General features: G+C 35.7%; 3 protein-coding genes and 1 long non-coding RNA gene across 6 annotated transcripts; 1 reads left to right on the top strand and 3 right to left on the bottom strand.

Annotated features, from left to right (window-relative positions):
* Positions 1-4,862: 4,862 nt before the first annotated feature.
* Positions 4,863-83,755, bottom strand: LOC136800691 (calcium-activated potassium channel subunit alpha-1-like). Of its 3 annotated transcripts, none has more exons than XM_067057479.1 (30): positions 83,600-83,755; positions 47,738-48,116; positions 46,708-46,772; positions 46,178-46,286; positions 45,611-45,725; positions 44,114-44,189; positions 43,432-43,507; positions 42,336-42,422; positions 41,475-41,564; positions 40,705-40,796; positions 38,196-38,309; positions 35,975-36,080; positions 34,956-35,038; positions 34,585-34,660; positions 33,656-33,721; positions 33,176-33,262; positions 32,767-32,888; positions 31,583-31,648; positions 29,610-29,696; positions 29,192-29,277; positions 22,082-22,220; positions 21,399-21,513; positions 20,586-20,681; positions 19,749-19,838; positions 15,627-15,668; positions 9,985-10,147; positions 8,496-8,696; positions 8,031-8,170; positions 7,111-7,311; positions 4,863-6,349 (listed from the first exon to the last, which is right to left on the bottom strand). In XM_067057479.1, exons 2-30 carry the CDS (start codon positions 48,020-48,022, stop codon positions 6,053-6,055), a joined length of 3,372 nt encoding a protein of 1,123 aa, XP_066913580.1. In that variant the 5' UTR covers positions 48,023-48,116; positions 83,600-83,755; the 3' UTR covers positions 4,863-6,052. The 3 variants fall into 3 exon arrangements, with proteins under 3 accessions (XP_066913580.1, XP_066913545.1, XP_066913482.1); XM_067057444.1 differs by lacking the exon at positions 83,600-83,755 and adding an exon at positions 59,916-60,125; XM_067057381.1 differs by lacking the exon at positions 83,600-83,755 and adding an exon at positions 53,263-53,336.
* LOC136801032 (uncharacterized) lies at positions 16,096-18,741 on the bottom strand. The gene is made up of 2 exons (XR_010845796.1): positions 18,176-18,741; positions 16,096-17,919 (listed from the first exon to the last, which is right to left on the bottom strand). It is a non-coding gene; the product is annotated as an uncharacterized lncRNA (long non-coding RNA).
* LOC136800938 (uncharacterized) lies at positions 69,472-82,200 on the bottom strand. Its single transcript, XM_067057582.1, has 6 exons — positions 82,069-82,200; positions 78,089-79,338; positions 77,082-77,510; positions 74,930-75,433; positions 72,240-72,710; positions 69,472-71,279 (listed from the first exon to the last, which is right to left on the bottom strand). Exons 2-6 carry the CDS (start codon positions 79,329-79,331, stop codon positions 71,092-71,094), a joined length of 2,835 nt encoding a protein of 944 aa, XP_066913683.1. The 5' UTR covers positions 79,332-79,338; positions 82,069-82,200; the 3' UTR covers positions 69,472-71,091.
* Positions 83,756-111,337: 27,582 nt separating the features above from the next.
* On the top strand, positions 111,338-114,513 carry LOC136813781 (TATA-box-binding protein-like). Its single transcript, XM_067070606.1, has 3 exons — positions 111,338-111,512; positions 112,942-113,180; positions 114,198-114,513. Exons 1-3 carry the CDS (start codon positions 111,509-111,511, stop codon positions 114,348-114,350), a joined length of 396 nt encoding a protein of 131 aa, XP_066926707.1. The 5' UTR covers positions 111,338-111,508; the 3' UTR covers positions 114,351-114,513.
* Positions 114,514-116,453: the final 1,940 nt, after the last annotated feature.

The raw sequence follows: 116,453 nt of genomic DNA, 5'->3' as shown, positions 1-116,453 counted from the left end.
TGCGATTCATGAGGACCATATGAGCGTCCCTTTTCATTTTCGCCCACAAAAGTCCCAAAAAGGATCATAAATGTTCCTAACTAAATCTGAAAGTCAAATGGTTCACACTTGGTTCGAGTTTGCACAATCGGCACAATCATATGTTGAGCAACGGTGAAAAAGAATTCAGCTATTCTTACTGGGTCTGTGAGAAAGGGGTGTTCATTATACCTGCAGTAGACGATAAGACCTGCAGATGCAGACACACAAAAATCGGGGTCAAGTGAAATGAACATAACAACCCCTAAAAGACTAAACTCTCAATCGCAGACATCTACAAAAACTGCAGGGTTAGAATAGAAGCACGAATCCGTTAGTGGATGCAAGTAGCCTAAAGAACAACCTTGCAAACTCGAATGCAGTTCTGAGTATCAGAGGTTAAGTTTTCAAAGAATATATTAACCTCTGAAGACCAATAATATAAATTTTATCGCGCAGGTGTCAATCTAATCACTGTAGAAAAAATCAAAGATGAAGAGCAAATATTACCATATTAATGTCTAGCAGACTGTATCAGTATGCAGTTTACTATTTACGAATTCCCTGAAACCTCCAAGTGTAATTTAGATGAGTTTCTTTCGAAAGAAATCTTTTACATGATCCCCAAACGTATAACAGTAATTACTAAACTTTTAATTATAGAAATGTCACTTTAATTGAATTGAAATAATAGACAGACTTTATGTTATGATTCTCTATCACTGACTCTTTTTACAAAGCATTGATGATATTTTTTAATTGTGTTTTCAACGACAGGAATAAAAATATCAACTTTGAACTTCATCCAAGATCTTGGATGGTCGTGATGGTTACTTTTGTCTTCGTTGATTGCGCGCTGATTAGAATCTCGATTCGTCAGCATAGCGTCAATATATGATTTTGACCTGTGCTATTCACGGTACTCACGTCCAGCAGTAAAATCAAAAAGTGGTGCAAAGTTGCTCTGGGGTACATGATTCCCGGGGAGGCACTGACCTTGACGGCCGACGGGACTTGCCGCTGGAGTTTGAAAAGTGGACCCCTGTCAGATAAGAATTTTCGGAAAATTGGAACCCTGTCAGAACGAAAAATTGAAATTTTTCTTATTTACAACATGAAAAGTGGCAATAATCACAGAAAAATGACTGAAAGTAGATACAAAATTGAAAATTGTTCTAATTTCCACACTGAGGTGAAAATTGTCTGAAATAACCAGAAGTCGACCCTGTCAGATTCACACATTGAAAATTAGTAAATCTGGACCCTGTCAGATATCTTTAGACCCTAAAAAAGTGACCCTGACCAGCGGCACGTCCCCGTATCCAAATTGCCTTTTGCCCAGGACGAGATTGCCCTTTATTTACCCTTTGGATTTTCGATCTTGCACGGTACTAAAACAAATTAATTCCACTCGGCAAAACTACTCCAACCACTCGTACCGATATATATCAGATACTGATACAATAACACTACATCATATCTCATACTCCTAAACACTTTTGAAAAATATCTATACTTTCCCCATAAAATCTAACATGAAAAATGACATTTTAAAACAAAAAATGAATATCAAATCAAATGAAAACTCTGAATGGTAACAATATTAGTGACAGATGGAGTTATTCGCTAGCAGAGAAAAAACCTTTTTTTGAATATTTGATGAAAATTCTTTTTCAGTGTTGTGTAAATTATTCAAAAAATTTTTCATCTCCCTCAAATCAAAAATAACTTTTTCTTTATCCTATGTAAATTCAATCCATTGAGAATCATCTTTCCATAAAAAGGTTTTGATTAAAATGACCAGTTTAGTTTGGTGATCTTTCGAAATGGACTCATGGTAAACGTATCTTTTTTTATAAGGAACGCATTTATAAGAAACTTGAGGCTGAAGATGGTCCAAAAAATAAGAAATTGTTAAGGAACTGTTCGGGCTGAGAATAAGGAACACAAGTTAAGAAATAGAGAGTTCACTTGAGTTTGCATACATTTACAAAAGCCTAAACAAAAACATGAGAAAATATTGAGGAAACAACATTCTATAAATGTCATCTTTGCATTTTAATACAATGTTATACTTATACATAAGTTACATACTTAGCAAATGCAATCTTAGCATCTAAGTAAGGGACTCGATAAGGAACTTTGAGGCTGAAATTCTCTGAAAAATATCTCCAGGTTCGGAGCCAAGTTAAGGTTCCTTATAAAAAAACGTGTAGTGAAATAAAAAAAATTAAATTCACGCGGCTAACCACCATCCTCCCATTTAGTTCAAATCTGAAAGACTAGAGAAAGTTGGCAAGGCGTCAGCACATCAACCAAGAGTTCGCGGTCCGAGTCCCTGCTCCTTCCAATGTTCCATTCGGTCCATAGATACCCGAGCATGCTGGCTGTGTTGACCTCGTGAAAGCAATCAAAAGAATATATCTGAATGTCTTAGATTATCCACGTGAAATAGCAATAATGCTACATATTTATTCGTTTAACTCGTAGCTAAAGCATTAATTTCATTTCAGACAATTCGCTGGCGGTTTGAAAGTAAACAGCTTCATGCATTATCAAATATCAGAGCAGAGCATTCTCCACCGATTTCCACAACCTTTCTCCTCAATCTAAACTAATGGGTGTTAGCCTTACAAATCCTTTTCAGCCATGATTTTATCTATCAAAAGGCTTTTGCAGTTTGAGTTTCTTCCCTTTCAAAAATCCTTTAGTTTTAAGCATCTCTAAATTTGAACCTGATCTCTGGTTAGTTTGCTTTTATACGATTTTTGTGGAGCTCACGAAATATTTAATCGTGTCCATCAGTAAATCAAATGTTGTAGCTGTGCATACGAGATTGGTTCCTACATACTTTAATTCGATGACAATCTTTCAGATTTCATACAGTTCCGTTATAAGTTCGAACCCAGTCCCTATAAATTAGCTGTTTTATTGTTTTATGATGCTGATAGTGCTCACAAAAGGCTGTATTGCGCCCATATAAGTAAAATCAAAAAGTGGTGCAGGTGGCTCTGGGTATATATGAATCTCTCACTTAAGTATAACAGCATAACACCGAAAAATACATTATGAAATTTCTTAGCCCAATGCCAATCTCAACTTTTTTATTTGAGCTTGGTAAAAAAGCAGGGTGGTATGGGTGGGGTTACTAGTTTCATACCTACCGGTTGAGGACCAAAAAATTGATTGATCTATCATACTCGGGAATAAACGTCCCTACCAGTTAATAATTTTGAAAATTTTTTTGACCACCCGTTCTTAATAGGACCCCCGTGTTTATTCATTTATTTTTTTAAATATTTTCAGTTATCACAAGCTGTATTGGTCTAAATAGCCTATAATTTTGGAGGTTTGTACAATTTTGGACCCCCCTTTTATTCAGACTCCCCCATTTATTAGAGTTTAATAAAAATTCGGACCCCCTTTTATTCACACCCCCTACAATCAAGTTCATAATATATTGAGAATTTTGGCTATTTTAACGTTTTTCAAGATTTAAAGTTCTGGCGAGAAAGTCGATTTTTGGCTATCTTTTTAATTTAATCGAATATTTCAATTTGGGAGGGGTTGGCAGACTTCCAGGCTATATTCTGAGTCTTATTGGACTATTTTTGAACTTTTGGATCCTGAGATACTAAGGTCCTAAGTCTTAAGTCTCATGTTAAAACTCAGAGTTAAAACTCTACCCTTCCAACCTACTTTAGAGCACTTACAAATCGATTGTGGTTCAAAAACTTCCCGGTGGATTTCCCTTTTTTCTCAAATATTATGACCTTGATTGTACTATTTGGGACCTTAGAGTATGATGCCAGTGGTACTTAATGGGATACTTTAATGGGATAAACTTTCGCGGGGATTAAATTTCGCGGATTTCGCGGATTTGGGTGTAATCCGTCCACCCAATAGTGCCACCCGCGAAATTAAGTCCCCACGAAATTTTTGAATTTCGCGGATAGGCCAAACCGCGAAATTTAATCCCCGCGTAAGTTCCATTAAAGTATCCAATACACAGGTTGCAAAATTAAAGTCTGAAGACAAATCACGCTTTTACTCGAAATTTTTATGTGCTTGTTACATGACATTTTTGATTAGTTTGAATTTATCAACACTAAGGGTGGTTTTTCACTGAGACTTTCTGGCGAAAATCGATTAGCTGAAACAAAGAAAATTGATAGGAAAGCATTACTGACTCCCAAAACAGTTGTCAAAGCGTTTACAAACCTTTGAATTTGAAGAAAATTTTATCAAAAATCATCAACTCGCTTATCTTATTACAGCCTTCTAATGAACATTTTCTGTGACAAGATTCCTCATCAAATCAATACATATGAAAGTTTGCTCTTCAACTCTATCGGGAAAGAAAACACTTTTCCCATATGACCAACTTTTTACAAAAGAATCCCACTGCACATTCTGCTACTTTTATGGCAACCAATTTACTTATGCTGTCTTTTTCGCTTAATTGGTCATTAATCCAAGAGAGATGTAGCCCTCTCTTGGAGAACAAAAGGTTTAATGACCAATTTTCGACATTAAATCTAGAATGCTGATATGAAGCCATCAAAATCTGATGTTAAGCACAAATCTTCATTGTATATTTTTTACAACCCTTAGAAATTTATGAAAAAGGCCGTTGATGAGAACCACTTACCTATCTAGCGTAGTGAAAAACCACCCTAATAAAGTTATCAGCTGTAAGTTGTAAAACAAGTAACATGGGAATGAAATCACGTGAACTTTTTCGAGTAATCACATGTTTTGACTGCACTGCCATAATTTTGGAACACGTGTATTGAAAGTCCGCTGGGGGACCTCGTTATATGATGGCATTGACACTTAACGGCTTAACCAATTCATGTCATGTTCTTAAAAAAAGAATCCGTATAAGCAAAAGGAAAAGTCTTTTGAAAATGAAAAATAAAAATAAAAAAACAATATGACGATAAAGATATCTACAAATACCAAAAAATATATCAAATTAAAGAATGCGGCCTAATTTTAGTGACTGTGTCCGAAAAAAAGTGGACCAGAATTTATATAAATGAATTTTATTATTTTCCCTAATGAATGATTATGATAACTTCATTTCTAGTAAAGAAATATAGCCATAAAGATTTTAGTTTTTTATTGTCAAGAGGGCCCGTTTGAAGTGAGGGACCAAAATTTATTCGCTAAAAAATTGATGAGATTTTTTCTTTTTGAACCTTCTAAACACCATTACACGCTATTTAGTTGGATAAATTTGTTTTTTGACTTAGTGTCTTAAAAAGGTGTCTCACAGCCCCGGTAAAAATCTTTCCCACAGCGGGGATGAAATTTTCCATCGTAATCCCAATGGGGATAATGTAATCAAAGTAAATTTCCAATTTCTCCAATGGGGGGCTTGGGGTCCCAGCGGGTCTCTCACACAGGGGTGTAGTGAAAATACGAGACGTAATTGACTGAAAGTGAAACGCACTAGCGAATACAGGGGTTTTGAAATTTTTAATTCCGTATAAGTGGCACGAAATAAAAACAACTAAATATAAGCTTTCTGATTTTAAATGGTCAGAGTTCAATTGCTTGATTCTTTTTCATGCAAATTACACGAAATCAAGGCCAAAAATTTATTCAAAACTCGCCTTTGATAATTCTAATTCGTTGGGTTTTAATCCTTAAAATATTAATCTTAAATTGAGTGTTCTTGAATTTTTTTTGCCTAAGAAATTGTATGTTTCAGTTTAGAGTCTACAAAGCGTTAAGTTACACGTTTTATATATAAGAACATAAGGCTTCGATGGCCAAAATCTTAAGAACAAGTTAAGAACTTTTTAAGACTTTGTGGACTCAAAAACACCAAATTCCTTAGGAAAATGGACAAAGATTCGCAGAAAATGGCGAAAATAAGAACATGTTAAGAACATTTTTAGGCTTAAAACTCAAAAAGTTGTTCTTACAAAAAAACGTGTAAATGTTGTATAATTTTTGGATATTAAATCCTTTAAAAACCATAGAATCATCATCCTATTCCAACTGCATGAATTAACATAATTTATCATAATTGTGTTTGATCATTCGAATCGAATTCTAAATTAATTTTTTCCTCTCCACCATATTTATCATCTTCTTCGGATAAAGTCTGTAAATTATATCCTTTTTCTTCAAATTGAAGCAAAACGTATACTAAATCGTCTTTTTTTAATAGAAAATCTGGTGGCGGGAAATTTATAACGTATCGTTTATTAAGAGATTTCGAGCGGCGCTCTTGATTATGGAGGCGGTATAAACCCAAACATAATGTTCCATGATATGACAATGCTCTCATAAACAGTTCACCAAAACGTTTCACTTCCTAAAAACGAAGAGAATATTTGGCTTGATACATTTTTATAAACAATATCGCAATAAGGGGACTGTGTTTGAACATCAATATGTCAGTATCTTCAAAGTGTACCAATGCAATTCATGATATTCATGACGTAATGTTTTTTACGGAAATATCATGGTTTTTGCCAGTAGTGGCAAGTTTTGAACGACTTTTCTCTAGCTAAAATTTGCCACTACTGGAAGAAACCGGGTTGTTTCCGCAGAAAACATTACATTATGAATATCATGAATTTGCTTGGTTATTTGACGTAATATTGCTGTCGCAAATTTGAGCTCAAACTTTCCCTCATGTAAAGAGGTGGCTTTTCTTTAAAAGCACGAGTTTCGAATAATGACAAAGAAATTCACACTTCATGGCTAAATCAAAGGAGTTTATTTAAACAAATTTAGCCCAATACAACAAATATTCACTGGAATATGCCAACAAGAAGACACTGAAAAGGGCTCTTTCTCCCAGTGGCAATGTTAAGACCGGATCAACTTTGGGGCAGAGAAGGGAAAGGCTCACCATTTTCTTGTCAGGATTGGTCTAAAGACCTTTTCATAAATTACGTTACGAACATCACTTGCCTCGTTTTGAAATTGGTGATTAATGGTGATTAACTCCCAGTGGACTTTATTAAAACTACCTCCTATTCATAAAAAAATCATTTAATGTCTCAAGGGACATAATCACCATGGTAATTGTTTGAATACGAAGCATGTTTGTGACACAAAACAACTCACCCCAAATATTTTGAACGACTCATCATTAAGTGCGAGTTGTTCAACTCGGCATCTTTTCCGGGCTTGATTAATTTCTTCGGTCGCTTCCGTTCCTTCTGGTTGTCTCCCTTGTGACAAAATGATGTCAAGGTCGGAACTTCCGGTGACACTTCCGGTTACGAGATTGCGGACCAATGTTAAAATGTCTGGATTAAAGTAGGTCTAGAAAACAGATGAAGAATGTTTCGACAGCTACCCTAGACGATCCTATCACAAGATTACTAAAAAGGGATTAGTTTAGGAGGCGGGATACATTTGAAATTGGTAGTTAACCCGGGGCAGAGTAAGCAGTGGCGGAAGTTTTTACAGTGTTCCAAACTCCACCGCCTCTTTTTTCCCGTAAACCGCCCTGACGCCCTGACTCTGCGCTTAGATATTTTCTCGCGTTTACTGACCCTCTGAACGGACGATAGCATCGTCTACAGCTACTCTCATGGTTGGAAAATATTGAGATTTTTACAAGTCTATTTTCTTCTATCTGCTGAGAGTGCTCGATCTTGAGAGAGGCTATATTCTCAGTTTTATTGGAGCAATTTTGAGCTTTTAGATCCTCATATCATATGGTCAAATATATGTTTTGTACATTTCTGATGTAAAAAATCACTGTCTTTAAAACAGGAATTCCCCTTTTCTCAACAATCATGACCACGATTATAGTCCATAAGATTGGGAAATTAAAATAGAAAAATCTGATTTGTACATTTGATGGTTTCTCAAAGAGTGAGCTAACAAAGAGCGCGACTTGATCATCCTTACTTATCCCTCTAATATAATATTATCTCCTTAATAACAACTTACCGCACTAGCGAGGAAATCAAATAAATAATCAGTGGATACAAAACATCCCCTTAATATTTATTATCTCCTTAATAACAACTTACCGCACTAGCGAGAAAATCAAGAACAGAATCAGTGAATACAGAGCCACATGCGTAAGACTTGGTCATCCAAATTCCTTCAGATTCAAATTCTTCATCATCTTCTTCGCATTCTTCCATGTAAAGCGTGTTCGAATCGTACACTATGAAATAGAAAAATTGATTTCAATTAAGTATGTAAGTTTACGACCTTATCGGGGAAAACTTCGTCGGGGAAAAGTGACGAAATTTCGGCCAAGTGACGAATATTTTTTCCCGACGAAAATTTTCCCCGGCCTTAATGCGTTTAGCAAAACCAGCAAGTGACGAATATTTTTCCCCGACGAAAATTTTCCGCGACGAAAATTTTCCCCGACGAAGTTTTCCACGACGAAGTTTTCCCCGATAAGGTATGTAAGTTTACGACCGTGAAAAGAACTTCTCGTGTCCCCAAGCCTTAACCCTCTAACTTTATGCAGAAAATTATACCTAGCTCGGTGATCATTCGTATTTGTTCGTTATTCTTCCGTCGTATCCTGTATTCAAGATTCGTTGACATTGATCGCCTCTCGTGACGCGTTCGGTTCAAATTCGTTGCATCGTTTTTCATCAAACTTGGTAAAGCTTCTTCGTGTTTTTGACGTTTGATGTTCGGTGTATCTCCAAGACGATATTGCTCGAAAGTCATGGCTATAATTATGAAAATAATAGAATTTATAGACGATCAGTGGGTAAATACACCTTTTCGACCATAGTCGCGCGGTCAGGCGCGTGTCGCTTTATTATTTCATTTACCACCCTAAACTCGATCCAATCTTTTTTTTACACTTTTTTTATTGTCTTCTGGCGCAATAAAAAAGACTGGGACGGTTTTAGGGTGGTAAAACGGACAAAAAAAGGCTCGCGTGGCAATTGGTGGCTACTGTCGATAAGGTGTGCAAAGTTTACAGCTGATAAATCCAGGTAGGGTGGTGCACAAGCGCGTATCCCGGGCGAATCATACAAAAGACTTTATAAAAATTTATTATTTGATGTCTCACTGCTTGATTATACCCAGCTTTGTACGAGCGCAGAAAATATAATAAGCATTCTGTGATGTCATGTGATGTACTTTTCAACCAATTACAATCAAGTTCATAATATTTGAGAAAAAAAGGGAAATTCTCCAGGAAGTTTTGAAACCACAATCGATTTGTAAGTACTCTAAAGTAGGTTCGAATGGTAGAGTTTTAACTCTGAATTTTAACGCTAGACTTAGGAAAAAGTTCTGTCAACCCATTGAATATTCGATTAAATTAAAGAGATAGCCCAAAATTGACTTTCTCGCCGGAACTTTAAATCTTGAAAAACGTTAAAATAACCAAAATTCTCAATTTATTTCGACCATGATTGTAGATTTGATTATTTCGAAGGAAAAAATTTACCAACGGAACGATCACAATTTATTTCTACTTTTTTTTTGAAATCCAAAACCACAAACAAGCATAAATGCTTGTAATTTGAAAGTGGGAAAATGGTTTTATACCGTTGGAAAGATACTTTTATACTCTTTCTAAAGACATTCTGTTTATGCCCTTTTAGATCAAGTGGTCAGGAGTTATAAGTTATTAAGTTATAAGCCTTAAGTCTGGGACTCAGTATACTGGCTAATTTGGAACGTATATAAACGTCACTCGGGTTTGAAGGGTTAAACCTAGACTATATGCTATAGTCTAAGACGAATTCGGATAATAAAAAATCACCTCAAACACGCAAATTAGCAGTCGGGCGGAAATTTTGTCCACGCGGGTGAAAAATAGTCGGAGGGGCTCAACGTCTAAACACAGACTCTTTTTTCCGCCGTGCAACATATTACGTTTTATAATATACAACTATGTTATATCGTAATATCATAATAAAATATTACACGGACAATAGTATCGTCTAGTTTAAACCATTTGCTTAGTTTTACGTAATGTCATGATATAAAAAGACATACCTCTTAGGTTCATGGTTACCATAATGACCTCTTTATCCAACATTGCAGGTTTTTCAACTCCTTCCAGAGCTTCCTGTGCAATATTTGGAGGTGATAAAATGATGACCAGATCAGCTAAATGAACATTAACAACTCGCAAGTCAACTTGACGGTAAGGTGAACCCTGTCAAGAAAAATTTAGAAAGTGAATTTTAAACCTAATTAGCCAAAATAGGTTTCGGGTGTGGTAAGAGCCATACAGTAAGGGTCCCCTTTTTACACCCTCGAAAGTCTCCGACAGGAGTAGAAAAGCATAAAAAAGCAATCGAGTCCCTGACAGGGTTATAAATTCTCGAAATTTTGGATCAAAGTTTGAAATTTTGGCTGGAAGATATTTAGAGGTGATAAAATAATGACCAGATCAGCTAAATTAACATTAACAACTCTCAAGTCAACTTGACGGTAAGGTGAACCCTGTTAAAAAGAAAAATTAGAAGGTGAATGTTAGGCTTGATTTACACGACCCGGCTTTCTGCTTAACCCTTGTTTGATGTAAGAGACGACGGAAAGACGACAGAAAGTTAGCTGCCAACTTTTTGCTGATCTGTTTTCTGCAATCATCTATAGACGATGCTGTCGTCTGTTAGATAGATAGATAGATAGATATGAGCCCTCCGAATGCATTCGGAATGGGTCCTACCCACGAAGGAGTAGGAATCACGGCGCTGACAGACACTGCGGCTTGACAGACGCGAGTTGCTAAGCCATGGCGTATACCATACACTCGAACGACACTGGGAGAGCGATACTCACACGCAAGGCCGAATCTTATGAGTGCCACGACACATCACAATGTCTGTCTAATCTACCCACACTCTTGTATCAGAGTAATGGTACCCAATTCCCCTCACATTGAATCGGTTGACCCTGGCCAAGGTATATTCACTTGCCAAGTGAATCGTAAAGACACGGTGGGTATCGAACTCGGGCCTCCCAGGCGGGAGTCAAGGATGATAACCACTATTCCACTACGCCTGCTAGGTATGTGCTGTCGTCTGCTAGAGGCATAGTAAGTACGGCAAGTTTACAGCCATCACGGCGGTTTAGGGGGGAAAATAGCTGCGTTAGAATTTGGTGCAAACATACGATACCAATATGGCACATAAGGATCATTTCGACATTCGAATTTCTGCTGATTTTCTACAAAAGTAAGGAAAGGCAAGGCAAAAAGTCTATCACTTTAACAAAACATCATATCAACGTCTATTCAACATCCATAATGGCAATGTTATCTTAGATGGACGTTCAAACAATGTTGTCTGCCAGTTGGCAGATTCATTCGTGATTTTATCCTGATTGGGAAGCCCTGAGATCAAGAGGGGGTAAAACAGCTAGATAAAAAATATTTAACAAGTACATCGTCCCTGGTGGAAAATTATACCTTAATTTTTGTCCCCGCTGAAAATAATCAGATAAGCAAATCCTCACTGCAAGATATTGGGCTATTTTTTCCATCCCCACTGAATATTACGGCCCTAAAACAATGGATTTCAATTCCCCAGCCATAAAAAAATTGGATAATCAATCCCCATCGTGTTTTGGTCCGTTATTTTTACCCCACTGGCTAAAAAATCCCACCGGGTCTGTGAGAAGGGGGTGTAAATTTGCCTAAATTCATTTGTATATGCCCCAATGTATTTGGAAGCTGATGAATTCAAAAAATATTTTTGATAGGGAAAAAAATGATGTAACTTTAGCAAAACGGTTTAGAATATTCATTTTTTCCCTGTGTAGATAGAGACAAAGACAAATTACTACCTCTCACGTGTAAATTATCGTAGTTTGAGAACCCTCTACTAATGATAATGTCAAATATTTTCCCAAAAAGAAAAATACATAATTAAAACGAAAGAGTCCCTAAGTACTATATCCTTAGCATGGTAAGTCTTTTTCTTTTAACTATTTCAGATCTATCATTTCAAGGTTTATAAAATGTTTGCGATAGTAATACAGGAAAAAATCGTACAATGTACCGCAAATCTTTGACTTTTTCTTTCTTCTTTGCTTTGCAATGGATAATAGTATATGCTGGTAAAGCTGATGCTAGATCAAAAGATATTTTTGGTAAGCTTGACGTTATTTCAAAGTCCCAATGTTCGTAATATACACATGTGGCATTATATTAACCCAGCTGGCACACAACGTTTTTTTAACGTTATATGGACGTTGTGAACGTTAGATAAACGTTAAAAGAACGTTGTGTGCCAGCTGGGAAAGCAGTGACCATAGCATGAAGGTCGGATTCCTTTGCCACTTTTCCAAGTGGAAAAAGACCAGGATTTAGGGAAGTTGTAAAAAAGCTTCGGAAAGTTAGGAAGTTTCGTGAGTGAACGCAGAATTTTTCGTACCTTTAGAAACAAGTCCTATCCAATCTCATGCCGGTTATCCCGGGAAAAAAAGCGGAAAGATTCCGAAAAAGGTGATAAGAATTATAGTGCAGAAATGGGAATCTTATACAAAACGACGGTAGGGTAGGCTAAAGGCTTGGGGACACGAGAATTTCTTTTCGCGTTGGTGCGATGCAACATGCTCTATCCCATCAACCTGAGACAAAATCAGCGTGTCTTTTGGGTATTTCCCTAACTTTTTGTCCCATGAAACAAAAAAAGAAACCACGAGACACGCACTTTTTTCTTGTGTCGGTGGGATGGAGCATGTTGCATCGCACCAACGCGAAAAGAAATTCTCGTGTCCCCAAGCCTTTAGCCTACCCTACCGTCGTTTTGTATAAGATTCCCATTTCTGCACTATAATCTTATCACCTTTTCGGAATCTTTCCGCTTTTTTTCCCGGGATAACCGGCATGAGATTGGATAGGACTTGTTTCTAAAGGTACGAAAAATTCTGCGTTCACTCACGAAACTTCCTAACTTTCCGAAGCTTTTTTACAACTTCCCTAAATCCTGGTCTTTTTCCACTTGCATTGCATCAACGTGAAAAAAACTTTCTGTGTCCCCAAGCTTTAAATTTCTTCACTTTAGTCATATTACCAACAGTGGCTACAGAAACAAGCATAGACGATGACTGCAGCGATGTCATAAAGGAAAGGGATATACCAAGGGCAATGTGTACGGCTGTCAACGGATGCTTTGTACGAGATCAAACTTCCCACGACTTAGGAATATGCTACTTGAAAAAAGGTAACTTTTAATGTTTCATTATTTTAACAGATGGAGTAATGACCATTTTTGTTGTCAAAACTTATGTGTCGATTTCTATTATATATTTATCGTTCTTTATTCGATTTCTTGACATAGTTCTAAACATGTAATATCAAAAAGGATTTTCCCATACATTATAATCCGAGCCAGATTCGGAGAAATCTCAAAATGAAACTTTAAGACTGGCTGAAAAAGATTGCCTAGTAGCAAATAATTCTTACCATGTTCTTAACTTTTTGGCTGACTTTATCATAAGCATTCTTAACAGCAAGGAACCAGGTCGCATGAGATTTCCACTCAAGTCATTGGTAGAATTTTCTTTCTAACATAACTTCTAGTACACGGTGGATGGACCCAATGGAGCCGGTGGGGTGGCCTCATTGGTTCCCGAAGGAGGGCCAGTCGAACACGTCAGTGTCACCAACCACCGCCCATGCGTGGCGGAAGACAGTGTTTAGGGTCTAGCACCGATACAAGATCCGAAACTCACAGAATAAGTGAATATCCGTAAGCTTCTTTTTCTCATTATTTCATCATGTTTGTAATTTGTAGTTGACCATATTTATATGATGAGACCATAGGCTGCTTGCATCCACTAAACGGCTACTTAGACTACACAATACATTGGTGATCAACACTCAATAATATTGCTTGCGGGCCGTAATGTACGAGGTAAACAACAGGTGCTCTATTATAAAAATGAGTTTTCTTTCTGTAAACAATCCCCCTATATTGTTGGAATATTGCAAATCTAGCTGACAATATATTGCGGACACCTTTTCAATATTTTGCCAGCATTCAGCAATATATTCTCAATATATCGCTCGACAATATATTGTGTAGTGTATGCAGCCCTTAACGGATTCGTGCACCTTATAGACTATATACTACATGGGGTTTTGTAGAGGTCGCGATTCAGACTATAAACTACAGGAAACCTTAAAGCTTTTATTTTTTACATTTCAGTGTTCCCGTTTCATATCAGACACATATTTCATATATCAGGACGGTGTTTTCCTATTGTTATATTAAACTGATATAAACACAAAATTGTCTTTCTTTTCCTCTTTCTGACTAATCTTGCTCCGCATCCGTGTCAATTCAATGTGAAAAAGCTTGTAACTTAAAATCGATGAGTAAGCAAACGATATCACTCTTATTTAAAAACAAAAACTTTAAAAATATCTTTATGACCTTTCAAAATGATTCTAAGTCTGCCAAAATTAAGCCTAGGTTTAATCAATCAGCACTTTTGCGACTTTGAAAGTCTTTTTAAAGTTATGTTTAACCAGTGTTGTTTCAATTTTTTTGAACATTTGTGTAAGATTTGATATATCCTTAGGCGAGGCCAATTTAATTTGTTGTTTTATGGGCCAAGCTACTCAAAAAAACAAAAATAAAAGTAGAATTTGTCCTTTAAAAGCTCCAAAAAAGACCGTAAAAATTACTATATCTTGACAAAATGAATTTGAACATGAAATTGAACATAAAATTCTCGAAACCTTAGGAAAATTAATAAAACTTTGAAAATTTGGTAGTCTGTCAAGCAATAAAAATAAAAATATACTACCAATATTAATTTTATTTTTATTTCGATTTTTGAAATTCCAGGGTCGGTCGGGCCCGTAAAACAACTAAATCAAATTGGTCTCGCCTTAAGTCAATTGATTTTGTATTTTCTTTTTATGTTCAAGAAAACAATCAGCTTGGTCATACTTCCACGAAGTCATTGATTCCATCTATATGACGCAATATTCTCGTGAAATGCTGGCAGAAAGAGTATCAAGGCTTCAATGTGTTCTGAAATGTGCCCACAGTAAAAAATGTCAAAAGCCAGCTTTTATTGGTGAAACAACGAAAAATGGATTAGGAAATTGTTATGCATTGAAACAAACAACGTCAACCAATGGTTTTGAGCAATTACCAAAATTCAACCGAGATCAAAATGTAGTAATGACAGTCCTTGAAGAACAGCCTTTGTAATTGCAGTTACACCCCTGTCTCAATGACCCGACGATATTTTCATCACCAAATAGGGTGAAATCATTTTTAATGTGTGGGATTCCATATACTAGTTTTTACAACGTGAAAAAATGTCAGGATTCAATGAGTCATTCCAGCGGTTTTCGTGATCGTGGGCGTTTTATTTTTGTGATTTCGTGATTTAAGATTTAAAAAATGCGTAATTGCGTGATCGAAAGAACCAACGTGATCAACGTTGGTTTAATTACACATGAAAACCCTAAAAATTTATTGTAAATATCTTTATGTATATTTAACGAATGTTCTTTTGAGTTTATTGCTTAGTGTCATGGAGTCACGATTCTTTGAAGCTAGCCACAATATTTTCTTTGTTAAATCTAGCTTTAAAGCTTACCTTGTTTTTCTTTAAAAAATTTGGTATGGTACTAGTACATCCAAAATTAAAGAAGATTTGATTACCTGTACAATGAACACACCAGGGAACGTCGAGATGCTCGCCCACTACAGGAAAAACGAGAAGATAAAAGCATAAAAAAAACATAACAACATAAAAGGGGTTGCGGAACGACCGTTCCGTTTTCGCAAAGCGAAGAAATTTCGACACTAACAAATTATTTTTATAAGTCAAACTTTTATTGATAATGTTTTCCAACTCAACTATTTCTTTTTTATAAGAATTTTATAAGAACAATACGAGGCTCAAAAATTAAATACGCCGGGTTTTGAGCAATTCAAAAACAATTTCAGGCTCAAAGTGCAAAAAAGGACAGCCAAACTTTTAAAAAAATTTACTGGTTCTTATAAAAAAAATGCAAGTGACAAAAAAGAACACACATGTTTCTTGTGCAATGGCTGAATGACCAACAACAAAGATATTACATTAAGCTTTAGGCTGTTAGGCTGGCAGTTTATCGGAATAAATTGAAAAACTTTTATCCCATCTTTTTGTGACTTTTTGAAACAATTACTTACACTTAGCTCTCTATAAAACTTTTACAAAGACAAATTTATCAACAATTTAAAAATTATATTATACATTTCCCTTCAAAATTTAAAAGAAAATAGTGCGTAGTTTGAAAGATGATCTTGAGCTTTTCAGCCATTAGAACCTAGTATACAATCTCTCAAAATGTGCTACTTCTTTATGATATCATTCACTTCAAATGTAGTATCAATTTTTGGAAAAGGAATCAGCAGCCTAGCAATAATTTCCAGTAACTTATCAAGACTAGTGAGATTTTTTGCGTGATGAAATTTTGTCTTTTTGTGAGTCTATTTTTGCGATATTGTGTGTTCGGCAAAAAGATGTTCCCAATGTTTCATTTATAAAATCAATCCAAACCAGTCCAAATTAATTTTTTCAAGAACCTTGCCTTGCAAAATAAAATTCAAAAACTTCTATAATTCATATAAGTATATTAAAGTAATGCCATTACTATTTATTAGGCGGTAATAATAACAAGCGTTATCTACAATCTCACGTCAAAGAGTTTATGAAAATATAAGTTGATTCGCCAGTAAAAAACACTTTTGTCAGTTACATCAAAATGCCTCAAAAATGTCAATATGAAAATTGCGTAATCAGAGAACGTATGTCTCGCTCATTAGAAAAAGGCAGAGACAAACTTTCAATAATTGGATTGTAACATCGAGTTAAGTCTCTTTTGTTAAGTCACCAGGGGGTAAATAAAACAGACCTTGATACATTTATCGTTCGTTTCAACTTGACGATTCGTTTAAAACTCAGCCTCCTAAATATTTGGGTTAGGTAAAATATGTACAAAGAAATTCATACTTTTCCAACCCGGCCAATCTTTAAAAAAGAAGCGAACAATAAAATGTAATTACCCTTTCCAAATAAACCTCTTCGGTGGCGAGCATAGTCTACTCTGACGTAATTGTAAAATTTATGTAATGAGAGTTTGACATAGTAATGTAATGTTGTTTGGGGAATTATGAAGTTCTCTGGGATTCCGATTGCATTTATTCAGGTTGATTTTTTATGACTTCTAATGGTACTTTTTCTAACGAGTTTGATTACTCTGCTCTCACACTTATGTCTTTTTTTTTCGCGTCCTTTTCCGTGCTTACTTTTATTTATATTTTTAAAGACAGGTAAGAAGGCATATTGATGTAACTGTTTGTGAAAGATATCTTGTTTGAAAATATATTCCAGCTACTGTAGCATCAAAAGTAACATATAGGTACTTTTATCCTTTAAGTTATCTTTTGGGCTAAAGTCATCAATCATGCTTTTGTTATCACTTTATCGTACAAATATAAATCGGCATTATTCTAATTGATGATGATCAAGCTCCAATGTTAAACAAAAATCTCTCGAGAGTCAGCAAGCGATAACAAAATCAACAATCAATCAAGCCAAATCAAAATGATTCCATTATCGAATAAATATTGAAGAAATCTTCAATGACGAAAATAGCAACTAGTAATTATCATTTTGATCCTGCTTTCCAGTACAGTCTTCTCTTTTGTCTCGTAAACATTGCACGGAATAACATGGAACTGGCACAATTTATATTCAGCAGGACCATTTTATTATTCTCCATCAATCACAATCTGCTCATACAGTCGTAATGCTATGTATATTTTGGTTTTATGCTGCTTCTTTGTTGTGCACGTTCACCCACCAAAACTCTGAAACACTGCTGATTCAGCCAGTCAGCCGATCGGTAGCGTTAAAAGTCACCCATCAGCATCACGTCAATCAAGCTCCTTCACCTGAACCCTGAGCCTGAAGACAGAAGAGATGAAAATAATTATAGTTAGAGTAAAATGGAATAAACACACGACCCATATGAATAAAAATAAGCCTGTGGAAAGAAAACATGGCCATATGATATCCATGAAACACATGGCCGAGAAAAAAACATTTTGTTTTGTGAGATGAAAATCCAATTTAATACAAAAAAGTCAACACAAAGAAAAAGTACTAATGTAACATTCCAAAGGTAGTTGAAACTATAAAGTGAAAAAAAATGAAGATTTACCTTTCAATGGGCCATAAACAGTCCAAAAGTTAATGCATGCACATCAAAAAACGAAGAGATTCGTTGGTCTTCTGAGCCATCTTTGTTGTTTTGAAAATGAAACGCAGAAATAAAAGACTGGGCCCAGACATCTGGAAAAAGCGGGAAAAAAGCAAAGAAGATAAAGCTTTGACACTCTTACTATTAATTGTACAAAAGTTGCAATTTTAATCAAAAGTCTTACTTTATAATACTTTTGATATCAATCATATTCTATTGCAATAAATATTTTTACAAAACAGATACTTTTAATAGTGCTACAGAAAATTGATCCCATCCAACACGAAGCAAAGTCGATATGTCACCGGACGATTTTTTTTGAAAATTTCGTGCATATACAAATTTTTTACGCCACACGCCCAGATCTAGAGAAAGGATGCTACACTCCCTTTCGGGCGCTTCGCGCCCTCAAAACGGTCGTTCCGCAATAAAAGTGACCCATTGAGAATCTTTGTTGGTGAAATACAGGAGTCCTATGCAGGTAGATTTGGAAATGAGAATCTTCAAGTAGGGATTCATAAAGCTACAGTAAATTTCCCCAATACTTTTGTCTCCCGAATAGAGGCCCTCCCCGCTAATTGTTAAGAGAAAAAAACCCATACCCCCCGCTAATTAAAATAATTCCAATGATTCAATATTTTATTACAGTGGAGATAGACCTTAAACTTGTTAGAATTTTTTATTTGTTAGTGTTGGTTCTTATTTTACGTGTTCATTTGGTAAAGTTTCTTTTTTGTTGTTGAAATTGATATCAGTTAAACAAAATTTTGACTTATTTGAATTACCCCCCTCTTATTCCCACCCCCCCCCCCGCTAATTAGAACTTAGAAAATTTTCCTACCCCACTGCTTATTCGGACCCCCGTCTATTCGGAGCACAAGAATAATGATTCTAATTTAGTGAATTTTAGAATGAAGATAAAACTTCAGCATATATTTTTTGTTATCTCGTTTTCAGTGGGAAGAAGGCTGCGTATGATCGGTAATAACGAAACCTCAAAACTAACGAATTTCATATTTTTCGGGATATCCACCTTGACTATATGCAATGCGATTAAATAACGTTGAAAAATTTTTGATTTTGGAATCAGCACTACTATTTATTAAATCTATTTCTTTTTAGTATCACAGAATGAAACGATTTTAGACCTCAAGAGCGGGACTAAAAGTGGGCTTTCACCAATACAAGTTGCAAAATTATACCAATGCAGTCAAAACATGCGACTACTCGAAAAAGTTGCTTATAACTTAGTTACAGCTGATAACTTTATTAGTGTCAATAAATTCGAACCAATCAGAAATAAATGTCATGTAACAATCACATAAAATTTCGAGTAAAAGCATGATTTGTCTTCAGACTTTAATTTTGCAACCTGTGTATTCGAATTTTTCTATTATTCGAACTAATACTTAGTTTCTGTCAACGGGAAACCCTCGTAAAATACTTTCTATAGTTCGAATCTTTCTGCAATTCGAAAAATTAGGCTTCACGTTCGCAAATTCGAATTAGCAAGAGTTTAAATCAAAACAATTACCTCTTTCATCAAGAAGCTTTTATCAGCGACAAGTATAATTATCTTTTTTAAATCTTTGGGGTGTTGGTTGCTTGCCCGTAAAGGTTGAATCTATAAAAGAGACGTATAAATTCAGCTGAACAAGTCAATCACCATTTATGCTTACGTCAGCAAATGCTGCAATTTTCTTTCTGCCTTAAGCAAAATGGGTGTTGGGTATGTGCGATTCATAAGGGTCCCTTTTCACACTCTCGAAAGTCTCTCAAAGGAGTATAATAACCATTAAAAAGAAAATTGAGTCTGTGTAAGGGTTCAAAGATTACGAAATTTAAAATTTCCTCTCTCAAACGATCGTGATTTTTCAAAATTTGGACAAAAATTCGAGTAAAAATCGACAAAGATTTTGAGAAAAGTCTCTCTAAGAGTCCCAAGAACGCCAATTTTTCCTCTAAGGGTCGATTTTTGATTTTCGATTTTTTTCATACCCGTCACCTTGCAAACCTAGTACGATCATCCCGGAGGATGAATAATACAAAAATAAAAAAAAATTTTCTGATTTGTAGATCTATCTTATTCAGAAATTCATGCGATGCAGCCTTCGACTTACACCATTTTAAAAGAACAAGTAAACATTCAAAGATTCAGAGCTCTAAAAACGCATTTGATGTTTAGTAGATGTTCTTTATGTTACGCCACAGCCAAATTCTTGACTGGAAATATATTTTCTTAACTCTCCCTTTGTCATGGGAATAAAAACGCAGCGTAATGGTCGGGAGTTGACTAGTTTCCCCCGATCCCACGATTCCCTAGCAAGGAATATGCTTTTGAAAGCGTCTGGTCTGCGAAATAGTCACTCACCAGTTCACGGATCCCAAGTGGAGGTGACTTTTCATCAGCTATAACAGCAACAACAACATGCTCCATAAAATCCTCTTTAGCTGCTTCTTCTAACGACTGCAATGAAAAGAGGTGGAAGTTTTTCCTGTTATAAATGCCGTATTTCCTCTAGATACACCTTTTCGACCGTGGCCGCCAATCGCCGCGCGGGCATTTTTTTGTCCGCTTTATCCCACTAAAACCGTTCCAGTCTTTCCACAATAGAAAAATGTGTCAAAAAGGATTGGATTGAGTTTAAGGGGATAATTGAATAATTAAGTGGCACGCACCTGGACGCACGACTACGGTCGAAAAGGTGTATACTATCGCCCTCCAATGAGAACCTCGACAGAAATAAGGAAACTTTTTACGAGCACGATTTTAAAATCTTTTCATCTTTTCTACCAAGTGCAAAATCTGTACATACAGTATTAGCTATTTTTCTCATTTGTATATGTCTCGCTATCTTAGCCTGTGCGGTGGCCGGTATCATTGGGCACCATTAGAGGTATTCATGTCAAGCACACCAAGTTTTCCGATGGCGAAGAAATTCGTTGATAGTTGTTTGCTGTCATGGGGAGTTGACATTTTATGTGGATATCTCACTGGCTTTCATAAAACCTTACAATTAATTAAAAAAAACAATGGCCAGGCGACACTATTTTTTATGCACTGAACGAAACTTTGGAAGGAACGGGATCACGACACAGGATAATCGTGGTGCTAACGCTTTAGACGGCTCGGCCATTTCACTTCTTGATACATGTACTTTAGACCTTACAGCAACTTCCTTACCATGATAGCTTCATCGAAAGGTCGTTCAGGACACCAGAAATATGTTCCAGTGATGTCGTACAGATTGTGATCTTTTGGGATTTCGTATTTCAGTTTCTTCAACGATGCATGGAATCTGAAAGAAAATAACCGAAAATAACCCGACCAAACAGACTTTCCTATCGTCACTTTACGGTGGGAAAAGATAAACACTCTGGGTAGGTACAAAAGTAACCTCAGTTTGTTATGAGTCATTTTTTAGGTTGCTTTGGATTTCGGATCTACGCACAGAAAACTGTATTTGGAAAGTTAACTTACTTTTCAAAGAGTTTCTTGGTGGCGGGATTTTAGATTTTGTTTAGAAGGTGTGACAGAAATGGGGAAAAATGACGGGATAACAGAAACATTTTGTGTTTTAAGCCTAAAAATTGTCTTGGACTGTTTTTTTTTTCTTCGCTATTTTGTGTGTATTTTTGTGCAATTTCCTAAAAGATTAGGTGACATTAGTCTGAGCAAAGCATCAAAATGTTCTTAACTTATTGTGAGTATTTTGGTCATCGAGGCGTTATATTAATATATCGTTTGTTCTTATAAATATTTATAAATTTTAATGAGGATTTGACTAGGAAACGACCGAAAAAGTTGTCCGCTAATCAAAGGTGTCTGCCTTTTAAATTGTCTGTTAATTGGAGGTTTTACTTTACCTGTCAACAGCACTTGAACAATAAATTGTTGATCGCGACATGTTATCAATGGAAAAGCTTGGTTTTGGTTTTTGCTCCATCAGTTGTATATATGTTGATGGGAAAGCACTCTCACGTCTCATGGACGTATATACTTCTCCTGGTTGAAATAAATTAAGAAAAAGTTAAGATCAGTTTTTTGCACAATCCAATGATCAAGGGACGTCTTTTAATCAAGCGAGGCGTTTATCGATTTAAAGAGCGATGCCAAGCGGTCTAAGGCGTCCCAACTGGTACACAATGTTGTTTCAACGTTCATCTAATGTTATATAGACGTTATGAACATTAGATGATTGTGTGCCAGCGGGGTCAGCACCTTGCCTCAACCCAGAGACTTCCGGATTGAAGTAAGTAAGTAAGTAAGTAAATCATTTATTTGTCAACGAAAGCGAGACTAGCGACCACACTCATAGACATAATGCTAAACTAAGGAGGTGGCCGCACGATATATAATTACAACAACAAGTGAAAAAAATACTAAGTTTATAAAACGATCATACTAGGGTAATAAAGTGAAATAATTTTCGTTTTTTAATTTCGTTTTTAATAAAAACAGAAAAAAAAACAGATTTAAAAAAGAAGAGAATCAAAAGAATAAAAAGAAAAAGAAAAGAAAAGAAAAGAAAAGAAAAGAAAGGAAAGGAAAAGAAAGGAAAATGTTAAAATTTAAAATCAAACTCGAAAAAGAAAAAAAAAAACACAAATCAAGTGTACGACGAGAGGAAATATAATTTGCTCAAATCTTTAAGACGATCCAATGCTAGTGTAGACAAATCATCGAGAGAAACGAAATTTTGAAGTTCATTCCAAACCAAGATGGATTGGTATAGAATTGAATAGTTACCATAAGTCACTGTTTTTACTTCGGGTATTTTTAGAAGTCCAGACTTACAACGAATTACTTCATGACGGTCAGTATCATTAAGATGTTTGTATTCAAGAGTTTGTAAAAGAGGAAGAGGTAATTTTCGATTCAAAAGTTTGAAAAGAAAGAGGATATTAAGGTATTTGACAAAGTCAAAAAATTGAAGAAGTTTAAATTCTAAAAAACAGAGGAAAAGTATGTGCACGAAAGTCAGAGAGAAAGACATGATTCTGAGAGCTTGTTTTTGAAGAATAAGAACTCGAACGGGCGTGGATTGTTTGGCGTTGCCCCCAAATCTGGGCTGCATAAGAGGCGTGACATTGGAAAAGGGAAAAATATAATGATGCTAGTGTTTTCTTGTCGACATAATGCCGAAGTTTACTTAGAGCTCCATTAGCTCGCTTCAATTTATTGCAGACAAAATCAATGTGGTGTTTCCAGTTCAGATGTTCATCGATGTATACACCAAGATACTTTACAACCTTGCTGGGTCTAAGCCGATGTCCGTTGATTTTGATTTTCAAGTCATAATCGATCTTCTTTCGGACAGGACGAAACAACAAAAGCTCAGTTTTACTAGTGTTGAGAGAGATTTTATTTGCTTTAAGCCAATTCATAAGAAGCTTTAGATCGATATTGGCTTGCTTAGCGATCGGTTTCAAGGATTCGTTCTCAAAAAAAAGCATAGTGTCATCAGCAAACAAATTGACCAAAGCATATCGAAGTGCAATATGGAGATCATTCACATAAAGGAGAAAAAAAGTGGGCCTAAAACAGAGCCTTGAGGGACACCATGTTTCATATTTTTAGAAGTAGAGAAATTTTAACAGAGACTGAAAACGAACTGTGATCTATCAGTGAGAAATGATCGAAACCAATCAAGAGCTTTTCCACGAACCCCCGTAAAAATCTAGCTTTGATAGTAGGATAGAATGGTCGGACGGTATCGAATGCCTTTTTGTAAATCGATGAAAATATAGAGCATCCATACTTACCTTCATCCAAAGCATTTGATATTTTGTTGATAGCATAGAGAAGGGCTGTTTCAGTCGAGTGGTTTGATCGAAATCCAAACTGTAATGGGTAGATCGAGTTTGATTGGTCGAGAAAGTTCATCAGTCGTGAATGCATGAGTTTTTGGAAGATTTTGTCAATGTTAGAAAGAAGAGAAATTGGCCTATAGTTCTCAGCATCGAATGGAGAACCTTTGTTTTTGAAGACAGGGATGACTTTCGCTTCTTTCAGCTGACTTGGAAAGATACCAGTAAAGAAAGAAAGATTAATATATCAGTGAAGATAGAAGAAAGCGTGTCCAAGTTGGAAGAAATAATTCGATACGGGATGCTGTTTGGACCAGTTGCCTTATTTTCACTGAGAGACATGAGAGTTTTGATGACTTCTGGTTTTGAAGCTGGAGCAATGAAGAAGTCATTAGCATTTCGATTTTCGTTCTTTAGCCACTCTGAGAAATGATGACGCGTAAAAGGAATTTTTGAACGAACTTCACCTGCAATGGTTGAAAAGAAATCGTTGAAAGCTTTAGATACTTCTTCAGGGTTGGAAGATAAAGAATCATTGATGTTAAGAGAAATAGAGTTTGAAGAAGAAGGAGAAGATATAATCTCTCTGACGCCTTGCCAAAGTTTTCGAAGATTGTCTGAGTTTTGAAAAAAGTAGCGAGAATAATGGAGTTTTTTACTAGCACGGATAAGAGATACAATGCGATTTCGGTAAAATTTGTATCTTTCACGAAGAAATTTCTTAAGATCGGGTGAAGAATCAGGAACTTTCAAATAGTCGTCTTTGAGGCTATCTCTGATGTTCATCGAGACAAGAATGCCTTTGGTGATCCAGGGTTTGAGAAGGAGGTTAGCTTGACGTCTGGTCAACTGTTTCAGAGGAACATGCTCATCATACAAAGAAGAAAAACGAGTCAAAAAAGAATCAAAAGATAAGTCAACATCCCCCCTTTCAGTTTTAAGAAGATCTTTCCAATCAACGCTGTCGAATTCATCTTTGAAAGTAGCCTCATCAAATTTGGACCAATCTCGACGAAAAGGAAGTTCAGATTTGTAGTCAGAATCACAGTCAGTATTAAGAATTAGAAATTGAGGAAGATGGTCAGATATAGCAACAGTTAGATTTCCAGAAGTTGATGAACAGTTAAAAGGAGAAGTAAGAATGTTATCGATAAGTGTACTGGAGGTATCAGTGATCCGTGTTGGCAAGGTAACAGTTGGAAGAATCTGATAAGCACCAAGAATATCAAGAAATTTAGAGTGAGAGATTACAGAGTTACAAGTCAAAAGATCTATGTTGAAATCGCCTAATAAAATAAGATTTTTGTTTTCTTGGCAGGCTTTCTTCAGCAAAGGAGATATAAAATTTTTATTAAAAAGATCAACGTCAAGGTCTGGATGTTTGTAGATGCAACCAACGATAGAGTTTTTCCTATTTTTTAAGACGATTTCAGCAAAAGTTGACTCAAGATTACCACAGGCTGAGTGCACTATCTTTGAAAGATCTGTGCGAGGTTTGCTTTTGAGAGAGTTAGAAATAAAGAGAGCAGTTCCCCAACTGATGAGACGGCTGGGGTATCAAAGGATTTAAAGCCGTTGATAGAAAGTTCAGTGTTTTCGATAGAAGATTTGAGTCTGGTTTCACTGATACCGATAATGCTAAAATTATGATTGAGATTATGAAGTAAAGTAGTAAGATTGTCATGATGTTTTTCTAAAGAACAGATGTTGAGATGAAAGCAAGAAAAATTTTGTTTTTTAAGAGGAAGAGAAGCAAATTCTTGAGTACTATAGTATTTGCAGTCGAAATGATTAACGTGATCATCATAAGTAATATTATCAAGTTGATCGTCGATTTGTGAATCAAAATTAGAAAAAGAATTCGAGATAGAATTTAGATGTTTAAAATAATTTTTTAAGTGACTTATGTCTTTACCAATGGGTAATTTTTCATCGGATTCAAGATTAGGTAGAGCATCATGCCTACAAAGTTTACAGAGCCAAATGTTTTTTATGTTTTTGGTTCAACGCCTAAGCACTTTGCATGGGATCGTCTTTCACACTTGGGACAAAAATGAAAGGTTTTAGAAGTAATTTTTTTCGAGCAAACAGAGCAATCATCGTTTGTCATTACTGGAAAATCAGTGTGCAAAAGAGAAATGTTTCTCAAGCCAAAGTATAATAAAAAACAGAGCATTCAAAAACTAAGATATAAATAAGAAACGCTACAGAATGAAAAAAATTATTTAGAAACAAAGAGATCTTTATGATCAGGAAAGAATTCAATTAAATCATTTAAATGTGTTACTTTCAAGACTTCATCTGTGTCATCATTAAATCTCAAGTTAATAGAACCTGATTAAACACCCAAAACGATTCAATAGCATTACGACCATACAACGCTTTAACTCTTCCCCAGAGAAATCTGTAGTAACTGCAAAGGTTATTATCAATGTAAATTTTATTTGTCAAATCTGCTTTTTCAAATACCTCACGTTTACTGAAGTCTTTGCCTTTTTTGATTAACTTTTCTGCAAGTTTTCTGTTTACAAATCTCACTATTGTGCGCTTTGGACCTTTTTGATTTTTTCTTTGGAACAGGCGATGACAAGCTTCGATTTCGTTGGGAGGAATATCAATGTTGACGGCTTTAGCTATTTCGATCACTTTCGATTCTAACTTGTTTTGTTTCACAGAGTCAGGGATACCCGCAATTTCGATATTATTCCTTCTTATGTATTGTTGAAGTTCATTGTTTTGTCTCTCTACTGTGCTAACGTCGTCCAAATCAACCTTTCCTTTCCCAACTTGGATCCAGTTCAGTTCTCAAATCGTCAATAATTTTGCTTTTCGAAGAAAGTTCCTGCTTAAGTTCGTCCAGTTCTCTTCTCATCTCCAAGTTTTGATTTTGGAGCTTGATTGTAATATCTTCTTTTACACTCTCTATCTTTGATGCAATGTCATACTTTATAACCCTCATTTCGTAAAAGATCATTTCAAGTGTAACCCCTTCCATAGGTTCCTCCTCGAATGATTTATGAAGATTATAAGGTTGAGAAAAAGAATAAGATACATCACCACCAGGACTTGTCACAAAGTCTTTATCTGTGTCTTTTGTTTGAAGAGAGTCTTTTTCTTGGTGTGATGAGGTGTCTTGAGCCCGGGGGGGGGGCACTTGGGCAAAAATAGGTACGGGGACGTGCCGCTGGTCAGGGTACCTTTTTCAGTGTTGCAGAATTACTGACAGGGTATCTAAAATTGCAAAATCCTGATCTGACAGGGGCGCAATTTCATGATGTGTGTCTGACAGGGTCTGTTTTTGCCGTTTTTGCATGGAGAGTTCTTTTGCAAATCGTTTTGACGCGGCGGTGAGCAGACCCCTGTGAGGGTAAACAGCTTTTTACAAATACTTATCGCACGGCCAACACAGGCACTTTGCTGCTGTTGTCTCGCACCACACGCCCGCCATTGCGCCCTCTTAAAGGGATCGAGGCTAATTTCAAAGATACCTCTATTGAAATATTTAGAATAAAAATGTTCAGCTGAATAGTGGTACTAACAACATTGTTTCCAGATTTTGATTCAGATTTTTTATTTCAACTGTTATGTTTTGTTTCTTCCCATATCGTTGAGACATTCCGCTGTAGGCTTAGAACAGCTGTAGAACAGAACAATACTCTCGACTCTTCTGTATTAGTCTCATTGACATCCTCTCGTCCTCTTTGTAAAAGCGTCGTTTTAAAGCTTATACTTGCAAAATAGTCCTTTCAAACCTAGACTTCATCAGCTCTGATTTTGAGAACCTTACCGTCGGATCACAGAAGATTTCGATTTCTGCTATAACATTCCACTTGCCACTTGAAAACAGATGATAGTTAGTTCCGACTAGTTGAAAACAATGAAACAAGTTGGCCGATTATAAAAATAATCAAAACATTACTTCTTTTTTGCGTTTTATGATTTGCCAGCTTGGATTAATTCATTTTTTTCTGCCGGTATGCCCGGGAAAACTAGCGGAATGATCCCGGAAAAGCGCCAGTAATGCTAGAGCGGGAATCGGAATTTTATGTGATCCTACGGTAATCCTGGAAACGGATATCTGAAATTTAACTACGTTCGTTATTACGTTTTTTGAAACTTTAGCGTTCTATTTGTTCCTGTAAATCTATAATATTGTATGACCTTTCTAGCTTTGAAACACATTTTGTGGAAGTAGAGAGTGATGATTTTGAATCATATTAAAGATATGTTACTTTGTAATTTCATAACTCTCGTCGTCGATTCTTTTGGTCGGTTTTCCAGGTATTGAGGTTTAATGTTTATGCAATGTTGTAGTTTATAGCCTGGAAATGTTGATATCACGTTATACTTTACGAAAAACGCGAAAAACGCATATAAAGAGTAGGTTTTTAACATAGAATCTGACAGGGTAGGTTTTTCAGGGTAGAATCTGACAGGGTATAGGTTTTTCACAGTAAAATCTGACAGGGTAGGTTTTTCATCGAATTTTTCTTCTGACAGGGTCTATTTTTCATCAAATTTCATTTCTGACAGGATCGACTTTTGAAACTCCAGCGGCACGTCCCCGTCGCTCGTCAAGGTCAGTGCCCCCCCCCGGGGTCTTGAGTGTCTTTTTGTGTTGGAGAATCTTGTGTAGTAGTGTATAAAGGTATATCTTGAAGTACTTCTTCGATGTTCTTTTGCTGCTTTCTTGTTGTCACATTCATTGTAAAAAAATGGCTCGAGAAACAAAACGCCTACTTTTTACGCGCCAAAAATTTTTGACACGTCTGCACTCTACGGATGTCAGATGATGAATCCCCACTCCTTCCTGTGTTCCGCTCAGTCCATAGGTAATTTTCATGGATCCCATGAAAACAATGAAAAAACTCAACTGATCTCTAGCTATTCTAGCAAGCTAGACGACCAATTCAAACATAGTAGAAATAAAGCAAAAAGTAACGGAGGGAACAATTCTAGTTTTTAAATCCCAAAACAATAATTGTATTATCATATAACGCCCATACTACTGTATTACACCCATTATAAACGACTCCAGTCTACTCTCTAGCTTGAATTGCTACTACTGGCAAAAAACCGAGGGGTGTTTCTGCAGTTTTCGTAAAAAAACGTTACGTCTTGTATATCACGAATAAATGATTAATCTTACATATTACACAAACTTACCGGAAGATTTTTTACACGAGCACACTGGTAACTTTTTCTTCTGGTTGACAATATCTCTATGACAACGACCACAATAACGGCGCGCCCTGGAAAAGGGGGAAAAAGAATTTTCCTATTTCAATAAAAATCACGAATCTCAGGAATCAGGGCTTTTTTTAAGGCCCCATATCCATGTAAAAGACTTAGAAATTAAACTACGTGATTGTTTGACAAAATTCTAATTATCGACATAATATAACGTTAGCTGAATGTTGAAAGAATGTCGTGTTTTGGATGTAAATACTGCTCGACTCAAGTAGTTTCTATATCCTCACTCGAGTTCAAACGTTTTTGCGAGAAATCACGATCTTATCCCGTCAATCAGAAAAGTAAAAAAGTGATGCAAGTGTCTCTTGGTACGACATTGAAGAACACTCACTTTTTGACAGATTTCGAATCTTGTGCGATGAGAAAAGCTCTTGTTTCTTTGCGAATGATGACGTCATCACTTGGATTCACAACAAACCTTGATGAAAAAAATGTCAATGATTAATAATACACAATCTTTCTGGTCATCTTGAAAGTTGAAATTGTTGCTAACAAAGTTCTATCTTTAAAACTTCGAAAGCGTTAAAGTCGAAAATTTATTTTCAAAAGGTATTTTTATCACCATTCTTAGTAGAGCCGAACACACAAAAAGAAAGTTATAAATCCTGTGAACTCTGTTACGTTTTAGACAAAATTTAACGTCAATTGTACTCTAACTGACAAAATTTTAAACGTGAAAAGCCTGTATTTCTTTATATGTTTGAATACAAGTCTTCCTATTAATAATTTTGGGGATTAGGAGTTTTGCGTACAACTTCAGGTTTTTGGCCAAAAAAACTTTTTCCAGGCCTAATTCGCGGGCCATCTCTCAGCAAGAAAGTCTCAAAATCCTATCTATTTTCGAACCAATCGCATGCGGTTGAGTCCCAGAAAGATACGGATCTTATGGGTTGGCCCCCTACTAATTTAGAAAAATTTAAGCCTCGAAATCACGAAAAGATTTGGAAATACTTGTCGCACAAAAAAAGGAAGGACCCTTCTCCATTCTCAATACATCTTTTCAACCGTAGCCGCCAATTGCCGCATGGGCATTTTTTGTCCGCTTTATCCCACTAAAAACGTCCCAGTCCTTTTTTTGCACCTATAGCCAATAGAAAAATGTGTCAAAAAAAAGGATTGGATCCAAGTTTAGGGGATAATTGAATAATTAAGTGGCACGCGCCTGACCGCGCAGCTATGGTTGAATACCGTGAAAAGCACAGCTCAAAATCATATATTCACGCTGTGCCGACGAATCGAGATTCTATTCATCGCGCAATCAGCGAAGACAAAAGTAACCAAGACGACCATCCAAGATCTTGGATCTTCGTCATAGTCGATATTTTTATTCCCGTCGTTGAAAACACAACTTACAAAAAGTCATCAATGCTTTGTAAAAAGAGTCAGTGATAGAGAATCATAACATAAAGGTCGTGTTCAGACATGAAAGTTTAAGTTTAAGGCGTAAGTAGTACTAAGTTGATATGGGAATTAAGAAATGCAACGACTTAATTGCTATTTCATCTTTTAGATGGATTACATAAGAGAGGAAAAAGAAATCCCCTTTTGAATGTTTGAGTGAGGCTTCGTTTTTGATAGAGGAGATCGCAAACAGTTTTGTTGCGGAGTATGGGAATCTCCATACTTCAATCCATGATATTCTCATTAAAAGCCCATTAGCTACCTAAATTGCTAGAGACGCTCCGAGCGTCTCTAAGTCATAAATTTCACGTTCTCCTTTCATAATTCACAAAAGGAGCATGCTTTTCACTTGCGAACTCTGATTTCGTCTATTCAGAAAACTGTGATAATATCGTAAAAACTTTTTTTTTAACCAGAGGGTGATTCCTTTTTAAACTTTGGTTTAACTTATGAGGAGTCTGCAGCTAAATACAAAAGGAATATAAAAGAAACATGTAGACTTAATTGCTTTAAACCTTCGTCTGAACACGACCAAAGTCTGTCTATTATTTCGATTCAATTAAAGTGACATTTCCATAATTAAAAGTTTAGTAATTACTGTTATACATTTGGGGATCACGTAAAAGATTTCTTTCGAAATAAGCTCATTTCAACTACACTTGGAGGTTTCTGGGGAATTCTTAAGTAGTAAACTGCATACGGATACAGTCTGCTAGACATTAATATGGTAATATTTGCTCTTCATCTTTGATTTTTTCTACAGTGATTAGATTGACACATGCGCGATAAAATTTCTATTATTTGTCTTCAGAGGTTACTAGTTTCTTTGAAAACTTAACCTCTGATACTCAGGGTAATGGTTGAAAGGTGTATAGAATAAAGACTGATTATGACACAACTTACACCATCTCTGAACCAATTCGATCTTCAACTGCAATCAAAAGTAATCCTAATTCGGAGAAACATATCCTAAAATAAAGAAAAAGAAGATTTATAGGATCGTTCAGGTGGAAGCTTTTATGAGTGGTTACTGTAATTAAATTACGTAATTAAACTCCGGTTGAAATCCGATCAATCGCGATAGTCGGGTTCGATTTCCCGATCTTTCCGGTTTAATTTTCCGATTCAATTTGCGTTTGCGCTCGCACTTACTGGGATATACTCTTTTAAATTTTATGTCAGATATGTTAAGAAAGGCTGACCCATGACAATTACCGGAGTTTGCAGCCGTCATTACGGCTCTTTTATTTTCGCAAACGTTTATGTCACTTTCGTAGACTGAAATGACTATTATTCTATAGCGTAGCATCCAGATAGCAAAGTCCGTGAAAGATTTCAGCAATATTTAGTCCCATCCCAGCTGGTACACAACGTTGTTTTAACGTTTGTCTAACGTACAAAACGTCCATATTACGTTAGACGAACGTTGAAACAACGTTGTGTGCTAGCTGGGATGTAGGATCCATTTCTCGTAATCTCAGCGGCACACCCTTGTCGGTTTTGATAGCACTCACGAAAACATTACTCCATCGGAAAAAATAAAAAACAAATTGTGCAAGTGGCCCTGTGTACCAGATTGAGATTACTTTAAGGGTAAAACTTTCACGGGCAGAAACTTTCGCGTTTTTCGCGATTTTGATCCTTTTTCGCGAAAGTTTCTGTCAGGTAAGAAATTAAACCTGAAAAACGCGAAATTTTTTTATTGCGAAAAATAAACTTTCCTACTCATTGCCTTTAGTGTCATACTTTTGATACGAATGTAGATTATAATTTAAATAACATTTTAATGGTCATTCTGTATATATTTTTCGTGTAAACAATATTTCGACCTGCTTGGTGCAGGTCTTCATCAGGTCTAAACAATACAAACGGTTCCTACTCAGTTTTGCACTGTTTGAAAAATCTTTTTGTGTTTTATGAGTTTTTTGTTACCAAAAAAGATGAATTTTACACGAATTCGCGAATGTTCTATCTGTGAAATTACGGCTAAAACCATAATTCGTGAAACTTAAATTCGCTAAATTTCGCGACTTTTTGACGACGCAAAACTTTCTGTCCGCGAAACTTTCTGTCCTTAAATTACTTACGCGGCGGCTTTTGGGAACGACATATTTTCAAAATAATCCGACAATGTGGTGGAGTAAATTTCACACGAAACTCCGTGAACATATTCATCTCGCCATGTGTTCGATTTCTGTCCTTTGTTTTTCTGAAGAATAGAAGAAGTTCATGCCAGATAAACTTATCAAAATCCTGTGTTAATTTACGACTATATCAAATATTTTGATATCCTTGAAATGGGACTCTGGCTGCCGAGGCACAGTCTCCCATTTTTATTTCAACTGATCCAATGAGAAAATATTACAAAATATTCAAGGGGATTGAGGGGCTTAAGTTCTAGTTCGCATTACTGAAAGATTCGAATTATAGAGGATTTGAATTCGAAAAAGTTGACTGTAAAGCTCGTTGGTTTTAATACAAATTGATCGCACTTACTTCGCTTGATCTCATAACAAAGAGATTTGCAAGTAGCGTTGAGAAACCTGGCGAATAACAACATTGCGCCATGAAGCCATACTTCAGCTGTGGAAAAAAGAAGAAGAAAGAACGATGGTACGAGCCCTCTGAATTGAGGAATGAGTCTTCTTTCTGTAAAACGCGCTTAGTCTTTTCCAGTCACTAGTTTTATAAATACCATGTTACATACCTAGTAATGACACTTTAGATATGGGACACTTTAAAAACCCCTAAACTAAAGAGAAAGGGTCGTAAGTCCTAACGGGCCCACATTTCAAAAGACACGGTGGCAACAAAACACCCCTTTTCTTCCCTGCTCCGCCCTTTCTTTCCCTCGAATGTAAATCGTACCTTACATAATAAACATAAACGCTATTGCAAATTTTTAGAAAATAAGAATGCATTAAATAAGTTTTGCTCGCTTTTACAATTATTTTTATAATTAAAAACCATCCTTACCTCATCAATGCAAACGATGGTGTCACCTTCGCCTTTTCGCCAATGCGTCGTATTTTCTAGTAATGCCTGTAAATATTGAAAACATCTTTCAACCACAGGGCCCACGCCATGAAATTGAAAGTGGGAGGACCAATGAATATAGAGTCTAAGGAGGCCCAGCCAAAAATTTTTACTTTGTAGTAGTGGGAGGGGCCGACATGGCCTCCTGAGTTACGGTTCTCCCGCCCCTCCCCAGTGGCGTGGGCCCTGAACTAGGACCCTTAAGGTCTCTTTGAGGATTAGCTACCAGGAAAATCTTCGAAAAATTACCGTGTTGCACAAGCTAATTCATCTTCCAATGACTATCAAGAGCTTGAATATGTTTTGTGGTTTACTATGACGGGATGATAGAAATTTGTAAGCTTCCAAGCAGGAAGGTCAGAAAGTCCTGAAACTAAATAAATACTCCCCCCCCACGGGAAACTCAATGAGGAAAGTTTCCCCTAAGGATGATTTTCATTCGGGGATATTTCCTAAATGTCAGGGAAACATCCATGATCGGCGAAACTCCCAATACAGTCGGGGAAAAGCACGCCGGGCAATTGTCTGTTCATTGAAACGTCCGGAGAGAATGACCATACGGGAAACTTTCTTCGGGAATTTTTCGATTGGGAGAAACATTTATCGGGAAAAAAAATCTGTCGGTGAAAAGTCCAGCAATCATTGGGCTATTCCGGAACTAGTCTGTACCCCCTATGTTGAGGAGGTGTAACTGGTGGTCTGGAAAATAAAAAAATCAAGGGTGGTCCAATGAAATGGGAGAAAAAAATCTAAAGGGGTCCTGAATAATTGGAAATAATCCAGCCAGGGGTCACCTTTTTAAAAATAGATCTCCTCATAGGGGGTACAAATTTTTTCTGGAATTTTTGAAAGTATAGTTAAGATCTCACCTTATTATCTCGACGCATAAGTTGTACGATACATCGAATGTGAAATTTACTGAAATATTTCTTCATTGAAACAACTCTAGAGACAAAAATATGAAAATAGAGTTGAAACAGTTCTACGGACAAAATTATGTAAGAAAGAATTTAAAATCAAAATAGATAAAAACTTAAATTCGTTGAAAGATTTCATGTTCTATATTGAGTTTCTCTAATTCGAGAAAATCAGTCTTCTGCTAATGCACTTTTAAAGCTTTCGGAAAAATCCATTCGACTGAAAAAACGTTGGACCCTAAATTTTGGCGCTGATTGGCTTATTTTCTTAACGCAGGTCACGTGGGTTTAATAGTAAACCAATCAAATGCTCAAGATCTTACCGTGTGATATTAGCAGCATCTTCTGCTTCAGGATTATGTGATTTTTTATCACACAAAACTATGACAGCATCTGCTTCACTCATCTAAAACGAGATAGCGACATATTCTCTTATCTTATCGAGCAGCGATGGCAAAGTGGACAAAGGCGTCAGCGTCTCTAATTAGGGATACATGGTTCGAATCCCTGCTCCTTCCAATACTCCGTTCATTCAGTTCATAGATAGCCGAGCCGGCTGGCCGTGGACCCCGTGAAAACTATCGAAAGACTGTTTAAAAGTCCTAGATTACTGGACTATCCATGTAAAATATCGACTCTATATATAACATCAGTCGAAATCGAAAAAGTCGCTCAGGCAGGATTGAATTAAGCACAGTACTGTGAGGGGAGAGCAGCTCCCCAAGTGGCAAATTATTGGTGGCCCCGAATTACAAGGAGGACGTACTTAGGTTAGAGTCCTTTTTGAGGGTATCAAAATATGGCTTGCAAATCAAACAAATTTTGATAGGTATATCTGACAAGGTCGGCTTTTGTTGGCTATCTTTACTTCTTTCGGGGCTGCTTTTGATAAAATATCAGATTTTGCATCTAACAAGATCTGGATTTAAAGGTTTTGTTTTTAAATGAGAATGATATCGTTTGCTTACTCATCAATTTTAATTTACAAGCTTTTTCACGTCGGATTTAAACGGATGTGGAATAATATTGCGGTCAAAAAGAGGAGAAGAATACATTGTCTTTTGCTTATATCAGCATAATGTAACAATAGCAAGACACTGTCCTGATATGAAATATGTGTCTGATATGAAACGAAAACACTTGTAAAAATAAAACCTTTAAGATCCAATTTATCTGAAGGTAAAATTTTTGAATTATCTACTCGTGGTCTTTTCTGGGACTCAAAAAAAAGTACTTTCAGATTCAGTTTCTGCTCAAAATCAAACCCAGTCCCCCCTTAGTTTGCTGTTTTATGACGATGTACCAGTGATAATAAGTAAAATCTTGTTTGGTTGCTACTTACTTTAACTCGATGACAATCTTTAAGATTGTATACAGTTCCATTGAAGAAGAAAACTGAAGATGGATGTTTTTGGATGATTCCTTCGATTAGTGTACTCGGATAGTTCCTGAAAAAAATATAAGAAGATAGGAAGAAAGTGTGTAAAACTCTATTAGTTTGGATGCCATTCTTACTTGGTCTCCACTCGTGCGCACTTCGATCGAATTTTTTCAAAGCTTCCACGCTATTGGTCAAAAGAAAAATGAAGCAACTCCATGGTATGGGCACGATCTGACGTGACGGTTAAAAAGAGTTGACAACTTTGTTTTCGAGCGCGCGCAACATTTTTATGGCGTAATCTTTTTTCCAAGCAAAAAGGATTGAAGCTAAAAAGTGCGATCGAAGCATGCGCAGTGGAGACCGGCCTACTAAGATAACAGAATCTTAAATTATACCCTTTGATGGACGTGGATATTTAATACTTTTTGTCTCAATGTAACTTGTCATGCAAGATGCTTTCCGATACTAGATACTACAATCATGATAGAACTGAGATTTTAGTGTATTTTAGCGTTTTTCAGAATTTAAAGTTCGGACGAGAATTGCTGTTTTAACACTTCCACTTTTTTCATTGAATATTTCGATTTTGGAGGGGTTTGGTGGCTTCTAGGCTATATTCCAAGCCTTATTGGAGCAAATTCGAGCTTTTAAAGCCTGAGATCCTAAGTTTCGCAGGGAAATCCCCTTTGTCTCACATATTTTGTCCATGGTTGTTGATATATGTGATGACAACCACGTTCCCTGTGTATTCTCCGCTTTTTGATCCTTACTGATATAGCGCAGGGATATGTTATAGCGTAGCTGGATAACGCACATTTAAAAAAGCCTTGTTCTATCTCTGTCCCTGACATTAAAATTTGATATGAAATTTAACTTTTTTAATTACAAACTCGTGAAATTTGGATTTCCTCTTAGCCAATGATTCTGCTGCAGCATTTATCGTTCACGATTAAAAACTTTTAATTATCAAGAGGGTCTGTAAAACATTGGTGAATGACAATTAAAAAAAATGAAAAACATTGTTTTCATTAGTAAAGTTATAAGAAGTTTCTTCTCTAAGATTATAAATAGTATTTTTTCATTTGAAATACCGCGCTACACTGCGGGTAGACGATGTTATCGTCCGTTACAGTGATAATAAATGCGGGAAAAATGGCGGTATGGCGTTATGGCGGTATACGGAAAAAAATCGGCGGGAGAGTTTCGAAGAAACATCTCCGCCACTGCTTACTCCACCCGAATTTATCACGCCTCTCCTAAACTATTCCCTTTTTTAGTGATCTTGTGTAGACGATAGGATCGTCTACACTGCGGGGTGCCTCACTTTCTAACTGATATTTTCAGATAGCAAGTCGGTATGTCTGATTATGGAAAAAATTTCAAGTCAATTGAAACAATATTTGTCAAAATATTTACATCCGAAATTTTTAAAGAGAAATCGTGAAAGCTTCTCAAATTCATAACACACGCTGATAAAAATAGATTTCATTTACAAGGAAGCTTTTGGGGTATCTTCTACAAATATTATTTTGATGAAAAGCGGGAACATCATAGCAAAATATGTGCAAACGTACTGCATGAATACTTTGTCTGCTTCATTTTTCTTATAAAAAAAGAACACTCAAGGGGACAGAGATGGTTTTCTATTATCAACAGTTTACAATAGAAAAGACAAAGAAGCAATCCGCTAAGGAATTCTCGTCCTTCATTCAGCTACGCTATAACATATCCCTGCGTTGATCAGTAACGTAAATAAAGCCTGAAATACACGGGGATGAGGTTGATGTAATGATACAATCTGCTTAAGCTTATCATTTGGATATATGCTCTTCATCTTCGATTCTTCGAATAGACAAAAGTCATAAATTACGTAACAAATATCACTTGCCTCGTTTTGAAAGTTTTGAAAATATTGTGAATAACTCCCAGCGGATTTTATTAAAACTACTTTCTATTTATAAAAAAATTATCAAATGTCCCAAGAGACATAATCACCATGGTAATTGTGTGCCAAGTGATGTTCGTAACGTAATTTATGAAAAGGTCTATAGTAATGTAATTGAGACAAAAGGCGCGATAAATTCTTATAGTCCGTCTCCACATGTTAGATTTTCAGAGAAAGCTGAACTGCGGTGCTCACGGTAAATGAGCATACAAAAGTTAGTTGTTTCGGGAAACTTACGGTGCAAGGAAGACTACAGTAACATTGCTTTCACATTGCCGGTCAGGATGTAAAAAATCTTGAATAAATGAACTGACAGATTCGTCTGTTATATGTCCTGTTACAATAACATGCCTGTGGAAAAAAGAGAATTAAAATTATTTCGTAAATCTACAGTGGAGCCTGTTTCGAATCTCCTCAACTCAAACAAGTTATATGGTTCCTTCAGCTAACAATGCCTAATAGACCTTACTCCATAACTTAAAATTTCTTTAACTCGAACATATTTGTGTTCCCCGTGCGGGTTCGAGTTATGGAGACTCCACTGTATCAGGCACTGATATGGCCATATTCCAAGATTTCCATAGAATTCCCACCCAGAAAATTTTCTCATTGATTCCATCATAAACGACTGGACATCTATCTTTTATTGTCTCTTTGAAGCGAGCTTCGTTGCCGCCTGTATTTCAAAATTGGTATGAAAAATCCGACAATATTCCGTCATAATTCTATTTCTTTGAATTATTTAGGTAAAAAGATTGATAGAGCTTAAACATTACTCCTAATGTACAAAAAAATTATTTTCGAATTTTTTTACAAGTTTGTAATTTATTTTATCAACATTTTCAACTCTGAAATGCAGAATTTCAACTGCGTGTATACTTTTGAATCCCTTTTGTCACTTCAATAATTTTTTTATGACTTGAAAAAAATAGCTTGCCAAAATTTAGAGCCTGTGTCATAAGAATATCGAAATTAGAATGCGACACTCTCTAAGATTATTAGACACTTTTGAGTCAAAATTTAGAAATATTAGTCGGAGTTTTGACAAGCTGACGATGATTTTGCTTCTGTTATCTTTGTTATGATATAGATAAAAGACTTGAGAAGAGTAGAACAACAGAGACTTTTGTCGTAGTTTTGACTTTGTTAGTAAGGTATTCCCAAGTGGTATATCATCAAAATCTATTGTTTCATTTTATGCTTTTAACGAGGCGGCAACGAAGCTAGCAGCCCTTTCTACAAAAAGACAAAGGAAATGGATGTCCAGTCGTTTATATGTTCATGACCTAATTAAAGTATCGAGTCGAAACACAACTATGAGTAGAAAGTTTAATGTGCGTGTTCACAAAATTGTATTTTAAGCTCTCCCTCTTTTCTCTTTGTCATTACGATTAATTTATACGTTGTAACTACCTTTTGTAATAAGCCTGTGTGATGGAGAACGTTCTTATATTTTAGCGATAACACACAAACTTTTCTACTCAATCGCATGTTCAAACTCGATACTTTAATTAGGGATACCCTGTATATGTTATGTACTTTTTAATCGAGTCTTTTTGATCAAGCTCTTATGATCGAGTTTTTCTTGAAAAGAAAGATTACTGTTAATTGAGGATGTAATCTTTTTGTATAAGATACACTTTCGGAATTCACCAGGGGAGAGTTTTCTGGACAAAATATTCCGAAGTATGGGAAATCCATCGATTATGGGCTAAACTTTTTGTCAATTTTACAAACTCATATCATGCTCTCACAAAGATGAACACTAATAAGCACAAACCCCGTAAAAATTTATTCGAGAATATCGAGCTGAAGTCTTTTGCCAAATATAATTGTCACAGTCAACAAGTTTCACCTATGTCTTCCACGAACCCAATAGTTTGAAAACGACGTAAAATCAATCCAATACTTCACTTTCAACCATTCAGCTGTTGGGTCCGTGGACATTACAATCAAGGATTTATTATACACTGGATATACAAGTAACAGATTTTTGCCGATTTCTCGTGTACTAGCTATGTCCGCAGTAATGATATTATTGTTCACTCTCCTTCCCTCATTAAATGTTTTTTCGAAGCATTTTTATTGCATTTCTTATCGAAAAACACTCATCCAATTCCCAAAAGAGACTTAAAACTTTCCTGTGAGAGTCAGATTCTTCCACTTAATTGATAATTATACGTCGTTATGACGTTTCAAGCTGTGAGAAAGATGCAAAAGACGTGTTGTGTATAAGAAATTGAATGTTGACACCGGAAATTTTCAAACTTCAACCTAAAAAAAACCACCTTGCCACCACGTGCCTCCAAAGGATTTTCATACCACAGTGGAGCCAAGACACTCAAGTCTTATGTATGCTAATTTCAGCTCTTCTGGGGACAGTCTTAGAAAGATATTTCCAATTGAAAATTTCGTGTCACTATAAGCATTTTGTCTGAATTTCTTGTCTAATGATGATTTTCTCACACCAGATTTCACAAATGTATCCAGCTTGGTATGCCATCCTTACTTTCAAAATGTACAAAAAGAAAGAGCTGGAGAACTTTTTTAAAATAAGACTGATAAACATTTTTTTAAATCAGACATCTTCGAGCCGCCATGACAGTTGTCCTTTGCGGACAAAGCTTGAACATCAATTGTTTTCTGAAACAATGAAAATACAATGATCGCTCTCCATCGTTTTATGAGTCGTTTATCCAGTGTATAATAAATCTTTGTTACAATGGTGCATATTATGAATACTTACTTTTTTCCAGGTGTACTTTTGAATTTTCTGTCATATTTCGTGTACGATGAGATGAAGCCAAATATTGCCGGTATAGAAGACGCAAATACACCCTAAAAATGAATGCATAACTTTTGATGTAGCTGTTCACTCTCTCTAATTCGAACTAGAAAGTGGAATTTTATTTGTTCGAATAACAGAGATATTCGAATTATAGAAAGTATTTTAAGAAGGTTTATCCTTGACAGGGATCGGAAACAAGTTCGAATTATAGGAAGATTTGAATAATAGAAGTTCGAATAAGCGAGAGTTTACTGGTATCTGTCTCGTTTGAAATGAAGAAGAAATAGATAATTGTTGGACGTTATGGATTTTAGATGGGCGTTAAAGTAATGTTGTGTGTTTCAAGGACAATACATAATAGTTATCGGACAGTTGCGAGTACAATATGAGAAATATTTTACGAGTTCCGAGATTTTTCCGTACAATGTTGCAAAATATACGGAAAAAATCCGGAACGAGTGAAATATTTGCATATTATACGAGCAAATATCTGATAACTGGTTTATCGGTGACCCAATAAATGCACTTTTTGTGTTGGAAAAAAGCGCAGGGCACTTTTGTAAGAATGTGACGTTAGATTGCTGCTACCGCTACAATGCAACAACATCTTTTCGTCAATTTATATTTTTACATGTAAAATACAAGATATATTGTACTCTTTATAACCAATCAGATTATGCAGATTCTTTTTGGATCGCGGATAAATGGAAGTGTATAAGAAACCTTACCAGTCCACAGATGATGAAAATCATGCAGAAGATGCGTCCCATTATTGTTTTACATGAATAATCACCATAACCCACCGTCGAAAATGTCACCTAAAATACACAAAAATGATTAAAAGGTAGTAATGTGGTTAGTCTAACACAATAGACCTTTTTTCAAAGAGGCCACCCTGTTGAATAATTATGTAGTCCAGCAGAAAAAACAATGATAAAACCATGCATAATTATTACAATATGCATGATACTGTAATTATGCATGGCTCTATCATTGTTTTTATGGCTGGACTACATAATTATTCAACAGGACATCCACTTTGAAAAAAGGTCTATACTAGGCTGCTGACATCCACTAGCAGATTCCTGCTCCTTATAGCCCCTATACTACCTGGGGTTTGGTAGAGGTCTGCGATTTAGACTAACACAATACTAATTCACTTCTTTTTAGTGTCAACAAAGGGCTCGATGATATTTCAGAGTAGTTTAAGTTGTTAAGAATGAAACAGATTTTGGTACTCAAAGTTTCATGCCACCCGTATGGGCAACAATGATGACTACACGTTTTTTTTATAAGAACGTCAAAATTTTTCGAAGCCTTCGGATGTTCTTAGTTTTTTTGATTTGAAGCCTAAAAATGTTTCTTAAAATGTTCTTATTTTCAGCATTTTTTGAGCATTTTGATGTAGTTTCTTAAGAAGTTGCATGTTTTTAAGTCTCCAAAGCCTTAGTATGTTCTTAGAATGTTCTTAAATTTTTGGGCCTCGAAGCCTTATGTTCTTATATAGTTTGCTCTTATAAAAAAAAACGTGTAGCTAAAGAATTTGGGGATGGATGGGTATTGGAAATTTGGAAACAAAAGTGACTTACTATCATGAAATACAAACATTCAAAATAATTGAGTGGATTACTGTTTGAATAATTGTGTGGTGCCCAAAAATCACCTGTATTCTCAACCTAAAACGGAAAGTCATAATATTATTGTTATACCACCATACCGCCATTTGGATATCATTAGGTATAGACGTAAACAAGTGGTTTGCATAAAGAATTACCGACTCTATAAATGTAATATATTGTCTTTCTATAATGGAAATGTCTTGGCGATAATGTAAGTTTTTTTGACGCTGACGTCATAGGAGGGAGGCTAGCAAATGACCATAGGTGCGGTCTTTAATGATGAGTTTTTTAAGCTTCCCAAAGTGCACTGTATGGGTCGAAATGAGAGAGTGCTCTGTAAGGGTGTAAAAAGTGGGAACAACGAAGTTTTTCAGGTTTAATTTTGTAAAGTCTGACCGTAAGGATTGATTTTTTGCCCAAATTTACCCAAATTTGGCTAAATTTTCCCTACACTGCAAAGGTCCGATAATGTGAGTTTTTTTTGGTGCTGACGTCATAGGAGGGAGGCAAGCAACCAAACGACTGTAGGTGCGGCCCTTAATGGCATTTTTAGTATTTTAAAAATTTAATCGTAAGGACTGAATTTTCGCCCAAATTTACCCAAATTTGGCTAAATTTCCTCCACACTGCAAGGGTCCGATTTTATAGACCAGTCATCTAGAGGGTAATTACTCAGTAATTACTCACTCCTTGAAACAGAATGAAGCAATCTTAAAAAGTTTTACAATTTTAGTCCATTCATTTGAAGGAAGTTTTTTTTTCGCTATCGCGTGGAAACCATGTCGTATTAGATTAATTCTCTTTTGGAACGGCTTTAACATAGTACGAAAATAGATTGCTTAAAGTGAATGAATACACCTTTTCTACCGTAACCGCCAATTGCCGCGCGGGCATTTTTTTATCCGCTTTATCCGTCGTAGCGTTATGTCCACACCTATAGATAATAGCAAAATGTGTCAAAAAAGGATTGGATCAAGTAATTATCGAATAATTAAGTGGCACGCGCCTGGACCACGCGACTACGGTCGAAAAGGTGTATTAAAGTGTACATATATTTTATACTCACCAAATGTATCATACCGGTCGACGAAAGAACTACTGTCATGAAATTCACAACGACCGTCCCAATTTCTATAAATTTCCTGAAAATTCAAAGGAAGAATATTTGAGGCTATACTTTCTTATCCACCCTATCATGCCCTGCTTTCATCAATGTTACTAATTTTCATTTTGAAAATTTGAACTGATTTATAAATAATTTAGGGCAAAAAAATGGGTTTTTGAAAATTAATTTCATTTTTTTCAGACCATTTAATTGTAACCGAAACAAAATATAATTTCCCCGATAAGGGCCAATAAGGTAGGTGATCAGAGAAAATCTAAGGCAAATCTGTAATGGCGCTGTTTTTAATAGGTTGAACTATGTGCAAAAATATTTCAGGAATGCATGTTGCTTATATGTTTAGGTTTTAGGTAACAAGAGGGTATCTTTATACGCCTTTTCGACCGTAGTCGCGTGGGCATTTCTTGTCTGCTTTATCCCACTAAATCCTTTTTTGACTCATTTTTCTATTGTCTTTTGGCACGAAAAAAGGACTGGGACGGTTTTAGTGGGTTAAAGCGAACAAATAAATGCCCGCGCAGGAATTGGTGGCTACAGTCAAAAAGGTGTATCACCATTTCTCAATCAAGCAAATATCGATTTTTCGTCTTCAACCAGCAAATTTAGTGTAAAAACAAAAACTTACCCCGTTTCTATTAAATTCAAGTAGATGAGAATATCTGGCAACTTTCGTATGTATACCACACGTAGAAATCTCAATCCTGTAAAAAAAACGCGCAGTGCGTGGAGTCTCTTTAAATCTGTGTCCTCTATAACTTACGTATTCTTAACTCGAAGAAGTGTTATAGTGCCTTCAATCTAATAATACCTTACAAGCCTTACTCTATAACTCAAAATTTCCTTAACTCGAACAAATTTGTATTCCCCCGTGCGTGTACGAGTTATGGAGACTCCACCAATAAGTTTCTCAAAGATTAATGAACGTTGGTTATACTGCATCTTCTCGCACGTCAAACTAATCAAACTTTCACGATTAATTTTGTTCATAGTAAAAGAGGACCAAATTCAAATCACGCAATCACGCAAATAATCACACATCACAATATAAATTTCCTTTCTATCACGATCACGTTGATCACGTAACGTAGCGGCCTGGCTTAATTTTCTTGGTGGTGCAAATTATGAAATTGGCGCCCCTGGTATTTTTGTCCTTAATTGCGCCCTCCACCATTAAGTGTGAAAATATTAAACTGTAAGAGCAGTGACTGGTTGAAAGTAACGCCCGGAATCTCTGAGTTAACAAACTTTTATTTATACGAAGGTGGTGATAATGATAACGCGATATCTATTTCCTTGTTATTTCCTGGTCTTTACTCTCCATTAAAGATCAATGGCTGAAAGAGGCCCCAAAAATTCGAAAGTTGGCAGGAATAAGGGTTCTTTGTAAATGTGGCGCCGCAGGCAAAAAAAAATTGGTGTAAGAAAGGTCAAACAGATTAAAAGATATTCTAAAAGGGAGAAAATCAGTTCTCATAAGGCCACAAAAACCACAGCGAGCAGTTTCGATCAATCTGTCAGTTTGGGGGTGAGCATCCTCTTTAACCCCTGGTGGATACACAACACTTCTCTTGCTTTGACTTTTCGCAATTCAATGTTGATAGCAGTTTTGTAAAAATTCGTAAAATAAAAGGAAGCGCCGCAGGCGAAAAAAATTTACATTGCACTTATAGAAGGCGATAAAAACGTGTCAAAGGGCGCCAAATCGCCCAACCAGACATCAAAAACAAATTTGGCGCCCCCTTGAAAAGCTTTTTTGGCGCCCCTCTCAGGTCTTTCTGGGTGGTGCACTGCACACCCTGCACCCCCTGCCAGGCCGCCACTGATCACGTTGGCTCCTCTTGGATCACGCAATCACGCATTTTAAAATTTTGAATCATGTACTCACTAACTTGAAAAAACGCCAATCACCCCATCATGAAAACCGCTGGGGGGGGGGGAGGGGGCTCGTAAAAGGAATAAGATATAATAAGAGGGTTCTTAATATTTACAACAAAGACAAAATATTAGCGGGGAATAGTTATTATAAATGACCAAATTTTTCTGTCAAAGCGACCAAATTTTGTCTCGATAACAATTTTGCCCGACTAAGTTCCCTTCTCCGATAGAATTTTAACATGCTTACCAAGCCATGCTTTTTGTTGCAATGCTTGAATGATAACGATTGGAATTGTCAATATATCGACTAACGTGTAAATGTTTAACCCCCAAAACGCCAACTTGTCTGTCGCTATGATAAACTATGAGAGAAAAATATAATTGAACAATTCATTCACTGACATACAGGGTGTCTGGAAAAAAGTATCGAGTTCGAACATGATTCTGAGTAGAAAGATTTCAGATATTCCTTAATGGTTATTTGAAAGGCCAAATTGATGAATACAAAAGAATGAGAAATATCAGAATGACCATGATTAAAAGGTTTGGTTGCGAGCGAAGCGAGCACAAATCTTTGGGGATTTCAAAAGCCAAGATGAAAGTTTTCTATTTCCAGAAAATTTACTAGACTTCATTCAGGACTATTTCCTTCAAACCCCATATTCTTTTCCAGACAAGTATGCCAATTCTAGACTTTTCTACAGAGGTATGTCAATTATTCCAGATTTTTTACAGACTTTCCAGACATTTCCCAACTTTCACCTAATGCCAGACATTTCTGACAGACCTAGCAACCCTGATAATGAAGACTTACCCTGAGAAGGAAATGGAAAGCAAAGAAACTGTATAGACATAATTCCAATAACCAGATCTGTGTGTGAATTCCATGTGCAAAATCGTGCTTGTCGCAATACTCTATAGGGCTAAAAAAATACGATATACTTATAAATCATGGTTAGCGATGTATTGGCTAAACTATAGCAAAAAAAAATTAATCATGTCAGTAAAGCGGAAGGCGTTAGCTAAAATAGGACAGTTGCTTAGAAGAACGAGGAAAATTTGGCTAGAGGATACTTTCAAGCCTCTCTGCTGAGAAATTTTCTTCCCACGCTTACCTGGCTTCTATGCGCTCTTTTCTATGTGGTATCATCTCAGTGCGACTAGCGTCCTAGTCTATTATTGGCATTTCTGAGTACTATTTCGTCGTTTTTCGAAACTTAAAGTTTGGGCGAGAATGGCGATTTCCGCACTTTTGAGTTTTTGGATGTTTAATAATGTTAATGAATGCGTTATTACAGTAGACTAAGCCTGGGACTCACTGACACTGGATTAAAAGATACTTACAATTCGTATGAAATGAATAGATATGAAATGAAAGCCGCCATGTTCAAGACAAATGACGTCACCACCTATAACAAAACAAAGACAAGGATTCTGAGTAGATCCTGACTACTGCGCAAACTCCAGAGCTTTTGAACGCGTTAATAGACCTTTTCATAAATTACGTTACAAACATCACTATTTTGCCTCGTATTCAAACAATTTTCACAGTGATCATATCCCCTGAGAGATTAAATGATTTTTTTATAAATAGAAAGTAGTTGTAATAGAATCTGCTGGGAGCTAATCACCATGGATTTCTATTGTAATACCCCCGAAACAATCCCACAATACATCGCTTTTCTAGAAAAATCAAAAACTCCGATTAGATCTATTAGAGCAACTGTTACTTTTTAATCCAGTCAAAAGTAAATTCGGTTTTTCGAATATATTTGCTCAAGAAGCAGGTCAGATCGTTGCATTTACCGCATATCTTTAGGGCAGAGTTTCTCGCTGGTAGTATATGGGGATGATCTGTTGCAAGGCTACGAAAAATAGGATTTGAGGACTCTAGTCTCGACGTTTTAAACGGTCTAACACGTCTTTAAAAGAACAAATTATATAAGAACACAAGGCTTCCATGGCCAAAATATCGAGAACAATTTAAGAACAGCTTTAAGGTTTCGCAAACTCTAAAACACCAGATTTCTTAAAGGAAATCGAATAAAGATACTCTAAAAATTGTAAAATAAAGAACAGCGCAAAGAACATTTTTAGGCTTAAAACTCAAAAAGCTAAGATAATCCAAAGACTCCAAAAATCTTTGGATGTTCTTATAAAAAAATAAAATAAGAGTGATATCGTTTGCTTTTTCACGTTGGATTGGTACGGATGTGGAGCAAGATCAGTCAGAAAAAGGAAAAGGAAAACAATTTTTGCTTATATCATCATAATATAACAATAGGCAGACACTGTCCTGATATGAAATATGTGTCTGATATGAAACGGGGACACTTATGTAAAAATAAAACTTTTAAAAAGAAAGGATTCTTACCAGACATTTTCCAAGTACACTTTTACCGGTATCGAGATTGACAGCGAACTCTTTCAGTTGCAAATACCATGCTTTATACTCTTCCATCGGCTTCCGTGAATCTTTTTCGTCTTCCGGTAATTTAAATTGCCATTTTTTAATGACTTTCCAAAAGATTCGACCAATCAGAATGCAGATGAAACCAGATACATAAATGGCTAATGAAGCTAAGATATAAACATACCAAGAGCGTTCGTTGCTAGGCAAATCGATAGTAACAGAACAGTTAGCAAGTGTTGAATCCATAATGGCGCTTTAGCTACGGTATTTCAGGTTCAAAAGGAGATTGTAGTGGTTCTAGGTTACATTATTGGATTGTATGAACATAATTTGAGTAAATCTGAAAAATAAAATAAGAATGTCAATCTTTAGATTCGCAATAAATTAGCAAACTAGTTTGTTAATTAATAATATCAGAGGGCGAGAACATAAAGGTGGCGGGCGTTTGCTAGAATAGGAGCTGCGTAGGAGAACGAGCAAAATTTGGTGAAAGGCTGCTGATTAATTTTCAGCCCTTGCTGCCGAAAAAACGTCTTCTTACGCTTACGTAACTCCTACGCTCACTTTTCCCGCGTCATACCGCTCCAGCCCGACTGGCGTGTCAGTCTAGATTCGGAAAAGAATAGATAGAAATGGACTAATATTGTACACTTACCAGATTTTTCATTAGCTAAGATTACCTCGTTTTTTTCTTAGGAATTAAACAAGGTAACGAGAAATACCGATCCTAAACGAAAATGTCTATCCGGAAATTTTCATAGATTTTCTTTGATATGAAACTTTTGATAGAACATAGTAAAAAATTTGATTATCGTAAAGAATTAACGATAAAAGAATGTGATCATGAAGAAATAAAAGCAAAACCTTCAGCCCCTACCGCCCGTCGGAAAAATTTTCTTTCTACGCGTACCTAACTACTACGCTCACATTCCCGCGTGATATTGTTCCAAGATTGACTGGCCTGATAGTCGAAGATTCATATCCAAAACACAAACCAAATTTCTCATACTAAAGTTTCAATTGCTTTGACTCTCGCTAATTCAAACCCAAACGGGAAATATAATTTGTTCGAATTACAGAGAGATTCGACTCTTAAATGAATTAGCGCCGTAATCAAATATAAGATTCGTCATCGATTCAAAGTAATCGGTTCACATAATATTAAGAAAAACTCCTGAAAAACTTAAAGTATCTAAATGGTAAAGGTTAAGGCCCGTTTTAAATCACACTTATAGAACAGTTATTTGGACATAGATAGCATCACTTCTCTTTAACCTTTTAACAGTATTTTTGTTACCATGATATTCAACTGCTACACATTTTTTTTATAAGAACAAACTATATAAGAACATAAGGCTTAGATGGCCAAAATGTCAAGTCCAAGTTAAGATCATTTTAAGGCTTTGCCGACTCTAAAACACGCGATTTCCTTGGAGAATGAACAAAAATACTCGCAAGATGTTAAAAATAAGAACATGATAAGAACACGTTTAGCTCAAAACTCAGCATATAAAAACATTTTGGATGCTCTTATAAAAAAAACGTGTATCATGTTTATAAAGTTTGTTTGTGTTTGAAATCTGTAAAGAATCATGACGTAAACAACGTAAATCCTTTTTCCAATGGTATCGTCGACAAGGCTGCTGGTTTCCGCTTAGACTAGAGAGTCTACACGCTTTTTTTAATAAGAATACACTTTATAAGAATGTCCATGATTAAAATGGCCAAAAAAATTAAGAGTATCACCATCATGGGATTTTGCTACTTAAGCTATCGAATGCTATTTTCAGAAGAGCATTTTCAATTAAAAATTGTCAATTACCCCCAAGTAAGGCTCACCCTTTCACAAAAATGCCATTTTATGATTGAGGCGTATGTACTAAATGTTAAATTTAGTCTGAATTAGGATCCTAACCTAAGAATGCTGTAAGAATATTTTAGGATGAATCTCTCAAAAAAGTTAAGAATATCCATGATGAAATGGATTTACACCATTCTTATAAAAAAAGCGTTTCCTTCTGTCTGAACTTTGCTTTTTGATAATTTTTGATGAAGCTGAGTCCAGTGAAGTAGACCAGACTTGACGAGGTTGCCATTTTTAAAAGGAAATGTTAAAAATCCAAATAACAAAAAAACTAACTTGGAGTTGAAAAATTTAATTCCGAATGAGAAAAAAAATCAATAACAGATTTCAAATCCCTTATTTTCAAATAAAAACATTGCTTTATCCTAATTTTACCTTCTAAAAACAACTAAAATCTGGACAAAAGCATATTAACATATAATACCGGGCCACTTAATCGTGCCATCCCGTCATAAAAAAGCTTTAAGTAGACCCCGGGCTAGTATCCGCTAAAAGATTCGTGCTGCGGTTTTGTAGAGGTCTGTGATTCAGACTATAAGGAGCATGAATCCGTTAGTGGATGCCAATGGCCTAGTAATCCATTTGTCAAATACCGGTATACCAGAAACGTAAACCTTAACGGTTCACCTTCCCGACAAGCACCGGTAAATGGAACTACGTACACCGACCATACAGGTAGTTGTTCGGTAAAATGCTGACATACCGTATGAGACTGATGGTCTCCACTAAAGCTTTAATTCATTCTTTGAACCACCAAAATATTTCTTAAAAGTTCACCAAAGCAATTGAAATAAATAAAATACTTGGCTATCATAACCATTTTAACATTTAACTAACTACAATCGGCGCTGAAATATTTGGCACAAAAATTCCCTCTTTAAATTCCACTTTAAAATCACAAGTGATTATTAAGTATTTTAAAGTACGGTTAGAAAGTAAACCTCTGAGTTTTGACGGTAGACTTGGGATCACATGATTTAAAAGCTCAAAAATTTTCCAATATGGCTGAGAACATAGCCTGGAAGCCACTTAGCCCCTTCAAATCGAAGAATCCCATGAAACAAAGTGGAAGTTGTGAAATTGCAATTCTCACCCGAGTTTTAAATCCTGAGAAACGTTAAAATACCCAAAATTGCCAATATATTTCGATACTGATTGTAGATTCAATGTTAGATCTACTCTTAACAGTCCCGTGAGTACTCTAAGGTCCCAAATAGACGTCCTCACCCGCTTATTAATTTTCAAAAATTTTTCGGACCCCCCGTTCTCATTAGGACCCCCCCCCCCCCGTTTATTAATTTTCCAGTATTTTTGTTTTTGGGTTGAATTGTAAATCAGGCTTAATCTATTTCGAACGTTACTATAAAGGAAAGTTCTAAATATTTTCAGCCCTCCCGTTTATCATATTTTGCTCTTTTGTTCAGACCCCCCTATTATTCGGGACCTTACAGTAATCAATGTTTGATTTGGATAAACCTATCTAAATTGCTTAGATCATAGATCTAAGATCCAACAAAAAGCAATAGTTTTTACTACGCTACTTCAACAAATTTCAAACCAAATGTAATTCAAAGTCTGAAACTTGAGACTGAAACACGAAATGTAACCACAAAATTTAATATTGAGGTATGTCGTCTATTACTGTTATCTTAATAAAAGAAACAAGATAGTATCATTTCTATAGATACAGTAGTAGATCCATAGAGAATAAGAGAAGGGAGGGATATTTTGACAAAGAATCTGTCATTATATGGACATGTATGTAAACCTCAATATTAAACCTATTCATTGCCAATCCCATCTGTGGTATTTCAATCTTTTTAAAAGCTAAATTGCCTTTTAATTTATTACTTAGTTTTAAGTCTTTAATAAGATCAAGAGATTAAATTGGAATTAATCGTTTCAATCGCCAATCGCGATGTCTGCAATAGTTGGATTGTTTGTACAGCCCTGTTTCACAGACCCGGGGACCCGGAAAATTTTGCAAACCGAGGACCCCAGCCCAACTAGAAAATTTTGCAAAAAATCTGATTCCCATCAGGAAAAATACATACCATACAATTTCAACCCCATTCGATATTCAATGTAAAATTTGCACTCCAAAATCTTCCTCTCTGGATTTTTTTTATCTTGGAACAATAGAATTTCTATCCCCATTGGGATTTCGATAAAAGTTTTTATCCCCACTGTGGGAAAAAGTTCCTGTCGTGGCTGTGTGGGTATGTTTATGTGTTTGTTGAAATTAAAGTACTATTTGACTATCGTGACACCATGGCACCAGTACCTTGAGTAACCAAAGCTACATCGTCAAAAGTATTCGAGGGAACCTAGCGCTCTCCATGCATTTACACCGCTATTGAGTAGTGCTGCCATTAGGGTACCACTTTTCAAAAATCTCCGATCAAAGATTTTGCTTGGCCGGGATTGAGAAACTTGGTCCAGGGTATATAAACGTCAGTGTTATTTACGCATGTCACGGTACTGTTTTAAAAGCCTTGCTGCTACCAGAGATTTCTCTGCTGCTACAATAGAATTATTGGTTTAACTTTCAGAGAGAATCTTGTCTCAGATTTGTACTGTCAGCGTAACCAAGCTACCGATATTTTAACTTCACTGTTGATTGCCCACAACACAACAGAGCGGATGGTGATTGTTTCCTACTATACCAACTACCGACAAACTTTAAATAAAGGCTGAAAACAACCATTTCAAACGCATTATTTGGTCTTTACTCTTTTTTAAGATTAATTCTTGCCGACCAATCAAAACGATGATATTTTTTTGGGTCGGCAATAAGTACTAGTTATCACATGACTTTGAATGCAATACGAGAAATATTTTATGAGTTTGATTTTTAGTGTCTTTTATGGAAGAGCTCCAAAGAAAAAGTTTATTCGAAAATATTTTTGTTGCGTTTTTCCCTATGAATCACAAGTCAGTTGCACCCAAAGTCAGTTAATTTCGGTTGTTTTGTTTTGATTTTTCTCACGCCGCTTACCGAGTCCCCCAAAGTCAACGCTGTACATAGGTTTTCACGAAAGTTAAGGCAAAACAATTAGGTTAAACCCCAGGTCAGCAACTACACCATATAACCCTATTACATTACGGTAATTTATAATTTCATCGGTCGAAATTGTCGATATTAAAAAAAGAAAACGTCCAAGAAAATAATTATCTACAGCAAATATCATCCTCTGCGTTTGATAGAATATTCCCAAAAACAGCCTAGCAAGTAAGAAAAACGGGAGCAAATTATCTAAAGATTGTTGTGATGAAGAACAAAAAACAAATATGGATTAAGACATATTTTTTTGGAACAAGATTAGACACAAAACAAAAGAGAATGGGATTTTCATTTAATCCAATTTTTCCGGATATCAACATTCTCTTTGGATAGGGAGATTAAGAAAAACCGCAAAAGTTCAAAACAAAGAAATTTCATTTCGTGGCTGTGTAGGTTTATAAGGAATTATGTGATAAAAAAAAAGTTTGTAGGCATGGAGTTCATTCTTCTTTCTCTTCTCCCGCAACCGGGCCCCCTCTCTGCTGGAAAATTGGCAAATTAAGTAAAATTCCTTTAATTATAATCTGTAGGTGTGAAAAAGTAGCCTTTAATACCCACCAATGGTAAAACTTCTCAATGGTTTTATCGATATAATAACTCTGAATCGTACGGTGGCCGTGAGAGGACAGCGCTTTTTTTTCAACAGCGCGTTTTTTTTTCAATAGCGCGTTTTTTTTCAACAGCGCGTTTTTTTATGTCAACGCGTTTTTCTTTCCCATGTTTTTTTGCTCTCATTATTTAGGTGTTGAGTGCAGCATAAAGTAGGAAGGCTTTAAACATACAAAATGGTTTATTGTACTGAATGTGAACGGGTGTTGGATGACGATGGGGCAGTATTTTGTTCTCATTGTGGAACCAAAACCTATTGTCGTCAGAGGAGATTATAAGGCAAGATGTAACTGATGAACGTGAAATAATCGAGCATTATTTTAAAGAGGGCTTGTTGAAATATAAGCAAATCGTCCTCCTGTTGAGGATTTACCATGGTATTGATATGAGTGAAAGGACATTGAAACGTCGTTTAAAGACTTATAATCTATCACGAAGTTTTACAGATATCACAATACCTGCTTTATCTGCTTTAATTTTACGTGAAATGGAAGGACCTGGACTCAGTATGGGATATCGAGCTATGTGTAATCATCTTAGACATTCTTTTGGTATTCGCGTAAAGCGGGATTTGGTGATGCAGTTGATGAGGGAGCTTGATCCTCAGGGTGTTTTGATTAGACGAAATCGACGATTAGATAGACGAGCTTATTCCTCCCCTGGTGCAAACCATTGCTGGCATGTGGATGGGTATGATAAGCTAAAACCTTATGGTTTAGCAATTCATGGTTGCATAGATGGATTTTCGCGGAAGATCCTCTGGCTTAAGGTAGTTGAATCAAATAACAATCCTATCATTATTGCATCTAAGTACTTAGAGATTGTGAGAGAGTTTAAATTTTACCCAACTATAATGAGAACAAATCTTGGAACTGAAAATGGAATCATGGCTGATGTTCATTGTTTTTTTGTCCAAAATGAGGATGCACATTTTTATGGCACTTCAGTTGCGAATCAAAGGATCGAGAACTGGTGGTCTTTTTTAAAGAGATCCTTTACTGGATGGATAATTGATTTCTTTAAAGAACTTGTTAGTGACGGAAGTCTTATCCCACGGACATCATTTAAAATGTGTGGGGTTCGTCTTTTCGAGATTTTTACAAAATCAACTTGATGATGTAAAACATGAATGGAACTCTCATTATATAAGAAAGTCACGACATGATACCATAGGAGGCATTCCGGATGTACTATTTTACGCTCCAGAGTCAGTCGATTTCGAAGACCGAAAAGTAAACCTAGACGATAATTTGATAGCTAACCTTTTAAAAGAAAGAAACATTCCCTAAGAAGCGACCTTAGCGGTTGAGGCTAACACAGATGAAGAGTTAAATGACTTTTTTCAATATGTTATAGAATCAGAAAATCTTATATTTCCACCAAACAACTGGGCAGCGGCAAGAGAGTTATTTTTGCAAATTATCAACAGATGTGTCTGATGACCTTTAAAATAAGTTTTATCTATGATACACAAGATTTATTTTTTCTTTATTAAGTTTAAATATATCATAAATTTTCGAACTGAGTTACATGAACAGCTAGTGAAATTCGAAACCCCCGAAACTCCCGTCTTCGCGTTTGCTCCCCATCCAGTTTGAAACTCATCTTAGATTATTGCTATGACTTTAAGAACAGATACTTTCGCACATATACTTTCACGAGGTTGCAAAATCGTGAAATTTCGCGAATCTTACTTTTGCTTTGGAACGAATTCATCGGATATAACTTTCGCGAATTTTAGAATGTATTTCATTTCGCAGGCAAAAAAGCGATAAAAATGCACTAAAACTGAAAACTGAGTATAAAATAGCAAAAAAGTTTACTTTTCCCGAAAAAAACTTGGCAGAAAATTTTGCGAAAAGGGCAAGAATCGTGAAAGAATTCGTGAAAGTTCTGCTCTAAAACTAATCACATAATACACCTATCAATCCTCTTAGCGACACTTTATGCATGTGAGGGGACTGGTAATGAGATTACTAGGACATTTCCTTACAGTCACGGTATCGAACACACAAAAGTAAAGGTTAGACTCCACCCTTTGCGCGCGCTGTATGCGATCGCCTCTTTTCAAGAAACGCATTTGGTCCATTCTACCGAAATGGTTGAAAACGCAATTACAAATTTTCATCCTAGGTGACGTCGAAAATGCACACTGCGCATTCGCATTGGCTAAAAATTTTATCCCTAGCGGAAAATAAGGATCTTGCTTTAGTAAGGGACAGAAAAACTCTAACTAAATCTAGTGTATTATATAAGATATCCTGTGGTACCAATTCAAAAAAACTTCGATCAAAGATGGCGGATAAAGCTTGGTCACATTCAAGCCAGTTCAACCGAAGAGAGCTTTAAAAGTATTCTTAGTTCAACAAAAGTCTTTTTTCCAATGATTTATGCGCCATCTTTGAAGAAAAAGACCACATAAGACCATTGAGTTTAGGGCTAGAGGAGAAACTTCTGGATGGGAAATGAAGCTACTTATTTCCCATCCAGAACGCCCGCGCGTGGTTTTTACACAAACGCCGGATTAAAAGTAAAATCTACCGCTAGATTTCAAAAATTGTAGTCCTTAAAAACAAAAGAAACGCTAGATACAATCCGTCGTCGTGATTACGGCGCGTTCCAGGCGCGTTCTGGATGGGAAATAAGTGGCTTCACTTTTTCTTGCCTGGGAAAGGCTAGAGATTCTTCTCTAGCCCTTCGGGCTTTAAACTCAATGTATAAGACCACTTTTCGGTACCGGCAATTTGTTCAATCAATCCATCTTCTCGCCTCAGGGGCGGTGCGACACCCCTGCAAAGCATGCACTCGCAGGGTATGCTCCGGAGTCATTTTTGTCGCAGCTTGTTTTTAGCCTACCCGGAGTTGTTTTTCCGGATCATTCGTTAGTGTCATTAGATTTATTTTACTGACTTAAAGTCCGCGGTAAATATAAGAAAACTGTTTATCAAGTCGCGTTACAGGAAGCCTGAATTCGAGTCTGTATTTTAGATTTTGTGAACAAAAGCGTTTTGCAGGCCTGCACCCTGTAAAATTTTGCAGAAAGACCTGGATGAGGTCAAAATGCAGGGTTTGCCCGGGATTTGATGGCTGTTAGTGTCAAAACGTTAAAAGTCAAGACTCGTCAAATGGCTTTAGATGCTTGGAGAAGGAAAAACAGAATAGACAGTCCTGATTTTATCTATTTTGTTGCAAATTCTGAAAAAAAAACGTGCTGTTGAAAAAAAACGCGCTATTCAAAAAAAAACGCGCTGTTGAAAAAAAAAACGCGCTGTTGAAAAAAAAAACGCGCTGTTGAAAAAAAAGCGCTGTCCTCTCTCGGCCACCGTAGAATCGAGTATACAACTTATTCATTTGCTTGTTCCACTCGTTCTGTTTAGCAGGGACGACACTTTTTACGGGACCGAAAAGTCTACAACACCCGTTATCTCCTTTTACTCCACTAAATATCTAAGCTGGAAGGAAGAATATCTTTAGAGATTATTTTGATTAAGACACATCAGCTTGGCAGCATGGGGTTAACATAGCAGCCGGTGTTTTTTAGGGCGCCAAAAGAAATACCAGGGGAGTAAAAAGCACCTCTGATTGCTAATTTCGACTCCCATTTGCTTTTGTGCCCTAAAAAGTAACATAGGAAGAAATGTCACAAAGTTTTGGTGTTCGCATTCGCTCTTGTAACGTTCTTGAAATATTGTCATATTTTTCTCAATATTGGTCGACGCCTTTGCAAAAGATTCAAATGACAGCATATGTGGACTAATATCATATTCTACTACAACAAGCTCTGATGTTTATGATGAAAGCCTTAGAATTCAAATTTACCTGATATCTAATCCAAAACTATGACATATGTGGCCTAAAAAGATGAAATCTAAGTAATTTAATCTACTCGAAAAATCAAATAAAAAATAAAAAAATATCCAAAAAAGCCAAACTTCGCCTGTCAAACATTAAGATCTCTATCTCAGATCTTAAAAGTTAACCAATCGTTTGAATTCTTTCAAAACAAACTTTATTTTCAATCCTCAACTGATCTAAATCCAAAAGAAACTTTATTTCTCATATTTCAAAACACAAAAAATATTGATATCCGTTTCAACAAATGTCAAAACAGAGATAGTATCAGAATTCAAATGTTTCAAAATTTGTCTTTTTAATATAAGAACAAACTATATAAGAACATAAGGTTTTGATAGCCAAAATATTAAGAACAAATTAAGAAGGGCTTTGCAGACCTTAAAGCAATCATTCCTTTTTTAGAAAATTGGACAAAAATACACACAGGTGTAAATAAGAATATGTTGAGAACATTTTTAGGCTTAAAAATCAAAAAGTTAAGAAGAACCTCCGAAGGCTTCAAAAATTTTGGATGTTCTTTATAAAAAAACGTGTATATTTTCTTTATAATCGGAATCGGGGAAGCTTGGTCTTTATCGGGGAAAGCATAAACTGTAGGAAGATTTTTCCTAAAAAATTAATCATTTTTCCAAATTTGGACACAGTAGCTCAGGTTGAATAAAATTTGAAACTGGAAAAAAAAATAACCCCACCCCTATAAAATTCTGATCACTTTTGAGACAGTGTTTTTTGGGGATACAGACCTACGCAAAAATTTAACCTTAGCAGAGAACGTAATTTGGACCCTGACAAAGGCAAAAATTGATATTTAAAAATTGGTTTGATTGATCGAAAGTTAACCTGAGATCAGATTGTCATTGTTTTCTGTACACCACGAAGAAAATCTAAAGGGACGCGTGAAAACAAACAATCTGGCGACTAAGCTATCTTAATATTTCGTATATGGACCGTGAACCACTAAGACTTGGAATGACAGCATAAGTTGGATGATTGTGTTTGTAAATAGGGCACCATATTAAAAGAGTTTTTAATTTAACATCTTCCGGCGCAAAATTTATTGTTATAAAATTGGTATATGGCTAATCTTTTTGTCACCAAAGGTGACAATTACAAAAAATGTAAATTTGTAACCCTGTCACGTAGCTTGAAAACGGGGCCTAGGCTAGGGGCACGTCGTTGCAGCCAATTCTATCTGAGTGATTAAAGTTTTTTATATAAAACATCCAAAATTTCTGAAGCTTTCAGTTGTTCTTAACTATTTGAATTTAAAGCTTAAAAATGTTCATATTTTCACCTTTTTGTTAGTATAATTTTGTCAATTAAATCCTAAGCCTTACAATGTTCTTAACTCGATCTTAATATTTTAGCCTTCCAGCCTGACGTTTTTCTATAGTTTGTTCTTAAAAAAGAAAACATGTAACGGCGTTAACTTTACGCTTTCTAGAAATCTCCTAACCATTTTTTTTAACACCCCTGTGTCACAGACAGGCTAGGACCCCAGCCCCACTGGAAAATTTGTCAAAACATTCACCCCCAGTGGGAAAATACCCTGGAATTTTAGCCCAACTGTAGGAAACTGATTTTGATTTCATCACCCCCACTCAAAAATAGATGTTAAAGAATTGTACTCTAATACCATCCCAACTTGATTATGGAACAATAGAATTTCTATCCTCATCGGGGTTTCAATAGGAATTTTTACCACCGGGGCTGTGAGACAGGGGTGTTAAAAAAAACAGAATAGCTTATGTACAACATTGTTTGAGCGTTTATCTAATGCTCACAACGTCCATTCAACAGTAATAACTTGCAATCAATCATTTTACTAAACCAATGATATCTACAGATACTTCTCAACGCTAAGAAAATGAGAGTATCACAAATTTCCCAATTTAATTGGTAATCCCATCGGATAAAAATAATTGAGCCTGTATATTGATAATCAATTTTGAAATGCCAGCAGGTATCAATTATTCGATTGGAAAGGAAACTTTATTTCTCAGGCTCTGATTCTTAGCAAATACACGATTTTTTAAATAAGAACATCCAATATTTTGGAAACTTTGAATGTTCTTAATTTCTTAAGTTTTAAGCCTAAAAATGTTCTTAACATATTCGTTCTTATTTTCACAATTTTTTGAGAATTTTTATCCATTTTTGTAAGAAATTGGGTGTTTTAGAATCTGCAAAGCCTCAAAATGTTCTTAACTTGCTCTAAACATTTTGGTCATCGAAGCCTTAGGTTCTTATATAGTTTGTTCTTATAAAAAAAAAACGTGTATCTCCCTTATTTTTTTAAAAACTTTATAGTAATCCTAATTATTTTAAACTATGTACTTTTTTACTGTGGTTTTTAGTGTAAATTTTAGTTTCAATCTGTCATTTGTGTAAAATCGAGGCGAACCGCGCTAGGCCGAGCATCTTTGGTAGGATTTGATAGGCTTCAAATCCTACCGAGGAGATTAAATTCTAGCCCTTCAGGCTTATACTTCATTGTGTTATTATTAGTATGAGGAAATGTTTGCATTATTTCCCTACGGGTATGTCGACTAATATTCGGGTTAATGATGTGTGTATTGTTATTTTTCTTCTTTCTTGTTGTTTTCTTTTAGATTTTTCATGGATTTTCAGAGACCGTAATGAACCAAAACATACAAATGTGTACCCTATAATTTTTGATACTCTCACTTTTATACAATTAGAGTGACCTTCTCTTCTAGTTTAACAACCAACGCGCATACGCGTACCTTGAGTATCACCCAGAATCAACTTGTTAACACCACTCGTCATCTCAGGAGTAGAAAAACCATAAAAGAGCAATCAAGTCTCTGACAGGGTCCCAAAAGTACGAAATTTCAAAATTTCGATTCCCTCACAGGCTCATACACCCCGAACTCGAGTATCATGATAGTTGCGTTGAATACAAAGTTTAATGTTGCGGAATCTAAACCCAGTCAGAAGTAAATGTTACAAAGCCAAGAAAACAGATAATCAAAACAAAATAGTATACCAGCATATTATGCTAATATAAGCATAAAAATGTTTTTCTTTTCCTCTTTCTGACCAATCTTGCTCCACATCCGTGTCAATCCAATATGATAAAGCTTGTAAATTAAAATCGAGGAGTAAGCAAACGATATCACTCTTATTTAAAAACAAAACCTTTAATATTAGAAAAGCCTTGATGTCCCTTCTCTTAACATATGAGATAAGAAAGTCTCCTTTTCCATCAAACTTTGAGATTATTATCACAACATAAAAAGCAATGAAAATAGACAAAATCAGAGAGTAGAAAATAAACTACACTTTTTTCATAAGAATATACTTTATAGGAATAATCATGATGAAATTCGCCAAAAAATTAAGAATATGCTAAGAATACCACCATTTGGCTACTGAAGCAAAGAATGCAATTTTTAGAGCATTTTCAATTATAAATTGCCAGTTCCCTCCAAGTAAGACTTACTCCTTTCACGAAAATGCCACGCATTTTATGTTTGAGACGTATGTACTAAATATTAAATCTAGTTTGAGTTAGGATCCTAACCTAAGATTGCTGTAAGAATATTTTAGGAGGATTTCCCCCAAAAGTTAAGAATATTCATCATAAAATGAAAAAAACACCATTCTTATAAAAAAAAAGCGTGTATGGAAGGCTACTTACTGACTGATAAACATTAATTTAACAAGTCGTTTAACACTTTTAGCACTGTTTTGATAACGGGAATTTCAAATTAATCAAAAGTTGTGATAAAACCCTCTTGAAGCTAATTAAGTGTGAAAAATAAAAGAAATTCCTCGGAAAAATTTGAAGAAATGAGAGATTCATACACGCGCCATAGACCAAATTTCTGAGGATAAGGTAAAGCAGCAAATTTATAAACCTATAACAACCCCTTCTCACAGACCCACTAGGACCCGTTCCCACTGGAAAAATTGGTCAAAATATCGTTCCCGGTGAAAAATATGCCCAAATTTTTATCCCCGCTGAAAATAATCAAATAATCCAATCTTTACTGCAAAATATTTATTATGCTATTTTTCCAATCCCCACTGAATTTTCTGATTTGAACACAAGCAATCCCCAGCCATAAAAGAATAAACAAAGATGGGAATTTCAATCCCCATCGAGCTTCACTCCGTTATCTCTGGCCGATGAAAGATATTATTTAAAAAAATAAAAAAGATTGAAAATAAATCTAGAAAATTATAAATTATAAATTTATTCACCACGCTAATCTTTCTTTTCCATTAAACTTTAAATTGTAGTTGTAAAATCTTAGATCGATTAAAAACATAACTTCTTTTACAAAAACTTTTCACCTTGCTAAGCAAAAAAGTAAACGGCTTCACTATAAGGGAACTAGGAGAACAACAAGGGAGAAAAACAAAAGAATAAATTCTAATATATCTATAATTAAGTTATCCATAGATCCCTTTGCCTTTTTATTTCTTTAAAATCTCAAATAATTAAAAGCATTAAAGTTTAATTAGAAAAATTTTATGATTAGAAATAGATTTTATTGGCATTTATAAAAATCAATTTTAAGATATTTTTAAAATGCGTTTATTTTAAAGAACATATCCTCTCTCTTTCAAAATAAATTTTGAAAATTCCAAAAGTTTAAGCTCCTAGCTCTTTTAATAAGAATCACACATCTGTTTATAGGAAGAAAATATAATAACATAAGGCTTCGAAGACCAAAATATTAAGAGCAAGTTAAAGACATTTTTGGCTTTAGGGACCCTAAAACACCCAATTTCTTAGGAAATTATACAAAAATACTCACAAAATGGCGAATTTAAGAACACGTTTAGGCTTAAAACTCAAAAAGCTCAGAACATCAAAGGCTTCAAAATTTTTCCACGTTCTTATAAAAACGTGGATGGTAATCTTAGCATTTAAACAACCAACACAAGTCTTTTTAGTCTCTAACTTTTGCAGGTGAACTTTCGCTTTACCAGCTGAAATCAAAGATTTAGAAATGCCAGAAAAACTGCATCTTTGAATCTAGCCGGAGTTACTAGGTCTGCAAGATAATGTCCGAGCTAAAGTTCGAAAATCGACCCTTAGAAAATTAGATTGAATTGTTTGACTGTTTGACGTAGTCTTTGCGACTTGCTGTTTTTCTAAAATGTTAGTAAAATTATCAAATGCGAATCAAAATTTTAAAAGATTTCACGTCAATTTAATTATGCGAATTGGCCAAAAACCAACTAAAAAATCCCTGAAATCTCCTCATGTTCAAGAAGAAAGATATTGATATATGCCCAAAATAAAAAAATTCACGTAAATTTAATTCATCAATCTTACCGAATTTCGCGAGATTTACTTATGCGAAAAAATTATCAATCTTCCACAAATTGTTCGAGTATGAAATTTTACTCCAAGATAAATAGAGATTGGATAAGATTAAAATATTGGTTTTATATGCCTCAATATCGCGTATTAAAAACCACAAATATTCACATAGGGATCAAAACCATCCATGACTATCTTGGTCAAATCAAAAGAAGGAAAACGCTTAATAAAGATTTATATATCCCGTGGAGTAAAAAGAAATTGCCCTAAATTAAGACCAATGGGACCAATTTAGAAGTCTTTTGATAACTTCACTGTGCGATTAAAATCGGGTTGAAATTTCTCCACTGTTGATTACTATATCATCGTGAAGCATATGGTGAATATAATTAATTATTCCTTGTGAAGTACTCGACTCTTTTAATGTGAAAAAAGTTGGACAACACCCTACAAGATCAGGAAGGAAAAATTACCCTTTCAACTTAGTTTAGAGTTCTAATGTTTTGTTAAGTCACGTAAGTCCGCCATTATGGAAACGAACGTTCGATTTGCGTAAGAGATCACCTTTACAGATACGAACATTTGCTACCATAATGGTAGCTTAACAACACATGAGAAGATTCTATAACCTCGCTCCCATGGCTCATTCCTTTTTTGATTGATCAAATCATTAGCGCTGGATGTTTCTAAATCTGATTTCTAAATCACTAACAATGTAAGAATATATACTTGACATTATCAAACCGTCTTCTCTCAGCCACGAGGTAAAAATAACGGCAGGCATCAAAATAAAGGATAGAAAGTGCATCGCAATTTTTTAGTAAGTATGATTTTGCATCCTAAATTTGGTCACTTTTCAAAAACGCATCGCGAATTGCGAAATTTCAGTGGAGATGAAAAAAAAAGCACAATGCTTTGCAGTGAGGATTTGTTTATTTGATTGCGTAAAAATTTCCAGTGGGAGCGGGCCCCACCGGCTCTGTAAGAAGAGGTTGCACCACTTAATATAACATGAAAAACCTCTATAACCTCATCCCCGTTTCTTTCCCTCTATTTGATTTATGAGGTCATTAGCCCTGGATGCCTCTAAATCTAAGATGTAAGAACCTATACTTAATACAGTTGACGCTCTCTAATTCGATCTTCAAGGGGAATTTGATTTTCAACGAATAAGGGAGCTTATCAAATAAGGGAGCGTCGTTTATGAGAGTTTCTTGTTGACGGGGACTTTAAATTCCATCGAATAAGGGAGCCTATCGCATGGTAGAACGTCGAATTAGAGAGCGTCAACTGTATTTGATTTATGAGGTAAATCTAAGATGTAAGAAACTATACTTAATATTATCATTTATAACAGACCTGGCGGAAGTGGGGAGACTGGGGAGACTTCAGCCTCCCCACGTTTGAGCAAATGAGATTTTTTTCTCAAATTCCGAGCAAATTTTATCTCATTTTGAGCCCTCAGCCTGCCCACTTTAACGGTTGTTCCGCCGGGCCTGTATAAAAACTACATTTGATATATCGAAAAATTCCAATGCGGGAGTTTGAGACAGGATTGTTAAATATTTACTTGTAAATAATACATGCCCCAAATTACTGGTAGTAATATAGTAATATTGTGACTACCAGTCAGCAATATCAATCGTAAATTCAAAAATTCTTTTTTAATTTTCGGCCCCCGAAAGGGCTAGAAAAGAACTATTAGTTGGGAAAGGAAGCCATGTATTTCCCTGCCAAAACGCGTGGTACACACTTCTCCTAAACCTAAGATGACTTAACTTTTCAGCATTTTAAAAGAATCTGCTTAATGCTACACACGTTGTTTTATGAGAACAAACTATATAAGAAAATAAGGCTTAGACGTATAGCCAAATATGGGATAAAAGTTAAGAATATTTTAAGGCTTCGCAGACTCTAAAACACCCAATTTCTTAGTAAAAAGCGCAAAAATACTGTGAAAAAATGTTTAACATAAGAACATTTAGGAACATTCTTAGGCTTACGTAAATGTTAAAAACGCATCAAAAGGGCCAAAGAATTTAAAGCGTTCTATTCAAAACGTGTAATATCTAACAACGGTACAGCATCCTTAGTGGGTTGTTACCATAACTCGAACGATTTCCCCTCTTTTAGTTACGGTCGAGTTATAGAGACTCCACTGTTTATTTGTTTCTAAGTTATGAATATCTTCCAATATTTATCTTGTAGGCTACACTGTTATTCATTAAGCAAATATAAGCGCAAGAATAATATGTTTTATTAAGATGCATGGATTACATAAAAAAATACCATCATTATAAAATATTGTATAAAACCAAAAACAGCCACAAATCGAAAAAAGTTGAAGCACAAAATCTTCACAATTTATTCACAATCATTTTATATTACTATGAAATGCTGGAAGAAAAGCTTTTTCCTATAGTGTAAAAATGAAATCCCCTACTATGCAGCTTATATTGTGACTTTAAAACAAATCTTTTGCCTTTTACTAGACAGAGAAAGCTCATTTCTCTTAAAGAAAAAATATTTCAAACCAAATCTCATGGTGAGGTCATGCATTAAAGTTCAAAACAGAACAACTCTACAAACGAAAAGAAATACGAAGAAGAAAATGAAATTTCCTTATGTTGTGTGAAAGCAAACATATTTTCCCCGTTTTTAACCCCTTTTTTCTCATTCTTCTATGCTTCATTTATCGATTTATCTGAGTTTTAATGTTTGAAAAACCAGAAAAAATTCTTTCACATTCATACCAAATAAATTTGCTAACGTCCAAGTTACATAAGAACTAGACGATCCTATCGTCTACACAAGATCACTAAAAAAGGGAATAGTTTAGGAGAGGCGTGATAAATTCGGGAGTGAGTAAGCAGTGGCGGAGATGTTTACAGTGTTTGTTCCAAACTCTACCGCCACTTTTTTCCCGTAAACCGCCCTGACGCCCTAACTCTTTCCTGCGTTTACTGACCTCTAAACGGACGATATCATTGTCTAGTGTGGCGAAACTCTCCCGCCGATTTTTTTCCGTATACCGCCATAACGCCACACCGCCATTTTTCCCGCCTTTATTATCACTGTAACGGACGATAACATCGTCTACATAAGAACAAACAATATAAGAGCTTAAGGCTTCCATGATAAAAAAATTAAGAATGTTTAAGGCTTCGCGGACAATTTCTTGGGAAATTGCACTAAAATACTCACAAACACCCCTTCCTCACAGCACCGGTGAAACTTTTTACCCACAGTAGGACAAAATTTTCCATTAAAAACCCAACGGGGATAAAAATTCTATTGTTCCTAGGTTAAAGAATCCAGTGGGATGGTTTGGGAGTGCAATTCTTAATGGGGATGAAATCAAATCAATTACTCAGTGGGGATAAAATTGTAGGGTATTCTTCCCACCGGGGACGAGATTTTGGCCGAATTTTCAGTTGGGCACAGGGGTCGAACATTTTAAAAATATTTTTAGGCTGAAAAGTCAAAAACTTACCAGCACTCGAAAGCTTTATTAATTTTGTATGTTCTTGTAAAAAAACGTGTATATACAAACGCCTTAACACATCGATCCCCTTCGTAATAGCCCTTCTATGAGTCTCTTATAGAGCTTTGTTTGGGGTCATTTTGGCTAAGCATAGTCTGACAAAGGATTTTCGCAAAGTCATGGAAAAAATTCAAATATAAAACGTCACGAGAGAAATTATTCATCCATTCATGACTTGACCTTTGAATTAAAAGACACCCCTATCTCAATGACCCAGTGAAAATTTCAGAAGGTTGTTTAAGGGGGTGTCGGCCCTTAGTTTTTTAGTACGGTATTACAGGATTGAACGAAAAAAGAGATGTTAATAAAACGGTATCTTAAAATCAGACAGTGATGGTGATTAGCCTTATTTTTTGTCAGTATTCCGGTATTTTAATAACCTTTATAAACCGATGTGGCGGTGCATTTTATTATTTTTTTCCAATTTTGGTGTTCCGGGATTCAGCCAAAATTTTGACTGAAAAAGGGTTTTCAAAGCCCTATATACTCCTCCTTTAATCGATGGTTAAGTTATCGTTAAAGACAGTGGTTAGTGTTAAAGACACCCCTGATTAGATTATCCCTGTCTCACAGCTTTGATGATAATTTAAACAGTTCTATCGAAATCTCAATGGAGATAGACCCTTGTGGTTTGGTCATATTCATCATGTTGGTCATTACTTCGTCGGGGAAAAGTGACGAAATTTTGGCTAAGTGACGAATATTTTTCCCCGACGAACATTTTCACCGACGACCACGTGGAAGGCCTCAATCCACACTTGATCAACTTCAAAATATTTCAATGGATAACCCTGCTTGAAAAACTACGTCGTGATGAGCAAGGGGCCTGTCCAGGCCTGTCCAGCTAAGCAAAGTTAGAAAGAGCTTTTTATACGACGAAAATCAACAAACATTTATTTTGTTTTTTTAGAAGCTCCTACTTCAAAAACTATTTTCTCACCTTTGGCTAAAGCAAAGTCATATTTGGTCCTTAATTTTGATATTCTGATTTTTCCAGCCCCTCGTAAGACTTTGGAAGTACCCACCCGTACCATAACGATTTCCTACCTAACCTCGGCACACTTTTCAGCCAAAGCACGACATCTAGCCCTTCGGGCTTTATAACCCGGGATCTATCACATCCTACAAAAGGTCTAAATGTGCATACTCATTTTTTATATGGGTATTGATTTCCATAAACGGAAAACCCCGTTTAGCAAGAAACAATTGTAACATGCAAAAATAACACGAAAGTAACCCCACTCTTCTTTCATCCAAAACACTTCAAAAAACAAAAGAGCACATGACCAAAAATTCATCTCTTTACTATTTGTTACTATAAAACATGTTGTGTGGTTTCATCATTACATCAATTTCATAAAGAAACTGCTTGAAATTGTTTCACATATTATGTTAAAATCTCGGCATTGAAAAACAATACATCCAATTCATGAATCCGTGATTCCTCTATGGATACTGCCACAAATAAGTATACATAAATTCATTAATAATCAAATTAAGTATTCAACATATTGAATACTTACAATATGTTGAATACAGCTTTTATTTGTTTATTTATATGGTATTTTCCACTGTTTTTCAATTTCGAGCAATTTAGGGGAAACGTAGTTAAAATTGGGTATAACGCCTTAAATACCTCAATTACATCCTATAAATAAGAAAAGGATATAAGAACAATTTGAGGCTTAAAGTGCAAAATTAAGAAAAGCCAAGTCTCATCAAAATCTACTGGTTTTTATAAACAAGAGTTATTGAACACCATATAAATACATATTTCATGGCAGTAACATAATCAACCTTGAGGCGGAAGGTCTGAAAATATTATCATTTGTGCACAAGCTTTTAGACACACAATGTAAATAGACAAAATCGCAAAGTCGTACCCAGAGCCACTTGCATCACTTTCTTTTTAATTTTACCTTTTGTGAGCGCTATGAGAATCATAAAAAAGCAAGCTAAGGGTCTGGGTTTGAGTTTGATAAAATCGAGGTTGTTTTTATTTGCAATTTGATTTTGCACGTGTACGCTTGCACAGAATTTATTTAATCATAGAATACTGTACAGCTCAAAATCAAACACGGTTAAAAAACTCGTCAAAAAATAGCAAAATATCCCTACTCGTTTTTTTTAATTAAGAAAACATCCAAAACATTTGAAGCCTTTAGATGTTCTTGACTTTTTGAGTTTTAAGCCTGAAAATTTTCTACATGTTCTTATTTTCTCCATTTTGTGAGTATTTTTGACCATTTTCCTAAGAAATTGAGTGTTTTTGAGACCAAAAAGCCTTAAAATGTTCTTAACTTTTTAGCCAACGAAGCCTATATCCTTATATAGTTAATTCTTATAAAAAAACGTGTATATAACCCTTTTTAAGGACAACCAACTCAACTTCTTTAGCCCTATCTTTCCCCAAAGTCTTTGTATGATTGAAAACCACTGATTGGTTTCGATTTTGTACCCCTTGTCAAAGACTCGGAATGATTTTTTCAGGGTTGGGGTAAAAATTAAGGACCAAAACTCGATGGGGATAGAGTCCCCACGCGTGTTTTGGCTGGAACACGCTATTTTTTATAAGAATACACTTTATATGAATGTCCATGATGAAAATGGCCAAAAAATTAAGAATAATGCTAAGAATATCACCATCATGGAATTTTGCTACTCAAGCTAAGAATATCATTTTTAGAGCATTTTCAATTATAAATTGTCAATTACCCCCAAGTAAGGCTCACTCCTTTCACAAAAATATCATTTTATGCTTGAGATGTATGTACTAAATGTTAAATCTAGTCTGAATTAGGATCCTACTAACCTAAGAATGCTGTAAGAATATTTTAGAATGATTTTCCCAAAAAAGTTAAGAATATCCATGATGAATTTACACCATTCTTATAAAAAAAAGCGTGTAGTTGGGGACCAACCCTTTAGGATCTAGTTTGACCCTTGTATTCAAACACATAAAGAAATACAGGAGGCTGAAGTTAAAAGTTCTGTCGGTTAGAGTACGATTGACGTCAAATTTTGTCTAAAACGTAACAGATTTTACAGGATTTCTAACTTTAAATGCCCATATTCTTTTGTGTATTTTTGAGTATAACATTTGTTATAGTATCATTTTCATTTAATTCGACTTGGAAAAATCGTCATTTTTTACTTATTTTGAGGGTTAAGAATTTTGCTTGTATGTTAGGCCTAATTTGGAGCCCCCTCTCGAAAAGATTTCGAAACCCTATTTACTTTCGAAACCAATCATATGCGGTTGAGTCCTACGAAAGGTTCTACGGATCCTAAGGACCCTAAGAGCTCTTAACATATTTACATTTTCATCACTTTGTGAATATTTTTATCAGTTTTCCTAAGAAACCGGCGGAATAGCCGTTAAAGTGGGAAGTCTCCCAAGTCTCCCCGCTTCCGCCGGGCCTGTAATTTCTGTAAAAACTACACGCTTTAGAGTCTGTAAATCATTAAAAGCTTCATGTTTCAATTTTTATTTTGCTATTATAAAAAAGTGTATCAAATCACGTTATTGGCCAAACTGTCACATAACGTGGTCAACGTTCATCCAACGTTATACGGACGTTGTGAACATTAGATAAACGTAGAAGCAACGTTATTTGCCGTATCTGGGTGCCTTATTTACAACTATATACACAGAATCCTAGAGTAAATCAAAGTTTAGCCAGAGTCTCAGACATGATGTATAACCTCCGTTCAACAAGTCTTCATTGTAGTTGACGTTCTCTAATTCGATCTTCAAGGGGAATAGGATTTTCATCAAATAAGGGAGCGTCGTTTATGAGTTTCTTGTTGACAGGGACTTTAAATTTCATCGAGTAAGGGAGCCTATCGAATTGTAGAACGTCAGGAGAGGGTCAACTATACATACAAACGCCTATATTCGCAAACAAATCTTCGTTGCAGCTCGTTTTATCGCATCTAATCAGATTGTAGTACTTTTCCTGTCAAAATTAAAGCGACAAATTGTTTTTACCAAATTTCTTTGCGACTAAGCTAATAGTATACATGGTTGAATACAGCTTAGGATCTTGGCTAATCAAGGTTCAGTCTGGTTAAAGAAATTACAAAATTTATTATATTTATGATTGATACTGGTAGAAACTAGGATATTTCCGTAGAAAACATTACGCAATGAATATCATATGAACACACTTTTTCGACCGTAGTCGTGCGGTCAGGCGTGTGCCACTTTATTATTCAATTATCCCCCCTGGACTGGATCCAATCCTTTTTTGACACCTTTTTCTATTTAGTGGGGTCGTATAGCATAATTTACGGGAAAACAATATGATCTAGCTGAAATTTTCTCCAGACCTTCTCTATAGGATGGTTATACCTCAGGAAAAATTCCCCTAAAATCCCACTGGTGGAACATCCCTTTTTTGGGACATTTCTATTTTCCCCAGGCAAAATCCTAAGGGCGAAATTTTTTGAAAATTTCAAACTTATTTCCAGACAATATCATGTATACCATTCGAAAGCTCTCGAAAAACTATATAGAAGACTTTTAAACGGTTATAGCCGATTTCATTAGCTAACTCGAGATAATTCACACAGAAGATGCTATTTATGGTCAATTTTGACCAAAGTGTGGCGAAAAGTGGAACTTGCGCATGAAATATCTCGAGTTAGGTAAGGAAATCAGCTATAACCGTTTAAAAGTCTTCTATATAGTTTTTCGAGAGCTTTCGAATGGTATACATGATATTGTCTGGAGATAAGTTTGAAATTTTCAAAAAATTTCGCCCTTAGGATTTTGCCTGGGGAAAATAGAAATGTCCCAAAAAAGGGATGTTCCACCAGTGGGATTTTAGGGGAATTTTTCCTGAGGTATAAGCATCCTATAGAGAAGGTCTGGAGAAAGTTTCAGCTAGATCTTATTATTTTCCTACAAACAGCCTGTATTTTTGTAACACGACCACACTAATTGTCTATAGGTGCGAAAAAACGACTGGGACGGTTTTAGGGTGGTAAAACAGACAAAAAAATGCCCGCGCGGTAATTGGTGGCTACGATCAAAAAGGTGTATACACTAGCACACGTTACATATTCAACTTATTTAGAATCCGAAGCCACCAAATGGTAAACCAAAACCTCCAAACATTCCTCCACGACCACAAGAGAATTCCATTCGAAATTTTAGATGCTGTGGTATTGGTTTGCCTTCTTTCTTTAATTGCTCGATTTTTTTCTTTGGGATTTCGCACGCTTCTTTTGCTCTGATCGTCCTTATTTCCGACTTTGTAACTGCAAAATAAAAAAAAGGATTCATTAAATAAACCATCAGATGCCAAATAAACGCCACCGCCCTTTTTTGCTTTTTTTTGGATTATATAGTGAAACACCCTCGCAAAATCCTAGAATATCCCAAAATGAACTCTGGTTCAAACAATGAAAATAGTTATTTAAGTTGCTAACTGCTGCTAAAAAGCTACTACAGTTGAGTCTTTATATTTCTCATTATTCAAGGGGAGACAAATTTGTTCAAATTAAGGACATTTTGTGAGTAAGCTTTATATAAGACATTGTTAAATGAAGGAGTTTTAAGGAGACATTCGAGTTGTAGAGTTTCGAGTTTAAGAGACTCTACCCCAGCTGGCACACAACGTTTTTCTAATATTCACAACGTTCATATAACGTTGAATAAACGTTAAAACAACGTTGTGTGCCAGCTGGGACTGTATAACTATACAGATCCCTTTCAATATCATGAATTGTAGATAAAAAGCTCAAAAATCTACTCCTATAGTCCATTCAACACCAGTAGCGTGGTGGGTCGATTAAAATTCGGACAAACTGGGGAGGCAATTTTTTTATAAGATTTTGGGGGGTATTTTCTCTATTTTAGGTCGAAAGCTGCAATATCTAAGGTGTAAAAGAGCAAAGAGGCGCCGAAGTCAGTAACGAGAGGTGTCTTTTGCGCCCTTTCTTTTTCGGCGCCCCCAAAAAAATCGGCCAATGGGGGGAGGGAGGCAGTGCCCCTTCTGCCCCTTCTCCCCCCTGCCACCACGCTACTGTTCAAGACTCTATCCAATAACAACATATACACTTATTCCAACCTTGTGATTTCCCAGACGGCACACAACGTCAAAACAACGTCCATGTGACATTCACAACGTCCAAATAACGTTATTTGAACGTTAAAACAACGTTGTGTGCCAGCTCGGTTCACAATAACATAAACCAAAAACGAGAGATCAAGCGTACCTTTCTTTCCGTAAACTTCAACTTCACATAAGGTTAAAGGCTCATTAGATTTTTCTTTTTCAATCTTGACAATATGACCAAACATTGAATATTGTGAAGTAAATTCTCGAGCATTGACATCCGTCATATTTCCAGTGACATTGAAACGAAAATCCATTTTACGATCATAATATTCATTTTCAATCTCAGTAACATAGATAATAGCATTTGATAACTCTTCGGTACAACAGTCGATTCGATTATAGATAATGACACTTTCAACCTTGGACAGCGAGGGAAGACGAACTTGCCACCATGCTGTATATCTATCAACAATTCTGGTGAGAGTGTTTTGAGGAAGTCGGCAATTCATATGATTTCCATTAACTGCACGTCCAGCAGTGTGTACTTTTGTATAACTGTAATGATCGTTGGACTCTGCTGCTTGACCACGATAAGCTATATTCTCCATTTCTCCTCTTTGAATCTTAACTAGAAAATGAAAAAGAGATACAGCTGAATTTGACACTCTACTATTCGACTCACTCTATTCAAAATTTTCTGTTAAATTCAAAGGTGATATCGTTTGCTTACTCATCAATTTTAATTCACAAGCTTTATCTCACCCCATTGGATTAACACATATGTGGAGCAAGACTTGTCAAAAAGAAGAGAAGAAAAACATTCTGTTGCCTTATCAGCATAATATAACAATAGAAAGACACTGTCCTGATATGAAACATGTGTCTGATATGAAACGGGAACACTTATCTAAAAATAAAACCTTTAAGATCTTTTGAACATTTTGATTCTTTTCTCATTTTTGGTAGGTCAAAATTTCATTTTTTTTACCCGACCCGAAGGCTCCGGTTTCGATAGTCCCCTACTCGAAGGTAGGGTAGGGTGCCACTCTTTTTCCCTAGATTGCTCCACTGACCCTTGATCCTTCTCTTAATTGCTGAACATCAAGCAGAGAGGCATCAAGTACCGTTTTGGAAATCTTTGGTATGACCCGGCTGGGGGTTGAACCCATAACCTTGCGCACCGTAGCCGGATGCTCTACCACTACACACACAGGAAAAAAATTTCGATTTCCAAGGTTGGAAATTCAATATTTTTGGGTTGGAAATTTTGGTTTTATAATTGAAGGTTGGAAATTTGAGGGATTACCTTAAGCTGATTTGGAAAACGTAAATTACCCATAGGTTTTGTAGATTAAACCAATGCCCTTGAAAAATCAAGTGAAAAAAACCCATGTAGAAATGACAATTTTCCAAGGCTGGTTGGAAAACATGACTTTTTGGGTGGGAAATTTTTATTTTCTAATCAGTTTGGGAATTGAAAAAAAAAGGTCAAAAATCAATGTGAAAATACATATTTTAGTAAATTTGATACCTCAAGTTGAAAAACTAGACTTTTTGGGTCGGAAATTTGTTTTTCTCCCAAACAGTTTGAAAATCGCTAAAAATCCATGTGGAAATTACATTTTTCTAAGATTGAGACCCTTTCTTGGAAAACTAGACTTTTTGGGTTGGAAATTTGTGTTTCTCCAAACAGTTTGGAAAACGTTAAAAATCCATGTGGAAATTACATTTTTGTGAAATTGAAACTCTTTCGATTGGAAAACTAGACTTTTTGGGTTGGAATTTTGTGTTTCTCCAAACAGTTTGGAAAACGTTAAAAATCCATGTGGAAAATACATTTTTGTGAAATTGAAACTCTTTCGATTGGAAAACTAGACTTTTTGGGTTGGGAATTTGTGTTTTTCCAACCAGTTTGTGTTTTTCCAAAACAGGTTGGAAAACGTTAAAAATCCATGTGGAAATTACGTTTTTCTAACCATATTTCTGCGCATGTCCTTGGGAAAACCACAAGCGATTTTTCGCTCAAAACTGTTTTGATGTATAGCTAACCTAGATATTAGGCTATAATGTGAGCAGTCAAGCTGTAAGTTTCCGTCAGGTGAGGCGTCTCATCGGAGCGGCCTCGGTCAATCGCAGTGAGTTCGCACAGTGAAGCACATAGGGTACTTGTGTCATAGTTTCAAATAGCGCCCTGCTGAGCTGTGTGAGTGATCTAAGATCAAACACGTATCTGTGCGAACAATAACGAGAGATTGACCGGGAGCCATCGAGCCTAGGCCAGCGAGTGACTGTTCACAAAAACAAAAACCTTGTTTAAGATTTCTTTTCCACATCTCCGCCATCACTTTTTGGATTTTGGCTTTTTTCAACCTGAATTTTAAAAAATTCCAACCTTGTTAGATTTGGATTTTGGCTTCTTTCAACCTGGATTTACGAAAATTCCAACCTTGTTAAATTTGGATTTTGTTTTTTTTCAACGTGAATTTTAAAAAATTCCAACCTTGTTAAATTTGGATTTTGGCTTTTTCAACCTCGATTTTCGAAAATTCCAACCTTGTTTAAGCTTGGTTTTTGGCTTTTTCCAACTGAATTTTAAAAAATTCCAACCTTGTTAAATTTGGATTTTGGCTTTTTTCAACCTGGATTTACGAAAATTCCAAGCCATGGAAAATGCAAAATTTTCAACCTTGGAAAATGTCCCACATTTTCAGGTTGGATTTTCCATTGGATTTTATCTTTTTTCCAACTAAGAAAACTTGAAATTTCCAACCTTGGAAATCGAAAATTTTTTCCTGTGACAACGGTCGCTCCACCTTTACTAATCTTCTAGCAGACAAATAAACTCACATTGATGCCCGTAAACTTCGACTTCACATAATTGCAACACTTCTTCGTTACGATCACTCATGATATTTTTGGCAATTCGAAGAATATTACCATAAGCCGGATGATCGCATTTGAAATTGTGAACTTTGGCAGTTTCATTGATTTTGGTGACAAATTTACACACTGAAACCTTTTGATGCGAACGTCCTTCAAAGATACTTCGACGTCGGTTGCCCATTTCATCGTTGGTATTTGCATACTCGTCGATTGCAAATATGACGATATTAGCCAAAGTGCTACCACATCCATAAATGATGACACTGTCAATATGATATCGACTATCCAAGACCACTTCCCACCAATTTCTTTTACCAGATGATGGTATGTCTGTTTTTGAACAAGTGTTTTCAGAAAGTGAGCATTTCGATTTTTGACCGTCGACAGCACGAGAACTAGAATGTTGACCTATAGTCGTCGATTGTAGTGTTGGCTGACTCAATGCAAGATTTGGACCATTTCTTTTTACTAAAATAAAAAAATAAAAATTATCTTCTTTTTTTAAATATAAGATAGTAAACATACAATTTTAGACAGGCTAGAAAGAAATGGAAGCTTTAAAGGTGTTCTTTCCCAGCCGGCACACAACGTTGTTTCAACGTTCATATAACGTCATATGGACGTTGTGAACGTTAGATACACGTTGAAACAACGTTATGTGCCAGCTGGGTTTCAACCCTTTGGATCCGTGACGGGTCAGATCTGACCTGCCAAAAACAAACTACCATTAAAATCTGATTAGGTTGTTGGATTTCTATGAAATTTTCACCAGATGGTCTCAAGAAGATATACCCATCTGAAAACCATGTGTTTTGAGTGGTTTGTAAGAGCAAAAGTATTGAATCTTTCAGTCTCTATCTATCACAGATTAAAGTAGTCGTACTAATTTTCTAAGGAAAAATTACCCATTGTTTAGCACTTTTGACTTTCAGCTTCTTACAATATCTTGGAAAGTAGACAAACTTCTTCAAATATTTTTTCTGCATTTGGTCGGTACTAAACTTGGTCTTATTTTTGTGGATATTCGTAGCCTAAACTCAGCTAATCAACTCTTCAGATGACGATGACTCCAAAGTTGAAAATTGACGAAAAAAAAATATTTTTTAGAAATTTTGGTTGCTAGGCAACCTAGGCTGGTTGCTAGGAGCAAAATTTCATTAACTTTCGAATATGTATTCAGACTCTACATTTCATATGCTTTCAGAAAATATATAGTTTTACAGGTGGTTATAAAACCATCAAAAAGTCATTCTTCATCGCATTCGCCTAGGTGTCAAGGAACCCTAAAATACCAAAATAATGTCCGGATCCAAAGGGTAAATAAGAGTGATATCGTTTGCTTACTCATCAATTTTAATTTACAAGCTTTTTTACATTGAATTGACACGGATGTGGAGCAAGATTGATCGGAAAGAGGGCAAGAAAAATTTTTTTTTGTTTATATCACCACAATATAACAAAAGGCACTGTTCTGATATGAAATATGTGTCTGATATGAAACGGGAACACTTATGTAAAAATAAAACCTTTAACATGGGCAAGTTCGCAATGTATGTAGACCTGAAATCGTCGGGTTTTCACTACCGTCAAATTCGAAATTGACGGACTTTCACGTCCAACATCTCCGAAGCGTCTGACGTGTATGCATTGTTAGATCTAAACAATTCGTCAAAGTCTTCACTGTGGTAAACCCCCCCCCCCATTTATTCGAACCCCCCGTTTAATTGGAACCTAAGAGTAACGCATGAAAATTTATTTTAAGTTTGAAAAAGTTGATTTTTTAAAATTAGCAGCGTCTACAAAAGCTTAAAAATATTCTTTTTATGGCGATGCCTCATATGCCGACGAGGTAAATTTAACAATAGAATTTTCGAAAAGTTATTCTTAAGCCGCGCTGCGCAGAAGGGGGAGAAAATTGTTCATAAGAGTGCTGCATAAGCAAATGATAAGAGATAAATCATGTTCTTTATATTCGAATGGGGATATCTTCTTTGTTTAAATAACAAAGAGATTCAAATAATAGATAGCTCGTATTATAGAAAGATTTGAATAATAGAAGTTCAAATAAGCGAGAGTTTATTATCGTACATAGAAAAATAAAAAAAAACAAATTTACCTTTGGCCCCATATACAACGACTTCACATAAGCTCACTCTCCCACTGCTTGGCTTCAAAAGCAAGACAACATTGCCAATAGCTCCGACCGCACATTTATACTCTTTGATGTAAACGTGTTTCATGTTACCAGTTTTAGCACAAAAGCTTCTCTTGTCACCGATATCATCAACATATATATTAACATTCGATAGGTCGTCACTGGTCCAGTTATCAACAACATTATACAAGATGACACTCTTAATTTCATAAATACCATCTAAAATGACCCTCCATGATTCATGTGACCCATATCCAGTCTGAGAGATCAAATGATCACGTGGAAGACATTGGTTGTAGTTACCATCAACTGCAAAAGAGGATTTTGGTTGATTCCATTGATTGTATGCACTCGAGTGGTATGTTGGTCTCTTCAATGCAAGGTTACCACCTAAAAGATTTAAGTAAGTAAGTAAGTACGTTTGCGACCGCAGTCGAGGGCGACCCAAAAGCTCCCTTTTCGTATAGCTGTCTACCCGAAGGCAGGGGAGGGCGGCACTCCTTTCCCTGGATTTCTCCACTTACCCTTGATCCGTCTCTTTAGCTGCTGAGCATCAAGCAGAGAGGCATTAAGTACCATTTTGGGAATCTTTGGTATGACCCGGCTTGGGATCAAACCCACAACCTTGCGCACCGTAGCTGGATGCTTTACCATTATGCTACGGTCGCTTTGTATTTATTAATTGCCTGGTCAATAGACCTTTTTCATAAATTACGTTACGAGCAACGTTTACCTTGTTTTCAAAATATGGCTATGGTAATTGATTCCCAGAGGAGTTCCTAAGAAGTTTACTCTATTTATAAAAGTAACACTTGAAGTTACCGTTCGGTATCAGCAAGTTTTTCAATATGAACAATTATCTGACATGGCAGGAATCAAGAGAATGGAGTCTTGATTTGTCCAATAATGGTGGAAGTTACGTAGCTTACTAAAATATGAAAAACTTGCAAACGATAAAAATGATATACCTCTATGCAATTGATATTCCTTTTCAGCTTGAATTGCAAATTCTTCCCATTTAGGAACCTGTACCATCACCGTCTCCTGCCAATACTTTCGAACCACGGATGATGTTTGTCTCCAAAAACGATCTGATAATGCAAATAATTCTCGTTCGCCTTTTTTTTCCATATTACTACTATCAGTCCAATGTTGACCCCATCTTTCACTTGAGCTTACAGAAACATCCAGACGGTATTTACACCATTCGTGGCTTGCGGCATCTGGAATCATTTTACATTTACATTCCATGTTACGATTGTAAGGGTGTAATTTCTGTCCGAAAAAGTTTGTTTTTTGCATTGATTTCATCTTGCTACATGTGAGTGTTCTCCTACAAATACTTTTTGTTTGTGAATCATAAAAATCAAGGATTTCACTATTAACAAATTTTGCATAATCAGCAAGTTCTTCTGGAATGATCATACCTTGTTTCATGAAAAACACAAAATCATCAGTTTTTCCTTTCTCAGCCTTAAAGCTGTCGATCAAGGAACGTAGCACCAGAAGTGTTAAGAAAGAGTATTCTCTAATAGCTTCGAACTGAAACTCTAAACGTTTCAATTCTTGACGGCTCGGATTTTTACCTTTGAACAACATGAAGTGAGCACGATTTTTTCGGATATCCATGAATGCTGTTCTCTGGCATTCATTAACTGCACTCTCATCTTTGTAATAATAAATCATGCAGTTAGCCCAACCTTCGAATAACACTTCATACTGTTTCTTAACCCATACGCTCTCTGATTTCAAGATACTATCGTCTACATATCCTTTCATTTCAATCATCCTTTTGTTAACTTCTTCAGCAAATTCTTTAAGTGCTTTATTGGTAGCATCTACAGCTTGCTGTGGTGTTGGTGAGCTGCCAAGAAATCCCAAAGCGCCGCTCACAGCTGCCAACCATGGTGCCATTTTTGATGCAGTTTTAAACAGTTTTCCAAATTTCGCAAAATGCGTTGTTACTTTGGTTGATACTTTGCCGGCATTGCCTGTTTGAGTGGCACCTTTAGCGATTACGCCAAGAAAACCGGTCGTCTTGAGTATGGCTTTTGGGGCTTTTACTTCTTGAACTGTTCTGATTCCACCACCAGGTTTATATGGCTGTGGAACGCAATATTTTGAATTGCTGGTGATTCTTCCACTGATACACCAAACTTCCATTAAGTTCACAGCACATAACAAAATGATGAAAAACAGCTTATTCGCCATCTTAGTTCTATGAGAGAAAAATATAGGCAAAGAATTGACAATTTTTCAAAATTAAATTCAGCCCAAATGATTGGTACTATCTGATAGAGCATGGAATTCTGAGTAAAATTGAAATCCTGTGAAATCTGTTGCGATTTAGACTAAATTTGATGTCAATTTTCGTTGAATACAACATCAGTTTTCGACCTCGAAAACTTTTACCAGGCCTAATTCGCGGCCTCCTGTAAAAAAGGTTTTAAATCTATATCTTCTACCAATCACGTGTGTTTAATCCTTTGAGTTTCAAGCCCCAAGGGCTAGAGACGAAACTTTAACCCTTCTCAGGCAAGAGAAATTGAAGCCACCTATTTCCCATCCAAAACGCGCATAGAACGCGCCGTAATCATGACAATGGATTGCAATTGGAGGACTACATCTTTTGAAATCTAGCGATAGATTTTAGTTTCAATCCGGCGTTTGTGGAGACTAGAGTCTACATTCATTCGACTAGAATTTTTTATGCCGCTGAGTCCAGTGAAGTAGACTAGGAGCATTTAACGAGGTTGCTATTTTGAAAAAAAAATGTTTAAGATCCAAATAACAAAAAAGCTACTTGAAGTTGAAAAATATAATTAGGAATGAGAAACAAACATCAACAACAGATTTTGAATCACTTATTTTCAAATAAAAACATTGCTTCATTTTTTTTTACCTGGCAAAAACAACAAAAATCTGGCGTACTGTTTTACCTAAGCAAAAGCATATTACCATATACTACCGGGCCATCCAGCCTATAAAAAAGCTTTTAGTGGACCCCGGGCTAGCGTTTGTGTAAAGACTACGCGTGCGGGCGTTCTGGATGGGAAATAAGTGGTTTCATTTCCCACCCAGCAGTCTCGCCTCTAGACCTTCGAGCTTGAAACTCAATGGTTGAATCCCATAAAGACAAAAGATGTTAAGGGTCCTAAGGGATTATCCCTTAACTTCTGGTCCTCAATCATCATCCTTCGACCGTCAGGTCGGAAATACCGAGTATCTCTCTCTCCACAGCTCACGGTCTGACATAACTGTTTTCAGTTCTTCTAACTCGAGCCCTGTTTCCCGCCTCAAATTGTCGAGGAAAGTTCACTTCCTTGAGTGTCTAGGACCAGTAGGGCACCACAATAAGATATCTGAAATGATTTCAGATTTTGCTCTGAAACAATGGCCGGAGAAAGTTAGCCTCCTGGAAAAAAGAACAGAAGAGATTCTAGGGAGACCTTGGTAGATTTGGGCGAGGTTGGGATGATCTCTCCAATCAAGATTTTGAACCCTTTTTAGGAGATTGGTATAACACCCATCAAGACTTTTCTCCATAGATTTTGTCATGGTCCAGGTTTCAGAACCATAAAGAAGAATGGGCTCCACAAGACACTTGAAAATTTTCAGCTTGAGGTTATTGTCAAGATCACATTGCCAGATTTTGTTGAGCTTATTACAAGCTTTCCACGCAAGTGCTTTCCTGGTTTTAAAGTCGCTATCAGAACTGTTGATAAGAGAGCCTAAGTAGTTGAAATCGATTACTTTTTTAATGTCAACACCTTTCAAAGAAAATAGAGGGAGAAAGTTTTCAGAGGAGCAAAGATATTCTGTTTTTTTCTCGTTACAGTAAAGACCGACCTGACTTGCTGCAGTTTCTAAAGAATGGAGTAGAATTTCGAGATTTTGAATACTTTCTGCAACAAGTGCGAGGTCATCAGCAAAATCCAGATCAGTCACACAACAAGCCAGGGTCACGTGTGCCTGGGGGGCGTTTTAATTTGAATTCCCTTTTTGTTAAAAGTATCAAACAGAAATTCTTAAAACATAATCCAAAACAAACTATAAAAAAGAAAAGGAGCAAGAGTGTCTCCTTGAAGAACTCCTGCTTGAATATTAAAAATATCTGTATCCCCATCAGGCGATACAACCTTTGCTTTGGAAGAAGTATACAATGCTTGAATAGCATTTATAATTTTCTCAGGGATACCATAGAGACCTAGAATTTTGAAACATTTTTTCTCGACTGATCGAGTCGAAGGCCTTTTTGAAATCAACAAAACATATAAAGCATCTTTATTGAGTTTCCTCATTCTTCCTCATTTCTCTTCCAGAATTCGTCTGATAGATAAAATTTGAGAGAGTGTGCTCCTGCCCTTCCGGAAACCGTTTTGGTTTCTCCTAAGGAGGGGGTCAAGAATAGGAGCAATACGGTTAAATAAAAGTTTGTTATAAATTTTTGCGGCAATTGGCATCAAGGTGATACCTCTGTAGTTTGAGGCTAAGGTCAGATCACCTTTTTTGGGAACTGGAATGATACCCCCTGTTAACCATGCAGAAGGTGGCACAAAATCGTTAAATGTATGGTTACAAAACTCTAGAAGGAGGTCAAGAAAAATAGGGTCTTTCCATAGAACTGTGGGTATATTGTCTAGACCGGAAGATTTATTGATAGAAAATGATTTTAAAGCTATTTTAAGTTCATCTTTAGTAAAAGACTCTGTTGAAATGTGTAAGAGATCAAAGACTTGGTTCAGAGGAAGTTGGTCAGGTCCGAGAAGTGGGGGATTTCCAAGCAGTGACTTGAAATGAGCAAGCCAATTCTCTTTTCTTTTCTCTGGAGATCCTCCTTTGAGCTGGATCGATGGATGATCCTTGCGCCCTGACAGTTCATTGATTGTCTTCCAAGCAGCTGAGTGTTGATTGGAAAAATGAAGATGTGAAATAGAGTCAATCTTACCTTGAATAAAAGATGCTTCAGCTGTTAAATAAGCTTCATCTAATATTTTTTGGGCGTCAGCAAGGCGTTTTGAGGTTCTTCTGGTTGCGCGAGATAGGTGCCTTGCTTTGACTTTATCGTATTCATTGCGTGCTGCGATGACAAGATCATTTCAGACAGATGTGTTCTTTTGGTTTTAACTTTTTTGGGCAAAAGAGAGAGACAGACATGTTCATTTGCGTCTACCAAAGTTTGGTATTTCTCTTCAATATTGTGATCGGGACGAGAGAGGAGGTCAAATCTATTTTTCACTTCAACCGCATAAATAGAGCGAAGGTTAGAACTTGTATAAACTTGTTGCCAATCAATAGATTTCAGAGGGTTGGGTTTGCACTTTTTAGAAGATCTCAAACTTAGACAAATGTGTGCAGAAACGACTCTGTGGTCTGAGCCAACAGAAGAAAAAGAAAAATATGACTGAGCATTTCTGACACTGTTTTTCCATTTATTTCGGACAAGGACATAGTCTATTTGGGATTTAGTTCCAGAGGGATGTTGGAAAGTCCAAAGCTTATTAGTATTTTTCATAAAAAGTGTATTTGTAGCAACAAGCTGATGTTGTAACATAAAATCAAAGAGTTTATTACCATTTCTATTTGTCGATTCATGGTATGAAAATTTTACATTATCATTCCCTAACTGGGCATTAAAGTCGCCAGCTAATATAAGAAAGTTATGCGCAGGAATAGAAAGGATAGTTTGAGAAAGAATGGAATAGAAACTATCGACATCAACCTGTTCAGAGACATTAGTTGGACTGTAACAAGCTACAAAGGTTGTTTTAGGGTTACTATCCTCAATAGAGAGTCATCCTCAGTACAGTAAAACAATTATATTCAAATATTTCAAATCTTACACTCCTGTATCACAGACATGCTGGTACCCTAGCCCTACTGGAAAATATGGCAGAAGTTTCGTCCCCGATGGGAAAATAGCCTGGATTTTTAGCCCAAATGGGAAATTAACTTTGATTTCATCCCAAATCGAAACTCAATGCTTTAAAATCCCCCCTGGATTTTTCAACCTTGGGACAATAGAATTTATATAACCATGGGGATTTCAATAGGAACTTTTATCCCACCAACTAAGGGAAGAAGTTCCTCCGGGCCTTTGATACAGGGGTGTAATGTTGTTTATTTTAGATACTTTAGTAAGAAACATTTTTTTCTGTACTGAGGATTGTTCTCTGATGAGGATCGAAACGTCTACACGTTTTTTCATCAAAACTACGCGTTTTTTTATAAGAACAAACTATATAAGAACATAAGGCTTTGATGGCCAAAATGTTGAGAACAAGTTAAGAACATTTTTTAAGGCTTTGCAGACTCTAAAACACTCGATTTGTTAGGAAAAAATGGACAAAAATGCTCAAAAAGTGGTGAAAATAAGAACATGTTAAGAACATTTTTAGGCTTAAAGTCCAAAAAGTTAAGAACATTTGAAGGCTGATGTTCTTATAAAAAAACGTGTACACAATAAAATAAAATCATACCTTTTAGTGTACGATGACCTCCCTTATACAACTTTCCGTCTAATGCATCAGATTCAACTTTCTTGAAAAGTGAGTTTGTGCAAACCCTGGTTTGAGGAATCCAGACAAATCACAGTATAAATAGTTATCTCTTTCTCTTGTAAGAGTCACGTTATTCCCAAAACGATTAGATTGTAAATTGTCAAAATTTAACATGAATCATTTTTTTTGCATTTCAGTTCTTTTTTAAAGACTTGCATTGCGAAACTACAGCATTCCCAAATTGAGATTGTCATTTACTTATAATTGTAATGGTGCTAATTATGTATATCAGACTTATTATTATGCCTGTAATTACATATAATTATTTACTGTTACTTGAAAGAGCTGAAAATTGGCTGAAAATGGCTGCGATTAGACCAACTGGCATTTTTAATCTGGCATTTGCTCATGAGGGATTCGATTTTAATAGCTTTTCCATTGTATTTTCTGTCATGGCATTTAAGGAATCGTCTTTTTAGAGTAATTACTGAAAAGGTGATTCCCTCAAGTTCAACTTTGACAGATCAAACAATGAAAAGCATGAAATTTCTCTCTCAAAAACTGCAGTCATTAAGACTGAAACTTTTTGCCGTAGGGCTAGGCTATGGCAAATCTTGCAAATTTTACAATCTATAGAAAGAACTGAATAAAAAACGTGCAAATACTTTAAAAAATAAGAAAATGTCATTTTTTCTCTTTGTTTTGGTTCCTCTGTTTGATTTGAAATGCCAGAAAAGGGGATTCCTTTGCTCAAAATGGCATTTCAAATGCCAACGAAATGCCAACACGCTGGCATCATTAGGCATTTGACAAACCGAACAATTGCGCGGAACAATAGAATTCAAAAGAATACTGCAAGCAATTACAAATGACAGGCTGGTCTAAACGCAGCCAATATGGGAACAAAGAATTGCACGATCTTCTCCTTTGTTGCAGACTTTTATGACACAGTAATTATCTTTTTATAATATGAAAAGATAATTACTGTGTCATAAAAGTCTGCTCTCATACAAAAATTTTGCGTTTCTATTGTCTACGCTACAATTTGGCGTGAAAACCACGCGGGTCACGTGTTTCGGATGAGAAATAAGTAAGTGGCTTCATTTCCCATCCAGAATTTTCTGTTCTAGCTCTTTTGGGGATATGAAATCAAGGGGTTCTACCCCTTTAAAAACCATATAAATGATTTTCTGAGATACCCCAGTGATATTATAGGAATAAAAGCCTTTAAATACCTGGAAACTTGTATGTCATTTTTGGACCCATCTAGCAGACCTTCAATTCATGCAATCACGCAAATTTCTTTTTTCAAATTCACGCATTCACGCAAATTTTTTCCAATTCAAACATTCGCGTAATTTTTTTAAAGGACTACTTACACTAAACAACATATTGTCAGGAAATATATTGATGATATATTGCTGAGTGCAGGCAATATACTGAAAAGGTGTCCGCAATATATTGTCAGCTCGATTTGCAATATAAAGGGCTACATATACTACACAATATATTGCCGGGTAATATATTGATGGTATATTGCTGAGTGCCGGCAATATATTGAAAAGGTGTCCGCAATATATTGTCAGCTTAATTTGCAATTTTCCAACAAAATATACGAGCTCTTACAAAAGTCGACCGTAGAACATCATTGACATATTTCATCCTTTTTCATGATTTAAAGTTTGGGCAAGATTGTTGACTTCAGAACTTCCACTTAATTTAATTGGATATTTTTGGAGGGGTTTATAGGATTCCAGGGCATTGATATTAAAGCCCCTCCTATCCCCAGGAACTAGAGAGAAAAATCTTTGATAGGAAACGAAGTCATTTACATCCCGTCCAAAACGCGTGACCCGGGGATTGGAAATAAAATATATCACCGGGTTTCAAAGAAATACCGTGGGAAAACAAAGAAAGCGATAGAATTATTGCGGCCAAAATATCATAAATGGAAACTTATGCTGAAGTTTTTGTCCCCAGTGAAAAGTAATCATAAATACTTGCTGCAAAATGTTGTGCTAATTTTTTCATCCCCACCAACCTTTTTTGTTGAAAACAGTGGAATCCTAATCCACAGGCCATAAAATCATGGGCTCATGGTTCAGTTTCAGTCCGTTATTTTTACCCTCGCCGGGTTGAAAAATCCAACGGGGTTTGTGAGAAAGAGTAGTCTTATTGGAACATTTTTCCTAACGTCCAAAGTCATGAATCCATAAAAAACTCAGAGCTAAAATTCTACGATCCAGAAGTAACTTAGAGCAAAAATTTTAAAATTTATCAAATATTATAGCTTTAATTGTATAAATATTATTAAAAGTATAACTTGTGACAGAATACTTCTGTTTAGACCTTCAACAAGCTGTTTGGAAACTATATCAAAAATTCTTTACTGTTTTCTAAAATACGCATGTGTATAAATAACAATACAAAAATGGTGCTAAGTGTCTAAAAATTTACAGTTAAATTGTTTTGGTTACTGATGCGCGCCGGGGGGGGGGGGGGTAATTAGGCAAAAATTGGTGCTAGGTATGTGCAGACGGTAAGGGGCGATTTTTTCACCCTTCAAAGTCTCTCTAAGGTAAGGCGATTTTTTCACCCTTCAAAGTCTCTCTAAGGGTCGCAAAAATTAGAAAAATTTAAATCAGTCTCTCTAAGGGTCGGAAAATTCTAGATTTTTACTTGGGAAATCTAAGAGTAGGGAGTTTTTCAAAAATCGAAAAAGATTTTTCATAAAAGTCTCAGCAAGGGTCGCCTTTTCAGCAAAAATCAGTCTCTTTAAAGGTCAGTTTTTGGAGGTCCCATCCGTACATACCCCTCATCCACCAACCCTATTACCCCCCCCACCCTGGGCTGCTGCGTGCTTATGGAATCTTAACCCAGCTGGCACACAACGTTGTTTCAACGTTCATTTAACGTTATATGGACGTTGTGAACGTTATTTAAACGTTGGAACAACGTTATGTGCCAACTGGGAAGCTTCACCAGATCTGCGATGTAAGGATTTAATATAAAAATTTCATCAGTTTAAATTGCTTGATACTCATTTGCACAACACCTATCATAAGCACATTTATAGCTTATTGCTGTAGCAGCTGTGACCAAGTAACAAAAAGCGGCCGAAGCATACGCCATGAAATATGACCAACCAAATTCAATTATGCTAAATTGATCAAAGATATTGCTTCCATAAACTCGAGCTGCTCCAGCCATTAGAGAACCTGTAAAGATGAAAAGAAAAGATACCAAATGTTTTTAATTGGGAATTGATTTCTATACTTTGAATCTGGAAAGGTTCGTTTTGAGATGGTTAAAACATCAAAAGGTCTTTTTTTTTGATACTTTTCTGATACTCATCAGAATGTTGTTTCCAAATTATCATTCTTATCAAAAATTCTTAGAATTATTATCCGGATTCTTGTGTTAGCCCCAGCCCCCTTGAAAATGGTCCCCCTTTTAAAAAGTTTCAGGTGGGTCAGACAGCCCAAATGGCATAAGACACCCATTTATCACAGACTTAATGCACACTCATGCTTCTATAGCAAAATACTCACAAAATGGTGAAAATAAGAACATGCTAAAACACCTTTAACCCCAGATAGTTAAGAACATCCAAAAGCTTCAAAATTTTTGAATTTTCTTATAAAAAACGTGTAGTGGGTTTTTCCGAGTCCGTGACATGGCATGGAGTGGAAAAACCAGAGTCACAAAAATTACCTGATATAAACAATAGGCCAGATGAAATATACGGTATACCACCCAACATACCAATAGTACTATCTGGACTATACCAATTAATAACATATCCTAACATAGCAACTCCACTGACGATGACAGCTAAAGTCGAGAGTGCTTTGCAACTATCGTAGAATGAGTGACCGTCAGTTGAAAATTCTTTGCACACGTGAACAAAACATGCTTTCCATAATCCCATGCTTGCTTCTTGATCTCCAACCGTTTGTGTAATCCAGTTGTTACCAGCACATCCAAGGGTTAATAGGACGAATGCAATAACGCATGCGCAGAAGGAAGCTAAATGTCCAAGAATCATTATGACGTTTGTTTTGTGTTCTAAATATTCTGTAAAAAAACAGGATTGTATTTAAATTGAAATTTTATGGCAACAAAATAAATTTAAGTTCAGAAACGTTCTAGGCCTTGTTTTCTTCTCCATTTATACTCTTTTTTATTATAACACTTTTTTAAGAACAATTAGGCTAAAAAATGTTGAAAAATAAGAACAATTTAAGAACAACCCTGTGTCTAGACTAGAGTCTACTTTTGGCTGAACTTTGCTTTTTGATAATTTTTTATGACGCTGAGTCCAGTGAAGTAGACTAGGAGCATTTGGCGAGGTCACCATTTTAAAAAAGAATGTTAAAAATCCAAATAACAATAAAACTACTTGGAGTTGAAAAATTTAATCAAAAATGAGAAACAAACACGATGAACAGATTTGCAATCCCTTATTCTCAAATAAAAACATTGCTTCATACTGTTTTTACCTTCCAAAAAACAACTAAAATCTGGCGGACTGTTTTACAGTCCGCCTAAGCAAAAGCATATTACCATATACTACCGGGCCACTTAATCGCGCCATCCAGTCTATAAAAAAAGCTTTAAGTGGACCCCGGGCTACCCTGTGTCTGGAATGGCCGAATTTCAAGCAAGCAAGCTAAGAATAAAAAAAGCATGAACAAGATAATAAACAGAATATAAAGCCTAAAAATATCTCAATTTCTAAAAATAAACACCCCTGTCTCAGTGCCCCGGTGGAACTTTTTTCCTTCAGCAGGGATGAAAATTTCTATCAGAATGCCGATGGGGATAGAAAATCTATTGTTTCCAGCTCGAAAATTCCAGTGGAGATGGTTTTAGAGTGCAATTTTTTCCATTCAGTTTTCAATGGGGATAAAATCATAAAGCAGTTTCCCACTGGGGTTGAAATTGTAAGGTATTATTTTCCACCGGTGACGATTTTTTGGCCTATTTTTCCACTAGGGAGGTCTGTGACACAGGGGTGTAACAAATAACAACAGCGTAAGAACAATTTGAGGTTCGAAATGCGAAAAAATAAGAACATCTGAACCACTAATGGTTCATATGTATTCTTTCAGATTCATAGAGATACAGTATTTGAATATTTCTAGCCTCTGACTCATTTCATTTTACAGTCGCCTAACCATCTCTAAGCAAAAAGTCTAAATGAAACTCTCTATACATAAGAACATTCTACACATCAAAAGTTAAAGCTTTATTGAAGAAAAAGTGAAGTTCCTAGGCTAGATAGTTTTGAGCTCCTAGCTTCTAACACATTTCATTTTACAGTCACTTAACCATCTCTGAGCAGCAAGTCCAAATGAAACTCTCTTCATAAGATCACACTTCTACTCATCAAAGTTATGTGTCAAAAATGATATGAAAGTTATGAGCTGTAACGTGTATAATTCCATGCTCTTATTATTATTATAGTGACGCTTACGTCATTTTTTGACATTGTTTGCCATTGGGGGGATTTCTGAGAATGAGCAAATCTGCGCTGAAAGCATTGTTAAAATAATACGAGATCATCTTTGATCAATAAAATACAATTAGAGGGATATCAAAATTAGAAATCACAAGACAGATTTCGACAAGCAGATAGAAAAACTACTTTTGACTGCTTTTTTTTGACTTACTGTATTTACACATTTTTCACATACAACGAGGAGTTATTGATTGTAGGAAATACCCGTTTTACTTATAAGAACTTAAAGGACGTAAGGCTTTGACGAGCCCCCCCCCAGCGGTTGGCGTGATGGCGTGAAATAGTTTTCCAGGGTAATGGCGTAAATTTTCGAAAAATATGGTGCGATGGCGTGAATTTTGGGTCTGCTAGCAGGGAGGGGGGCTCTTTGATGGCCTAATATTATAAGAACAAGTTAAGAACATTTTCAAGACTCTAAAAAACCCGATTTCTTTTGAAATTGGAAAAAGTTAGTACTTATAAAATGGTGAAATCGTGAAATCAAGAACAGGCTTAGTACTCAAAAAGTTAAGAGCACCCGCTTAGAAAATTTTAGATGTTCTGATAAAAAGATAATTAGTAAAGGCGGTATGCTACAAACGTTTTCTTAGTATTGACTCAAGCAAACAAGCGGTAATTTATTACGTGTTTTGTCATTAACAGTAGAAAAAAGTAAAAGGGATGTGTCTCCCATGTCACAAATGCTTTATATAGTTTTTCTTAGAACTTAAATGATCTATTTCTTACATACACAAGTCTGAAGATTTTCTTATAGTTTTCTTAAATTCACCGCATTTTGTGAGTTTTCTCAGAACTGAAAGAGCGATCTATTTCTTACATATCAAATAAAACACAGTCTTCGACAAAGTTAAAAATTGAGAAAAACGTGTAGGGATTTCAAGATTTAAACACCTATTGATGAGATGCAATTTAAGGATATTCATCCCGCCAGAATCCGGTGGGGGACTCTAGACCTATTGTTTAATTTCTTACGTTTTTTGTTATCAAATTAACAGTAGAAAACAGGAAAAAAGGAGGAATTTAAGAACGACTGTGTGTACGTTCCAAAATTAGGCCTTTGAAATCGAACCCTTACAGTGTAAAAAGAAAATAGCCAAATTTAAGTAATTATGGGCAAAAAATCGACCCTCAAAGTGCATTTTGCTTCGACCATTTCAAGGCAAATATCGGTCTGATTTTCCAAATTTTACACCCCTAAAAGAATGCACTTTTTGTCATTTCTGCTCATTTCGATTCTTACAGTTCACTTTGGGAAGCTTGAAAAAAGGACCCTTAAGGTCCTCACGTATGGTAAGTCATTAACATTCTCATAAGTGTCGAAAAAAAACTATAAAATCTGCTTGGAGCTGGAAATGAGGATATGTAATAATAATAATAATAATAATTATAACGAATGTTTTAAGTGGCTGGCTCCGAAAAATTCTAGAGCTTTTAGACAGCTCAAGAATTGTTTCCACGAAGGGCCACTACGAACAGAACAAGAAATGTGCACTTCATCTTCGATTCTTTGAATAGTAAGGTGATTGAGACTTGCATTTTTCTTACAGTTTGTCTCCACAGGTTAAATTTTAGAGAAAAGGCTTAGCTGTGATGACTGTGGTGTTTACGGTACTAAAATACAGGTGGAACATCCAGCTACGTTGTGCAAAGGTTGTGGGTTCGATCTCCAGCCAGGTTATACCAAAGATTCCCAAAAATGGTACTTGATGCCTCTCTGTTTGATGCTCAGCAGCTAAAGAGACGGATCAAGGGTAAGTGGAGAAATCCAGGGAAAGGAGTGGTGCCCTTTCCCTACCTTCGGGTAGATAGCTAGAGGAAAAGGGAGCCTTCGGGCTGCCCTCGACTGCTGTCGCAAACTTACTTACTATGGGCAAAAATATCGACCCTTATTGTGTATTTTGTTTTGACCATTTCAAGGCAAATATTGGTCAGATTTTCCAAATTTTATACCCCTAAGAATGCACTTTTTGTCATTTTTTCTCATTTCGATTCTGACAGAGCACTTTGGGAAGCTTGGAAAAAGGACCCTTCGGTTATGCAACTAGCTACCGAGTTTATGTATCGGAGGATATCGATGGCGACGGTAAGCGAAATGGATACACACAAAACAAAGTTGATAGTTGATGTACAGACAACGGTATTTTGGTGTTTTTACCGTCAGAGTAAAGTGGACGGTGATTTTGGAGACATGTCAACTTTGCTTTATACCTAGACGATGTTATCGTCCGTTACAGTGATAGTAAAGCAAAGGCGGGAAAATATGGCGGTATGGCGTTATGGCGGTCGGTATACTGGAAAAATCGGCGGGAGAGTTTCGAAGAAACTGGCAACTTGGCAGACTGGCAACTCTACCGACTGTAAACTCTTTTCGGCAAAAAAACCCGTTTGTGAATTTTGGCTTTGGGGTGATTCGTTTTAGACTATAACATAGTCTACTTTATACTGTCCTCCTCGATTTATCTCGAATACATAAACTCGCTAATAGTTCCATTTATACTGAGACCAATGGAAAGTACACTCCTCCATAATGCTCCTTTTCGAAATTGCGCGTCTCAGACAAATTAATCGTCTCAGTATAAATAGAACTAATGTAGCTCTTGTAAGAAGATCTTTTTTTTTACTTCAGCGATCATTATTTCGTAACTGTTTGTCTCTTGTTTTGAAAGTGACGTAATGTTTACAGAAGTGACGTAATGTTTACAAAAGTAAGATAAGGCAAAAATATTTTCTTAAAAATGTAGTGACAAATTGTTAGTTCACCACTCTTGACCCTTGCCATCCATACAATCAATTAACAAAACATGTGATTACTCAAAAAAGTTCACGTGATTTTATTACCATGTTATTGCTTTACAACTTACAGCTGATATCTTTATTTGTGTCAATAAATTCGAACCAATCAAAATAAATGTCATGCAACAAGCACATAACAATTTTGAGTAAAAGCGTGATTTGTCTTCAGACTTTATTTTTGCAACCCGTGTATAAGCTTTTTTCATGTGACTGAGAAGCTAAATTAGTTAATTCTATGGCCCGGGGGAGTCTTACTTCATATATGGGGAGGCCAACACAACGCAAACTGGTTGCCAAACCTGTGGTTAACCCACTATAGACGATGTTATCGTCCGTTACAATGATAGTAAAAGCTGGACAAAATGGCGGTATGGCGTTATGACAGTATACGGAAAAAATCGGCGGGAAAGCTTCGAAGAAGACTGGCAACTCTAATGACTGTAAACTCTGTTCAGTAAAAAAAAAACCGTTTGCAAATTTTCTTCGGCTTTGGGCTTTTTTCTTAGATAATGATTCGTCTTAGACTATAGCATATAGTCTAGACCCACTATTGCGTAGTGCTTTGTGTGCTACTCATGAATAGAGAGCCGAGTTGACCTTGATCGGAAGCTGTACATACAGTATAACCGGGTTACTGGTAAATCCGAGCCAAAATCGATAAAATCGACCCTTTGAGAGACTGAATTTCGACCGCAAATAGCATGTTTTCTTCTGAATGGTAAAAATTCTCCAAACCTTTCATGCCACAAATTCTTTTTCGATGTACTTTCATAGTTACATGATAAACCCCTGTGTAACCGACCCGGTGGAGCCCCTGTCAACTGCAAAAATGGCAAGAAAATCTTCCCGGTTTAAAAAGTACCCAAAATTTAAACCCTACTGGGAAATTGCTAAATGGTTTCATTCCTCCACTCATTTGGGATTTCGATATAAATTTTCATTCCCAATGAGAGAAAAACTTCCATTGGGGCTGCGAAACAGGGGTGTAAAGATAGACTGGTTGTTATTAATGACAGTCACCTTAGTACACAAATATTAAGGCAGGTATTCATAACGGCCTTGAAATTTGGAATGATCAGGAATTTTCAGCTTTTTCAAGGAAATAGCGGCTGGTTTTAAGGGTGTTTTTATTAACACAAAATTTTTCACTTCGTGTTAATAAAATGACTAGTAATATTCGTGTAATAAGGTATATCTTCCCAAACTCGTCTCTAAATCCCTTAGCTCCCTTTTTGATATAATTTTGATAGCTAGTGTTCATCACGATCGTATCCATCAGTAAAGTCAAGAAGTGGTGCAAGTGGCTCTAGGTACTAGATTAGCAGAGGGTGGGAACACAAAGGCGGCGGGCGTTTGCTAGAATAGGAGCTGCGTAGGAGAACCATAGATTTATAAAGGCCGAAGGGCTAGATATCGGGCTTTGAGCCATCGCAGGCAAAAAAAGTGAATATCGGAAAAAATATTGTTGCTATTGTTTTCGAAAACCTGCGAAGCTTCTGATTGGTCAATCGGTGAAATTTCCTATCTAACCACGGTAAACTTTTTAGCAAAAGCTTTACATCTAGCCCTTTTGGCTTTATAAATCTTATGAGGAGAACGAGCAAAAGTTGGTGAGAGCAAGGATTTATTATACACTGGATATACAAGTAACAGATTTTTGCTGATTTCTCGTGTACTAGCTATGTCCGCAGTAATGATATTATTGTTCACTCTCCTTCCCTCATTAAATGTTTTTTCGAAGCACTTTTATTGCATTTCTTATCGAAAACCACTCATCCAATTCCCAAAAGAGACTTAACTTTCCTGTGAGAGTCAGATTCTTCCAATTAATTGATAATTATAAGTCGTTATGACGTTTCAAGCTGTGAGAAAGATGCAAAAGACGTGTTGTGTATAAGAAATTGAATGTTGACACCGGAAATTTTCAAACTTCAACCTGAAAAAAACCACCTTGCCACCACGTGCCTCCAAAGGATTTTCATACCACAGCGGAGCCAAGACACTCAAGTCTTATGTATGCTAATTTCAGCTCTTCTGGGGACAGTCTTGGAAAGATATTTCCTATTTAAAATTTCGTGTCACTATAAGCATTTTGTCTGAATTTCTTGTCTAATGATGCCTTTCTCACACCAGATTTCACAAATATATCCAGCTTGGTATGCTAGCCTTACTTTCATACTTTTTTTCTGCAAATGTACAAAAAGAAAGAGCTAGAGAACTTTTTTAAATCAGACTGATAAACATTTTTTTTTAAATCAGACATCTTCGAGCCGCCATGACAGTTGTCCATTGCGGACAAAGCTTGAACATCAATTGTTTTCTGAAACAATGAAAATACAATGATCGCTCTCCATCGTTTTAAGAGTCATTTATCCAGTGTATAATAAATCTTTGGTGAGAGGCTAGTACTAGATCTACATCTTCCGTGGTATCTTACAGTCAAACCTGTCTCTGATATCAAAATGACTTTGGCTAAAATTAGGATTACATTAATTAGCTTGTTATCCATTCCATCCGATTATTCTTTTAATTACTACAAATATTTTTTTTATAAGAACATCCAAAATTTTTGAAAGCCTTCGGATGTTGTTAACTTTTTGAGTTTTAAGCCTAAAAATGTTCTTATTTTCGCCATTTCTTGAGTATTTTTGTACATTTTCCTAAGAAATTGGGTGTTTTAAAATCCACGAAGCCTTAAAATGTTCTTAATTTGTTCTTAACTTTTTGGCCATCGAAGCCTTATGTTCTTAGATAGTTTTGTTATTACAAAAAAGAACGTGTATACTCACATGATCTTTGGTATTTCCCGTTTATTTTCCAGACCAGAAGTCAAGCGGAAACATATGCTAATCAAGATTGCTTTTAGCTAGCAGCTGCCAATTATGTAATTAAGATAAAAGACCTTTGGGAAACAGCATTTTTGTGAAAGTCTTTATCACGTTTGTCAATAAGAACAAACTATATAAGAACATAATGCTTCGATGGCCAAAATATTAAGAACAAGCTAAAAACATTTTATGGCTTTACGGACTCTAAAACACCCAATTTCATAGGAAATTGCACAAAAAAATACTCACAAAATGGTGAAAGTAAGAATATTTTTAGAAAATATTTAGGCCTGAAACTCAAATAGCTAATAACATCCAAAGGCTTCAAAATTTTGTATGATCTTATGAAAAACGTGTATATTGAATACCTTTCCGTTGTTTTGCATTATTTGTGTACAATGCCTTTATCTTCTAACTTTTCATTTCATAATTTGAGTCGTGTATTAATCGTCTATTTAATGGTCTAGGTATGTTTTCGTGTGAGGTTGTGAATGTTACAGGAGACTAAAAGGTGAATCTCGCTTGATATGGATTTTCAAAATATTGTTACCGGACAAATTAAGTATATTCAATCTAATGTTTAAGTCTAACTAAACTCTGGTTAAGGAGTTTCTTAAAATCAGTGTTTTTCATTTGTAATTGTGCGTAAATCCGATCAATCGTGATAGTTGTGTTTGATTTCCCGATCTTTCCAGTTTGATTTCCCAATTTGGTTTGCGTTTACACTTGCACTTACTAGGATATACTCTTTTAAATCTTATGTTAGATATATTAAGGAAGACTGACCACGATAAAGATGTTTTCATAATGGTTCACTATTCAAAAATGACAATTACCAGAGTTTGTGGCCGTCATTACGGCTGTTTTATTTTTTTCCATATTTTGCCTATGGTCTTAACCACAGATATCTGTAAAGCCCGAAGGGCTAGATTTGCGGCTTTTATCGAAAAGTGAAGCCTAGGTTTGGAAGGATTTCCTACCAAAGTCACGTGACTAAAATATGCAATTTCACCGGTTTGAGAGATGTGAAATAGCGTTTGCCGCCTACGTTTTTTGGTCTCGCGCTCCGAAAACAATTAAAATGCTAGATCCTATCCATCGGCACGAAATTTAAAAAGTCAAATTTTTGCTTCACTTTTTTTTGCTGGAGAAAGCTTAAAGTTGCCTATCTAGCCCTTCGGGCTTAGATATTTGTGGTCTTAACCTGAGATCATATTGTCATTGTTTTCTGTACAGCACGCTGAAGCTCTAAAGGGATGGGTGAAAACAATATGCAATCTCAAATTTGTAAGGACTGCGCTCGTCTAATAGGACTGGGAATGATCAGTGAACTGTTATCAGGTAGAATTACATCTTACTTTGGCGGCGTCATTGTCTATTCAGATTCCTTTTGTTAAAAGTGATTATTGGTCGTAAAAACATTTTCTCAAAATCTGAAGCATGGATAAAAATCTCTTTATAAGGGTATATTTTCACTACATTTTGTCTCAGTTCCGAAAGATTTCATTTTAAAAAATGTTTGAAATTTAAAAATCTATTTCAGCTTACAATCTGAAATTTTAGGAGTTGAAATTCAGTGCTTTCATCAATTTTCACTTCAAGAACTATAATCTGAATTCCAATCTACATGGAAGGAATGACTAATTTAGGTGAAAACTTGACAGCTTGATTTCTTTCCTAAGAAGTGCGTTTTCAAATAGTTTTCACCACTGATGAATCTATGAAAATAGCTGATTGAGAGAAGCTGACCCTCTGATAGGGAAATGACATTATTATTACACGCGTATAATAGAATTCCCATTGCAGCTAAGGGACCCCTTACAGACATGCTTCATTTTGAGGAAAAATGCTTGTATTTATTCTATCTGATGATAGTTCTATGGAATGACAACAAAGTTGCGTGATTGTGTTTAAAAATAGCGCGCCGTACAAGAAAAAAGATTTGACATCGCGGCACGTAATAAGATTCTTTTTATAAGTTAACATTTGGATACAAATGTTTTTGCTTGTGCTCACTTCGATACAATTATATCGGTAGTTGTCTATAATGACTGGAGGCAGGGCGTTCTAAATTTAGAGCTTGTGGCGGGATGTCTGATTTGGGGTATTTTTTGCTTTTTTCGCGATGCTTCATAGAGGAAAATAAATTGCATGATGGCGTGCGTGATAGAGGTTCCAATGGGGATTCGTAAAGCGTGCTACACACAGAATGGTGTGTTCCTGATGGATTTTACATCTTAATCTTTACAATTTATAGATCTTATCATTCCATACGTTTGTCAATTGTCGTTTTGGAGAATGTGTCGACCTATTGACTTAGTGCCATATATTAAATTACTCCAGTCATTCAGTCTGGAAATCATCTGCTCCGTATTGCGGAAATAAAACTCTAATAATTTATAGCATATAGTGTGGGAAGATTCGCATTCTAATTCGGAAGAATGTTAGCGTTCCAATTTGAACAAAACTTATTTATAGGTAATATCAAATTTCCCACTGGTTTTACTTGCATCCACTGAAGCAGTATGGAGTCTTTATTTATGTAATAGACCGTTGCGGTTACCTAAAGGTGTATTCTTGATCAAATTTCCCTACGGATGGTGCATTTACGACATTGGTTCCCAAACCGTTCCACGTGTCAATTCTCCTGTAGTAAAGCGAATACACCTTTTCGACGCTAGTCGCGCGGTCAGGCGCGTGTCACTTAAATATTTGATTATCCCCCTAAACTCGATCCAATTCTTTTTTGATCGTTGCCGTCAATTACCGCCAATTACCGATTAGGCATTTTTTTGTCCGTTTTACCACCCTAAACTCGATCCAATCCTTTTTTGACACTTTTTTCTATTTTCTATGTCTGTAGGTGCGAAAAAAGGACTGGTGTATTCGTGTGATATCCTCTAAAGCCGTCTTCAGCAAAATAACTCTTTGATTCAGAATTGTGCTTGAGTTGAGGTCGGTAACGAAAAACGAATTTCTGACATAGGGAAGACTTATCATAATTTAAGATGCTTATATACTTTCACCATAACCCCGATTTTACGTCGGATCTTAAGGCTGGCACTGGGTACGTTCATAACTTGTAAACGTTCTCCGTAGGAATGGTTTCTATAACCACTAGTCCGGGAGCCAAACCTGAAAATGGCATTTTGCTTAACCCAAGATTCTACAGGATGAACTATATATTTTTGGAATGCTCAACTATCCTAGTTTAAGAAATGCTCGGTCCCCAAAGCTAACTCCTGGTCAATTTTTCATATTGGGCTCGAGTTTAGGGGGTACTTTTTACCCTTTGTAAGGATTTGTTAAGGAAAATATCTTTCCATGTATGATATAATTTGCTATATCTCATGAATGAATTGACCAATTGCTTTGAAACTTTGTCAAAAGTTTCAAGATAGATTGTTGATTATTGGCAAAAGATTTTTGCGAAAAATTATTTTTGGGGGTTTACCTGGGGCAAAATAGGGAAAATTTTGGTATTTTCACTGAATTTTGACACTTTATAAGACTGGGACCTACCAAAACAACCTTTAATGAGGCCCAAACTTTGTGCTATGATAAAATTTGGTGCGATACACCAGAAAAATTTCTTGTCAGCTGTATTTAGTTTCATTTTTGACGCTTCGGGGGTAAAATTGCCCATTTTATTGAATTTTTACATAATTTGGGCAATTTTCACTGCTTATCTCGCCTAAAATTTCTTCGAAAATAGTTTTAACTTGATCTTTGTGTAATATACTCTGGAAAATTACAATTATGACTTGAAACTATCACATTCAGAGTGCAACTGGACAAACCAGGGGGTAAAATTGTCCCTTTTAGTGGATTTTTATCAATTTTTATTGATTTTTGGGCCCATTTGTCCCATAAAAAAGTATTAATTAAGGTGTACGAAATTTGATTTCTAACTACTGGAGACATTGATACTTTCTGATAAGATAATAGAGGAAAGCAATCTGTGGTTTTCATTATCTGGCATCAGGGATACAGGTGTCAAATCAAGGGGTAAATATGCCAATTTCTAGTTCGCAGTTGCCTGAGTTTGGATGTTTTTCTTGAGGAGTTTCCTCAAAAACCTAATTTTTTAGGATGGAAACCAGCTCTAACAAACTTTAAATTACCATTCCATCATTTCTTAGTTCTTTTAAAGACAACTACACAACATTTTTATGGTTTTGACTGAAGTTACGGCTGCATAGTTACAGTGATTTAGCGTAATTTTCCACCGGAATTCACCGGGTGGGAATTTTCCGGGGGGAGGGGGAATTCACCAGGGGGGAATTGTCTGGGAATCATTACATATTACACTTACATTCTTCTCAATTTTTTTTCATATTTCATTGTTCTCTTTAACTTACAAACTACGCGGCCGTTTGTTTTAATTTGATATTCGAGCAAATTTTGATATGAAAATCGAGAAATGTATGGAACGTATAAGTCGGTGTTTTTTACACTTTTGGCGAAAACGTGACATTAAATTTCCTAAAAAACGGTTTTTCTTGAATAATATAAGTTTCAACAAAAATTTTTGGATGAAATTTTCCAAAAAGGCGGAGCACACGAGCTTAGAGCTTTGGTTTTGGTCCCAGGAGCGAAGAAGGATTGAATATTCCAAAATATTAGATTTTATGAACTTTGGAATTATGAGAGTTACGCGGCTCTTGGATTTATTCTGATGGTCTCAACATGTCACACGATCTCCATATTTTATGAAACAATGATGAAGAGCACTTTTGGATCCGAAATTCCATCCGGAAAACATCTCTGAACTTGAACAATTATAAAAGATACATTTCATCGTTAAAATGGGCTGATTACAATCTAAAATCAATCAAAAGTCAATTGCACTTTACGTTAAAACATTCTCAGATACCAAAAAGTGCGGTTTCACGAGCGTTTTAGGATTAAAAAACTCCAATTTAAAGCGATTGAAGTGGTGCACCCAACCCCAGCCCCAACTTTTCGCAAAAATGGAATTATTAATCCTTTGGGGCTCTATCTGAGCTTATTTTAAGGCATAGACGTAACGACATATCACGTATAACGTAAAAAATCAGTTTAGAGCCTTGTAGGATATTTCATTCCAGACTAATACGCTCATTTTGGATAAGGCAAAGTATGCTTCTTTCAATGAAGGATTCCATAATCCTTGGATGCTCTATTCTAGTGGAAAGTTTTATTTTCGTGGTCTTAGGGACCCAAACCTTCCAAATAGTTAAATTCGAACTACTTAATGTCAAATAAACATACTCCAATCCTCAGTTCAAAAAGACTCAAACTCAAAAAGAAATCAGGAATAAGTAATTCCAAACTGCTCCCAGCTGGAAGATTTTTTATTTAGGAATAGAAAGTACATAAATACTCCATCCTGCAAAATTTCAGTTCTAAAGCCACATTATATCAAAAGTTAATACTCTTGGAATCCATAATCCATTTTCATTATGGAACCGTTTAATCCTAACGTGCTCCTAACTTTCAAAGGTTATAAGTACTAGCTTAGTTTCTCTAGAAGGCTCGGGAAAAAAGGAGTGGAATCTTCAATCCTTTGCCGATCCCCTGATATCCAATTAAGAAAAGGTGCACTTTGTATTTATTTTTAAAACGTGTTTTAAAAAACTTCACGTTTTCGCCAAAAGTGTAAAAAACACCGACATAAAACGTATGAAACTTTTATATAAACTAGCCATAACTTTCATTAAGGTGCCACCGCAGCAAAACGAACACATAGAGTTGAATTTGCTTTCAAAAGGAATGATCTTAGGCCACAGTAATTTCTGTTAAGAGTGACCTCTCGGAGGCTGAAATTTGGCCAAAACCTAAGAACAAATTAAGAAGAATCTGAACCTCAGATTTCAGAAATTACTGAGAAATACATGTTTCCATTTTAATTAATATTAACATTTATAAGGCTGAAAACTCATATAAATTTAAGAGCAGCCCAGCCAGAATCATATGACTTACTGGTTTTTCCTATAAAAAGCGTATATATCTGAAGATACTGCTCTTCATATGTTATTTTACTAATGTACTATACTTTAAATTTAATATTTTTAACCTATGAAGAGCGCTTAATAACTACTTGTGGTATAAAAAGGGAATTTCCCAGAAAAGGGAATTTCCTTAGATTCATTTAACTCTCCAGGGATAAGAAAAAGACAAACTGACATTTCAAAATGAGTAATCAGATCAAAATAACTCTGGAAAAGTCTTTTTGATGATGATAAAACAATAGAGAGACCGTAAGATAAGAATGCTACCGTTAAGCGGAACTGAAATACTGAAAAAACGCGCGCAAAATTATGAGATGTTTGCCCAACTTCCTTATGCGTGAAGCTATGAAGCTATGAATGCCATCCTCAGAAGCTTTAGGCTTCCTCCGGTGGCAAAAAGAACACTCACTTATAACAAAAAATTCAGCGAAAATGGAGAAAACAAGGGATAAATGAAGCACCCAAATTTATCTCTGCCTTTTGATTTACTTTTGGCCAATGAAAATGTATAAATTTTCTTCTGGACAAAGAATTTAAATGATAGATAATTAAACTTTCACTTTTGGACCTTTCGTAAATCCCTTGATTTTTACTATCTGTGTGTTGGTATAAATCTTGGGGAAAGTCCCGATCATCATCATCCTTTGATCTAGGTCCGAGAGCCCTCTCTCCCCAGTTTCACAATCAGCCATTACTGTTCTGAGCTCTAGCGTTTCCCGCTTTAGAGTGTCGAGGAACGTTCTTTTCCTCGAAAGTCCCGATAAGGGTATCAAATTCAATTTCGATCTTTTTTCTTGGATTTTTGATCGGAAAAATGACAACACATCCGTCATTTTGCATATGACTCCCCCTTGGACCCTTACGGAAAGGTAATTTAAACGAAGATGAAAAATCAAAATCGTCATTAAAAGGAAAAAAAACAAATCGAAAACCAAAATGAAGAAAAGTTTCTTAATACATTACATAAAAGGGTAAAAACGAAAATAGATACGAAAATGAAGAACAAATTTATAGAGAAAAAGAAAATACAAATAAGAAAAAAGCAATAAAGAAAAATAATAATGGCAGATATCGATAACATAGATGATAAGTTTTCTATCAAAATTAACATAATAGAACGTTTTTTTTAAGAACAAACTGTATAAGAACACAAGGTTTCAATGGTCAAAATGTTAAGAATAATTTAAGAACATTTTAAGGCTTTGTAGACTCAAAACGACCTTTTTCTAAGGAAAATGGTCAAAAATGCTCACAAAATGGTGGTCAAAATAAGAACATGAAGTCTTCTTAACTTCAACATACATTTTCAGGCTTAAAACTGAAAAAGTTAAGAATATGCGAAGGCTTCAAAAATTTTGGATGCTCTTATAGAAAAAAGAAATCGTGTAAAACGTTTTTTACACGGGAGCCTAACATGAATGCACTTTCTGTGGTATAAGAAAAAAGTATAGACTAGTTCACACTTTGTTTTTAAAGTGTGTTTACAGGCTGTTTTAATTCATTTTGTTTGAGTTGCTACGTTTTGTTGTTTTTTTGTTCCATTAGATTTAACTGGTTAATATCGAGGGGTAATTCTGGTGTTAAAATCTGGTGTTTGTACAAGATTTTGATTTATTTCTGATTTCCTAATGATTTATTGCTACAGCCCCTTCTCACAGACCCAGTAGGATTTTTTTCAGCCAGTGATAACGGACTGAAATACGATGAGGATGAATATTCCCAAATTTTTTAACACCCCTGTCTCACTGCCCCGGTGGAACTTTTTCTCTCAATGGGGATAAAAATTCCTATTAAAATCCCAATGGGGATTCTATTGTTCCAAGTTTAAAAAATCCAATGGGGATGGATTTGGACAGCAAATTTTTAAACATTGAATTTCGAGTGGGGATGAAGTTCCAGGGTATTTTCCCACCGGGTACAAAATCTTTGCCAAATTTTACAGTGGGGCTGGGTCCCAACGGGTCTGTGACACAGGGGTGTTTTTTATGGATGGGGATTTAAATCATTTTGTTTTCATGTCAAAATATTCAATGGGGAATAGAAAAATGGCATAATATTTTGCAGCAATGATAGATTGATTTGATTAGTTTCAGTTGGGACAAAAATTGGAGGATTTTTTTCTGACGGGGACAATATTTTGGCCAATTTTTCCAGTAGGTCTTAACTTGGTGGATTTTGACCAAATCTGCCACCGTCATAAATTTGTTTTCCGCCAAAATTTCTTCCCTTAAGGTATCCGGGCTATAAAAAGTATGGGTTGAAAACTTTTCAATTTACTTTGTCCTAGAAGTAACTTTACGGGGGGGGGGCACTCCAGGTAAGTGACCTACCGGACGTGCTGCCCTTAAGGGTAGGTTTTTTGCCCCCCCCCCCCCAGGGGTAACTTTCCATCAGGGGAAGGGATAAATCACTTTCAAAGTCATTGCTGAAATATCTAAAGTCATGGGTAATGCTGTTCTGTTGTCCTTTTTTACAAAATACACCTTTTTTTATCAGAACAATTTTATAAGAACACGAGGCTGAAAGGCAGATTTCAGAAATTACTAAGACAGTGATTTTAACATATTTTAATAGAATTTTAAGTACTGTAAAAAAACTAAGCATATTAAGAACATCGTAAATTCAAATAAGCCTGTAAATTTCAAAAAATTAAGAACAGCCCAATTGGAGTCAAAATTTACTGGTTCTTATGAAAAAAGGCGTAATAAAATTTTAAAATCGATACATCATTTTTAAAATAAGTAAAATATGAAGAAGAACTTCTTTTTTTGAAGATTATTCATTAACCACCTTCGAATTGTGTCTTAGAAGATGGATGAGAGATAAGAGATTTTTACCTTACAATAGCTTTCATTTATATCGCGATTTACGATTTTTACCAATGACTCAAATAATTTTGAGTTGTTCTTAAATGCTAGTTGATATAAATCTTAAGCTCGTTATTTTTCGTTGTTGATCGTTCTTCAAATTATTTGTCAAAAAACAAAATGATCGTGGAAGCGTGGAATCTGTTTTCAGATTGTGTACCTGATCAGAGGTCAAAACATAATCGCGATTTTTTTCGCGAAGTTTTTTTGAGCCGTGATGCATGATTTGGACTTTTTTCAAAGAGAGGCGTGATTATCCAAGTTTCTTGAATTGCGTGATCGTGATTGTAGACAAAATAATTGCGTTATATCTTGATCAGAGTTACCGCTGGGGGAGCCTCCAAAGACTTTCAAACAGCCTTTTTGATTGTTTTAACAAGGTTTTAATTTGATTCAAAATTTAATTTTTGCATTTTTCGGTGGAAGAGTAGCTTGAAAGAGCTAAAAAATGCAGATGCGCAAACATTTTGCGATCTAATATTTGCATTTGAGAAAAATCAAGCTTATTAGTTAGCTCTTCCAGTTTCTAAACCTCGAGTGTTTTTAATGATGTATGTAAAGTAAGCTAAAATTCAGAAGAATATTGAATTTATTTGATGATGATATTTTTTAATATAATTCTTCAGCATTAATTTGTAGACTCTTTCATCTCTTGACCGTAATGATTTTTTGGAATTTTAGATTAAATGCCATTGAGAGGTTTAAGTTTTTTCATAAGATATTGTTTATGTTTTGACTATAAGCCCCTGCTGTCTCACAGCACAGCCCTGATGGATACCATTTGGGAAAGAAGCTCTATTAAAATTCCAGTGGGGATGGTTTAGGAGTGCAAATTTTTACATTGAAAATCAATGAAATTGTAAAGTATTTTTCCAACCGGGGGTCAAATTTTGGCCAAATTTTTCAGCAAGGGTCTGGGTCTGGGTCTGTGAAACAGGGGTATTTAAAATTATCAGAATAAATTTTTCTGTACCTATTATATGTACAATCATGGACAAAACATTTGAGACAAAGGGTAATATTTCCCTGCGAAGTTTTAAAAAACATTACAAATGATTTTTAAGTGCGTTAAACTACAGTTTGAGTTTTGACTTCAAGTTTTAACATGAGACTTAAGAATTACGATCTTAAGATCTCAGGATTTAAAAGCTCAAATTTGCTCCAATAAGGCTTGGAATATAGTTTAGAAGCCACGGAACCCCTCCAAAATCGAAATACTCGATGAAAGAAAGTGGAAGTTCTAAAATAGCAATTCTCTCCCGAACTTTAAATTCTGAAAAAGGTTGAAATATATATACACTAAAATCTCAATATGTTTGGACCATGATTGTACCTGTGTTGAGTTTAAGGTGGTTTAAGAACCTTTTCAGCTCGAATCGGGCTTGATGAAGACATCGCTGTCTCTTATCAAAGCAATGACCAATTCCGGAGAAATAAGACATCCCTGTATCACAGATGTTAGCTAGAGGACTACACGTTTTACTATAAGAGCAAACTATATAAGAGCATTATGCTTTGATGGCCAAAGCTAAGCTAAGAACATTTTAAGAACATTTTTAAGCTTACGACCATCGATTACGACTCAAAAAGCTAGGAACAACCAAAGGCTTCTAATATTTCAGATATTCTTATAAAAAACGTTCATCACACCTTTCTCTTTGTGCACCAGTTGAGATCTATAGTGCAAGAGTTTACAAAATTCACGCAAGCCAAGTTAGAAGATCCGAAAAACTTGTAAACATTGGAGAGATCTGTACAGAATTCAACTCATAGGGAAAATTCGTGTCTTAAAGGGAAAGTTTATGTTTTCCCCTTAAAAATTTTCGAGTTGTATCACACATTCGAGGCAATAGTCACGCAAACTTTTCAATCAACGTGATCTTTTTCGATTTTTACGTACTCACGCAGCGAAAAATCTTTTTTTCTTGTTTGCGTGATCAGAGGTCAAAACGTGATCGTGATTTGAACTTTTGAGCTGAGATGCGTGTTTTGGACTTTTTTCAAAACAAAGGGAAGCGTGATTATTCAAGTTTTTTCCTGATTTGCGTGATCGTGATTGAAGTAAAAAAATTGCTTGATATCGTGATCAGAGCTACGGCTAGGGAGCCTCATAAAAGAAGCTAGAGATCCCGGGGAGTACTAGGGTTGCGAGCTGACGGGTATGTGCCGCCCGACTTTTGATCCTCGGACCCTTAGCGGGACTAAAAAGGAGAAAAGATTTTTACGACCCTTATTGGGACTAGTTTGACCAAATTTTGATCTTTCAAGGAGCAAAAGGTAGAAATTTTCCTATTTTTCCGACCCTTATTAGTCGGACTGAAATTTAATTTTCTGGTTTTCCAACCTTTACAGGGACTTAGGTCCCTTAAGGGCAGCACATGCCCGTCCGTACCTTTCACTTGCCTAAGTACCCCCCTGGGCTAGAGATATCTTATCCAAAGATAATATAGGTGCCTCATAATCAATACCAGGCCTCTTGCTTAAAATCTATATCATTAATTTTTTATTTTAGCACATTTTAGTAAAGACCTTTTGAAAATAATTCTTTATCTTTCCAACTCTATGTAGCCTTACTTTATTTACTGTTTGCTAGCATTATGTTTCAGACTTTGTTATCATAAGGTAATCTGTAGGACCATTTTATATTTTTCTATTTCTATAGAAGAAGAAGGAAGAAAAAATTGAAAAAACAATTTTGAACAGAGGAATAAAGGTCAAGGTAAAAGAGAAATAGAAAAATTTATAAAGAGAAGATTCACTAGAGAAACATATTACACGATTTTTGTATCGGAAAAGAGGAGCAAAATTGATATTATTCTGGGACCTTGAAAATTCGATAACGACAAGTATACTATCTATTATTGCTCGAAAAAGTAAAGTTGTATCAATCGTTAAAAAGACATACTAGAGGATTTTTGTATCAGTAAAATAGGTGTAAAATAGATATCATTCTGGGACCTTGAAAACTCGAAAACGACAAGTATACCATATATCATTGCTCAAAAATTAAAATTGTATCGATTCGTTAGAAAATATTTGTTGGTGGTTGGTTAAGAAGATAAAGACGCGAATTGTGTTACCGCATTTTCAAATATAATCCTCCAATATAGAATTTCACTGATAAAGATAATATCGAACTCAAAAAATAAACGTGTACACAGAAATCTTTCGTGCTAAAAAAATACAAAATAGATAACGTAAAGTTGGACTTTTATGTACCTATCGACGCACATGAATATTGTATTACGCATGCGCTAACGATAAAAATATACGATTACTGAATTTTCAAGAGAAAAGACAAAGGAATACAAAAAAGAAGATGGCGACAGCAGTTGCTGAAATTAATAAAGAACAATTGGAAAAAGAATTTTCATGCTCAGAAAGAAAAGGACGTCGCAATGCATTAATTACTGATAACAATGCAACAGTAGATATAACAAGTGAAAAGAAAACTGAACTTGAGGCTGAACTTATGAGTAAATTAGCTATCAATGATGGTAATAATAATGCAGATGGCAAAGGGAAATGATACTGGAATTTGATTGGTTGCTGGTAAAATAAAGGAGGTTTGGTGATTTCGGTTCACCTTTATATTCGAGTATGCAACGACAACGCCCTTTAAACACCCCTGTCTCACAGCCCCGGTGGAACTTTTTTCTTCAGTACTGTATGGATAAAAATCCCTATTGAAATTTCAATGGGGATAAAATAAAAGTTTCTTTCCAAGGTTAAAAAATCCAGTGGGGATAGTTTTGGAGTGCAATTTTTAGACAATCATTTGTGAGTGGGGATGAAATCAAAGTCAATTTCCCAGCCAAATTTTCCAGTGGGGCTAGGGTCCCAGCGGGTCTGTGACACAGGGGTGTCTTGAAGTATGTTTTAATTGGACAATTTTTTAAACTTTTTGAAGGTAAAACCAAAGAATTGACACCATTTTGAATGATGAGGAAATCAATCTGGTAAAACATTTTTCGAAGTAAATTGACAATTAAATGAACAATAAAAATTGTGGATAAAGTCCTAGAACACAACTAACTACCCAAACTTCTTCAAAATCCGGGTTAGCTTTTGACATTAAAAAAAAAAAAAAATTAGCATATTAACATCGCGACACAGAAATTTTAAGGCTGAAATGCAACCATAAAAGATAGCTTAATATATAATCTCCAATAAGTTCTGTGATTGCGGTTCGAATTAGAGAGAGTTGAATGTATAGCACTGATCTTTATATACCAAAAAATATCACCCATTTTCGATTCGAGTTTTTAGAAGAGTGGTACACCCTAATAGTAGAACTATTCAATGTAGCTCAATTTGTAATTCAATGAAATAATCCTTTTAAAGCTTTGCTCACCAACACTGAGAAATGCTACAATTAGGGTACCACTTTCAAAAATCTGCTATCAAAGATTCTGCTTGGCCAGGATATCGAGAAACAGATTGAGTGTCCAGAGAATATAAAGGTCAGTGGACAACAGGAAATTGAGAGTTTCAAATGAATGTTGAAGTTTCTTGCGCTATATTTGTAGATATTACTGAGGTTAAGCATACCAAGATAATCACGACGACGGACGAAAAATGTAATAGGCTAGTGGAAATACGAAATTTGATTGGTTGAAACTCACTAGCCTGTTAAATTTTCGTTCGTCTTCGTGATTTTACCGATTTACTTAAAGGGACATAACAGTACTTGCGAAATTTGTAAACAAACTGTATGCAGCGGATACAAAATCAAAACAAATGTCACATGTCAAAATAAAAAATCAAACCAAATATGGCTAATTTTAATTGTTCAATTGTTTTACAAGTTTGTTTTGGACACGTGATTTTAATTGTTCTTTTTAATGACACGTGGTTCACGCAATGTTTACATTTTACTACTGTAATGTCCCTTTAACCTCACTATTGACTTTTTTTGTAACGAATTTCTAAAACGAATAATATCTATACTAATTGTTTGTAATAAATTATTCTAAATGACCTAAATACCTATTCGAATTCATTAATTTACATTTATAGTGTTTTGTTTCTAATTGGTGGTTGATGATTCAATGGTACTCACCTGTCATATTAAGTTTGTTTACGAGCTCGTCAATATACACGAAAGTATACACGTTTTTTATAAGAACAAACTATATAAGAACATAAATAAGGCTTCAACAACCGAAATATTAAAGAACAAGATAAGAACATTTTAAAGGCTTTGCGGACTCTAAAACAGCCGATTTCTTAAGGAAAAATGACAAAATTACCCGATAAATGGCGAAAATAAGAACATGCTAAGAACATCTTTAGGCTTTAAACCCAAAATGTTAAGAGCATCCGAAAGTTTCAAATTTTTTTGATGTTCTTATTAAAAAGAACATGTACAGTGGAAGTTGTTATCTGTGCAAGTTACTACCCATAAGCCTATTTCGCAGGATTTGTATCTTTAGCACGTGATTTTTTACTCTCTTGTGCGGTGATTCAACGTGCTATGTGATTTTTACTTTTTGCGAATTTACAATCATGGACAAAAGATGTATAGACTTTTCAAAAATACTTCAATTGTGCCAAGAAAAGCCTTTTTGACACTTGGGAAATTCCCCCAAATGAACCACAAGTGGTTATTTGGCAGAAGACACCTACAGGCTTGCTAGCATTCCTTACGATTTTTGTACTTTTAAAAACAAATAACTGAAAATGATCGAAAATGACTGAAAAGGACTGATAATGGGTGAACTTTAGCCACACAGGTGGTGGGTGCACCAGAGAGCTCTGGAAATTTGTTTATAATTGATTTAACCATCTCAAATATGGTCTAATTAGATGTCTTTTCAAAAAAGTTAAAGAGAAGCTTCAATCTTCAATCTCAGACAAAAGGAAGGCCTGAAGACTTTGCAAAAATTCATTTTTTTCAATGTCAGATGGATTTTGCCTCTGGAATTGTCACCCAAACTCTCCAAATCAAATAAAAACAACATTGGCCCTGGTCAAAATGGGTTTTCAGAGCTTATTTTGAAATTTTTCATGCGTTTTTGAAAAGTCTAACAACCCTTTGTCCGTGATTGTAGATATAAGTTTTACAAAGGTGCCATCAATGGAACAGTCCTTGAATTCCAAGTCAATTTAATGATGGCATAAATTATTTAAATTCGATGTCTTTCTTGAAGGGAAATGTGCACAGATTTTTGCATTTCTCCCATGACAATTGTAAAGAAAATAACATGCAACAGATGCATGGAACCAATGATATACAAAATATTTTACTTACAATTCTTACTGAGCTTCTAGTACAGGTGACATAGGAAGCCGGTACAGGATTTCCGGAAAAAAAGTATGATGTCAAAATAGACACAAAGGTAGAAAAGTTCTGGGTTTCTCTCATTTGTTTTCCTTTCTCTTATCCCATTAAAGGGGGAGTCTTACGGGGGAACGCTAACACTGAAGTACCGACAGATTTTTACAATTATTTCCGGACAACGCCGACAGTCAAAGGTTTCCGAACCTTCCTTTTTCACCGCCTGCATGGTAATTTTAACACCGAAAAAGGGCTTATACCAACACACCGTCAAACCCTATACGCCACATTATAGAAATCTCTATTGGCACTTCGCTCTTTGTTTTTTTATCCTCCTTAAAGTTACCTACAAATTAAATTATATCTGGGTCACTGAGGCATGGGAAAAAACTTAAATAATCTGTTTAGGGTTTTGAAAATATCATGCATGCATAGGCAGGAAACAACGCAGTAATCCTTTTTTAGCGAATGAGATAATTATTACTCATGTTTGGATGACAAATGGCATGATTAGTTTCCAAATATTCCTTCTACGCCTAAATTTCCGTTTCAAGGAAAAATACTTGGCAAAGAGTAAATGACTCTGAAAAAGTCATTCTCTTAAAATATATCTTACAAAATCAAAAACAAGAGCCATAAAGATATGGATAAGGTGACAACTGAAGAAATTCTCTACAATACAACTAAAACTCGGTAAGGACCTATTTTGTTGATTATCCAAAAATAACTGAAAAATAAATCTCTTAATTGGACTGTATAGCTCTATTACATCTTGAAACGATTAAAGTATTACCTCATAGGTAATACTTATTTCGTCAACTATACGTTCTTCTATCAAAACAAGCTATAAAGACCTATTCCGTGTGACGTCATTTTCGACCACCACCAGCCATTTACCTACGACGAAATGGTAAAAAGAATAGGTACAGGATGATTTAGTAATACCTTGTCACAAAGTCTTCAAATATTTCCCGTTTGGACCTGCATAGTTTTTGTTTGTTTTTGTTTCGTAGGTGAAATTTTATGTCAGTTAGGAACAAGCATCTTGCTAAAGGTTTGCTTGAAGATAGTGCCTGACTGGATTTTTCAGAATTGGTCTATATAAGGCTTCGATGACAAAATATTAAGAACAAGTTAAGAACATGAACATAACTTTATTAAAGGCTCTAAAAAACATAATTTCTTATGAAATTGCACAAAAAAAGCTCACAAAACAATTGTAATAGGAACATTTTCAGACCAATTTTAGGGCTTAAAACTAAAAAAAATAAATAAAAACATTCAAAAGCTTCTAAAATTTTGGATGTGCTTATAAATGAAATGTGAAAAGGTGGGGTTTGTGTGGCAAAGCACTCTTCATCCCACACTCCATCAAATTAATTGGTTGTTTATGATGAGTATTAGAGAGAGTCATTAACAATTTTGTGGTGACTTAGAAATAATGGTTGGCAACTAAATCTCTGTATATGGTGGCGAGTAGAAGTTTTTCTTGGCATGTAAGGAAAATCATTCTTTTAGTGTGTGTATGAAGTGTAATTGATTTGACTCTACTGATTTGATTTGACAAATTTTTTTAAAGAAGTAGCAAATTTGACAACACAAAATGAGTAAGTATTTATTTTTTTCGTTAAGGTTCATCCCTGTCGTTTCCAAACTCAGGTTAACAGGGCCTCCTTAACACAAATGGACTGCTCTCAGATATAATGGTCTGTACAAATTAATAAAACGTCATCCAAATGATTTCATTGATTCCCATATAGCCATTTCCAAACAGACAAAATGTTGCTTTTCATTGATCACTTTTTTTCTTCGGAAAAAACGGTCTGTAAAATAACAATAAGCCATCAAATGGTCACAAAAACATTTTGGATGTTCTTATTACCTCACATTTGACACTGTTCTTTAGAATGCAGTGTTTTTTCAAGCTGTTTAGAAAAGTTTTTGGCCTTATGAAAAAATATTTCGACTAGCTTTGCTGCAAGCTCATGCTAATTTTTATCGAACTAAATTTTGTTTTAACTTTTCGCCATTATCGAATAAGACGTTCAAATCTGGAGAAAAGGTCTTAAGGGCTCTGACCATAGTCCAAAAATTGATTTTGGTATTTGAACATAAAAGTTATATTTCAGGTTCCTTAACACTTTTAACAAAGAATTGCCTTTATAAATTGCTTTTAAATCGAATCCCTTAAGAGTAATTAAGAATTTAATTGCAAAAATGACGTTATGAACTTTAAAAAGATGTTAATAATATGTTGCATCACCCTCTTTTACAAAAAGTGCTTAGTTTTAATGGGTAATTAATTTTTTTGTTTCAAAATTTCTTTACACTGTCCGCAAAGAATTGAACTATTTTAAATTTTGCGGAAAATTTTTCTAAAAAGATGTGTCAAAAGTTATGACTGTTTTTTAAGCAAAATCCAGATGAAAAATTGATGAAAAACCACTATTTTGAAGATTTCGAGACGAAGAAGCATTTACAAAAATTTTCCGCAAAAATTTTTATTGTTCGGTAAAAGATACACCATCTACTGCGAAAAATATTTCAAAATGCTTTTTCTTCGCCGAATCTAAGCTCTTCAAAGTTGAAATACTCTTCCTCGCAAAAGTCTTCATTTTCTTCTTCATCAAATTTTTTCAATGCAATTTTTGAATTTTCAGATTCAAGAATAGTTTGTCTAACAGAAAATGTATAACATGCCATAGTTTTGTTGGTTACATCAGTCAGAAAACACATTTTAAACACGGCAATTATGAAAAATTCACTATGGTCAGAGCCCTTAAGTACGCAATTCGAACGTTTAGCTTTCATACGTAATAATGGAAGTTACATAACGGACGTTAACTTAAAAACATCAAAAATCCCTATAGCTATATCTCTATGGAATGCCACCACATCTCAAATTTTCATTCACCCTTGTAAACTTTGTTTGAATTGAAACGGGCCTTCTAAACAAACGTAGGTTGAAATGTACAATCGAGGTTATCCATGAAAAGGCTTTTGTAGAAATCTTAATGTTTTTTTTTTACATTACAGACTTTTTGAAATTAGTTGTAACACTTTTGGCAACCATTGCGTTGATCAATGAAAGTGAAGCAATGCCACCGCCACCACCGCCGCCATCTAATCAACAACAATCTCAGCAACAACAAGAACAAACCCAACAACAGCAAGAACAAACTCAAGAACAGCAGCAACAAACACAACAACAATCATCAGATCAACAGTTAGTTCAACCAGCGCAAATCTCACAAGTTACAAGCGAAGAAGCACCGGTAATAACACCAGTTAAATTTCTAGTGGCAGGGGATTCTATCGTCTACACAAGATCACTAAAAAAGGGAAAAGTTTAGAAAGCAGGATAAATTTAAAAACGGTGGTAAGCCCGGCGGAGTAAGCAGTGGCGGGGGTGTTTACAGTGTTTGTTCCAAAGTCTACTGCCACTTTTTTTCCCGTAAACCGCCCTGACACCTTGACTCTGCGCGTATAGTTTTCCCGAGTTTACTGACCCTCTAACGGACAATAGCATCGTCTAGGGAGGAGGTTAAAAATCAGATAAAATGATGATGTTCATAAACATATAACTCATTTACAATGAACATTCTCAAATATGTGACTTCCCAAGCGAATAAAAGTACCTGAAAATCGGACCGGCTTTGTTACGGCATTATGAGTGGTCTAGTAGAGGTCAAATTGTTGCTTCAGATCGGCCTTCATACCCTCTAGAAAATAGCGGTCCTGGTCTCTCGTTGGGCCGGTCGTGACCGCTCCTTAGACCTGATCTGGCCGTTAGTTAGTGTTTGTTGTTAGCTTACATCAATAAGTTATTATAAAAAGAAGTCTACTGATCGATAATGAGACCGGTCTGGACTTGAACGCGCTTGGATGTGGCCGCTAAATTCACAGGAGTCGTAGCGGCCTTTTCGGAAAGTTTGTCAGTCATTTACTAACCCTATCAAAAGACCTGAATAACGGCCCGATTTCCAAAATACTTAAAATCGCTTGAGGGAGGAATCACATGTTATAAGTTAAAGTGAGCATAATAATTCAGTTCCTTTGAAAACAAACACCCTTACAGTGTACTTTGGGAAACTTGGAAAAGGGACCTTTGAAGGGCCGCACGTATGGTAGGTCGCTTACCTTGAGTGGGATACCCCCGGTGGTATCTCTAGTTTCTTAACCCAGCTGGCACACAACGTTGTTTCAACGTTCACCTAACGTTATATGGACGACACAACGTTGTGTGCCAGCTAGGAACATTAAACGCCATGTCTTTATTTTTCTATTTGTAGGAATGCCCAATGGAGCAATTACCATGTACAATATGTTCAGAAGGACTAAAAACAAAATGTGGTTGTAAACCAGGTTGTGGCGAATGCACATCGATACCAGGCTGGAATTATAGCTTCTGCTCGAATAAAGTCGAAGGACGCCCGTTAGATTAGAAACAAGTTTGAAGGAGGCTCAACGAAAGCTAACAACTGTCATATAACCCTAGATAAATTTGTTGTTAAATGAGGATTTGAATGATTTTGTAGAGAATATAGCTTATATTTGATGTACTTGTTACTGTACACGTTTTTTATTAGAACATCCACCATCTTTGAAGACTTCAGATGTTCTTAACTTTTTTAGTACTAAGCCCAAAAATGTTCTTAACATGTTCTTAATTTCACCACTTTATGAGTATTTTTGTCCATTTTCAAAAGAAAAAAGTCCCCAAAGCCTTAAAAGGTTCTTAACTTGTGCTTAATATTTTGAACATCGACGCCTTATGTTCTTATGAAGTTTGTTCTTATATTCAAAAAAGTGTATTATTTAAATTAATGATGAAATTTATTAATTTCGCGTGTTTTTTTCGGTCTTTTGCCTTTTTTTTGAATTCAAAAATATTGAAATATGATACCTTGTTTAAAAAAAAATTTCGAGCAGATTATTTTGGTAGATTCGCTGGAGTTAGGTATTCGCGTATTCGGTATTCGGGATTCGCATTCGGGGATTCGAAAAAGCTCAATAAAAACTTAACGAAAAAAGATATTAACTTGAAATAAAAAACGGATGCAAGCACACATACTAAGGAATAAATCCCAATAAAAAAAATTAAGAATATTAGCTCAGTTGTCACGTGACTATGGGGAATTCCCCTATTCGGGATTCAAATCATGTCAGGGACCTTTCTTCAAAAGCTCGCCAGTAGTCAGTAAATGGTTGAATTGACTTCAAATAAAAAACAGATGCAAGTTCACATGCAAGGAAGATATTCCAAAAAAAATATTTAGAATATGAGCTTAGTTGTCACGTGACTACGGGAAATTCCCCTATTCGGGATTCAAATTATTTCAGGGACTTTTTTCAAAAGCTTACCAGTCATCAGGAAATGGTTGGATTGACTTCAAATAAAACAAGGATGCAAGTTCACAAGTCAAGGAAAATATTCCAAAAAATAAATTTAGAATATGAGCTTAGTTGTCACGTGACTATGGGAAATTCCCCTATTTGTGAGTTATTTCAATTTAGAGACCTTTTTTGAAAAGCTCATAAAAACTCAAGGAAGAAAAGTATCGACTTCAAATAACAAACTGATGCAAGTTCACATATCTGGGAAAATATTCCAAAAAAAAATTACTCAGAATATGAGCTTAGTTGTCACGTGACTATGGGAAATTCCCCTTTTCAAGAGTTCAATTATTTTAGGGACCTTTCTTAAAAATGATTTGATTGACTTTAAATAACAAACGGATGCAAGTTCATATGCTAAGGAACAAATTCCAAAAAAAAATAATTCAGAATATGAGCTTAGTTGTCACGTGACTATGGGAAATTCCCCTATTCGGGATTCAAATCATGTCAGGGACCTTTGCTTCAAAAGCTTGCCAGTTGTCAGTAAATGGTTGAATTGACTTCAAATAAAAAACGGATGCAATGCACATGCGTTTTCAGGCAATCTAGGCATTCTAAATTTTAAATTATTTCTTGGGCGAAACTCTTGGAACGCCGCAGGCATGGTAGGTACGTCGCTCGCCGTACCATATTTCTCTTTTTGCCAACAAATGGTCAGTGTTAAATAAAATCAAAAATTGTGTGACCAAACAAGGCATACTTGGCTAACAATAGCGTATTAAGGCCGTTTTTCAATAACAAAGGCTAGGAGAGCGTCGAAAAATCTTTGCACTCGCTTCGCTCGCGTTCTTATTTTCCATTTATTTTATTTCCTCCGATAGGGGGTTAAACTTTGGAATTTGCGTCCTTTACTTGTACCACAGCACCACCTCTATGAAGCCTGTGTTGAAGTCTACAGCTTCTCAGACCATGATTGGCCCAAACCTCGATTTTAAATTAATTCTCAATATAAAAGACATCTTACGGGTCTGCGAGAAAGAAATTATAGGGGGAAAGGCTTAATTTTGCATTTGCCTCCCGTAACAAGCAAGTAACTTTGGCGCGGCAGACCTAAAATATTGCTTCATGAAAGCTCAAATAGCTGTAAAAGAGGCCTTAAAAAGTCGACGATATCGAGAATAAGGTCACAAAACAAGCAAAAAACTTTA

Source organism: Clytia hemisphaerica, unplaced genomic scaffold (assembly GCF_902728285.1).
Source record: "Clytia hemisphaerica strain Z4C2 unplaced genomic scaffold, Clytia hemisphaerica genome assembly, whole genome shotgun sequence".
NCBI classification, from domain to species: domain Eukaryota; kingdom Metazoa; phylum Cnidaria; class Hydrozoa; order Leptothecata; family Clytiidae; genus Clytia; species Clytia hemisphaerica.
The sequence above is the reverse complement of the archived record's forward strand: the minus strand, read 5'-3'. Positions and strand labels throughout refer to the sequence as shown.

Excerpts from the sequence above, each read along its gene's own strand:
- LOC136800691 (XM_067057479.1), bottom strand. The coding sequence starts at position 48,022 with ATGGATTCAACACTTGCTAACTGTTCTGTTACTATCGATTTGCCTAGC. Across the intron at positions 36,081-38,195 it reads ACTGTAGTCTTCCTTGCACC|GAACTATCCGAGTACACTAA; the intron begins GTAAGTTTCCCG and ends TATTTTTTTCAG. Across the intron at positions 32,889-33,175 it reads TTGTTATGAGATCAAGCGAA|AAAAACAAAGGACAGAAATC; the intron begins GTAAGTGCGATC and ends TCTATTCTTCAG.
- LOC136800938 (XM_067057582.1), bottom strand. The coding sequence starts at position 79,331 with ATGGCGAATAAGCTGTTTTTCATCATTTTGTTATGTGCTGTGAACTTA. Across the intron at positions 77,511-78,088 it reads GGAATATCAATTGCATAGAG|GTGGTAACCTTGCATTGAAG; the intron begins GTATATCATTTT and ends TAAATCTTTTAG. Across the intron at positions 72,711-74,929 it reads CGAAGTTTACGGGCATCAAT|TTAAGATTCAAAGAGGAGAA; the intron begins GTGAGTTTATTT and ends TTCATTTTCTAG.
- LOC136813781 (XM_067070606.1), top strand. Across the intron at positions 113,181-114,197 it reads TTACAAGCGAAGAAGCACCG|GAATGCCCAATGGAGCAATT; the intron begins GTAATAACACCA and ends TTCTATTTGTAG.